At 37.6% G+C, this 144,179-nt stretch overlaps 7 protein-coding genes and 1 pseudogene across 13 annotated transcripts; 3 read left to right on the top strand and 5 right to left on the bottom strand.

The window, feature by feature from the left end:
- Positions 1 to 5,124: 5,124 nt before the first annotated feature.
- On the bottom strand, positions 5,125 to 10,946 carry LOC104588635 (uncharacterized). Of its 2 annotated transcripts, XR_016077517.1 has the most exons (6): positions 10,316 to 10,946; positions 9,540 to 9,675; positions 8,751 to 9,443; positions 7,407 to 7,605; positions 6,071 to 6,236; positions 5,125 to 5,920 (listed from the first exon to the last, which is right to left on the bottom strand). XR_016077517.1 is itself a non-coding variant. In XM_010246654.3 (5 exons), exons 1-5 carry the CDS (start codon positions 10,390 to 10,392, stop codon positions 6,211 to 6,213), a joined length of 1,131 nt encoding a protein of 376 aa, XP_010244956.1. In that variant the 5' UTR covers positions 10,393 to 10,946; the 3' UTR covers positions 5,962 to 6,210. The 2 variants fall into 2 exon arrangements, 1 of the variants encoding a protein (XP_010244956.1); XM_010246654.3 differs by lacking the exon at positions 5,125 to 5,920 and having other exon boundaries at positions 5,962 to 6,236.
- A 23-nt stretch (positions 10,947 to 10,969) lies between these two features.
- Positions 10,970 to 18,138, top strand: LOC104588628 (Iron-sulfur cluster biosynthesis family protein). Its single transcript, XM_010246649.3, has 4 exons — positions 10,970 to 11,201; positions 12,279 to 12,409; positions 13,070 to 13,178; positions 17,826 to 18,138. The coding sequence occupies exons 1-4, from the start codon at positions 11,055 to 11,057 to the stop codon at positions 17,886 to 17,888; spliced, it is 450 nt and encodes a 149-aa protein (XP_010244951.1). The 5' UTR covers positions 10,970 to 11,054; the 3' UTR covers positions 17,889 to 18,138.
- Positions 18,139 to 20,006: 1,868 nt separating this feature from the next.
- LOC104588621 (cytochrome b-c1 complex subunit 9, mitochondrial-like) lies at positions 20,007 to 24,465 on the bottom strand. Its single transcript, XM_010246638.3, has 3 exons — positions 24,247 to 24,465; positions 23,749 to 23,796; positions 20,007 to 20,381 (listed from the first exon to the last, which is right to left on the bottom strand). Exons 1-3 carry the CDS (start codon positions 24,361 to 24,363, stop codon positions 20,331 to 20,333), a joined length of 216 nt encoding a protein of 71 aa, XP_010244940.1. The 5' UTR covers positions 24,364 to 24,465; the 3' UTR covers positions 20,007 to 20,330.
- Positions 24,466 to 32,752: 8,287 nt separating this feature from the next.
- On the bottom strand, positions 32,753 to 34,870 carry LOC104588614 (uncharacterized). The gene is made up of 2 exons (XM_010246624.3): positions 34,392 to 34,870; positions 32,753 to 33,142 (listed from the first exon to the last, which is right to left on the bottom strand). Exons 1-2 carry the CDS (start codon positions 34,762 to 34,764, stop codon positions 33,033 to 33,035), a joined length of 483 nt encoding a protein of 160 aa, XP_010244926.1. The 5' UTR covers positions 34,765 to 34,870; the 3' UTR covers positions 32,753 to 33,032.
- Positions 34,871 to 46,982: 12,112 nt separating this feature from the next.
- LOC104588606 (pentatricopeptide repeat-containing protein At4g33170 pseudogene) lies at positions 46,983 to 49,853 on the top strand (annotated as a pseudogene). The gene has a single exon (XR_016077260.1). The product of XR_016077260.1 is annotated as a pentatricopeptide repeat-containing protein At4g33170 pseudogene (transcript).
- Positions 49,854 to 51,812: 1,959 nt separating this feature from the next.
- On the bottom strand, positions 51,813 to 80,836 carry FTSZ2-1 (Tubulin/FtsZ family protein). Its single transcript, XM_010246602.3, has 8 exons — positions 80,645 to 80,836; positions 79,484 to 80,255; positions 77,936 to 78,235; positions 75,265 to 75,355; positions 64,438 to 64,562; positions 54,321 to 54,413; positions 52,243 to 52,308; positions 51,813 to 52,147 (listed from the first exon to the last, which is right to left on the bottom strand). The coding sequence occupies exons 2-8, from the start codon at positions 80,138 to 80,140 to the stop codon at positions 52,028 to 52,030; spliced, it is 1,452 nt and encodes a 483-aa protein (XP_010244904.1). The 5' UTR covers positions 80,141 to 80,255; positions 80,645 to 80,836; the 3' UTR covers positions 51,813 to 52,027.
- Positions 80,837 to 84,352: 3,516 nt separating this feature from the next.
- LOC104588574 (histidinol-phosphate aminotransferase, chloroplastic) lies at positions 84,353 to 105,905 on the bottom strand. 5 transcript variants are annotated; one of them, XM_088889833.1, is made up of 10 exons: positions 105,745 to 105,905; positions 105,244 to 105,473; positions 104,477 to 104,560; positions 104,084 to 104,238; positions 103,881 to 103,978; positions 103,582 to 103,690; positions 94,633 to 94,790; positions 88,942 to 89,084; positions 88,670 to 88,810; positions 84,353 to 84,696 (listed from the first exon to the last, which is right to left on the bottom strand). In XM_088889833.1, exons 2-10 carry the CDS (start codon positions 105,466 to 105,468, stop codon positions 84,565 to 84,567), a joined length of 1,245 nt encoding a protein of 414 aa, XP_088745959.1. In that variant the 5' UTR covers positions 105,469 to 105,473; positions 105,745 to 105,905; the 3' UTR covers positions 84,353 to 84,564. The 5 variants fall into 5 exon arrangements, with proteins under 5 accessions (XP_088745959.1, XP_010244868.1, XP_010244883.1 ...); XM_010246566.3 differs by having other exon boundaries at positions 105,617 to 105,896; XM_010246581.3 differs by having other exon boundaries at positions 105,244 to 105,411; positions 105,617 to 105,896.
- Positions 105,906 to 114,024: 8,119 nt separating this feature from the next.
- On the top strand, positions 114,025 to 137,092 carry LOC104588568 (uncharacterized). The gene is made up of 11 exons (XM_010246555.3): positions 114,025 to 114,563; positions 116,819 to 116,906; positions 129,213 to 129,304; positions 129,458 to 129,576; positions 132,941 to 133,056; positions 133,141 to 133,268; positions 133,616 to 133,702; positions 136,105 to 136,165; positions 136,273 to 136,313; positions 136,422 to 136,542; positions 136,637 to 137,092. The coding sequence occupies exons 1-11, from the start codon at positions 114,274 to 114,276 to the stop codon at positions 136,694 to 136,696; spliced, it is 1,203 nt and encodes a 400-aa protein (XP_010244857.2). The 5' UTR covers positions 114,025 to 114,273; the 3' UTR covers positions 136,697 to 137,092.
- Positions 137,093 to 144,179: the final 7,087 nt, after the last annotated feature.

Below are 144,179 nucleotides of genomic sequence, written 5' to 3'. Positions count from 1 at the left end.
TCGTTGATCTAATTCAATTTAATTTCTGAAAATTTTAATAAATTTTTAAAAGGAAAAATGTAACAGTTTATGTAAAGAAAATTATTTTTTCCAATTATTTTTGTCTTATATATGTTTTTTATAAAAAATAAATAAATAATATAAAAATTACAAAAATATAATATAAACATATTTATGAATTATATATAAGATCAGATAAGGGGTGATTTGAATTCGATCGAATTTTTAATCGATCTTAATCCAAACCGATTCAATCAAAAAAATCGATCGAATTGGTAAAATCTGTAGCAATACTGCCCTCTAGAATCATTAATCTATTTCAGCATGGCTATATGTAAAAGAGTTCTCATGCACCAATTATGTGATGGATAGTAAGTCCTTACTAGAAAATGGTTGGAAAACGATTTGTAATCAAGTAGCTCCCAAGGGCCCAAAAAGGCCCAAACATTTAAACAACCCATGTGCTATATGTATGGGAACACCCAAACTGTATGTGTATGTGATCCTTGAATGGATAATAATTCCATTTACCAAAAAGAATGGAAAATTGTTTGCAATAAAATACTTCAAAAGTGAAGCTACAATAATTAACCAGCCATGTGCCAGAATGCATGCCCATTTCCTATTTGATAAAGACAACAGCCCTAAATTTTAAACATCAATTCAATCAAGGGTAAATTATTTATATCTTCCTTAGAGGGTGTTCTTTTTTTTATTTTAAGAGGGGAGAAAGTTGGTTAATGGGATTTTGATTCCTATTGACCAAGAATTTCATGTTATTTTTTCAAATTTATGTGGAGACCAGGGAAAGTTTATTTACCTAGGTATCACTTACCCAGGGGAAAGTTGATACCCATCTCCTGGTTGTGTAAATAACTTTCCCACCTAGGGGAAAGTTGTCAACACTTGAATGGGACAAAAAATGCCCCTTTTAATATTGAACTTTTATGGCTAAAATGGTCATTGCCTTATTTACATGGGAAATAAAAGAACATGGGTAAATACACTTACTTAAGTGTATTTACCCAAATAAATGATTTACCGAAAAATGAATGGTGCCTTAGAGTTATAGTAAAATACTTGTGTTGTTTGTAGTTTTTATTTAATATTTTATTTATAACTCCTTTGACCATAAAATCATATAGGATTTGTTAAGTGAAGAGACAAAATTAAAACAAAAATAGGTACTTTATCAAAACACCCTTAACAATAAAAGTATCAGTTTAACCTCCAAAACGGTATCATCATCATCTAAACCTTGTCCAAACTACATGGGATCAATGCATGAATCTAGTTCTGCCATTCCATCATGGGGGTGTTTTATAGTGTGAATGATAAATTGGTGGGTATGGACTGGTTCACACCACACCATGTGGTAGGGACCAATCCATACCACACTACAGTCCACAACTGTGGATAGATTGTGTGGGTTGGACCAATCCACACCCACAGTGGCATTCTGTAGGTGTGGTGTGGATCAGTCTACACCACACTTTTTGATTCCATGTATCTCATATACATTTTATGGGAGATCTACATAATCGATCATAAATGTCTAACTTTTGCATTTTGTATGGTAAATAAATTGAAAAAAAGGCATCAATATGTAGACAACAATTGCATTTTTAAATAATTAAAAAAATAAAAAAGTATTATTTTATTTTAAATATTAAAAATATTATTTTATTAATAAAAAAATAAGAAATTTAATATTTAAATAATGAAAAAAAAGAGTTGAGAAGGAGAACCGTCAGACTTGTGCTAGAATTAACATTAAAATTTATTATTTTATTGATAAAATCTTAAAATTTAAAAATTTAAAAATTATTAAAAGATTAAATAAAATGAGAATAATTTGACCAATGTAACGCAACTGAGTTACACTGAAACATTCCCACAAATTGTCCACACCATAGTGTGAACCATCCATGAGAAAATACTATGGACAATAAATTGGGGTGTGGCCATTCCTGTCCACGCTATTTTGTGGATGAGGACCATCAACACGTAGCAAAACATCATATCTTACTGTAAACAGGACCGATCCCGTCCACGATATTTAAACACTACCGAACACCACCTTAATGTCATATCATTTTTAAACTATGGACCCTAATCATTTCTCACTAGTTCAACGAAGGAAAGACCCATAGTGCATTTTATGGAAGTTTTTTCAACTAAAACGGCCTCGTTGTGATTCACATTTCCCAGAAGAGAAAGGGGAGAGGGAAGAAAAATTAAAATCTAAAAAATCTGGAGAGATTTGCGCTTCGAACAAGTGAATTTTCTCATCAGTCTCTCGGTTGCAAGCTTGTTTCACCTTCGGTATTGGAATCTAAATGGAAAAAAAATTCTTGGTTCCCTTATTGCAATTAGACCTGTTCATGGGCGGGGTAGCCTGACGGGCCGGGCCGGGCCGGCCCCCAGACGGGTTTGAGCATGTATTTTAGCCCGCGGGCTTGACTTTGGGCCTAAAAGCTCGAGCCTGACTATTTTACGGGCTGGGCTCGGGATTTGTTAAAAAAGCCCGGCCCGGCCCGACTTTTGTATAAGTTAAACCCTAACCCTAAATATTAATCTCTCTCTTCTCAACCCCTCTCTTATCACTCATCTCTTTTTCTTAGCCGAACAAACTCCCTTTTCAGTCACTACCTCACATAGTCAAACATTCTCAAGAAGACAAAATCGGTGCAACCAGTGAACTCCAACGGTGACTGGTCTCTCTCTCTCTCTCTCTCGTTCCTCTTCTCACTTCTCCTTCTCTCTCAAAATCGATCTCAACAGCTCATTTATCATATGCGAGTTACGCAAACTCAGGCACCAACTGTGAGTTTTCTCTCTCTCTCTTCATTATTCAGTTGTTCCTCTTCTCATTTCTCCTTCTCACTCTCAGAATCTCAGCTCATTTCATTTATCAAACGTGAACTCAGGCACCGACGAACACAGGCATCGACAACGAGTCCTTTCTCTTTGCCCTTTTGTTCTATTCCTCTCTTATTGTCTGGTCGGCGACGAACACAGACACAAACATAGGCACCGTCGCATGGCGGTGAACATAGACACAAGCACCGATCTATCTTTTTGATAAATCGGGCTTCGGGCTCGGGCCCAGGCTTTGGGCTTTTTATTAGGGCCGGGCTCAGGCTCGGGCCTAACAAAATCTTGTTTATGAAGAATAAAAGCCTTGCTCGAGCCCGGCCCGTCCTGGCCCATGAACAGGTCTAGTTGCAATAATCAATCTTAGGCCGAAATATGACCAAGTAAACGTTATTATCATTCCCTACATTCCGTTTTTCTTTCTTCTTTCACTTTTATGTTTTTCCAATTTGATTCCCCTGCATTTTGCCATGGAGTAGCCGGGATCCGAATGGGGTAGTAAGCGGAACTGGTGGTGAGGCTCCCGCTGCACCAATTCCGTCGAAACTTTTGACGCTAACCTAATCTCGACATCATTTTTTTTTCTGGGTTGGGATTGCCATACTGATATATTCTAGATTCGTTAGTTGCTCAAAGAACCAACCATTTTTTGTCGTTGTTTTCTTTTAAGTCTTATCTATGAATCAGTTTCTTCCCCGCTGATTTCATCAGTAGTTTGCCGCTCATTTTGTCCTGTTTTAGCTTTCCCTTCTATGAGGAGTAAGCTCCATTGAATGTGAGGATTGGTCAATTTTGAGGCTTAGTTTAGGATTGTTTCTTTAGTCATAGCTGATTTACTTGTTTGTGATGTTCAAAACAGATGTATGATATTTGCCTCATTGAACGCTGATCTGTTCCTATTTTTATTTTCATTCTCACACCTGAGAATGAAACCCTTTTTCTGTTTTAGTGATTCATCATCCACTTTTGCTGTAGTTGAAGCCTAAGAATGAAAAAAAAAGGGAGTAAGGGTTTATAAATTGGGGTTTATACATTAGAAGGGCAAAATGGTCCAAAAATACACAAGAAAGGTAATTTTGATATTATAAAATGTTTAGCTGATGGAATACTAACCAGTTGACCCAAAGTGTATATTTCTGAAAATTTGGGGTACCTATCCATAGTACAGGGTACTTATCTGTAATTTATATTTTTATATTTTATAAATATATATATATAATATAAAATGGATTTTTATGTATTATAATACAAAATATGTATTAATTTTACAATATAAAATTATTATATTCTTATATTTTATATTATAGAATATAAAAATATTAGTTTTTGAGCCAAAATTTTATTGGTAAAAATCAAGTTCGAATATTTAATTTAACTTACCATAAGGTTTGAACTCAAAACGAGCCTAATTATCTAATTGAACTCGAGCCTTAACTGGATTAGAATAGAACTTACTTTGAGCTAGATAAAGTAGAACGCTTTTTCCCTTGATAAATTACCAAGTCGAATACTACTAACAGGAACTCCCTTTGGTGTTTACCTTGTTATTCACCATATCTCAGATAAGATTTAGAAACTCTGAAGCAAAACCCTGGGCTTTTGGCAACACCCAACAAACTTCAAATTTTAATAAAACGATTGATCATCCTGATCAAAGACCAAAGGATTAGAAAAGCATCTCAATGTGAATCGACATTTTAATAAACTCACTGTAACCTTAACCTCTTGCAACAAAGTGACCAAACCACTTCTTTAAGAATCAAATGGAAGGCATCTGAATACTTGTTCAGCAAAATCACGAAATCAAGGGAATGTTCCTAAAGGAATTTCATGGAACTTGGCAAAACTGCCAAACTCTATTTATACTCTTATTCTTGTGAAAACCTTGGCCACTGTTACAAGGAAGCCCGTGTTTTAATTTCTTCCTATTCAGTGGGAGTTGAACGCCAAATCAGAAGGTGACTCCATGGATAGTCCAAAGAATAAATCATTGGTGAGTCAACCCAATCTCAATGGTAACTGTGGATTCTCCCTTAGGCTGGGACAAACTCGGAAAACCTGCTTTAGGATACTTCAATAGTCTCAAAATGTATTCAGACAAATGAAAAACCAAGTTGCATTTGAAACTCAGGCACAACTGATACCCAAATATGCTTGTAACAATCAAACTGGTAAACCCAGTCGATAAAAATGGAGAGTACAGTGATGGGTCACTGACAAACCAAAGTACTGGATCATGGCACAATATCTCCCACGTGGACAATAGCCATTTCCACTATTCCAATACAAAACATTACTATTCATTGCATTAATTATATTATTATACTGCTAAACCTCAAACGGCCCACCAAATGAAGCAACACAAGAACCTTCTCGGGAGATGCAGAAGTAGTAACATTTTCTGATAAGCACTTACAAGAACCTTCCCCTAATTGTAGCTTGTTCATTGGAGAAAACACAAGGCTTCTTTTCCAATTAATCTCCACACATGGTGGCGGGTTCTGATCTAATTGCTGGTAAGCCACTGTAAGGGGGTGTTACATTTCACCATATCATTGAAGGGTCGGATAATTCCAATTGGATGATCGAAGTGCTGCACTAAACATTTCTTGGTATATTAACAGAACTTGGGTGATTGCAGTGGTCCTATCTGTTACACTTGTTTGGATGGTTCATACTTCATAGACTTGTGATGAACTGAACTGTCTGATGAAAAAAAAAACAGAATAGTTGATTTGGGAAGAATATTCCATTTTTTATAAGAGAGTACACCCCTAATCATTACTATAAGAGTACATGCTTTGAAAGAAAAAACATCCCCATGTTTTGACCTCTGTAATAAGACAACTGTGGTTTCTTTTTCTCTCTTCACCAAGTATGTACCCGGTTCATAAAAAATGGGATGTGCCATAATAACTCCCCTAACTGCTGAAACAGCTGGTTGATTCTTTATGTCCACTGCCTTCCAACAAGTTTCCGCTCTTAGTACCAGACCCTAACAACTAGATCACTCCACAGAAGGCGTTTAACAACTCCTTTTAACCTATTTCAAAATTGGGCTCATATAAGTGATAATAGAGAACCTGGGCTTCAAAACCATCTTCATTCATTAACCCTGCTCTCTGATATTACAGAAACAAGTGAAAATGGTTCCATGCATAGACAACACACAACAAGCCAATTCTTTACTTACATAAATTTTAAAATCGGTGCCAAGAGGTGGCAGAGAATCAAAGAGAACAACACCCTTTTGAGATAATGGAGGTTATACACAAAAATTAATTTGCCAATACCATGAATATACTGGAACTCTTGTATGTAAATAAGACTGCTTCAAGCAGCCTGAAAAGCCAGGATACCTGCACAGAGAACAGAAAAGTGAGATTGTAGTTGACTTGCTATATGAGTTCAACACTTCAATTTATCTACTCAATTAACTGTATGGAGATCACAATTGGTCTCCTCTGGTCAGCAGGGTGGCACAAGAAAATTAATACCACAACCAGAAGGAAAAAAAAAAAGTGCACCACCAGCCAGGGAGGGGGTATTGTCACTCTCACCCATACTATCCTCTATACCCATACCCACCCAACCATTTTTGGAGCAGGGTCCATTGTCATTTTAATTCTTTTTTAGCTCGTAATGCAAAGAGAGCAAATGCACACTCACATTGCCTACATATGTGTTGTTTGGGTTCTGCAACTCAGTTTTCATGACCATCATTTTCTAGTTCACAATTGTGCAGTTTGTAACCATGGAAGATCCAACCAGCCATTTATGCAGTACTTGGAAGGTACATGGTCCAAATAAATTAATTTGGATTACAAATTTAGAACTTTTAGATAGTTGTAAGTACACATAAGATCTTGTATAAAAAAGCAACGTATGCAAAATGTATTTGGAAGGATCTTATATATTGGAAAAGCATATGCATGGCCAAAATTTCTATTGGAAAACAGAGAAGGTTTTGAATGGTAATCTGTAATTTGTAAGCTGCTCTTTTTTTTTTTGATAAATATTTGTAAGCTGCTCTTTGTAAAGTTATTTTCTATTTTTGCGTTCTTGGTTTGTGAGACATCTGGTTAAGTGTTCTGATGTTTATATTGTACTAGTTCTGGCCTACTGCTTGCTTTTTTAGAGCAGTTTGGCTTTCTCTCAGTGAAATATTCTGTTACTGATTAAAAAAACTACTGGAAAAGTGAATCTTTCTGTTTCTGTTAAATAGTTGCATGACTATTTGTGCCAAAAACAAGATAGAGATGGATATGGTTCTCATTATTCTTCATGATTCATCACCAAGCTTTTCCTCAATATGGATTTTACCATTTTAAGAAAAATCAAAAAAGAAAAACTATCAGCTTTTAACAATTGTGTATACTTACAAATTCCCTACATATCTACCACATGCAAAGAAGGCTCACTTGGACATGAAGGTGGCTATGAGCTAAATAAATCTTGGCAAGTTAATCCAAACTAGCTTACATAGAGGGGAAGAGATAAAAACAATAACAATACAACCATGATCTTACCTAAAACAACAAGTGTAACAAATATCACTGGTATTAGCCGTCTGGAAAGCTGAGCAATTTTGCTATACTGAAATCTTTGAAATCTCCCTCTACAATTCCCAAAGCAGCTGCATGACTGCATGGCATTTCTTAATACCTCAGAATACAATCTCCCAGAACTTCTAAACCCATTTACCAACCCCACTCGGGTATGTCGACCCTGTAAAAATGAAATACAGCCACAGATCAATTAATCTATCAGGTTAAATTACAACACAAAAGCTTAAAAAGTCAATAATTTATATGAAATAGTCGAGTTCACAAAATCCAGAATCACAGAGATCACTTCCACAATTACTTATTATATTTTTCGTTTGTTATGAGTGTTTATAAATTGGAGTTTTGTCTCATTCCCACAGATTAAACAATCTAGATCAGTGAATTAATTGGCCATATTGTGCTGTTATCCATTGAGGATATAATAAGCCTGGAGCCAATGTTTTAAAACCCAGTAATTTGATAGTCCAGTTCAAATTGTATGAACGGTGATTTTTAAATATTGCATGAAAAATTAAATATTCAACAGACTAAAAAGAAAAAAAAATTGTCTAAAAATAAAAGGAAAAATTTCCTTGCACATTGTGAAAGATTGGTGGCCCTATATTTATTTACTTATTATTTACTAATAGTAGATTTATAGACCTATTAGGTGCCAAGATATTGTGACCTACCTATTTGATGGAAAATTCTGTGACATTTTTGCAGTTACAACCATTGAATTAATTGCAATTTTTCATTATTTGTCCAAGAAAGTAGAATGAAATTTTATGAATCATTTCTTCCTATTTGGATGGAATTTCATTTCAACTATCACATCTGCAGGAAATTTGGGAGGGAGGGAGAGAGCAAGAGATCTGTGTGCCATTAAGATTAGAGCACATAGTTTATGGGTTCCATGAACCAAACATGAAGGCTAAAAAGTTTCAATCAAAATTATTTTCGTCACTCATATTTCCAAACTTTTATGTAAAAGTTTAAAATTCTCGTGAAAATAGGCAATGCTACTATGTTTTGATTGGATTGCTGTATCATCATTGCAGCAGAAGTAGACTCAAAATTTATGATGTTAAGTCTTAAAACTTTCATGATTATGTATGATATCATTCAAGCCTTATCCACCACTGGGGATGAGCTGTGTCAAGTATTCAACTTAACCTAGCCAAACCAGCCACAGTTATACGCCCTAACTAGAGGTGAATAATCCTTGTTGATCTGAGAGATACCAATAGTTCCTTAAATGAGTTAAAAAAGTACAGGTGTAGGGTCCAAGCTAACGGCATGAGAAAGAAAATGATGTTAACTTACCTGCCCAGTTTCAGAAATGTCAAGATATGAAGAAGGCCTTTTATCAAATTCTCTTCCCACTTCTCCATCTTTCTGCCTCTTCATGAAACTCCTATCCATTTTAGTCCTACATGAAGACCAAAAGTTGCCCATGGATCCCAAAGCATTTAGTCCATTGCGGGATCCTCTCAACTTGTTCTTGCAAAAGAAATTCTTAGCACTTGGGATAGCATCTTCCCAATCCCAAATCCTAATTGCAGAATGAGAACCAACTTTTCTGAAATTATTATTCTCCTTGAAGGAACCCAAATCAGGGTCTTCATGGATGATCCCATTCATCTTTGAGTCCTCAACTTCTTCAGTTTTGAGCTCAACAATCTCATCAGTTTTGCAATCATATCTAGAAGCTGATGTTGGATCAAGAAACCTTCTCATAATGCTACTATTATCTGAGCCATAGTGGGTGTGCCGGTCCATAGTACTTCCCCCAGAAAGAAATAATGTCAATCCATCTCTGTCTTGTTCATTTAAGTTAACCCATTGGGTATTTTTCTTTGAATGTTCCATTGGTGACTCTGCTAAGCTTTTCTCCACATGAATAATTTGTTCTCTAATGGCTCTAACAAATTGTTTATGTCTAGAAACCACATCTGCCCTTGCTCGTGAATTATCTGGTAAATCTGATAGATTAACTGCCCGCTCAAAATCTTCCAACTAATTAGAAGATAAGCATGATAAGTTAGATTTAGATTGTTTTGTTAATAATAAAATCACGTGAAACGAAAAATGGAAACTAATATCATTAAGTACCTGCCATTTGGTTGTCCCTAGAGCAGTTAAAAGATCACGCCTATGATATTCTATTGAATTGAGGAGCTTTGGGTCAGAAGATTCTCCATGAACAAGACTTTCCTCGTGCAAGAGCATACGGAAAATTGATTCCATCCTAAAGAAAACATAATGACAAAACCAGAAAACCAACATTTAAATAATTTTCAATTTTCCAGATACCCAGAAATCATCATCTAAGGAGAAATGTTAAAGCAGGCGATTTTATCAGATAATAATATATTAGTATAGTAATGGAAAACATTACACAAACCACCATAAAAGTGGCACCAACAGAAATTAATTGAATCCTGATTTCTACTCTTTTTCTTTTTTCTTTAATCTTTTTCTAACTTTGGCATCATGGTCAAGGAAATGGGAAATTTCATGATCTTCACATTCATAAGTGGTTCAGTTTCTATAGGCTAGAATAGAACCCAACTAATGTAAATTCAGTTCTTCTTGTAAACAGAAATATGCAGAGTATATATATACGCATTCACACGCACAAGATAAAAGAACCTTCATCAATAGAATCCATTACTTCTTCACTCAAAATAAATCAAAAAAGAAGAGGAAGAAGAAAGTTAAAGTACAAAAGAACAGGAGGATCAAGCTCAATGTAAGGAAATCCACAAATACTCAAATACAGAAACCATATTAAAACGATGAAGACATCGTATTGCACGACGAGGAGAAATAAAACAAGAAACTTGCTGATCAAAAAAATAAATAAACAAATAAAACAAGAAACTAACCTATCAGCAGAATCTTGCACGACTTCAGCTGCAGAAAACAGAGGATCCAACTCCCATTGTTGGAAAACCGTCGCCATCTCGCCAAATATATAAACCAATCGAAAATTGTCGATTAAGCAAACACTACAACAGATAAGAGTCTCCCATTCAAGGTCCAAAAAGACCGTTATGGTCTGCAGAAATCATCCGAAAATGAATTCTGGAGAAACCGTCCCATTCCAATATAATTGGAGCAAAACGTAAATGGAAATCAATCATTCAATCCCAAAAAGCTTCATATATCAAGGCATTTAGGGTTTTCAAGTCTTTATTATGTGCGAAAAGCCAAAAAGTGGAAACGAATTAGAATTTGGGGATTCAAAGAAAGAATTGTAGGTTTTTATAATGAATCCTAAATTGAGCCACAATTCACAAAGGCTGTGCAGAGATAGAATCAGAGAGCAAAAGGGAAGAAGAAATGGAGATCGCGTTCCCTCCCCCTGGTTTAAACTTTTCGGAAATTATAGCGTAATATTCAGAACAGAATTTTCGTCCATTATTGAGTTTAACGGTGGCTCGCAGGTCGAACCATGGCGGTCCGGATCGAACCGGTTCGATCAATGTGTGTCAGAGAGGGGAGAGAGAGGAGCTGGGGAGGAGAGAGAGAGAGAGATATGACATTTTTCCTTTGAAAACCACCGAACTAGCGCCAAACATCTTGGAAGGCAAAGGTGGTTGCTATGATGCGCTGAGGGGAGCGATGTCAAGATCTCTTCTTCACCGTCTCACGCCCTTCGTCTCAGCTCGGCTTCGATACAACCAGAGGCTTCTGAGCTCTGCCGTCGAAAGCGCTCCCTCCGCAACTCAAGATGCAGATGCTCTCCACATGACGGATAATTGCATTCGAGTACTCTCTCTCTCTCTCTGACGATTTTTATTTCCCTTCGAATTTGGTATATTAACACATGAGAGATTAGCTGGATATTTGTTCATATTGATTTTAGTTGTTCTTGTTCAAGCAATCAATATCAATTGGCGGTTTTGACGACTCACACAACAACCACGTGAAGTAATTACTAATCGTAGGAATTTTACGTCTCAATTTGTCTAGAATTAGCGAGAAGTCCGGGTTTTATTTATTCCACATAAGGTGTTGAGTGGAAATTTATGGAAAACTCAATTACTTGTTGTGGCATTTGGGGTTCTGTATATTATTCGATGAAATTTCACTGAGAAAGATTGTTTAATAGGGTAGTCGGGAAAATTCATGGTCTATGGTAATCTTTTTATTGTTCTTCTCAACATGGGAATGAATCGTAAGTAACCAATCTTTGTAAAGATTAAGTTTAGGAGGACAGCATCAGAAGGCCTAGATTTATCCCGCAACTATCTTCATATTCTAATTAGGATTGTTTTCTTAGTATCTTTGCTAGGCATATGTGCTATACAACTGTGGCAGGCCTCCTCCAAATCTCCAAACCACCCCAACCCATATTCATAAATTAGAGATGTAATAATACATATATAATTTGAAAAAAAGAAACAATATATTTCTCGAGTATTGTTTGTATTTATTGCATATTTTCCATGATCAACATATTTTGAATGTGAGCTTTTTTTAGTTGTACTCTTACATGCTATATTTAGTGTTTACAAATTTCTCTTGATATATACAATAAACTGTAAGAATGTGTCCATGAGTTTGCTTTGTTGTGGTCAGCATCTCCGACAATTCTGTCAATCCATCCACATCTGACAGTTGAAACATGTTTTTGTCTTAAGGTTCCAACACTTCATGCTGTATTCTGTTGATTAATTTGCTCTATATTTCATGGGTTAAATCTCATCTGCATTTTCCAAATGTTTTACTCCAGTTGAAGAAGGTATTATGTGAGCTCATATTGTTATATAGGTTTGCTACTGAGCTCATGTTATATGACTAGTTATGCTTCAAACCCTATATCGCCACATGTTATGACTGCAGAGACTGAAAGAATTGCATGCTAAAGAAGCAACCATGGAAGGAAAAATGCTTCGGTTGAGTGTAGAGACAGGTGGATGTTCTGGATTCCAGTATGTCTTCTTGGTTGATGACAAAACCAACCCTGATGACAGGTTGGTTCTCTTCTAGCCTCCTACTCAGGGATATTAGTTAACTTCCACTGCAATCTTCATGTAACAAGGATAATACACTTTATGGAATCTGGTACTGTAAAGCATCATTTATACATTCATGTAAATTGGTTTGTCCCAAGTAAACTTTCTTTATCTCACATTTAAATGAACTAAATTATGTTGGAAATTTTTACTTCATATGTGAATTATGAAATGAACCTTAGTCTCCCTTTGTTTGCAATGCCAATCTGAACCAGTTACAGCACCTGGCTCAGTTTTGCATCTGTTTGTAACTATGGTTCGATCTTGTTGCTGATGCAAAATTTGCATTCATTGGCAGTACAACCTTTGCACCCCAAAAGCTGATGCAAAATTTGAACCAGCTTCCTCCTGACTTACTTCCTATTTTACTCCTCACAAACAAACAAAACAAGTCAAATTGAAATAAAAGTAAACCAGAATTTACATGGCCCATTTGCACTCTATGCATTTTGCACTGCAAACAGACAGAAAGTTTCTATACCTTGTTTTTCCAAAGTCACTATGTTAGGCATCCATTAATGTTGAAGTGACCCCTGTAGTTGGTAGTTGTTCTGTAGAACAACCGTATTGCATGATGTGAAGGTTTCTTCATGTTTCCTCTTGATCTTATGGTTGTAGAGTTTTCGAGAGGGAAGGTGTTAAGCTGGTTGTTGATAATATCTCATATGACTTCGTCAAAGGTGCAACTGTTGATTATGTTGAGGAGTTAATTCGCTCTGCTTTCCTGGTAAGTTGCTTCCTTTTCATTTCAGATTCTTGGCTACTCATTATCAAAATAAGTATTTCCCATCACTTCATTGACTCAAAGAAAAAGGTGGGGATTAGAGGTTTGGCAGGAATAAAGATGGGTAAAAAAGAAAAGCCTTATCTGTAGGAAAACTCTGAAGTGCATTCATATAATAAATAATAAAATTCAAAAAAGAAAGAGCCACAAAGGCTAACATTGCCAACCAAAAGGAAATACTATTTACTTTTGCATATTAAGCATCCAAGCTCTATTTGGAATAAAAGCCAATTGAGCATGCCCGTATGCATCATTCTTTTTGGAAAAAGGTAAGGTATATATGTATTAATTAGTATAACAAAATATAAGCGTCTGTGCAATGAAATTCTGTACAAGTCCACAAGTTTCAAGTATCGTAAAAAATGTTGACAGCCAAAAAAGAAGATGAGAATTCGTTCTCCTTGGGATAAAAAAAGACGGACAGATATTGCCTCAAGGCCTCAACTGTGAAATTAACCACTCTTTCCACAGGACTGCTCTTCTTCTCAAAGGCTCTTGAATTTCTTTCCAGCCACACCATCCACAAAATTGCCAAGGGAATAACAGACCAAAAATAACTTCCTTTTCTGCCCATTCCAGCAACCTTCCACCCCTGTAACAAAGCCTGAATAGAACATGGCAAGCACCCCTGGTACGAGATACCCTTGAAGAAAAATATCCACATCTTATATGTGAAACTGCAGTGGAGAAATAAGTGATTGGAAGGCTCTTCATCCTGCCTGCACAAGGGATATAGAGAGTTCAGAAAATTGACACCCTTTCTTAACAACATTTGTTTGGTCATCCATATTTTAATGCTCTTACGAATCATTAAGAAGAGATATGGTTGTCATTTGTGGTTACCTCAAGTGAGCTAACTGTCAACAAGCTGATTACTTTCTTGATGAAACAGGTTCAGTCCAAGTTTCTCATTCAGCATTACACTTTTTCTTCACCAGGTCCTGTTGATAAATTTTGAAGTTTGTACCATCTGAAAAGGAGCACACTAGTCACTTTCAATAATGATATCTCCAAAGCCTTTAATCTCGCATTATCTCAGATGATCTGATGAGGCTCTAGCAATGCTTATCCAATGGTCATAGTGCCATTAAATGCAGAAATATGCATGTCCTCATCATGTCAAGTAGGGATTTTCCCTACATGACCTACCCTATCTGACATCAGCACTGTAGCCCACCTACTGAGGGTGAGCCTTGGTGCAACAGTTTGGGTTGCTCCATCACGAACTGGGTTCAAATCTTGTAAACAGCCTCTTTGTGTATCTGTAGGGATAAGGCTACGTACATCTGTCCCTCCCCAGACCCTGCATTGGTGGAAGCCTTGAGATTTGGGCTTCCCTTTTACCAAAGACTACCTAGTAATGGTGGTTTACTAGTGACATGTGGCAAGTGATTTGAGGCTGAAATTTACCCCATTAATAGAGGCTGGCATGACGAACATGGATTGCCTTTCCAAGCTGCATGATGACTCTCAAAGTTGTGAACTAGGCTGCCCTTTTACCAAAGACTACCTAGTAATGGTGGTTTACTAGCGGCATGTGGCAAGTGATTTGAAGCTGAAATTTACCCTATTAATAGAGGCTGGCATGACGAACATGGATTGCCTTTCCAAGCTGCATGATGACTCTCAAAGTTGTGCTAAGCTCCAGAACCACTAATACCAGGATTGCCTTTCAAAGCTGCATCTATATTGAATTTTTATCTACATCTACATGGTTCTATTCAAGTAGTTTATCTTACCTCCTAAGACTCAAAGACAACCCAAACATTCTAAAGTTTCTGACTCTGTTCAAAAACGTATGTCCATGAACACTTGATATATTGATTTTCGTTAGAACCATACCATATTGCAGAGAATCATTTAATAACTTCCATGATTATTTGGAGTTGGAAGGGGATATAGAGCCAGATCAATAAGAGTTGGGTGGTGTTTTCCCATTAGATGAAGTGGTTAAATTTGATAAAAAGATAGAGATAGTTAAGATGATTGAAAGAGAAGTGGGAAGAGTTTGAGTTTGTTCCTTTTAGGAGGTGAAGAATGTGCAAGATTTTTTTTTTCTGGAATTAGAAGAAAGAGAGGACTAAAAGTTCTGAATCTATAATGTGGATTAAATATGCAGGCTTATGGAATTAGAACAGAAATGCTAATATTGGTTATTGGAAATTTTGTGAGACGTTCAGGAGGTGCAGGATGCTAGTGTTACTTCTGGAAGGAGATAGTTGTGGGAAATGTTTATATTGCGTCTTGTTTAAAACTGAGAAAGGCTGTAGATGTGGTTTCTGACTTTCCTGGGATCATGTTTACTATTATTATTTTGTTATATTGTAAGGTTTGGGGGTTGTTTGTTAAAATTCTAGTTCATTTCATGACTGATGAATGCCAGGAACATCATCTAAGCCACATCACCCAAAATTTGTGGCACTGGTATGATCAGAACTTTCTCTATTTAACAAGAACCATGAAGTGGTAGATGATTGAAATTTTAAGAAGTCAGGGTTGTCTTAAATAGATACCATGGCCTTGAGATCTACCTATTTGACATATGGCATCTAGGTACTAGGTAGTTTCCTTTCAAAGATAAATTACAAAGTTGATTTCTTCATCTCTATTTCAACCTCTAATGATAAAGAAGACTCAGTGCCTCTATTCATTAGAATCCACCTCCCAACAGGCCCTTTTTTGCTGGGGATAGGGGTAGGATTGTGCTACTGTCTAGTGAGCCTTGGAATGTTTCCTAACACATGATGGTCCTGGGGCCAGGAAAGTTGATGCTGTTGGTTTTCTTTTCAATCTAAAAACTAAAATTTTTCAATCACCAACATTAAACCAGAGGCCGGGGGGGGGGGGGGGGGGGGTAAGGTTGTTAAACTTAGCAAAGCTGAATATTTCCAATATTTACCAATGGACCGAAAGTTCATTATGTTACAGACATATTGAGGGAAGAGAACCTATCAAATAGTTCAATGATGACCATTTTGATCTGTATTACAACTTTTAACCATGAAGGAGAGTTAATGCATTACAGCATTAATATACATCTTCCTGGCAGGCCCCGAATTTGTAAATCCTACTTTATCATTCATCTGACCACCCTGGTCTAATTTCCTTTTTTGGTTCTTTTTCTTTTTCTTTAAAGACCATGCTTGTCAGAGTGTATCCAAATCTGGTGCCAATGTATTTAAGTTGAATCTAGGTATTGTAGAGATGTAATTAACTTCAATTTGAATATACCTGATCCCAGTCCACTACATTTTTTGCATCTCCAACTTGTTATTCTGACCTTATAGGTTTCATTAAAGATTATCCCAACATTCTCCTAGCAATCAGATCCCCTCCATACAAAAGAAAGGAAAGCATACCAAAATGTAAATAGCTTTCTTTTATTCTCTTGGAGTGTGCTTCAGAGTTCTCTTCAGAAGAGCAAACTTCTCTTTCCTTAACATTACGTTACATTACATGTTGAGTTTCTGAACCTGGATTAGTCCCCAGTCTCCTTTTCTCTCAATGCAATTTATCAGCTCTCATAAATCAAAAGAAAAACAAATGGAGGGTTGTCATTACCCTGTTTGATATTGCATTAATATGTTAAAAGAGTCATCTATAATGCTCCAGCAAGGTCAAGTTGTATCGTTTTGCTTTGCACTAGTTCTACTGATTTATTGCAAGGGGCCTATTAGCTTTAATCTTAGGCACATGGAGGTACAGATCCAAGGGCATGTCAGCTGAATCATTGCAAAGTTCCATCTGCTATGTCCTCAATGATTTCTTCTCATAGTGGAATACTTTTTATGGTTTTGTCATTCTCTGACTTGCATTATATTCCATACTTTGATCCCAGGCTCCAAGCATTTGATGCTTAGTGTGAGTTCCTAATGTTGAGCCAACTTCCTAATGTTGAGTGAATATACAAAGCATTAGTGTGAGTTCATAAATAGAACCTGATATGACTATATTCAAGCTTTTAAAACACGAAGTTCCTGACATAAGGCATCCCAAAGCATGAGGTGTAAGCCTCCCAAGCATGGAGATAAAACAAATAAAAATAATATAGTAAATATCCTAGAAAAATAGGAAAATTTATGAGAAATTAGAAAGTTCTCATATTTGCAATTTCTAATAGTAAGACCATCATGTTTAAATATAGAATTGAAGTATCATCATCTATAACTATATAGGTACCATTAGCCATCAATCATTGATTATCACTTGTGAAATTGCAAATAAAAAATTCAGAATTAATAATTCACGTAAATTGCACAAAATTAACATAAACAAGTATGTCGTCTCATATTCAATTGAATGTAATGCATTAAAAGAAATAAAAGCTTCCTCACTTCTATTTATAACATTTTGTTATAATAGTGCCTATCAAAAAAATAACATTATGCCATAATATTACAATAAACAAATGTGGATGGTTTTCATCCTCTCTATTATTGTTAATGTATGATGAGGAACACAATAAAAAGGTTATTCCACTTATATCATGTGTTCCTAAAAATTCACATATAAACCGTCCAGTTTTTCCGCTCTACTTCCCTTCAAGAACCATGTACTGTAGTAATGGATATATCACTGTTTAATGTGCAGGTAACTACAAATCCCAGTGCAGTTGGCGGGTGTAGTTGTAAGAGCTCTTTCATGGTGAAATAGCAATTCTTGTGAATTCCTTTTTCTAGCACGGCATCCCTGTCATGGATATTTGCAGATAGACATAATATTTTAGCAAACTAGAATCATGTCACTTTTTGTATCATCATAGCTAAGCTGGATATTTATGGGCCTTATGGCTGAACCATGAAAGCAAATTCTGTTCGCTGTAGCATCTCATATACTTGAGTTCCATCTGTATTCAAACAGTAACAGTCTTTTTGGAGGAAATAATGATTTAAGTGGGGAAAAAGCACCTCTAGAATGTCCTCTGAGGGACATTTCTTCATTTATTCTTTTTTGGGGAAATCATCAAAAAGCAATTTCTTTGATAGAATGAAAGCAAATAAACATCCCTATTCCCTACCATGTTCTTGGCGTGAGATGTTGTCATAGGGCCATAGCAGGTAGTCAGCTTGTTGGACATCTTATAGTCCTTGAATCTTAATAGTGTGAGTCCACAGCAGATGCACTATGAATGATTCTTCCGTTACTTATAATAAAATAAGAGTCCCTTCTGCTAGCTTCTCTATTATTCTTCTTTTTTTTTTCTCCAAGAAGAAATGAAAAATCAACCCTTGACCCAGCGTGTGTGTGCGTGGAATTGACATTGGAGAGATCGTATGGCTCATCTACATGGTATTTCAACAAAGACTTTGGTATGGGCATAGGCAGAGGAAGGGTCTAAAAACCATGAGGTTGTTTGAACAACAATGCGATGTGGTAGCCAAACAGGCCAGATGCCGTTTGGTAATCCCATTATTATGATATGCCGAGTAGAAGAAACTTCTACTTGCACCAGCCAAGTTAATCACTGGTACAGTCATTGGTTACATATGCACATGATCTGTATTCAAAGATTAAGTAATCTACATTCACATACGATGCATATATTGAACAATAAATAAAAATGAGATGTCTAATAAACTAAGGCCATGTTTGATTTGCTGCTACAAGTTTTTAATTCTTAGTTCAGACAAGAATGGGCAAAAATGAATAGCATGAGGGCGTTTGATTACAAAATTCTTGTTTTAGGTCTTATTTTTTTAGAATGAAAAAACGAATCTGGCATAAAAACTGAGGTAATCTACAGCGCAAAAAATAATCATGCCTCATGTTACTCATTTTAAACCATCAACCTATGTCTCCGAACCACCAGCATAGAATTTTATTGACAAATGGTCAGTGGAGTGGTCAACTACCGATAGTCCACAGGTAAAAATCTATGCCTTGCCGATGGTTTGAAAACTTAGGCTGATGGTTTATAACCACTGGCATAAAGCAGTGGTTATAACCCGAGTAACATATGCGTATTTCTAACCAAATGATTTCACAATTTTGTTCTCATTCTTACCATCATCATTTTTTTTTGGTAAAAGAAACCATTTAATTCATATCTAACATTTTCTTATGATACTTATTTCTACCCATCCATTTTATAATTTTATTATTGGAAAAAATGAACAAGAATGAAAGCTGAACTAAACAGGCACTCGGATAGAAATATACTGCTTTCAAAGTTGAAGCTTATCATAACAAGCAGAGCATGGTGGCACTCCTCCGATAGGTCTGCTATGATATTTTCCTGGAGTAATCCTTCATTGCATCGCTAAGTACTAGAAAGGAGGCATGTGCATCAATGAGAAAATATCGATTGGGTCGATACCACTTGGCAAGTTTTAGAATAATACAGAAAAGATGATGTTTTGTAGTTTTCATAGATGTCATGCAGGAATGTTGTACTAGGAAAGTAGGAATTTAGGCAATATCATTAGTGTACTGTTTTATGTAATCAGCTACATGGAAACAAAACATTATCTTTTCTGTATTATTCTGACAGTTTGGATCAGGTTGACACAAGTTATAAGAATGTTAAAACGAGTATTTAATTTTCTCGACACTTCTCTTAAAATACCCTCAGAAAAATTACACTTCTCTTAATTTTCTCGACACTTCTCTTAATACATGTTGTGCCTACTAGATCCAGTCCCGTTGTACAAGGAATTTAGGCAATATCATTAGTGTCTCTACTGTTTTATTTAATCAGCTCCATGGAGAGACGAGTTCGGTGTCACAGACGCTTTAGAAAATTGAAAATCCCAACTTACAGAAAAAAAAAAGTATGGGGAATCGTTTAAACCCTATTTAGTTCTCACAAATCCAAATGAACAAAAAGCGTTCTAATACAAATATCGGTAATACATTGCTCGAATTTCAGACAGAAAACCCAAAATACAGAGTTCCAACCACAGAAATTCAATATTTTTGGTGGCTATAACCTCATATGCAGTTAAACCTACTGGAACAGACAAGCTGGCACTTATTAGATAACCGTAGTCCATACAAAATGTTTCAAAAACCCTCAAAATTGATGATTGCATGTATCAATTTTCAGCCCAATTTCCAAGGTCTGGAACCAGTAAGAAAGAAAGGAGATATGATAATTCATTCTTCAGATTGCCTCGTTCCAAGTACTGGAATATCTTCAAACCTCTTCTGCATTAGAACAACATGAAATTCTCTTAGAAAATAGCAATCAAGAATGGGAGAGCCCAAGCAACAATTGCCTGTTACATGAATGATATTAGATCCTGAAATATTTGACACAGGAAAGACAATATTTAGTGCCCTTGTAAGTAGTAGTATAGTTCTTGGCTTCTTGCCGTCCAAGAGTTGGCAACTCCAACAAATTACTTCTTGGATAACCCATGCTATTATGCCAATTCATACATAATGAGCAGAATTTCATCTGAAAGAAAGATTTCCTTGAGATCTATTACTCGGGAGTAACTTGGTCAGCTGGACAAATGCATTCAACAAGCTGCCCGTGTGTAATTGCTATTTATTTTGTATCACGAAGTTTAGGGTTTACAGGAAAAGAGGAACCACAACTTCCTGAATCTCTATGCTTAATATATTCAGATACTTTAAATAGCTATCAATGACCACTGGTAGAATATAATTAAACTATCCATCAAATATATATATATATATATATATATATATGATTAAACCTGTTGACATATGTACTCCTCATAGTCTTTATTTTTCAAGTTCTAGAAAATATGCCTTCCAATTTCATTCAAAAGTTCTAGTAAAGCAAGTTGTGAATCCACCTTCTCTTCACCAATCTCCTGCTCATATGTTTTCAGTATATGTTTGGTTTTTCATGTGTGGAGAAAGGCAAGGGCAGCTACATTATGGTCGTTATGGAAAAAAAAGGAAACAGAACTTGTGAATTTTCAATGAAAGGTCAAGCCAAGGGGGCTATCATGGGGGATGTCTCAGTTAAGGTGGATAAAAGGACTAGATATCTTTGCACTGTTCCCCATACGTGACATCTTGAGAAGGTGGTGTTATTGCGCTCATTCATCTTCAGATGGACCTAGTAGCCCTACAGAGAGTAGAGCTGTCAATAGGTTATGGCAGACCAACAGACCCGATCTAAACTGAATATATATATATATGTTATGAACAAAAGGTAAGGTATCATTGTATTAGTATGAACAAAAAAATCGTATATATAATTTTTTTTTTGATGAATAAATCGTATATATAATTTTAGCTATATGTATATTAGCATATCCCATGATATACTTGTAATATTATCATATTATGGCGTCCATATGTATCAACTTAATAAATAGCTTTTTTTGTGAGCCTAGTCTTCTAAGCCTAGCCCAGCCCAGATAATAATATTATATAATATAAAATTATTCTATATGTGTAAGTATGATATTCTAAATTGCAATCTTATCCTTGAATGAAAATTAGTATCTCCTAATCCTATGGTTTAGAATTAATTTTCTATTGTATTACCTATACCCTTAAATTTCTAACAAGAAAAGAAAACCCTAAACCTATCATAACAGCAGGCTACTAACATGACAAGCAGAAACTGAAAGGCACAACTAGTTTTTCTATGGTGTCGTCATTTGCTTTCTTCTCCAACGTACACCATTGCAGTTCACCTTTTTTCTTCTTCTATATGTGAACTGTGGTACTGTCACTAGTCACCACCTGGCGGTTGTGCTGTTCAGTTGCTCACATGTGTTCATCATCTGCCATCCATCTTCTTCACCACTTGCCGCCAGTCACTGCCATCCACCTGTAAGTCTTGAGTGGTGATGGAGTTTCCACACAGTCCCTATTTATGATGGTTATGTGCTTCCCAATGCCATCCTCCCACTTGATCTTGCAGGCCAGATCTAACTAATTGCTTGATGAAGATTCTGACAGAGAGGGGGTACTCCTTCAAACATAACTGCTGTTCATGATATAAAGGATTGCCTATGTGGCTCTTGATTATGAGCAGGAGCTTTAGACTGCAAAGAGCAGCCCGTCAATTGAGAAAAGCTATAAGATTCCCTGATGGTCAGGTGATCACGATTGGAGTAGAGGAGTTCCACTACCCAACATAGCAACATTGAATTCCTTCACCTTTCTAATCCCCAAAACCTACACATTCTCCTCCAATTCACTAAATAAATGACCTGGCACGGTTGCACATCATAGCATTTTCTGTATGTTATTTCAAGAAGTATTTGTTATAGTTTTGTAATATTGTTATGGGGAAGAACCTCCCACTAATTTCAGAGACTTTTGCTTAAGCAATAAACATACACCTCAAATATGTATAACATAAACAAATGATTCTATGTAGTAACTTAATGTCAGAAAAGTAAAAACATAATTTTGCACATCATAGTCATAGCATTTTCTGTATTTCATTTCAGGAAGCATCTTTTATAGTTTCTGTAATGTTGTAATGGGGGAAAGAAGCTCCCACTGGTTGCAGAGGGTTTTGCTTGAGGAACAAAGTTGCATCTCAAATATGCATGCTCATAAACAAATGAGGACTTCTAGTCCTCATGGGAAGCATGCTGTTTAACTTCTTATCAATCCCATTTTCCATTAAGGAAAGTCCCTGAATTACTATCTAGAAAGAATGCCAACCAAACCCATTAATGTCCTAAGATGCTTCAACAGGCTATACAAACAAACATCGATTTAAGGATAAGCAATGCATAAAATTTTGGGAAAAGTCCCGATAAGTATCCTGTACTTTGGGCCTAGTGCCACTTTGGTCCCCAAACTTTAAAACGCGACAATTCAGTACCCAAACTTTCAAAAGGTGTCAATCCAGTACCTACCGTTAACCAGCCGTTAAGTGACATTTGAAAAGACACAAATGCCCTTCGAGTGTCATCTAATTCTCTTTATCAACTATCCAAACATTGATAAAAAATGAACAGTCCCAAATTCTTGCCTCTTCTATTCAAGAAAGTTGGGGTCCCATCTCAATGGGCATTCTGGTGACCACAACTTTCTTGAACAGAAGAGGCAAGGATTTGGGACTGTTCATTTTTTATCAACATTTGGATGGTCGATAAAGAAAATTAGAAAACACTCGAAGGTCATTTGTGTCTTTTCAAATGCCACTTAATGGCTGGTTAACAGGCTTAACTGCAGGTATTGGATTGACACATTTTGAAAGTTTGGGTACTGAATTGGTGTTTTAAAGTTTGGGGACCAAAGTGGCACTAGGCCCAAAGTACAGAGTACTAATCGGGAATTTTCCCTAAAATTTTCATATGTATAAAATATAAAATATATAGCATTTTCAATAAACAAATGGCAAGCCTCTAAATCATTAATGCTCTAAGATGCTTCAACAGATTATACAAACTTCAATTTAAGAATAAGCAATGTGTGAAATTTTATATGTATAAAATGCAAAGTGCATAGCATTTCCAGTAAACAAGAACCAATAAGCACAAATATGTTAGCAGTTTAACTGTTTAAGGAAGATGAAATAAGATACATCCACTACAGAGAACAAGATAAGCAGTAAATGTAATACCCCAACGTTGTTGTATTCCCAGAGCTTATGAACTCCGTAGTCCACTACCTGTATACAAAGGTATCACCTCATCAATTACCTAATATCCTTGATTCAATGAACCAGAAAAAAAGACTGAAAAGGAAGAAAAAACAGCATCTTTTAAGCAAGTAGTAATGAGAATGAGATCCTCATATACCAGTCAAATCATTCAGGCAATAAAAAGTATAGAACTCTTAAATGACAAGTTCTATGAATTGTCATCTAAATAAATTTCAGCTTGATCTCAACCGTAGAATAGAAACTGTAGATATCAACATCTTTTGTTCCAGATCGCGGACTTTAGTCGAACAACAAGGCATTAGGCATTTAGAAACATTCAGGCGTGTTTTGAATTAAGAACGAACAACATCGAATCAGGAAGATTTAAAAAAAAAAAAATACTCAACGAATGACCACCTTCAAGACAAAAATAAAAAGAGAACCAGAGACAAAAAGGAGGTTGAGGAGAAGCCCCACCCGTTCTCCGACGAAGGCGCCTGCGATGATGAAGGTAACATATACAGAGTTCCGGCGCATAATGACTCTGTAGAGCCCTTCGAAGAGTCCTCCGCTTCTCCGAGCAGTCGAATCCATGGCTTGTTTCGGCCTTTCTGTTCCTTTTCCTTCACTCTTCGCGCAGAGAGGAGATTCTTCAACGAATGGGAGGGGCTTTTTTATTTGTTTCGTTTGGTCATTGCGCCAGGTGCGCATAGGTCTTAAACTACGCGCACCAAGGCAAGGAGCTGATAAGGCCGGGCTGGACCGAATCACCTTTCAACCCATAGGCCGGACCGGATGTGCCCTAATGAGGGGTGACAAATGGGGGGTAGACCTGTTCATGGGCTGGGCCGGGCCGGGCTTTTACTCATCATTAATGAAAATACGCTAGGCCCGAGCCCGAGCCCGGCCCGACCAACAGGCTTATAACTTGGGCCCGAGCCGGTCCTAATAAAAAGCTTGAAGCCCGACCTAATAAAAAAAATTACAATTTTCCCTATTCAAATTAGAATTAAAAATTCATATGTTTTTTTTTTTCCTATTTAAATGAATAATGGGCCTACAAGATGGTCTTTTTCCCTTTCTTTTACGTTTTAAAACACAGTTTTACATTCTTAAATCAAAAAATTTATTCAAATGGACATAATCACATAACCCATTTTAAGTCTAATTTTAGGTTGGGCAGGGCTATTTTGACAAAACCCGAGCCCGGCTCAAATTTATTACAGGCCGGGCTTTTTGGCCCAAGTTTAAGCCCGCGGGCCTATAAACATGTTCAAGCCCGTCTGGGGCCCATCGGGCCACCCGACCCATGAACAGGTCTAATGGGGGGTGGGTTGGGTGTGAGTTGAGTACCAACCCGCCCATATTGACCCACTGACCCATTGTCACCCATATTTATTGAGTATTAGTGGGTCACAAGCCACCTTCACCCTGACCCACCCATATGACCCACTAGCCCAATGCAAATATTAAGAAAATAGAAATATTATACCAAACAAAACTATAAATATCAAGAAAATTACAGAAAAATACAAAAAATGCAAAGAAATAATAAAAACACAAAATTTGACATAAATTTAAAAAGAAAAAAACAAAATTTCACAGAAAAATAATACAAATAGCAAAAAATAAGGAAAATGATAAAGTTTGAAAATATATATTTCAAAAAGTAGAAATTGCATAAAATGCATAAATGGATAAAAAATCCAAAATAAATATATATTTCAACTGAGAAATTTAAAAACAAAAAAAAAAGATAAAAAACCAAAAAATGCATAAAATAAATAAAATTATAAAAAAATTCAAAAGTTATATATTTCAACCAAAAATAATAAATTACAGAAAAATATATAAACAATCAAAACGATCATATATTTCAGCTAATACCAAAAAAATATAGAAAATGCTAACATTTTAATATATAATAAAAAATATAAAAATTGTAAAAATACATCGCCTCCGCTCTGGTTTCTATCCAGCGGCCATGCCATCATAGATCTGACCCAATGCCAAATAAGAAGAGGGGAGGAGGATGAAGAGTAGAAGACCCTTTACTAAAGTGGGTGGGTTGGGGTCAAAATTGCCAACCCTACTAATCCCTAATCTTTGGGGCTGCATTTGGACTTAGGGAAGATTGCAAATGCTGGTTCAGTGTATATATGCATTCTGGTTTAGTTTTGAATATGTTTCATAAAGGTGTGTTTTGTGTGTTAATAGTGACAATAAAGATGGATTCTGAGACATTGTTGCATTTAAATGAAAGCAACAACGTTCATCCAAAAAATGGGTGCACTTTGGGGTCAAGATCTAGGTCGGATGGTCCAGTCTTGCTCAGGCTTGGGCCTTAATATGTTCCATTGATATAAAGGCAAAGCCTAGCGTGGCCTATGAATAGGTTTAATCCCAACCCCAGGGGTAGAGATAGGGGAACCTCAAGGAGCCATGGCCCCCCTGTGGCCCAACAAATCTCCACTCTTCATCTATATTCCCCCCAATGGCCATCAATATTTATTCTCCCTACCCCTGCCCCCCACCCCCAATGGTTCCTAATTTTTCTGGTCCAATCGTTTGGTCCATCCGGTTTTGAAAACATTGCCTAAATTATTAGGCTAAGGGAGAAAGAGAAATCATTTGTTAGTAAAATAAATTATTACTTAATTGAACAATTTAATAAATTAAATAAATAGAAATCCATGGATAATAATTTACTTAATTTTGTAAAATAAATAAATCAATTATTTAATGTAATAAAATATATAAGTAAATATTCATTTATTATTAGGACATGGCTGGTCAAAGTTATCTAGAACCAAACTCGATCCATTGACAACCCTAAATATTGGGCACATGTTGAATTAAATAAATAAATATTAGTGGATAATAATATATTTAATTTAATAAAATAAAACAATAAATAAATAAATACAATTTTCGCTTTTGAAGTCAATTTAATATAAATAAATCAATTTTGTTGTTAAATAAAGAATACAAATCTTTTTTTCTCGATTTCTTGTTCGGGCTTCGAGCTTTATATGGGGGTTAGACTCAGGGTCAAGATCTAGGCCCAATGGTCCGGTCATGCTTACGCTTAAGCCTGAATATGTTCTATTGATATAAAGGCAAAGCCTAGTGTGGCTGGTGAATAGGTTTAATCCCAACCCTAGGAGTGGAGCCCAAGGGGACCCCGGGGAGCCATGACCCCCCTATGGCCCAACAAATCCCCACTCTTCATGTATATTTCCCCCCTCCCCCACTCCCCACCCAATGGTTGCCCCCCCTAATGTCAAATCTCCTTTATTTTATTGATTTATAAATAATTTATTTATTTGTATTAAATAAATAAATGCTTAGAAAATAATAATAAGAAAATAAATAAAATAAATAAATAAATAATTTAGTAAAATAAGTAAATAAATGTCTATTAAAATCTTTCTCTTAATGTCAAATATCCTTTATTTTATTGATTTATAAATAATTTATTTACTTTTATTAAATAAATAAATAAATGCTTAGATAATAATAATAAATTAAATAAATAATTTAGTAAAATAAATAAATAAATGTATATTAAAATCTTCCTCTCAAGGTCAAATCTCCTTTATTTTAATGATTTATAAATAATTTATTTAATTATATTAAATAAATAAATGCATAGATAATAATAATAAAATAAATAAATGAGTAAATAAAAGTTGAGGTAAAGAATAGGAGGAGAGCGAGAGAATTAGGTGAGAAAGAAGAGGGATGGAAAAATTGTAAATAATAATAAAATAAATAAATGCTTAGTTAATAATAAAAAATAATAAATGAATAAATAAAAGTTGAGATAAATAATAGGAGAGAGAGAGAGAAGAGGGATGGCATTTTATTTTATAGGATGGAAAAATCATAAATAATTATATATGGCACTCCTATAATTTTTGAATATCATAGAGTCAATTAAATTGGAAGGTTTGTCTTATATGTGGTAGTTTTGTAATTTTCGAATATTATAAAGGCAATTACAAGTTGGAAGGCTTGTCTTATGTGGTAGTCTTTATGTGATATTCCTGTAATTTCAAAGGAAAAGGCCAAAAGTTACTATTAGATTCCATTTCTTGCATCTAGAAGCTTTCATTCTTTCCTTCGTACACATTTCAGCTTAATTTATTTTATATAAATAGTTATAGACATCTAGATGCATTATTAAAGTGATCAATTATCAATATAACATTTCCAAACTTTCAGTTGCAACATCATTTTTATTGCCCATTGTTTCTTGTCTGTAAAATGCATTAAGACAGGGGCATTTAGAAATTAGCACAATCCAACTTAGGTCATGTTTGGGAGTGCTTATGTTAAAAATAAGTGTTTAAAAACAAGTGCTTATTTGAATAAGCACTTATTTGCATTCGACACCTAGCTTTTTCAAGTGCTTATTATTTTATATTGGGCATTTGGTGGTCTTTTTCTCTAATAAGCATTTGTGACTTTTTGGTCCATTTTCTTTCAAATTTTCAAAACATCCAATCCAAAGTAAATGAATAAAAGTACTTTGATAGAAGTGTTTTTATAAAAATACTTTCATAAAAGTGTTTTCATAGAAGTACTTTGATAAAAATGATTTTATAAAAGTATTTTTGTAAATTCCACAAAAGTACTTTTATAAAAGTACTTCCATAAAAGTACTTTTGTAAAGTGCTTTTATAGAGTACTTTCATAAAAGTGTTTTTGTAAAAGTGCTTTTATAAAAACACTTTTGTGAAAGTGGTTTTATAAAAGTGTTTTCATGCAAAAGTACTTTTATAAAAGTGTTTTCATGTAAAAGTACTTTTATAAAAGTGTTTTCATGTAAAAGTACTTTTATAAAAGTGCTTTTGTAAAAATACTTTCATAAAAGTACTTTGCTTTAATAAAAATACTTTAGTTTTGTAAAAGTACTTCTCATAAAATTACTTTTATAAAAGTGCTTTTGTAAAATTGCTTTCATAAAAAGGTATAAATTGATATTCTAAAAATTTATTGGGGACAATTCTAAAAGAAAAAAAAAATTGAATAAGTGCTTTTTGTTTGACACTTAAAAAAAGCTAAAAATTTGGGCTTAAAAAATAAGCCCTTACTTTTAAAATAAGCACTTATTTCAGATGTATTTCCCAAACACCAATAATAAGTGCTTAATGATGTAGTCTCCACCCAAATAAGTACTTATTTTGAATAAGCATTTATTTTTAAGCACTCCCAAACATGGCCTTAGATATTCTTATCTAACACTAATTTTGCACAAAAAATTGTTGATTTTGATCAAAATCCTAGTATGCAACTAGGGATTTGAAATTGATTTCTTCCACCAGCATCATGAATCCGTAAAGCAGGTTTGATGGAGGAACCACCCCAAAGTTCAAATCTTCATATAGGGTATCGTCATGATATGTAACTCCCAATACTTGCAAATTGAAAATTTATTGGAGCACTTCTTAGCTCTATACCAATTACCTTGCTTATTGCATAATTGACACTTAACAACTTTCAAATGCCAATTCTCTATGACAATGCTTGTCTTAATTCAACTGCCTGGTTTGTCAAATGGGCTCTCCCCACATGACACGTTAGTTTATATAGACTATTTATAATAGATGAATACCACTTAGATTCAAAGGAAATTTTATAAAATAGTTGTAAAGTAAGTTATGTTGTATGGAGTAGAGTGTTGTACAGTCAAAAAATAACATGTTCAAAAAGTAAATTTGACAAAAATGTGAATGCTAAGATGGATGAATGGAAAAACTAAAAAATGAGAAAGAGTAGACTAAGATGGTTTGGACACACATATAGAAGACTATCAACTACGCCAATTAAAAGTGATTTGTTACACATTGAAGGGGCTAGAAGAGCTTGGATTAGACAAAATGGGACGTGGGTAGAAATAGTAAGAAATGATTTAAGCATTAATAATTTAATAGTAAACATAGCTTTAAATAGAATGGATTGTCAAAACAGAATTCATATAGCCAATCCCATATAGTTTTTTTTTTTTGTTTTTTTGAGTTTGCCAACCCCATATAGTTGAGATAAGGCATGGATGATAATGATGATAACTCTAGACTCCATAGTAAAAGTGTTGGATGCATTGCTGGGTGACAATCAATCTAGACCCTCCCCAAACCTCCAAATCCGTACCCTTCCCAAAACACGCAGTAGGTTGGATTTTCATATGAGATTCAACACATAATACATAAGCATTGGGGGTTAGGTATACCCCCTAGTATATGGTAATTTAATTATAAGTACAAGGGGTATTTTAGTAAATTCAATTAAGGCTACAAATAAGTCGGATCAGATCTGATTTGAATTCAAATTCAATTCAGTAAGAGGCAGATTTGGATACCCTTCTTGATTCTAACAAAATTGGATCGAATCAGAAAAGTTAATGGATTGCATTCAAATATACCCTGATCCAATCTGTTAATATATATAATTCATTTTTTTAATTTTTACATATGCTTTAAAGTAATTTTGTATGACATATCCACCCCTTAAATTTATATTATTTAAGTTTCCTTTAAATCTTTGTAATTTTATATTTTTATTATGGATAATATAGTAATTTGGCTTATGCGCCACAAACCCTAAATCCCTAATCAATTGGGGCCATTAGATTTGGGTTGTTCTTTTCTCATTTTTGAGTTTTTCTCTTTGACTCTCTCTTCCTCTTCAGTCTTCGATAGTGCTCATCCCTGTACCCAGCTGCCATTATTGCTGCTTAGGGCTGAGAACATACATAGAATCATTTCTTACTTTCTGAGGGTACTTATTTTGTTCTAGTTGAATATTCATTAAGATAAACAAATCGGATGTGAATCATGATTTGCAAAATCCGCCGGGTTAACTTTAAAATTTTATCAAGTCGAATAAGATAGACCCTTTATCAAATTTGATTCGATCTGTTTGCAACCCTATACGTAGATTAGGAGGGTTGGGTTTAGCCTAATACCTACCCTATTTGTACATACCCATACGGGTTGTAAAATCCAAAAACCCATCTCCCCCCAAAATTGATTTTTTCAAAAAAAAATAAAAAATCCCACCTCATAGGGGTGAGTAAGGGCGGGTACCCATTGGGTCGAGGGGAAACTGCCATCCTTACAACTTAAGCTATCAAACATGGAATGACAATTTTGCCTTTTTTTTGTTCTTTATGTGGTTAAAATAATCAAGTTTTGATTAGTTAGTAGGATTGAAATTGTAGTTGAGAATTCCAATCATGGACATTTTGATATGCTGAATTTGGAGTATAAATTCCAACCCACATGCATTTTTTTTCAATATTCAAACTTGCACCTCTGTGGTGTTTTTTTGTTTTTTTAAACTCCAATGTCCATAAGAATTGGGTAATGAAAACCTAATAATATTGAAAGCCACACTCTCATTTTTCCCTTAAAAATCATTTAATCATGCATTTTTTATAATTTGTATTTAACTTTTTGTATGTATATCTATACTACATTATATATTACTATTATTAAAAGTACGAATGAGAATTTGAAACTTTTATTTAACTAAAATACCCCTATTTTTTAATTTGGCTCCTTTTCTAATTGTGAGAGCAGAAAATGTAATTTGAAATACTAATTTTCACATCATTCAATTTTTTCTTGTTAATTATATATTTAAGGCATTAATTTTCATTCTTTCTCTTATATTTAAGACATAATTTTCTCATCAATAAATTCTATCAATTAGATCTATATCAAATACTTTTAACAATATAAAATCCATGTTTTTAAAACCAAACCAAAAACGAATCATTCCTCCATCCTGGTAGCAAGCAATTAATTCAACCATCCGGATCAAATGAGTCAACCCATGTTGTCATAGTTCAATAATATACTTTTAATATAGAAATAAACACAAGAAGTACAATCATATTAAAGAAAAATAAATGTGATAAATAATACTTATTGCTTTTATTGATATTGGAAAAGAAATACAAAATTTAATACCAACGCAAAAATGAAATTGCTTTAATTTCCTATTTGGTGGCAGGTAAACAATTCAACCTTTTGGGTAAAAAAATGTGTCAACCCATGATATAAGAATTAAAAAAATAAAATAAAAAGATAAAAATACAAAAATATGAAAAAACCACTAATATTTTATATTGATCGGTAAGAATGCAAACTAGAAGGTCATTTAAAGTTTGCACTCTTATTTTGAAGAAAACTTTTGAGTTTGCATTCTTATTCTGAATGAAAACTCAAAAAAAGAATGCAAAATAAGTTTGCAAACCCAAAGGTCATTTAAAGTTGTTAATCTGGAGGAATCTTTTCAAAATTGATTTTAAAATTAAAATTAAAAACCTAATTATTGTAGACCAAGAGGGAGAATGTAATATTTTTATGGTCTTTACAATAGTTAAGAGTTTTACTTTGATTGAAAAATCCAGATCACTAGTAGCCACCAGAATGAATGAGAGGTTTGCTGTGAGTTGGAAATCGAACTAGTTTAAGAAACCTAGAGTTTTTAATTAATGGACATGGACTCAGGCTTCCTCTCTCTATAAAAGGTCCCAACCCTCACAGAAGGTAAGAAACCCATCATGTATTCCTAGTGCACAAAGGATTGCAGAGGGTTGAAGACCATCCCTTATCAGATTCATGTTGAAGTTGATTAATTTTATTTCCATTTATATAGTTAGAACTTGGGATTCAAAATATGCTTTCAATGCAAACTTTGTTTTTCCATTCCACTCTAAAGGGCCTTATCCTCTTAATTAATGGATTGTAAGTCCCCAGTTCAGTTTCTGCTACTACAATCACTCTCCTTGTTGGCCTTCCCCTATCTCTTTGAAATTCATTCACTTGAATTGTGATATGTTTATCTTCTATGAATTGGTTCCTTTTCTATATATCTAGTCTTTCAAATAATCAAAAAGATACACTTACATTTGAGTGTGTCCTTGGGAACCCAGTATGTAACAACCTCAATAGAATTTAACAGTGTTCAATATAAAAATATAGCATTCTCTTTCTTTTATTATGTACTTAAATTCATTCATGCCCCAAGGTATCATTCTCTGTGTTGCTCCTCCCTAGCACAAAATCACCATTCTCCCTTGAAATAACTTTGTCAAAATATATACATAAATAAAACCCAATATATATATCCAACATTCTGAAGAAATTTGTAGTTTTGTACCTTTGTACACGGATTTATAGAGACTAACAGGTCTAACTTCTCCAAAAAAGTCTCTAGCTTATTATCATAATCTTCAGGAATGGCCATAATTATCTGGTCCGTGCATCCTCATTCCTTATAGAAAAGCCTTCCTTGCATTGCAGAGATCCCTTCTGGTTGTTTCCCAACAGGTTGCAAACAAGATTCCGAAGGGTTTTACCTGGAGAAAGAGAAGGAACATGTTTTACGCATGCAAAATCTGAGAGATATCACACGGATATTCTACCAAGTATTGGAGACTGCAGTTTTCATGAACTTGAGTTAGAGACTGTTCTACTAGAAGTAATCTATATAGAATAACTGTGAAGAAGCTAAGGAATGGGTTGGATTAGATAACCACTCCTTAATTAAAGATCACTTGTAAGAAATTGAAACATGCCTGGAATCAGCATAGGCATGTGGCAAAGGGATTGTTTGGGTGGTTGGAGCCAACCCCACAAACTAAAAGGTTCATTCCTAACTCCTGGCAAAGGTCAGGAGAAATCTGCTGCCACATGAATCCAACCCAGATCTGAATAACTAGATATGGAGTACTGGATACGATTCTGGGTTAGATTTAGAAGGAACCTTGATTCAACTAGTACCCACTGAGATGATTTAAAGAAGCTTAAATGCTATACTGGAAAGAGCAAGTGAACAACAACTAGACCATTTGACAACAATTAATGCAGATATTTGCAGCAGTAACACGGCCAACTGGCTCAATTCTTTCTTGGCAATTTATATTGAAGCTCGGCTGAAGAGCTGAAACCTGTAAGCATATATAGTCATTGTTCTTGTTGAACACTAGCTATTATGACTATCAAGTTTCATATATGTTGCTAGGAGGATGGATCAAACATGTCGATAACTCTGCTCAACACCTTTCCATGCCACAGGTATGTCCTTCATCTCGATCGTCTCACCATCCGGCCACCGATCCGATCGAACAAAACAAACCAAAGCCATGCCAGAGCTCTTAATGGTCTCCCCTACTGCGCAGACCCCATTCTAAGATGGTCGGTAACCATCAAAAGGGTGAAAACATTTTGGGCTTGATTGATTTACACAGGAGGGATTATTCCATGGAGAGAAGTAAACGACAGAAAATGATACAGTAGAGCTAGACCACCACCATCCATGGAGATAGCAGATGCCAGTACTCGATGAGATATGGCCAGAAAAAAGCAACTGAGAACTGGACATGACCCGTCTGTCTGTATAATATAATCGAGTGTCTAGTTCTCTGAGCCAAGAGCAAGAACACATGCATAAAAGAACATCTTAATATATATATGATATATCCTTCTTTGTTAAGAAACAATGAGATTCGACAGACAGTAGTAATTATTAGAAACAAAAGTTGAATTGAAGCTTAAGCCATCTGAAAAACAAGATTTAATAACACCTATTCTCTATCCTTAATCCACCTGAGTTTGCTCGATGACTCTCTTCGATCAACGCTGCACGAGCCGACATTAGTCCATTGGGGACAAGCGATGAATTGAAAGCGGAAGAGTCGATCCAATCCTTGAGAAAATCCTCCTGGCCCCATATCTCCGGAATCCACACTCGACCAGCCATCTCAATTCTATGTCTCTTTAGTCTCTCACGTCCAGAAACCTCGGGTACCGATGGATCAACATTAACAGGCTCCTTCTGGACGACATTGACGACGGCAGTGGGAGAGGGGCATTGAGATTCAGCAACGGGCCTGTCCTCAACCTGCTCTTGGGTTTTAGCGGGTTCAGAGGAAGGTGTAGGAATCCGGTGACCGGCATTACTCCGATTCCGGCGGCTCATGTTGTTGGGCACTTTCTCTAAAGAATGAGAATAACGGATACTTGTTTCTGGGTTGTCTTTGCTTTGCTTTGTTGTTGAGTGCAATAGCGTTGAAGAGGAGTGGCTTTGAAGATTTCATGGATCTTTTATGTGTGGGAGCAAAGCTTTCAGAGAGAATGGGTGGGGTGTCAGTTTACACGTCACAAGTGTTCTTTTGTATGGTATGTGACATCTGTACGTGTCCTGCTTGAGATTGGATTCGAGTTTGTGGAGAGAGAGAGAGAGAGAGTAGAAGGGTTCTCCTCTTTGGTGAGGGTGAGGGTGAGGGGATTCCTTCTTGGAGGATTGTGAGGTTGACGTTGATTTGGAGCTTCTGATTTTTATTTTGGCTTCTGGCCAATGACGTAGAAGGATTTGATTGGAGACTTTTGGGTGGTCTAAACGCATTGAAGTGAAAACTGAAAAGGTAGCACATAGAATTCTATAGAACTGGTGAGGGGACCAAGTGAGTTGGGACAAAAGCAGATAGTTGGTGATGTAAAACCTAACTACCATTCTTTAATTTGTTTGGTCCTCCTTTGGCATTAAAAAAAATCTTACTTCCATAAGTTCTATTGGTCTTTCTCTCTCAAACCCACCTCTCTCTTTCTCTCTCCATTGGATAGATATATATTCCTACTTTGTGGGTGTGACTTGATTAATGAATGTCAGTTTTTCTTTCATATATTAACATTTCTCTTCTTTTCTACGTGCTTGCAAGTTGAAAGGTATATAAGATGTAGGGACAGGCTAAAATAATATGGATTGGGAATAGAAAATAATCAGAGGGTTCAAAAATTAACCTAACCCTAGATATTCCCTTTGATAGAATGGAATGGTAATTAAAATAGGATTTTATAGCCCAAAATGGCCAGCCCCATGTAGGATGAAAGCATTCTCTTGCGTGTTGCCCCTTGAGAACATCAAAATACAAGGTTTTGTAAGTGCAAAACCTTATATTTTGTATTATTTTGAATGTATTTGCATTGTAAATTTTTGTATTTGTACTCCTTTCAAACTGAGCCTAAAGGGAAGATTTGTGATTGTAGAAAACTTGTTTAGGTAGTAATTAGAAGTGACTAATGCCATGCATGCACAATTTGATGTTAAAGTTGCCCCATCTTTTAAATATTGAAATAAATGAAATCTATCTACATTTTGGTTTTCTTGAGTTGCTCTTGTCTAGGGGTGCTCACAGTTAGCTTAACCAAACCATGGTCTAATTTTTAAAACCAAAGTAATATTATCGATTTCTGGAAAATCAATAACTGAAACTGAACCAAAGCCGATCAGTTAATATATAGGAATATATGTATATCAGTCAGTTTGATTAACCATCATTTTTTCATATTGGTTAACCCAAAACCAAATTGATACTTTTGGTTTTTTAAAAATATCAAACCAACTGATTTAGTTAACCAGAATTTACAATTCGATCTGATCGATTCAATTTGATTTTTCAATTTTTCTTGTTCACCCCTACTCTTGTCTAGTAAAAGAAAGGGAAGAGATGCAAATAATGAGAATGATAAAAGAGAAGGGACAAGGGAATAAACCTTTTAGGCGTTTTCTTTTTCTTTTCTTTTCAATTTAGTGAAGGGAAATGTACTATCTTGAAAAGGTCTTGTATTGAGTTAAAATAAGGTTTGGTGCAATTTGGCTATTTTATTGTTTTTCATTAATACTATCTTGAAAAAAGGTCTTGTTTTTCTTTTTTCTTTTTGACTTATGAGGTCTGACACAAAAATTAGACAACTAGATTCATGCACAATGGCCAATCTTTTCTTGGTCCAGTACATGTACACTAGCAATGCTATTGTGGTCATATTCGATGTACTGTGAGATCTGGTCATCTATTACTTCTTTAGAATGATGGACAAAAACCTTAGGTAATCATTACAAGTACCATTTGAATTATACTTGCAGGATTGCCAGAAAAAACAAAGAGAAACATTTCATCACATATATATATTGTTCATATTTATATTTATAGTCTTTTCAAATTGAGCCAAAGTTCTAACAATTAATATATTATTTATAACTCACCACATAATTAAACTAAGGGGTGTTCATCAACAATGTGTATGATTTTATTTTTCAAATGCCACATCAGAAAAAACCATATATTTTTGTTGATGTATCAATTATATATTTTTTTCTAAAAAACAAAATCATACATGAACACTTCCTTCTATTTTTTTCCTTCTTATTTAGAAACTACAATTCAGTATTTATATTTATATAAGTGGTCACATATATCAAACTCAAAATTATTGTTAAAAAAATAGTATAAAATGCATCATATGGTACAAAAACTATAATTAATCTACAGGAGTAAACACTCTAGGAGGATATGAATGCACGTCTCCTCCAAATGCTTTTCCATGTGGGCACTGGTCATGTCCTACTTTTGACACTACTGATCATGTAGGACCAGTGGATCATATATATATTTCTATGAAGTATAGCCACAAGCAATAAGAGTGAGATGATGCTTAATTGGTTCAATTAAAATGTGGTCGAAATTCTAGCCCTCCTGAACCACGAGAGCTTGAGAAATTGAACCATGCATAGTCCCTGGTCCCAATGTGTTGATCCTGATTGTGACTTCCTTTGTGTGAAAATTTCTAAATTTGGGTCAGAAGTAATGACTCATAGAGACAGGTCAGGCTGGTGAATCAGTTCAGAACCATGGTAGGTGTTTGCCGCAGTACCCTCATCACTCTTTTGATCAATTGAGTGGAGATATATCTTAGCAGAATATTGATCAGAAACCACAAATTTGAGAGATCCTTGATTGGTACAACCAGTTCTTAGTGGGTTATCCATATCTATTATTGACATTTCTCTATCATAGCCATTAAATTGGCAATACTCTTGTATGGGACCCAATTGATCATGTCAAGTCACCTTGATTTGTATCTACTTGCTCTAGACATAGTAGGGGACTATACTTTTGTTGAAATTTTCATAATCACTATCATCCATGTCTTATCCCAACCATATGGGGTCGGCTATATGAGTCCTGCTTCGTCAATCTATTATATTTAAAGCCATACCCACAGTTAAATTGTTAGTGCTTAAATCATTTCTTTTTACTTCTCAAAATGTACTTTTTGTTGAAATTTAAACTAATTAATTACTGAATAAATGAAGGGTATAATATTGTGTTAATTTATCGCTTGAATAGAGGGATCACTCAAGATTTACCTTGTAAAAAAATTGACTACACCATGAACCAGAAAATTGAGATGGTGGCTTTAACCATTTGATCTTCTTCTTACTGCCCAAGCTTTGTAAAACTTCCATGACCCTCTTTTGTTCTCAGCCATTCAAATGAAAACAGTCAAAACATATTAGATCATTTGTTGAAGCTAATTTCATGGGCTCCCCACCATGTTGCAGCCATTGGACTCCCTTCCCCATACACTCCTCACAAGTAGTATTAATTTTAGAAACAAATATTTTCCTATAATTGCTAGTAAAATTCTCTAATAATAAATAACTTTTGAGAATTTCTCTGCAAATCATTAGATATAATAGTTTGGGTTATATACAATATGCATATATAATATCATTACTAGTTCTTATATCCTGTCTAAAACGATTACAAAAGAGAATGAAGTTTTTTTCTACTTCCCATCCATACCAACTCTATGATTTCTTCTCACAAAAAAAAAATTAAAAAAAAGATTAATTAGTGTCTCGGAAACCAAATGAAAACTCATTTACAAGAAAAACTGTAAATGAGAAATGTAGTGTTTTCACTAAAAAACTTAACAAGTAATATTGGAGGCCCATCTCAAGGCCCACATCACCTTAGGGGCGGCAGCTCATAGGATAAGGATAAAGGCTAGAGATAATTCAAAAATTCAAGATAATCAAGAATTCAAGAATTCAAGATCCATCAAGAATTCAAAAATTCTAGATAATCAAGACTTCCAAATAATCCAAGACTCCCAAGATTCATGGATTAGATCCAAGAAAATCCAACGGTGAAGATCCAGCCAGAAGAGTTCGATCCTATCAAGACCAAGATCAAGAAGAGTTCGATCCAGCTATGAGATTGAGATGTTTAGATCAACTACAGTTTTCTTTCCTAGTTATTCTATAATTTCCAGATGTATTATAAATACTGCTATTGTTTTCAGTTAATACACACTTCAGATTTTCTATTCAATTCTCGCCACCTTTTCTCTCTCCTCTAGAGATTTTCTCTCTCTCTTGTTTCGCTAGAAACTTGATTCGCCCGATGCTTGCATAGCCAACCCGGTTTATTGCTTCCACGCTGCGTCAAATATACTAATAAGATCTCTTTATTTCACTAGGATTTTTAGTTACCATTATAAAGCATATGGTTTTAAATGTCATCAACTGAATTTATAGGTTTTGAATAAGGTTGCAGAAACAAAATATAATTAATTAATATTGAAAAAATGATGATAAACTTGTCAAAAATTCCAAATTTTCGGAAAAAAATCATCTGACAAAATGATGATAAGGTTGCAGAAACAAAATATAATTAATTAATATTGACAAAATGATGATAAACTTGTCAAAAATTCCAAATTTTCGGAAAAAAATCATCTGATATATCTGAATTTAAGGTCACTAAAAACCCATTATGTGCATAGACAAATTATTATATTGTATACTAATTAATATTTTAATGAGGCATTCAATCTGATCCAGGCTTTGGAAATAACCAGCATTCTGGCACTATTGGATAGACAAAAGATGTCTCATCACTAACCAATTATAAATATTAATTAATGGGTAATGGAGGGACGGCATAAATTGACATTTTTTTAACTCGATGTACCCTAAGAAACCATACACATTCAACTTACATGCATGGAGTTGTGAATCCAAATCGTTGACAATAATCATAATAATAAGAAGATGTCTTCTCCACACTACGACCTTCTACTACCACATACTCCATTTCCACCTAGACTCCACACTACGACCTTCTACTACCACATACTCCATTTCCACCTAGACTGAAGTCCACATGCATCAACCCTAGCTATGGTTAGAAAATAAGAGACAAGCACAATGTTGAGGAATAGTTCTTAACAAAATTATTGAATTTCCTTAAAGAACTTTCTCTCAATTTTTTTTTTAATTTTTCTCTTGTTTTTTATCAAATCAAATATCATGGTTTTGAAAATCCGATGGGATCAGATGATTGGACTAGTTGACCCAAGAATCGATTAGTTAACTGATTTCGTTTCACTCTAAAACTGCTTTTTAGCCAAAAACCCATTTATTTTGTCAGTGACCTATTGATCCGAACAGTTGAATTGTCAATTCAGATAATGATTTTAGACTGTTTTTTATTTTATTTATTTTTTAAAGTTAGAATGGATTATTCGTTCAAACCGAACAATTAAACCATTCGACCTGGGAACCAGTCCCCAGTTCCATGCACGATCCAGTTTTTAAAACCTTGCCAAATATAATCTTGGTTTCTATTAAACTCTCATACCTTGGTTGAGGTTAAAAATCATGAAATTCTCAAAAGCCATATACTAATACAAAGTAATGCTGCTAATTACATTTATAGTCCTTCAGAATTTTCACATCACCTGTTAGATGCTTTAAGTTTTATTAATTTCTTTTGGGACCTCTGAGGGTATGGGATCAACAAATGTGTAGTGCAAATAGTCAGATGGGTTTCTGTCAGGTGCCAACAATATAACCACAGATAATCATAATATCACACTTAGATAAGAAAATATCAAGTTATATGAATATTAGGCCATCAACATCCTATTCTCACGACATTAGTATATATTATCATACTAGTAGCACTACAATACCTAATTTTCTATATCATGCAATATTTACCTATACTTTATTACGGTGTTTATGGTCTGATTCGGTTCCTAATATGGTTGGGTCATTCTATTGGATTTAACCCGATTAGAAAGCCCAAATGACATATATATTTACATAAATAATAAATATAATTCAAATATTAAATTATAGATAATTATATTATATATGTTTAAACATATGAGTTATATATATATATATATATATATATATATATATATATATATATTATTAATTCGATGTCCAGTCTGGCCTGATTTTGAAATTCAAAAAAAAATCGGACTGAAACCAAAAATCAAAAATTTAAAATTTTCCAGATCAGAACAAACCACCAATTTTAATTTGGTTTGGTCTACTTTGATGGGGGGTTAGCCCATCCTCCGAACCCATAACACCCCAACCCAAGTGCAGGCAAGATTCAAACTTTTACTACAACCAGCTGAAGACCTTACCAATTAACCAGTTGGCACCTTGCTTATATCTGACTACATAAAAAAGAGGTGTTCTTCAATGTTTATGATTTTGCATTTTTTTGCTCCATCATGAAGCTATACAACAGGAGAAGCCCATCTCCCGAACCCATAACCCTCCATCCTCCTCGGTGCAAGGCAGGATTCGATCTCAAGTCTCCGCTACAACCAGTAGACACCTTGAAAAACAAAAACAACTATCACATCAGAAAAAAAATTAACAAATCATTTTTTGCTGATGTATCAATCATTTTTGTTTAAAAAAAAAAAACAAAATCATAGGTAGCAAGCATCCCTAATTCCGTTGATTTAGGTACATATAAATCTAAATATAAATGATCGCATATACTAAACTGAAAATTATTATAGAAAAAACATTTGTACAAATTATACTACAAAACTATAAATCTATAGGAATTAACACACTAGGAGGATATGAATGCACGTCTCCTCTAAATGCTTTTCCATGTGGGAACTGGCCATGTTCTTTTGACATTACTGATATTGTAAGATTGATCAGTGGATCATCATGTTTGTATAATTAAAGCACAGCCACAAGCCAGAGTGATGATGGGGTGGAGTTGTAACATGTTCAATCAAAATGTGGCTGAAATTCTAGCCCTGCTGAACCACGAGCCTGACAACTTGAACCATGCTTTGTCGAGTCCCTGGGCAAATATGTTCAAATCTGACTGTGACTTTGTCTGAAAATTTCTGGAACTGGGTCGTCAGAGTAATGATTCAAAGAGACAGATCAGGCTTGGTGAATTATATAGTAGGTGTTCTCCATGGTACCCTGATCATATGGCTCATCTAATTAAGGGGAATGGAGAAATAACAGCCACACTGCAGAGAAATCACAAATTTGGGAGATCCTTACTTGGTTTGGTATTGTTTGTTGAATATCAGACAGTTCTCTACTTTAGCCTCTAATTATATGGGACCTCAAATCTGGTTACATTGATTTATATTGGTCTGCTAGCTATGTACATAATAGGGGACTATTATTTTGTGGAATATTTTAAGTAATTAATTACCAAATAAGTGAAGGCTTTAATATTTTAAATTTTCACACAATAAGGTACTATTGTCTTAAAATTTACCTCATGAATAGAGGGTGACTCAAAAAGTTTTCCTTGTTAAAAATTGTCTACACCATTTACTAGAAAAATGAGATGGTGGTTTTAACCATTTGATCTTTGTATTATTGTCCAAGTTTTAATTGTTAAACTTCCCATAGCCCTCTTTTGTTCTCTACTATTCAAATTCATTGAAGTTTCTTTTTTTTTTCTTTTAGCAAGAAAAATTCATTGAAGATAATTTCATTAATTCATTGTCCTATATATGACCATCATCATCATCATCATCATCTCCAAGCCTTATCTCAATTATATGGGGTCAGCTTATTCATGGATCCTGTTTCACCATTCTATTTGGTTTAATGGTGATAGGATTGGAACCCATCTTTCTGTTACATTGGAAATCCTCAAGCAATCCAGATTAGAAGATTGTCCTCTTTAGCTACCCCATTTATGAAGTCCACCTGATTAGTCATATAATCAGCCATATGTTTACTGAAGCTTTTTCAGCCATTTGAAGTGTTCCTTGTTTTTTTTTTTAATTTGAAAAGGCCTATTATTTTGTACACGTGGCAGGGAATTTTATGCTGAAATTTCGTCCATAAATAAAGAGGCTAGATATGGAAACAAGTGGGGTACCTTTGGGGGGTCTATTGCAGCCACTAGACTTGTCCTCCCCCACATACTCCTCATAAGTGGTATTTTAGAAGTAAATGTATTCCTATGAATTGCTTTTAATATTCTCTAGTAATAAACAATTTTTGAGAATTTCTATGTATATTATTAGATAATATAGTTTGAATTATATACAATAATATGGGTATATAATATCATTATTAGATCTATATGTTTATATGCCAACAATACTTTGAAATATAAAATTAAAAAAAAAAATTGTTAGCTTCATTTAAAAAAAATGACATTATACAAAGGAATAAAAATGTTGGAAGAAAATATCCCATTTAATGATCACTCAATTTTTTTCAAGCCTAAATTATCACTCAAGTTCACCTGAGCTACTGTCAACATTAGTTATTTTTTCAGGTTTCATTTTGCACCAAAAAACTAAAGAGTTAATTAAACTAGTAAGATGTCATTTAACTAGGATTATTGGTAACTAAAAGGCCTATGTTTTTAAATGGAAACAGAATTTATTGATTGTGTAAAGGTTGCAGAAACAAAATATAACTAACTTTGAGTGAATAAAGTTTTGTTTGGAAAGCTTTCCAAAATTAAAATAAAAAAAGTGTTAAATTGACAAAATAATGATAAACTTGTCAAATTATATGAAAACCCCATTATGTGTGCATTGAAAAATTATTATACTGTATAATAATAATAATAATAATAATAATAATAATAATAATCAGAAATCTGGCACTACTGGACAGACAAAGACTGGTTTTGATGTCTGGGCCACCACTACCAATTATAAATATAATTAGACAATGAGGGCCCTACATAAATTGACATTGTTTTTGTATTTTATTTCTCAAAACTCAGGCTACCCTAAGATCGTTTCACATTGAATTCATATGAAGTTGTGAACCCAACTCATTGATGCTAATAGGAAAATGTCTTCTAGATGGGTAGTCCAGACCAGGTCCTTCTGCTACCACATACTCCATCTCCATCTAGATTGAAGTCCACATCAACCCTTCAGCCCTGTCCCTTAAGCTATGTTTAGTCTGATAAAAAAATAAGAGATAAATACAAAGTTTTCACTCAAGTTTTTGCTTCTCTCTTACTTTTTATCAAACCAAAGATAGCCTTGGTTTCTATTGAATTCCCTTAACTGGGGTGAAAAAATGAAATTCCTTTGGCCTTATACCAAGTTAATGTGATTAGTTTCATGTAGACTTATTCAGAGTTTTCACTAATTCACAAGTTTACTTTGAAGATGCATGATAAAGTTTTATTAATTTCTCTTGGGCCCCCTGATGGGTTTCTATCAGGTGTCAACACTATGACACCAGATAATCAAAATATCATACTTAGAAAAAAAAAATCTATCAAATTAGATGGTTACCAACATCTTACAATCATATGTACTCGCAACAATTAACTATCACATAATCAGCATTCCATTATCATACAAGTAGCATTACAATACCCAATTTTCTGTATCATGCAAACTTCTGTATTGTATATTTACCTATGCTTTATTGTATGATCAAATTCCGAATTGGAAGAATTATTCAAAAAACTGCTACATCTGTAAATCATATTTGTTTTACTTTTTATTGATGTGGCAGTTGTTTTTGTTTTTTTTTTTTAAAGTATTTACATTGGCCAAACACCTCTTTAGTGTTTGTCTTTTTATTTTGAACAAAAAATTGTGAATACATTGTCCAAACACCCCTTTAGTGTTTGTCTTTTTATTTAATTTGAACAAAAAACTGTGAAGGGTTTAGAAGTGGATCAACCTCAAAGGAGGAAGAGAGAGAAAGAGAGGTTCCTTTTGAAGTGATAATATGATATCATATTGGTGAACAATCCCCTATACACATATACATATATTTCACATGGCAAATTGGTTTGAGGCCCAAAATTAGCCCACACGTTCTTCTTCCTATCCTCTCTTTTTTTTGGCAAAATATCCCCAGTCCTCTATTAATGGCTCAATATGATATCATATTGGTGAACAATCCCCTATACACATATACATATATTTCACATGGCAAATTGGTTTGAGGCCCAAAATTAGCCCACACGTTCTTCTTCCTATCCTCTCTTTTTTTTTGGCTAAATATCCCCAGTCCTCTATTAATGGCTCAAATTTGATCCCAAGGATAAATCCTTGAACCCCTCCATTCTGGTAAATTTGACATTAAAACTTTGAAACTCCAATGGCCAATATTACTTGCACAAAATATATACTAATAAAATGTCACACATAATGTACCTACATTGCTAATATGGACTAGAAGATTGAATACATGACCAATTGAAAGAGTCCCCAATTTCTTAGATGGCTTGGATTTATCACATCACCCCTACACGTGGCAGAAATATTACAGCCAAGTCATGCATAAATGGAAGCTCCCTAATTGACCCATCCATCATCATCATCTAAGCCTTATTTTAAATCAAGGTTTTAAAAATTGACCCTGAAACGGAACCGTTCTGGCCACCGATTTTTGGGTCAGTGGTTCGACCGTTTGGGTCAAATGGTTCGAATGGTTTGAATATCTTACCCATTAGACTAGAATATTAGGGTAAGATGCATCTTATATAAGAGAAAATAAGGGTTATTTTGAATGAGAGAGATTTGAGAAAACTGTCGACTGAACTGAAATAGTTTAGAAGAAGAAGAAGAGGACTTGTAGGTTGTAGGCTTGCAACGGTGACAACGATGACGAATTACAGTGACAACAATGACGGTGATGGTAGCAAATCTAAGATTTCTCAGTCTCAGATCTCACTCTCTCTCACCGCCTCGCGCAGATCTATCTCACACATCCCAGAGCTCTCTCACCTTCTCGTGTAAGAAAGATAGATCTGCGCAAATATGAGATTTCTTAGTCTAAGATCTAAGAATTCTCAATCTTTAAAACTTTATAGAAAACCGTTCTCCGGGTCGAACGGTTTAACAGTCAAACTGTCCGGATCAACGATGGTTTGAAAACATTGTTTCAAATATATGGAGTTGGCTACATGAATCATGTTTTTCTGTTGCGTTTTAGTTAATGCCATATCCTAATTCACCCGATCATAATTTAATGAGTGTAAGATAATGGATTTATAAAAGGCCATAGACCCGTTTAATCCAACTTGAACCCAAATCAAACCAGCCCAGTTCAACTTAGAAAAACCGTATTCTTGAAATTGTTCTAAAACACACACTAATAACCCATAATGTGAAAACATTATAAATAGGGCCCTATGCTCACATGGGACCCTAATAGACTGAGGACCCTCTTTGCATGAATTGGGAAAGAAACCCTAAATCTCTAATAAACTTCTCTCTCTCTCTCTCTGATCGAAAATTCAGAACTAACAAACTATAATGGCCTAATCCCTCACCGGAGGATGGATACATATTAGGGCTACAACTTGGGCCGGGTTGATGATCAAGTTAGGGTTAGGGTTGAAATTCTTGAACCCGACCCCCTATAGTAGTAGACTAATAGTCTACTAGTCTACAACTCTACTACATGTCATATATATATATATACATACACATATACATATAATATACACTGATTTGTTTAGATGCATGATAATTGTATAGCTCTCCTACATACTATCATGCCTTTCTTTAAGTTATCCAGAGGTACTTGACTACTTGTCTTTTCCTTTTGTCTTGTAATTTTTATGTGTTATCTATCAAATAGATTCAAATTATTTGCTTGATCCTATGAGTTGTTGTTAGTGATTTTATTTCCATAATTTTATGTTTCATTATTGTTGATTTCATGAATTTATATTTTTGAGAAATTTTTTTATCATAAGTCATAACTCATGATAAATAAATACTTATTTTCTACTAGATTTTAAGGGATGAGAAAGTTGAGTTGGGCCCAACCCAATCCGAAGTTGACATCGGGTTGGGTTAGGGTTGAAAGAATTAGTTAGGGTTAGGGTTAGAATTGGGTAGGTTGAGTTGAAGGTCGGGTTGGGTTAGGGTTAGGGTTAGGGTTGGGGATTTAAGACATAGGGTTGGGATAGGGTTGGCCTCAACCCGACTTAACCCGGCCCGACTTGCAGCCCTAATACATATAAGCAGCCCTTCGGGGTCTAGCCAATCTCTTTTTTTTTTTTTCTTCCTTTCACCCCTTGTGTCAGTTCATAGTTGCAATTCCTCATACCTTCAAATAATCAAGTAGCCGACCCCATATGGGCCTGGGCCGTGAATGATGGACTTTGTAACTTGGGAAAGTACGAATAAAGTAGGCAATTTTTTTTTCTCCTATTTGGTTGGTTCTCTTTCGGTTCTCCCATAGCCCAAGTGCAACTCTTCAAATCCTGCAGCTCGAAAGCTGTTTTCCCTCCTGTTGTTTTCTTCCCTCGCTCTTCATGCTTGGGGACTCTTTCGCCTTAGCGCACGTTATCCAGACCTATGCACAAAATAGACAGCTAAGCAGAGGGAAACAGCTTCACGCTCGGCTAATTCGTGCCGGTAATCAATTATGCATCTTCGTCAGCAATCACCTCCTAAACATGTATGCGAAGTGCGGAGAACTTGGCTATGCTCTCAACCTGTTCGATACGATGCCTCAAAGAAACCTGGTTTCTTGGACTGCTTTGATTTCTGGTTTTTCCCAGAATGGGAGATTTCTGGAAGCACTGAGAACCTTTGTTCTAATGCGAGGTGCAGGAGAGAAGCCGACCCAGTTTGCATTTTCGAGTGTAATTCAGTCTTCTGCCTCGTTGGGGTTGATCGAATTTGGAAAACAATTGCATTCTCTTAGTGTAAAATCGGGGTTTTGTAATGAATTATATGTGGGTAGTAATCTTGCTGATATGTATTCTAAGTGTGGGGTTCTGGCCGATGCTTGCCGAGTTTTTGATGAAATGCCATGTAAAGATGAGGTTTCATGGACGGCGATGATTGATGGGTATACCAAGAATGGAAATTTTGAGGAAGCTTTGTTATCTTTCAAGAAGATGAGTGGCGAAGGGGTTACCATTGACCAACATGTCTTTTGTAGCACCTTAGGTTCTTGTGGGGCTCTCAAGGCTTCCAAGATTGGGATGTCTCTTCATTCATCTATAGTGAAATTAGGATTTGAATCAGAGATTTTTGTGGGGAATGCACTTACTGATATGTACTCCAAAGCAGGGGATATGGAAAGTGCTTTATCTGTGTTTGGGCTTGACTCAGAACATATGAATGTGGTGTCATGTACTTCTCTGATTGATGGATATGTAGAGACAAATCAAACTGACAAGGCTTTGAGTATTTTTATTGAGTTGAAGAAGCAGGGAATTGAGCCTAATGAGTTCACTTTCTCTAGTTTGATTAAGGCATGTTCTAGCCAAGCCGCACTTGATCAAGGGACTCGGCTTCATGCCCAAGTGATAAAAACCCATTTTGAGAAAGACCCGTTTGTCTCTTCTGTCCTTGTAGATATGTATGGAAAATGTGGACTGCTCGATTATTCAGTTCAGGTGTTTGATGAGATCACACACCCCACTGAGATTGCTTGGAATTCATTGTTGGGAGTGTTTGCTCAGCATGGTTTAGGCCAGGAGGCTATTAGAATTTTTGGTTCAATGGTTTACAGAGGAATTAAACCAAATGAAATCACATTCATTAGTCTTTTGACAGGTTGTAGCCATGCTGGGTTGGTAGACGAAGGTCTTTATTACTTCCATTCCATGGACAAAACTTATGGTATAAAACCTAGGCAAGAACACTATTCCTGTGTTATTGATTTGCTTGGTCGTGCTGGAAGGCTCAAAGAAGCTGAGGATTTTATAAATAGCATGCCATTTGAGCCAAATGCATTTGGATGGTGTTCTTTCCTTGGGGCTTGCAGGACACATGGGGATAGGGAGAGGGGGGAGCTTGCTGCAGAGAAACTGATGAAGCTTGAGCCCGAGAACAGTGGCACTCATGTCTTGCTTTCGAACATCTATGCTGCAGCAGGGCAATGGGAAGATGTCAGGAGTGTGAGAAAAATGATGAGGGGTGGCAAGGTGAAGAAGTTGCCTGGTTATAGTTGGGTTGATATTGGTAATAAAACTCATGTGTTTGGAGCAGAGGACTGGTCTCATCCTCAGATGAAAGAAATTTATGAGAAGCTTGTGAATCTTCTCAATCAAATCCAAGAAGCTGGATATGTTCCTGATACAAGCTCTATTCCATTTGATATGGAAGAGCATATGAAAGAGAGGCTTCTCCATCATCACAGTGAGAGAATAGCTGTTGCGTTTGCATTAATAAGCATGCCTGCAGGGAAGCCTATCATTGTAAAGAAAAACATTAGGATCTGTGCAGATTGCCATTCTGCCATCAAGTTTATTTCTAAAGTTGTTGGAAGAAAGATTATTGTCAGGGATAATACTAGATTCCACCATTTTATAGATGGATCTTGTTCCTGCGGAGATTACTGGTAGGAGCTTGAAGACTGGTGAAGTTGCTGGCTCATTGGATTTGGTGGTATAGACCTGTTCTTTTTTTAATGGATGGACCTAGGGTCTATGCTATCTAATGGCTTCTATAAGTACGGATTTTGTTGTCTAACCCAACATGTAACTGACAATCAGAGGCTGCATGAATGGATTATCTAATGACTTCCATAAATACGGGTTTTTGTTGTATAACCCAACATGTAACTGATAATCAGAGGCTGCATGAATGGGTTATCTTTTGGGATCTCCAAAAGTACAATTCTGGTGGCAGCTTGTTGAGTGTATAGGAGCATGCAGTATTGGATTACACATGGCCTGATAACAAGCTAAAGTATTACAGTAGGGATTAAAATTTATTATCAGTATCAATTGAACCTCCTAATGGAGTAGAATGCCCTTAATGTGATTAAATTTCTGGTAATAGTGGATTAAACCACCAAGTGCTAGATTGTTTTCATCAGGTGGAGAGTTCTTATCTAGTGTAAGTCAAATTGTTTCTCCCCATTTCCTTTTTTTTTTTCGGTTTCTATTTTCTTCCAATAAGCTTGGTGCTCATTGATTTTACCTTGTCCAATATAGTTTATATAGTTTACTTTATCCACTCCCATCTGGTATCCCTTTTCTCCAGATACTTTGTCAAACTTAGATTCTTTTATTCCTTCATCATACATCTAATTTGACATCTCAGAAAACCAGTGTTTAGAAAATCGGACCGGACTGGCCAGTCGAACTGTGACCCAGGGCCTTGACCGGTTCGGTCACACCCCAATAACCGGACATGCTCAAAACCCGCTGAAAACCGGCAGACTGGATGGTTTAACCGGAAAACCGATGAACCAGTCCCAGTTTCATGAAACTGTCAGGTCCATACATAAGTGAAATTTTAAAATGTTGTTAACAAAGATTTAAACCAAACCTCTTTTTTTCACAGATTACCACTAATTCACCTCTTTACTTATGCTAATTAATGGCTATTTATTATACATATTGCATTATTATGCACGTATTTTAAAGAAAATGCAAGTTAAAAGGCTTGAACCCTAGCCATTTGTTTTAAAAATTAAAAAGTTTATCATCCAACCATCATATTTAAGTACATTAAAAGTTGTAAAATATATTATATGTGATCCGTAATATGTATATGTATATGCCACGTCATCATGGTCCGACCCCAGTTGAACCTATGACCCGTGAACCTCTCCCTTCTCTGGTTCTATACCGGCCCAGTTCTCTAAACATTGCAGAAAACTATAGAACCTGATTACCTCCCTATTCCAGAAATTAGTCACAGATCTATCTGGTGTCCGTGTATGTATTGATCTTTCATACTGCACAATAAAGAAATTCTTTACTATTGGAAATGTTTCAGAACACTTTTTGCTTTCATTTTGAACTTTGAGAACTATCAAATAATCACAAAAAAAATAAAAAATGAAAGATCTATCATCTTAACTGTATTGTTCTATTATTTGTGGAATTAACTTTAAATTTGAGCACCTATAGAACTATGTGGCATGTATATATCTTATAATTGACTCATTGATCTCTAGAAAAATGTTTCTATTCATGCCACAAAACATGATGGCATCTATTAAAAAGAAGAAAGTTGAAGCTCGCAATAAAGAGCAATCTATCACTTTATTTTTGTGTGGCTTGTTATTAATTTTCACTTCACAAGAGTCAAGACCTGGATGTGAGGAAAAGATTCTTGCAGCCTGATAATAGTGTGGACTCCACCTTGATACCTTCAATGTGATTGGAATTACATACAAGCATAGGGCCAATTGTTTTATCAGTAAAATCCAGGACCCAAAACATCATTGTGGTAGCTATTGCCATTTGTCATCCATTATCAGAACCAGTTCCAAGTTTATGCATAACCACCATAACAAAAGGTCAAAGAAAAGTTTACGCAAAGACACCATTTTTTTATTTATCAATAACTGCATCATTTGCAGCGTTGGGGTTTCCTTTCTTGGGCCGAAGAACCAACCATAGCTTCATGTCTTAAATTTTTTTTCAATATTCTGATCATTCTTTTAGTATAATTTATGAATGGCATGGAATATACAGATCGGATCCGAGTCGAATCTAAATCCAATGGATAAAATTCAATTAAAATATGAATATTAAGGATCGAATTCGGATCCATGGATACCCAATTCCAATCTGTTGCAGCCAGAGACTAGACAGGTCCGTTAAGACTCATGATTTTCTGAACATTGGATGCTGGCAAATTATGGCTTCATCAGACTACAATTACCGGCCGTGTTTCAGGACCAAAATATGTATCTACAGGCATTATGGCAATCAGGTATGAATTGACGAGAACTGAATCAAAAGTTCAAAACTAATCGATGTCAGACTTGACAACACCTCATGGATGCAACAATTCAACTGTGGAAATAGAAAACTAATCGTTTCTACCAGATCCAACAAATGGGTTGCAACAAAATATTGATCACTTGAATATAGAAATAGAATGCCACGTTGATGACACTTCAGCAACCCATGAAAACATAAAGAGATTGACAATTACCAAAAAGTGATGCCATCAAAAAACAATAAAGGCTGAGCTCTAGATTGAGATTTACTGATTAAATATTGAGGAACTGCACAAGATTTTTCTTGTATCCAACTTAAAGCCAACCCAACACGGCATTTTTTTTTATTACCGACTGATGAAAGGGACAAATTTTAAACAATACACTGTAGATCTCGCTGTTAGTGATGGGGGGGGGGGGGGCAGGAAACAGGATATATGGTACAATTCTTTCAAGCCCTAGGATAACGTGAGCGCCCCTTCTTTTTTAGGAATTCAGGGATCTCCACTGACTCACCTTCAGTAAAGGAGGAAGGCCGTCGACCAACATCTCCATATCCTAGCTGACTTCCCTGCATTTCATCAAGATCCAAAACAGCTCAGAACTATTGCATGTGTGTGCGCACGCACGCGCGTGTGTGTGTGAGAGAGAGAGAGAGAAAGAGACCTGAAGAGGCCTCCCTTCGTTTTCATCTTGGCGTTTGAACCCAGTAGCTATCAGAGTTATGCTGACCTGAATGAAAAGCATGCCAAGTATCTCAAGGTCATATTTACATCCAACACAGAAAGACATTCTCCAATTTTTATTCTGTAACACAAATTTCAAGCTTGAAATGGAAACCAAATTTTACATAATGTCAACTAATGTAAAAACTGTTTCTCAACTCATTAAAAGGCATTGCATGTAAATAATAAATAAATAATGGACAACAATAACCATCAATGTGTAGTAACATCATTACATCAACAGGATTATATTCATATTATTTGGTTATCTTAGGCGTATTTGCCATTTTGGTATTTTTCCTGTTTTCTTCATTGTTGCCACGGACTACAATGAATTTCTGTCACAAAATGTAAAAACATATTTTGCCATCAAGACTCTGATTTCAAATTGTGGAAATTTAGGTAATATTCCTTGGTTTCAAAAGTCAGAAAAACTTTCAAAAACCAGAAATAAGTTGCCAACTCATTGGGGCCAGTATTCTATCTATTTTCAAAAAAAAAAAAAAAGAAACAATTTTGAGAGAAAACTTTCATGGACCCACTGCTGAAAATGAAGGGGGAAAAAGACAAAGAACAATGGGTTTTCACTGTTTTCAGCCTGTGAAAATCAATGTTCAAAGAACCAGACCAGGTAATAGAACCCAAAAAAGGAGAGGTTCATCCATGGTCAAACTGGAGATCGAACTGTGGTGACATAACATAATATATATATATATATATATTGTGGGTCACATAAATACTATATATAATATATATTTTACAAACATTATTACATTTGAATGTGGTGGATACTGGATAGATGGCTAGTTCATAGATTTTCAAAACAAATGACCAGGGTTCAAGCCTCTCAACTCACATTTTGTTTAAAAATACATATGTAGTAAAGAAATGCATACATTGAAGAGGCATAAATGAACACAAAAAAGGAGATGGATTAATGCTAACAAGACAATACGCATAAATAAGAGGTCTTGCGTTCAAGTCTTGTCATTACCATTTTGGAGTTTCTATCCATGTGGTGACCTGGATGGCTTTATAAAATTGGGACCTGTTCACTGGTCCAATTAAACTGGCTCGTCAGCCGGTTCTTTTCATGAATAATGGATTTTAGGGAATGACCGAACCGGTCCGGACCTGCGTGAACAACTATGGTTTACTTAACCTTAAATTAACAATTAACATTAATTATGCATTTATTATTTTACTCTGAATTACTTTCCTTCCATTCTATTATTTAGTTTCAAATTTTCCTGTGCATAACTATTAAATTATATTATACAATATATTTTTATATTATATCATATCATAGTATAATATTGCATTTACTATAATATATTTGAATATTATAATATGCCATAACTATTAAATTATATTATACAATATATTTTTATATTATATCATATCATAGTATAATATTGCATTTACTATAATATATTTGAATATTATAATATTTCCGCATGAATCATTTCTTGTGGAAATGCAGAGCAATTTTTGGGCAAGCTGCATTTGGGCAAGAAATAGACCTTATTCCTTCCCAATCTTAGACAGAAATGGACTAGAGGGTCCTGGCAAACACCACTTTAGCCATGTCTTGCCCTTGATCAGCAAGAAATGGCCAAAAATGGGCTTCTGGCAGTGAACCAAACAACACCTACTTATCCTTCATAAATGCACAAATATAAATAGTACAATACAGGCCAGATTCATGGTTGAATGATTGGTCATCCAATGGACCTGGATCTCCAATCCTCAATCTAGAGGATATTATATATCAGATTATTACTACCATCAAACCATGTTGACTAAGGTGACAAGAATCTTCCAACTGGACCATCAAGTAGGTGCCAAAACCCTTTGCATGTACATAACCTTGATTTTACACCTAAAGATCCTAGCTAACATCTAATCATATTATCATCATACTATTTCACCCCACAAAACCATGATTGCATTAGATGAGAAATCAAGACTACAAGAAGAAAAGGGAGTTCCAGGCAACGGTTGCCATCAACGACTTACTTGACCACTGAGTGACTGGTCTATCACTGCTCCAAATATTAGGTTTGCAGTTGGATCCACAAGGTCATATATAACCTCAGCAGCAGCATTTACCTGAATAAAATCCAAAACAGAATAGAAATGGTAATGAGATGTACAGCTTTAGACTGCTTTTTTGCATCTTTCTACATCCGTATATATCAATATTTTTTTTAATATTTTTTATTACTCACATAAAAAATTAGAATCAGCATGGTCGTCCCAGTTTTGCAAGTAGTATATCATGTCAAAAGTTGACCAAAGTTGTCCAACTTAGAGAAAGACACAACCTTGCAAATTAGAACAGTAAATGGAAAAAAATGGAGTTCAAATTTGGGGAAAAAAAGAAAAGAAAATGAGATTCAGGCCCTAAAAGATCATCATCATCTTTGTCCCAACTATATGGGATTGGCTACATGAATCCTGTTTCACCGTTTCTTTGTGTTCAATGCCATATCCATTATTAAACTATTGGCCCTTAAATCGTTTCTTTACTTCAACCCATGCCCCTTTTGGTCTGCCCCTAGATCTTCTAGCCCCTTCAACTTGTAACTGCTTATGGATGCTGTAGATCTGCACACAACAAAACTATCTTAGTCTATATTTTCCCTTATTTTAACACCCTATTTGAGCTACTCCTAGGTTCCTTCAAATGAGTTCAAAGAATTTTATTCCATTGCTCTTCTATGGCCACTGATTCAATTAGGAGTTCAAATAAGACAATGCAAGACAGGCACAGGCATCACGGGTTTATATAAAGGAAAGGGAAGCATGAAATAGATCATGTAAGACATGATTGAGTGACCTTTCCTTCATAAATAAAATAATGATAGGAAAAACACAACAGATGAATCAACAAGTACAAAAATTGTTTGTGTACCTCACATGTACAAGGATAAATCTTTGGCTGAGATCCAAGCTCTACATGGTGGACTTCTGACAATGGAGAGATCTGGTATTCAGTCTTAACCACAAATTCTATCAGCAGCAATTTGGCAAACATGGAAACCCAGTACACCCCCCAAGGTCACCTGGTTGCACTACTGGCATTCCATCAAGCAGATGCCAGAGGAATTCAGTTCGGACATATTAAAAGTTACCAGTAGTGCAACCAGGTGGTAGTAGATACATTGACAAACTAATGGAACAGATCTTCAATAACAAGTTTTATTATCCTTGGATGAAAATTTCCAGTGTGAAATCATAGCTCATGCAAGGATGGACGAAAGTGAGCTTCAAACTGCAAAGTATCAGAGTGATCGTGATCTCTCATCAATAATTTTCATTTTCCCTTTGCTAGTAATTGTGGAGATAAGGTTTATGCTCCCTTCCACAGGCTTTGTACATTTTCTCTTTCTTGATGTAAGTAGGGCTCAGGGTTACAGTACATGCCCCCCACCACCTAAATTAGTTTACTATACTTTAGTATGATTTTTTAGGTCACCCCACTTCAGATAAATTTACAGAGAGAGCCTATAGGAACATCTACCGAATAAACATGTTGGAACCACCAAGAGAGGGATAATAAGCAACAAACTGAAATATATATATATATATATCAAAACCACAAGGATTGTTTCCAGCCATGAGTGGGGTGGGCCATCATTTGCCAGGTCTTTGAGTGCTCATCATACCACATGGTTGGTGCACTAGGCTGATCAAGACTCGTCTTTTCGGATCTGGCACCTGTGCCCAGCCCGGTCTGCCAGCTCTTAGTGGCTCTACATCCGGTCGTGTGTGGTATGTTCATGATTCGTACAAATGGAACACAACACATACTATAACCTTCCTTTATTGATTGGGCTGGGCCATTCCATCAAATCTTTGAGAAGGGGCCCAATCTCGTATTTGATGGTCAGCATGGCAATAGGCTTCGCTTCTACAATTGGCTTCCCGGTCATTGCAAACATTGAGTGAGAACGGTAAGGAGCGCACAAACAATGACATTGGGCAGCGAAGCAAGAAAACTACAGGTGTGATAGCGCCCAACCTATACACCAAGGTGGTATAGCTTTCTTCGCATGCTCTTGGGCGCACTTCGGCGCCGCTCTGATGACTTGGAGACTCTTGACAGTATGGCCGGCAAGAAATAAGAAGAAGAGAGGAGAAGAGAAGAGGAGAAGAAGAGAAGAGAGGAGGGAAGAAAGAAGGGTTTTGCAATGTAACAGTGCTGGCGGCGCCAGCCTTTATTTTAATATATATATATAGGGCGGCAGAAATAACAAGGGAAAAGACCCTTGTGCCCCTGAGTACAATAACAGACATAACAGAAAGAAAAAACGAAATAAAAAACACTTTAATTAGCCAAACAGGCCCTAACATCAGCAACTAAATTATTTTAACATTATTTTAACACTCCCCCTCAAGTTGGAGCATAGATGTCAATCATGCCCAACTTGTCACACAAATCTTTGTGCCGCACAAGATGGAGACCTTTGGTGAAGATATCTGCAAGTTATTCTTCTGAGCTGACATATGGTGTTCACACCTCCACTTTCAAGTTTCTCTCTAATAAAATGCTTGTCCACTTCAATGTGTTTCGTCCTATCATGCAAAACTGGATTAGCAGCAATATTGATGGCAGCTTTATTGTCACAGTAGAGTGACATAGGATTGCTTACTGCGAAACCCAGTTCACCTATCAGATTTCTTATCCACATGATTTCCGCAACCCCATGAGCCATCGCTCTATACTCTGCTTCAGCACTGGATCTAGCCACCACACTTTGTTTTTTTGCTTCTCCATGTGACAAGGTTTCCTCCTACAAAGGCACAATACCCACTGGTAGACTTTCGATCATTGACTGCTCCTGCCCAATCTGCATCAGTATATACTTCCACTTTAAGTGACTGTGTTTCTGGAACAACTAACCAGCTCCAGGAAACTTCTTGAGATATCTCAAGATCCTCTCTACAGCCTCAAAGTGAGTTGTCCTAGGGCTGTGCATGAATTGACTAAGGACACCCACTGCATAGGCAATATCAGGCCTGGTCATAGACAAATACAAAAGTCTCCCCACGAGTCTCTGGAACATCTTTACATCTTTCAAAAGCTCTCCCTGACTGTCTCCCAGATGGTGATTAGGTTCAATAGGTGAATCAAATGGTTTTACCCCCAACTTGTCTGTATCTTCTAGTAGATCTAGTACATACTTCCGTTGGGAAATAAAGATGCCCTTGTGAGAGCGGGCAACTTCAATTCCAAGAAAGTATTGTAAGGGGCCTAGATCCTTCACCTCAAATTTAGTGGTTAAGAATTTTTTCAGTCTCTGGATTTCAGCCTCACAATCTCCTGTGATCACTATGTCATCCACATACACAATAAGAGCTACAATTTTACCTTCACCTCTTTTCACAAACAGAGTATGATCTGACTGGCATTGTTTGAACCCTATCTGTTGAACTGCTAAATGGAACTTACTAAACCAAGCCCAAGGTGATTGTTTCAACCCATATAGGGATTTTTTTAACCTGCACACCTTTTGTTCACTGCCTTTGGCACAAAACCCTAGGGGTTGGGTCATGTACACTTCCTCTTCCAAATCACCATTCAAGAAGGCATTTTTTATGTCCAATTGGTGAAGATCCCAATCAAGATTTGCTGCCAAGGAAAGAAGAATCCTGATAGAGTTCATCTTGGCTACTGGAGCAAAAGTCTCTGCATAGTCCACTCCATATACCTGTGTGAAGCCTCTTGCTACCAATCTAGCCTTGTACCTTTCAACAATTCCATCAGCCTTGTGTTTCACTGTGAACACCCACTTGCACCCCACTAGTTCCTTCCCTTCAGGAAGGTCTACCAACTCCCAAGTGCCATTTTTGTGTAAGGCATCAATTTCTTCCTACATTGCATCTGTCCATTCAGGTTTTGACAAAGCTTCTGCCACAGTCTTAGGAACGGGGACACTATCCACAGAAGAGAAAGGCACGGTACGAAGGCGAAACATGCTCATAGGACACAAAATTAGAGATAGGATGATTAGTGGTACAAGACCTAACACCCTTTCTCTTAGCAATAGGAATATTAAGATCATTGGTGACAGGTGAATCAACATTTAAAGGAGCAGATATATCAATGGGCGCAAGTATACCTGGCTGATGAGACGGATCTGCCTCGGGTGAATCCGATGATGTTGGTTGCATAGTGTCAGGCTCCACGACTCTTGAACTCTGCTGGCTCTTAGGGCGACGATGAAAAACCCGGAATAGAGGAGGATTGGGTAAAGGAGGTAGTTGAATTTGAGTCATCGCTTGTTTCTCCTCAACCCTACTCTCCCCCTGAGGAGAAACCGAGAAAAAAGGTTGATTCTCAAAGAATGAGACATCAATGGAAACATAGTACTTGCGAGCAATGGGATCATAGCAACAATACCCCTTTTGAGATAAAGGGTAACCAAGAAAAACACAAGGAATAGCCCGAGGATCAAGCTTACCACGAGTAGGGGACAAGTTATGGACAAAACAACGACACCCAAAAACACGCATCGAAATGGTGGACAACGGAGCTGTAGGGAACAAGAGCTGATGTGGGGCCTTATACTCTAATAGCCGAGAGGGCATGCGATTGATGATATATGTCGGACACAAGACTGCATCCATCCAGAACTGTTTTGGCACATTCATATGAATCAACAAGCCACGAGCAACTTCAAGAAGGTGACGGTTCTTCCGTTCAGCCACACCATTTTGTTGGGGTGTCCTGGCACAAGAGCTTCGCTGGAGTGACCCACTCGAAGCAAAAAACTTCGTGAGATCACTATGGAAATATTCCTTTGCATTATCCGACTGGAAGATATGGATTTCCGTTTGGAACTGAGTAAACACCATGCGTTGAAAATCTTTCACAATTTGTGGCACTTCATCTCGAGATCGCATAGGGTAAACCCAAGTGTATCTAGAATAATCATCAATCAAAGTAACAAAGTACTTATAGCCAGCCGCAGTAGGTAGAGTAACAGGGCCCCAAACATCAGAATAAACAATATGGAATGAAAATTCAGATCTTTTATTTCGTAAAGGTAAAGAACTTCTACAATGCTTATTCAACTGACAAGTTTGACACTGTAACTGACTCACTAACAAGGACTCAAACAACTTTGGGAACATAACTTTTAACGACTCAAAAGAAATATGACCTAAACGACTATACCATAAATAGGCTTGACTCTCACTTGACGAACTCGTGGACTCTGTCGCCACTAGACCAACATTATTCTCCAACACGTAGAGACCATCCACCATGCTTCCTCTACCAATCGTCTTCCCCGAGGTCAAATCCTGAAACACACATGAAGACGTAAAAAAAGTGACTGAGCAGTTCAAGGAGTGAGTCAGACTACTAATAGACAACAAATTAATAGCTAATTTCGGAACGTGCAGTACATTAGGAAGAGTAAGGCCAAGTGGGAGAGGTATGGTGCCTCGGCCAGCTATGGTAGAAAAAGAACCATCAGCCAGTCTTACCTTATCTCTCCTAGAGAGAAGGTTATATGTCTGAAACAAATTAGACTTACCGGTCATGTGATTTGAGGCTCCGGAGTCGATAATCCAAGGAGAATCAGTAGTATGACATGGCACATGGAAGGCTGTGGCATTACCCGATGTAGACGCAAACGAGGTAGGAGTAGGCCCAGAATCCATCTGGCGGAGAGTCCTACCATACAATTCCAAATGTTCACGGAAGGAGTTGATAATATCTTCCTTAGGGTCAGAACTAGGATGTCTCTCCTGAGTTACTGAAGGACTAGTCTCTGTTGACGCCATATTAGCTGAGTTATACCTTTTTTTATTCTGTTGGCCTGGTTTCTTGCCCTAATCAGGTGCTGACTTCTTACCCAAATCCTGTGCCCATTTAGGTTTTCCATGGAGATCCCAACATGTATCTTTCGTGTGTCGCGTCTTTTAGCATTGAGTGCACCAAAGCTTGCTCTTATCATCTGATTTTTTCTGAGTGTCACCCTTTTTAAAACCACCTCCGACATTTGTATCTGAATTTCCCCGGACAGCTAGGGCAACTGACTCCCCTTCTACACCATTCATCACACTTCTTCTGCTTTTTTCTGACTGCACCAAGGCATACACCTCCTGAACTGATGGCAAGTCTTTACTACCCAAGATCTGCACCCTGATGGACTCATATGACGGATTCAGCCCTAGGAGGAAGGCAAACACTCGTTGCTGGGATACAAGTGACTTATAGGCCTTTGCATCTTCATCACACTTCCAATTAACATTCTGATAGTGATCAAGTTCTTTCCATATTGATGTCAAATCAGAATAGTACATCGAGAGGCTCCTCTCCCCCTGTTTGCAAGTAGAGGATTCAGCTTGTAGTTGATATATCTTGTCATAGTGTCTCTGCTCTGAATAGGTGGACTTCGCTTGTTCCCATATCTCACAAGCAGTTTCAGCCCACATAAAAATCTTCCTTACTTGTGGCAGCATTGAAACTAAGAGCCAAGACATCACCATACTGTTCTCTTGGTTCCACCTATCATGCTCAGCACTTCCATACTTCGGTTCCTTCACTCTCCCATTGATGTATCCTATTTTCCCCCTAGCAGTGATGTAGAGTTTTATTCCCCTAGACCACTCAAGGTAATTCAGACCACCAAAGGGAATAACAGCCATGGGAAAGCTCATATCCATTCCCCCACTCACTCCATTGTGGCTCCCTGAAATCTCTGAAGTAGTAGAATTCTCAGTCAACATGGTCAAACAGTAAATCAGTCCCAAACACCGGACTTAGGACCCCTCCTTACTCCACAAAACAATGCTCCACTCAGTTCACACCCACACACTTGGGTTTAACAACCAGGTTGAGCACAAACAGTACCAAATTCTGGACAAAATAGAGGTACTATTCGGCAGATTTTAGACCTGTATAGTTTTAACAGTCCCAACCTACCAGAATTCCAAAATGTCTAACAGCCACTAATCAGCAAGAGAGATCCTTCTTACTTATAGTCAAATCAAACCATTGAGAAGACGGGTCATCCTTGACCTACAGTTGTCTTAACACATGAACAGGATCACACGATCCAAAAAACCAGGGGGTACACAGATTCGACAGCATTCAGCCGCCCAGACTCATAGGGTTTCCACTCAGCACATGACCAAGGAGGGTAAAGAAGAGAAAAACAGGGAGAATTGTACCAGTTGTAGCTGTTTTTTCAGTCCCGAATCAGATTTCTGTTCCACCCAGGTTCTGCTAGTCTGTTCAATCTGTTCTCTCAGTAAGGTTGTTCGATCTGCTCTCTTTAATCAGTATTCCCACTCTGATACCATCTTGATAGTATGGCTGGCCAGAAATAAGAGGAAGAGAGGAGAAGAGAAGAGGAGAAGAAGAGAAGAGAAGAGAGGAGGGAAGAAAGAAGGGTTTTGCAATGTAACAATGCTGGCGGCGCCAGCCTTTATTTTAATATATATAGGGCGGCATAAATAACAAGGGAAAAGACCCTTGTGCCCCTGAGTACAATAACAGACATAACAAAAATAAAAAACGAAATAAAAAAACACTTTAATTAGCCAAACAGGCCCTAACATCAGCAACTAAATTATTTTAACATTATTTTAACAGAGACAAAGCAACAACACAAAAGTGAAGAAAAAATAGTGGATCCATTACAAGGGTTTGGTTCGGCAGATTTAATGCACTCAAGTGGGTTGGTTTCAGATAGTGTTAGAGTGATCATACTCTCTGTTAAGAGGGAAGGGAATCAAGTGGTCATTCTTATAGTTTATGTGGATGACATTGACATTATAGGGAATTGGGAGTCAGAGATACAGAAGTTAAAGAGGTTCTTGAGAGCTCAGTTTGATATCAAAGATCTAGGCTTTTACAAGTACTTTGGAATTGAAGTTGCGAGATCAGACAAAGGCATCTTTATTTCTCAGAGGAAGTACACCCTAGATCTTCTACAGGACACTAGTAAGCTTGGAGTCAAGCCTGTAGATACTCCAACTGATAGTAATCATAAGCTTGGTGAAGAAGGTGGTGAACCTCTCTCTGATGTAAGGAAGTTTAAGGCTTATTGAAAGATTGTTGTACTTATCCATGACAAGACCTGACATTGATTAAGTTGTTAGGGTGTAGAGCCGGTATATGCATGCCTCTAGGACTACTTATCTTGTTGTTGCAGAGCATGTTCTGAAGTACTTAAAAAGGTTTACTAATAAAGGTATCCTCTTTTCCAAACATGGCCACTTGAAGGTATTAGTCTTCACTCTTCACTGATGCAGATTGGGCTGGCTCAATTGATGATAGGAGATCTACTATAGGTAACTACACCTTTGTTGGAGGAAATTTGATAACATGGAGAAGCAAGAAACAAGTGGTGGTTGCCAAATCCGGTGCAAAAGCAGAATATAGGGCCATGGCACATAGAGTTGCAGAAATCTTGTGGTTAAAAAATATGTTAAAGGAGTTGGGAGTTGAAGTTAACAGCCCAATGTCATTGTATTGTGACAACAAGGCAGCAATCAATAATGCCCACAATTGATTGCAAGTTGCACACAGCCCAAGTCAGTTATGAGTGTGGCTTGGACCCCTCCACCTGGTGGATTCGTGAAACTAAACTTTGATGGGTGTAGCAGGGGAAATCCGGGACAATCGGGGATTGGGGGTGTTTTTAGGGATGAAAATGGGGTCATTTCTGCCATGTTCTCAAGCCCAATTGGAGTGGGTGACTCCCTTAGAGCTGAGATCTTTGCAGTTATGGAAGGAGTCCAGAAAGCTAAGGAGTTGAACATCAGGAAACTCTTAATTGAAGGGGATTCAGAGGTGGTGATAGGGTGGCTGATTAAAGATCACAATGACTTATGGAAGTACAATAATGAGAAAAGGAAATTCAAGTGGCTGGTGCGGGAGATGGAAGTTAAGATACGTTGGGTTAAAAGATCGGCTAATTCCCTAGCTGACGGTTTAGCTAAACAAGGGGCAGAAAGGGACTCATTGTTTTGGGCTAAGTTGTAACTATAGTGTGTTTTCTTTCTTTCTTTTTTTCCTTTTCTTGAGGTTCTTTGTTGCTCTTGGAAGATAAGCGTGTTTGTCTTCCTATTGTAAATATTCTATTGATGAGTTAATGAAAGTGTTATTGATCAAAAAAAAATGCCCACAAATGCATGAAATAACAAAACATATCGAAGTCGACAAACATTTCATTTGTTAGAAGCTTGAAGCTAGGGAAGTCTGCATTCCTGATGTAAACTCTATGGATCAGTTGGGTGGCATTTTCACCAAGGGTGTTTCAGGTACATGACACACGGATATCTGTACCAAGTTGGGGATGATAGATATATACAGCCCAACTTGAGGGGGATGTTAGGAATGTTATTAGGACGTTTTTGGGCTGTTAGTGGGCCTGTTTTATACGTTTTCTATGTTAAGTTGTAATCAGGGTATTCTTGTAATATCCCCTTCTATTTGGATGCCCTAATATATAAGTCAAGTGGGGTGCCGCCCCCAACACTTTTTTTTGGCAATCCACTCTTTCCTGCTCTCTTCTTCTCCTTTCTTTCTTCTTTTCCTTTCCAAAAGGTTTATGCTCCCTTCTGCAGGCTGTGTATGTTTTCTCTTTCTCAATGTGCTCAGAGGTACAGTAATGAGTACATGCCCCCCACCACCTCAATTAGTTTATTATACTTTAATAAGATTTGTTAGGCCACCCCACTTCAGGTAAATTTACAGAGAGAGAGCCTACTACAAGAACATCTAACCAAATAAACACGTTGGAACCACCAAGAGAGAGATAATAAGCAACAAACTGAATATATATATATATGGAAACAAAGCAACAACAGCACAAAAAGTGAAGAAAAAATAGTGGATCCACTCCAGGTAACATTATAAGCTCGACTTCAATTGACTTTTTAATCAGGGTTCCATTATTTTGATAGGTGCATTCTATTGAGATCATTAATGGTTTCCTAAATGAACCCAAGCTTTATGAGACTATAATATGTTTCAATTCCTAAAAGTGGTTTGTGGTCATGCACATTATTGTTCAATCACATTACTGTTGCACAAACAATTATAAAAAGAATGTCACATATAAAGAAAGTTAACAATTACACCAATAGAATAGTTAACAAAGCCCACCTCATACAAAGTTAAATCATTTCCACCTGTGATGTTCCATACTATTCCAGTAGCCCTTTCTATACCAATATCCAGTAAAGGTGATTGGATGGCATTCAATGCAGCATCCCTTGCCCTAGTCTTGCCTGCAAAGAAGACAAGCATCACCAAACCAAAAATGTTTGAAGCATGAAAGAGAGGAAATTTCAATCCTGGCTTGAGTTGCTAGACAAAGAGGAAGGCTTTAGCATATTAAGCACAAAGTTCCTGAAAAATGGCATAGCTATATTGAAAAGTTATTACAAGACACTTGAATAACAATACCGCAGCAAAATATTGTTTCCCCTAATTTATTAGAACATATAACATAGTGGTCCTTTTACAAAGTTGACAACTTCATATAATAACTTTTTACAAAGATCAAATGAAGTTATCTAAATAAAAGATGGTAATTGATAGGGCTACTTCCGTGTAGTATCTTGAACATTTTTCATTTCAGATATTATTTACATCAGTTGCATCTTCAAACTTTTATCATGTTAGTAGATATTGACTAATTAAATTTTTTTTCTTTCTTTTTTTTTTTTTTGAGATCACCTCTCCAAAACCTGTATAGTAGTTTGACATTACAAGTGCTATTAAAGACAACAATATTGTGGCATCTAGTTCTCCGCCATGCATGATGTGAACTATACTAGAACGAATCATCCACTGAAGCCAACAAGCCCATACTTGCACCAGTCATGCTCAAATTTTCCTACCTTATCAACCAAGCTCCAATTTCTATTGACAGGAAGATTATAAGTGACTGAATGTGATTTCAATGTTATGGTGAATAGAAGTAGTGACCTTTTTATTAGAGTACCCACCTAAAGCAAATGTCCTATTTAGAAATCTCTCTTTTTTTTTTATCAGAAACGATAACTTTCATTAGAGATAAATTAAACTGGAATACAGAAGTCAACCCTTATTAGAAAAGGTTGATCCAATAAACATCAAACATTACAGCACTGCCCAATAAAGACTCTCCCTTACAGTCCCTTGTTTTGCTAGGGCGTCAGCAAAACCATTTGCTGATCTCCTTACCCACTTGAACCAACCACCCACCTCCCATGTTATGCTAAGAATTTCCCTTATCAGCTGTCTATATTGCCAAATTCCCAGCTGCCCTGATTGCATCCACCCAATTGCCAACTTGGAGTCTCCCTCTATCTCAATGTGCTGTAGCTCCAATTGATTGGCCAATTTTACACCTTGATGTAGTGCCAAGATTTCCGCTCTTAAGGAATCTCCAACTCCTATTGGACCTGAAAACAGAGCCATTATCTTGCCTTCATTATCTCTAAAAACACCTCCTATACCAGATGGTCCTGGATTACCTATAGAGCTTTCATCAAAGTCCAGTTTCACCCTTTGTTGTGCCGGTGGGGACCAAACTTCCTGTATCATAGCTTTGGAAGTAGTAGTAGATGCCACAATACCCCAATTTCTATAAATGTCTTCAACTGAGAAATCCTTAAAAAGATCACAAGATTTCAACCAATGGATAATCTTAGTAGTTATTCCTTCCACAACCTCTTCCTTGGATCTACAATTGCCTTTGAAGATCCTATTGTTTCTTTCCTCCCACACTGACCACAATACAGCAGCTCTAGTGGCTTTCCACATAATCCTTCCACGAACCGTTGGTTGCCTATAAAAAGTTGAATCAAAGAGGTTCACCAAGCTCGAGGAGGGAGTCCACCTGCAACCAAAGAAAGAAGAGAACCAAGACCGAATAAAGAACATAAAGGGACATGAGATTAGTAAATATGAAATTGTCTCACTAGAACCCAAACAAAGGCAACAAACATGGGGGGAGAGGCACATATTTGGCCTCTTTTTCTGCAATAAATCCAAGGTGTTGATTTTTTGGAGTGCCACTTCCCAGCAAAAGGCCTGAATTTTTTGGGGTACAAGGCTACCCCACACCTCCTTTGAAGGAAAGTTCCCTACAAGGTTAGAGGTCTGAAGCAAAATGTTATAGAAAGAAGAGCAATTGAAAAAAACAGAAGGGGAAGGTTTCCAAATTCTGCTATCTCTACAAGACTGATCAAGAAAGACTTCCCCTAACTGAGTGATCAGATCATCAACCATCCCCAACTCAGAATCCCTTAGACCTCTTCTCAAGCCCAAATCCCAGGAGTTATCAACAAACACTGAAGAGATCACTTTTCTTTTGTTTTCAGACAAGGAGTAAATAGAAGGAAATCTTTTTTTTTTTATGAATAATAATAAGTTTATTGATTCAAAAGCAAATTAGAGTGAGTTCATACATCATCCCAACGAGAGGCGCGAGTTGCAGCCCCTCCTTGAAACTTACAAGTAAACTAGGAAAGAAAAACAAGAATCACAACTGAGCCCAAAATAATTCTTCCCTATTTACCCCTTGCTTAGCTAACACATCTAACAAGGTATTTGCTGATCTCTCCACCCACTGTACAGTGACCAACATATTCCTTGTCAACCAACTAAATTTCTTCACTTCATTCCTGTATCGCCACATAGCCTCTCCAGAATTTTTCAACCAACCCACCACCACTTTGGAATCCCCCTCGATTATTAGGTGTTGTACCCCCAACTGGTTTGCAAATTGGACCCCTTGTACAGCAGCTAAAAGTTCTACCCAGATGGAATTCCCAATTCCCAAGGGACCTGAGTAGAGCAACAAAATCTCTCCCTTCTCATTTCTCAAAGCACCCCCCACTCCGGATAATCCTGGATTACCCATGCTGCTTCTCATTTCTCAAAATCTCTCCCTTCCATCAAAGTTCAACTTTATTGAGCCTTCGGGTGGAGGAGACTAGCTTGTAATTGATTTGTCCTTTAGAGATGAACACCTTGCTACTGCTGACCAATTTCTCCAAATGTCATTAAAGGAGATTTGATGAAAGATTTCCAAGGTCTTCAGCCAATGTATTGCCCTGTTTAACACACAGCCTTTCAAATCTTGGCTGTGTTCCTTTCCTTATCTTGAAAAATTCTGAGATTCCTTTCTTCCCAAAGAGTCCAAGTCAAGGCAGCACGAGCACATCTCCACATAATTCTCCCTATTTTTGTAGGCCAATAAAAGGTAGAATGGTTGAAGAGCATGTGAACTTCTGCTGGTAGACTCCAACTACCCCCAAACAACGAAAGTAGCCAAGCCCAAAGGTCTGCAGAAAAGGGACAAGATACTAATAGATGGTAACAGTCCTCAGCGTGAGCTCTACAGAGGATACACCAATTAGGAGAAATACTGAGAAAAGGTCTTCTCTTTTGTAGGTTGTCTAAAGTGTTTACTTTCCCATGGAAAACTTCCCAACAAAAAGCCATAATTTTGGGGGGAACTGGCCTACACCAAATTTCTTTTGACGGAAAGGGTTGGTGAGTAGAAAGTTGAGAGATGGACTTGAAGAAAGAAGCACAAGTGAAGGTTCCATTGGGTCTAGGAGTCCAAACCCTCTTATCTGGCTTGGAGGGATCCAAACAAACCTGATTAAGACAACCAAGCAAAATAGAAAGAGACTCAATTTCAGCATCCCTAAGTCCTCTACGAAACCCAAAATCCCAAGTAGGATCTAAGGGTGTTCCCAAAGGTGAGACAAATTTTGAAACCACCTCTTTTTTGTACAAAGAAATAGAAAAAAGCGAAGGGAACAAATCCTTTAACGGTGAGTCTCCTACCCAAATATCCTCCCAAAAAAGGACAGAGTTGCCAGAACAAACTTCATACCTGATAAAATTGAGGAATTGAGGAAGGGTGTTGTGAATAGCCTTCCAAGGAGCTGCTAGGTTAGCTTGCCTCGATACACCAGCATCCCATCCATTCTCTGACCTCCCATGAATGCTTCCCACCACCTCATGCCACAATCTCTCTCTTTCCAAAGGCCATCTCCACAACCATTTCCCTAACAGAGCTTGATTCTTTCTAGTTACCCTCCCAATTCCCAAACCCCCCTCTTCTTTACTTCTGCACACACTTTCCCAATTAACCAAGTGATCCTTTTTTCCTTGTCCCGGCTCCCATAAGAAGTCTCTCATCAACTTCTCCAGTTTCCTAGCTTCCCTAACTGGTATCCTAAAGACAGACAAATAATAGGTAGGTAAGTTAGCCAAGGTAGCTCTTATTAGGGTAATTCTCCCTCCTAAAGAGATATAGTTCCTCTTCCATGAGACTAATCTCTTCTCAAACTTTTCTAACACTGGGGTCCAAAATCTACTCTCCCTAGGATTTGCCCCTAAAGGAAGCCCTAAATATGACATAGGCCAAGCAGAGGTGGAACACTCAAGACACTCCACAATAGCCTCGACCTCCCCTACCTCCAAATTTATACCTGCTATGCAGCTCTTTTCCAGATTTATTCTCAAATTAGAGACACTTTCAAATCCTTTTATTAGCTCCTTTAGGTTTGCTACCTTTTCACTAAGACCTCCTTCACAAAAAATCATTAGGTCGTTTGCAAACTGAAGGTGGGTGACGGGGACTTGGTGTCTCCCTATTCTCCAACCCCTAATGGCATCTTCGTTGTCAGCCTTAGTAATGATCCTACTAATCACATCAGCTACTAAGGTAAAAAGGAAGGGTGAAAGTGGATCCCCTTGCCTGACACCCCTGCAAGCTGGAAAAAAGTCCCTCACCGTACCATTTACCAGAATAGAGTAGTGACAAGTACTGATACACCCAAAGATCCAACTACACCACTTGTCCCCAAATCCACCATTTCGCATAATCTCTAATAGAAACTCCCAGTCCACCAAATCATAGGCCTTTTCAAGATCCAATTTACAAATGAATCCTTTCTTACTAGACCTTTTCATTTCCTCCACACACTCATTCGCAATTAAGATCTGATCTGTTATTTGTCGCCCTTGAATGAAAGCCCCCTGGGTTTCACTAATGATGGGAGGGAGGACTGTTTTGATCCCCAATGAGAGCATTTTAGCCAGAATTTTATAGATGCTTGTCACCAGACTAATAGGCCTATAATCTTTTGGGTGGTTGGCATCATTCTTCTTAGGTATCAAGACCAAAAAGGTGGCATTAATTCCAAGGCTTATAGTGTGATTGTCTACAAATTCCTTAAAGACTTCAGCTAGATCCTCTTTCAACACCTCCCAATAGTCTTGATAAAAACCCATTGTAAAGCCATCTGGACCCGGAGCCTTGGATCTATCCATTAGAAAGACTGCTTTCTTAATCTCTTCTTCCTCGAAATCCCTTTCCAGCCACCTTGCCACTCCTTCATCAATTCTTGGCCAATCCACCCTTTCCATGACTGTTCTCTCACTCAAAGGCCTTCTATAAATCGATTTGAAATGGTCCACAAATTTTCTGGCTATGTCATCCTGGTTGGTAATCACCTCCTCTCCTATCTCTAGCTTGGTCACAAAATTCTTTCTTCGTCTCCCATTTGCCAAATCATGGAAGAATCTAGTGTTCCCATCGCCTTCCTTAATCCACTTGTGTCTAGATTTTTGTCTCCAACTGATTTCTTCCCTCAATAACACTTCTTCCAAATCCTCTTTTAATTGTCTCCTTAACACTCTGTCCTCCTCGGTCAGCCCATTGTGAGATTCCTTTACATCCAAATTCTCTATTCGAGAGATTAGGCCCAATTTTTGCTCCTCAATTCTACCAACTGATCTCTATTCCACTCTTTTATTTTGGCTCTCAACCTTTTTAATTCTTATGGAACTTGATCCCCTTCCATCTTACCCCCCTCTCCTCCTCGCCCCACCACTCCACTTTTTTCACAAAATCTGGATGGGTAAGCCACATATTTTCGAATCTAAAAGGTTTGGGTCCTATAGAAAAAGACTCAGTTCCTATTTGGATAGGACAGTGATCGGAGGTGACCCTGGGTAACGCCCTAGCAACCAAGTTTTCCAAACTATTCTCCCAGGCAAGGTTAAATAAGAATCTATCCAACTTTGAGCACAAAGGGGTTTCCTGAAGGTTGGACCAAGTGTAACTGGCTTGCAGCAGAGGTATTTCCTTCAGTTCACAATCTTCAATAAAACCATTAAATTTCCTCATGCTTGTTGAGATTACCTGTTGGGGATTACTGGTTTCATCAGGGAATCTAATGACGTTAAAATCCCCACCCAGGCACCAAGGACCATCCCATAGCCCCTTGATTGCATATAGTTCCTCCCACACCTCATTCCTCTCTCTATAGGAATTAGGACCATAAACATTGGTTAAGACCCATACACACCCATTTTCTACATTCTTGCACTTAATGGAAACTAAGAATCTGCCTATCAATTCTTCCAGAACATCCTCCCTCCACAGTGTTACAATCCCCCCTGAGGCTCCCCAAGAAGGAGACGAGCTCCAACCTAAACCTCTAGACCTCCAAAAACTCCTCACCCATCTCCCATCTAATTCCATCAGTTTGGATTCTTGTAACAGCACAATATCAGGTTTTTCCCTTCGGAGTAGGTCTTTGATTGCCCTTCTCTTCCTTGCACTCCCTAACCCTCTCACATTCCAGCTAATAATTTTCATCGAAACAAAATAGCAAAGGAACCCAATAAGAGGCCATATTCTCCTCATTTTAGGCCCTTCCTCCTATCCCCTCTACCACTGAATTCTAAATCCCCCTCAATGTCTGAAATTAGCCTTTCCACTTCAGATCTTTTTTTCTTATTTGTTCCTCTTCCCCCCCCCCCTTCCCAATACAGCAATCATCCTTTTTCTTTCCTCCATCCTTTCCAGCCAATGTTTGAGAAAGAATTTTACCCTGCTCACACTAATTTTGGCTACAGCATCTTTCTACGAGTCCTTCCTTTTTCTTTTGTTCCTCCATCATTGTATAGATCAACTCCCAAATTCTATCCGCCTCCCCCTTACTACTTCCTTCCAACACCCTCTCTCCTCCTTCCACTATCACCCTCTCTCTTGCATCAGATCCTCCTAGATGGGAAGCTGGGATATCTGTTACAGGCATAGCAAACAAGTCAGTACCTAAAACAGAATTGACACTCATACCTGATAGAACGGGGGTAGGACTAGAAACACTGGAAATGACTTGCTGACAGGCAGCAAATGGTTTTAAAGTCTTTCCCCTTTTTGGACAAGGTTGTGAAGTAGACTTTATTTCCAACCCAAACATCTTCCCAAAACAAGACTTTATTTCCAGCCCAAATATCATATTTGAAATAAGGAAGCATAAGAGGCAAAATACCTTGAATAGCTTTCCAAGGAGAACACTAAGAAGCCCTAGGGTCGAGTCCTGCATCCCAGCCATTATCTACCAATCCATGAATACTAACAATCACTCTAGACCAAAGTCTGTCATGTTCCATCAGTAGTCTCCAAATCCATTTCCCCAGCAAAGTCGTGTTTCTTAATCTTATATTTCCTTTCCTAACCTAAGGCCTCCATCATCCCTACTCATAGAAACCACCTCCCACTTCACCAAGTAATCCTTCTTAGTATCCCCTGGTTCCCACAAGAAATCCTTCATTATCTTCTCTAACCGGTTAGCTACTTTCATTGGTACTCTAAAGGTAGACAGGAAATAAACTAGCAGGTTGGCCAAGGTTGACTTGATTAAGGCTATCCTACCCCCTAAAGAAATGTAATTCCTCTTCCAATTTGCTAACCTCTTGGAGAATCTTTCAATTACAGGGTACCAAAAACTCTCAACCATTGGGTTCCCTCCCAGTGGTAACCCCAAATATTGTAAAGGCCAGCCCCCCACTTCACACCCCAAAATCCTAGCTAGGAAATCCACCTCCTCTCCCCCTAAATTGAGCCCCTACCACACAACTTTTTCCCCAGTTCACTTTAAGATTGAACTTCCTTTCAAATTGAAGCACTAGACTCTTTAAGTTCCGTAATTCCCCTTCCTCCCCGTCAAAAAACAAGATGATGTCATCTGCAAATTGTAAGTGTGTGACCACCACCTCCTCCCTACCAATCCTCCAACCTCTTATCAAATTGTTAGCATCAGCCCTTGAAATCATGGCACTCAACACATCAGCTACTAGGGTAAAGAGGAATGGGGACAATGGATCTCCTTGCCTAATACCCCTCTTTGCAGGAAAGAAACCCCTAGCTACACCATTCACCAATATTGAGAAATGACATGAAGAAATGCATCCATTTACCCAACTGCACCATCTCTCCCCAAACCCTCTCCGCTTGAGAACCTCTGGTAAAAAATCCCAGTCCACCATGTCATATGCCTTTTCAAGATCCAATTTGCAAACCAACCCCTTTTCCTTTCTCCTCCTCTTCACCTCAACACATTCATTGGCAATAAGTATTTGATCTACAGTTTGTCTTCCTTCTACAAAGGCCCCTTGATACAATGAAATTAGAGATGGGAGGATCTTTTTTAATCTTAGTGCTAGGACCTTAGAGATGATCTTATACATGCTTCCCACCAGGCTTATAGGTCTGAAATCCTTTAGTTGGAGAGCGTCCTTCTTCTTAGGAACCAAGGCAATAAAAGTTGCATTTGCTCCCGAGTTAGATTTGCCTCTCTCATAGAACTCTTCAAGAACCTCCAACAAATCCTCTCTAATTATCTCCCAACAATCTTGATAGAAGGCCATCGAAAAACCATCAGGCCCAGGAGCTTTAGATCGATCCATGGAGAAGATTGCATTCCAAAGATTCCAATAAGACACTATCTTCCACCCTCCACTCCAGGTCCTCTAAGCTCTCACTAGGTCTCCCTAGGTTGTCATACAATAATTTGAAGTGATTAACCAAAGCTTGAGCTATATCATCTTCCTTTGTCAGCAATTGCCCATCCCACTCCAATTTTGAAACAAAATTCTTCCTTCTCCTCCCATTTGCCAACGAATGAAAAAACCTTGTATTGATGTCCCCTTCCTTTAGCCATTTGCACCTAGATTTTTGCCTCCAACTTATCCCCTCCTTCCTAAGAAGATCTTCCAATTACTGTTTCAAATTCCATCTTTCCACCCTACCCTCTTCCCCCAGCCTTCTCTCAGCTTCTAGTCCATCTAGCTCCTGCACTCTCTAACTGATTTCCACTTTCCTTTGCTCTAATCTACCAAAAACCTCTTTGTTCCAAATCTTGAGTCTAGCAAACCTATTTAGAAATCTCACTACTCTTAAATAGTGGTAGAAAAGCACCATATAAATATGCTCCAAGCATGCTTGTTGATTTGAATCAATTATAAAGTCACTCACAGAATGAATTAACAGGATTCTCCAAGCCAAAGGAAAAACGGGAAAACTTTGAAAACATGAATCTTCTAGAACTGCAGGCATGGAAGAACGTTCCTCAGACCCTAGAAGTCAGATCTCTAGATGAAAGAGCAATATCTTTCTTACTCAATTCCTGCTAATATCCCCAAACACAAGGAAAGCTGAAGAGTTCTATGGAGTGTTTGGTATGACCAGAATTCTAGAATTATTTTTGAAAAAAAAAAGTCATGTCAGGATACAGGAAATATTATAGGCCTCTTTTTGATAGAGATAGCACATTGAGTGAAACTAGTTGAGAGTTTAGAGGAGTTCTAATTAATTCAATCTCAAAAAGGTGGTATGCAATGGCTAGCTTTTCTCTTCGGACAAACTATATCTAAGCCATGGGCAGTGCCTGAACAAAGACATTAAACTGAATTTTGACAACAGCACTCTTGGGATCCCTGGACAATCAGGAGTAGAGTGGACTTTTAGAGACAATGATAGCAATATGTTGCTGAGCAATTCAGGCCCAGCTGGAATAAAAAAAAATCTTTAAGGGTAGAACTGTTAGCACTTCTTCAAGAGCTTAAGAGCTGAAATTAGCATGTATAGAGGCTAGAGACATTTTTCCATTTAAGGAGTTGTCAAGTAGTGATTAGCTATCAAACTATATCTAAGCCATGGGCAGTGCCTGAACGAAGACATTAAACTGAATTTTGACAACAGCACTCTTGGGATCCCTGGACAATCAGGAGCAGAGTGGACTTTTAGAGACAATGATAGCAATATGTTGCTGAGCAATTCAGGCCCAGCTGGAATAAAAAAAATCTTTAAGGGTAGAACTGTTAGCACTTCTTCAAGAGCTTAAGAACTGAAATTAGCATGTATAGAGGCTAGAGACATTTTTCCATTTAAGGAGTTGTCAAGTAGTGATTAGCTATCAAGGCAAGGAACAGGAAGAGAACAATTGTACTGGGGTCAGGTCTTTCAAGGGGAGCTGTAACTGTAATATGAAACGCAGTTAGCTACAGCTATCTGCCTCTTTGGAAGGCAATGCTTCAGAATTGTACTAAAAGATTCTTTAAAGTAAGAAATGGTTTTGACAGTTATCTATCAAAATATTAGTGATTAGCACAACTCCCAGGAAAGCTAGAGGACCTTGGTGTCTTAGATCTCAAATTAAATAAGACAAAACTTTTTCTTCCAATTTGAACTGCTTGTTCAGTTGGATACCAAATTACCAATCCAGAGGTCTGCTAAGTGCAAAGAGCCTAGTAGTTTAGTTGTGATCGGAGTCAACAAGACAGAAATACTCCTCCTCCCTCCCTCTCTGTTATATATCTCTTTTTTTTTCATTCCAATTTAATCTTGGGAGTTCACCTGAACTAATCAAAGGAATCGAATGTTAGGGGAAGGTAAAATTACATATCTACCCTCCAATACTTAATAACTAAATATCACCACACTGATCAAAAGAAGAAAAAGAGTTTTTTTTTCCTTTCTTTCTTTGCTTCCATGTAATACAAATTACAAACTCAAAAAGATAAGGGGATCACGGGAAAAACTCCCAAACACATGAGATCAACTCATTGCATGTTTACAAAAAAAAAAAAAAAACTTAACATTCACAGACAAAAAAGGCCGAGAAATACCTGTTGCAGTTCCTATCCCCATCAGTGAAGAACCTGCATTTGCCATGATAGCACGCACATCAGCAAAATCAACATTAACCAGACCTGGAACCTGCAATTTAAGGAACCCACCATCAAGAATAAAATTAACTACCAGAAGCTTTACATGACAGCTAAATAAATACAAGTAAAGGGAGAACAAAGAACTATGGAGTCATGGCAAGAAAATTCCCAACAAAAACCGTTACCTGATTGTACATCATCTCATGTACTCTTCCTTTCTCTTTAAAGTTACTCTTTCTCTCAATTATCAAAAAAAAAAAAAAAAACTTACTCTTTCTCTCTAAAATAGTCCAAAGGATTGGGATAAATTAGGTAATTATTCATTTTTCTCTTTTTTATTCTTTTTTTACCAACATCAATAAAGAGAATTTTATTAGAAAGTAGGATCAAAACCAGGTTTCTAGTCAAGATCCCAGCAAACAATAAGAAGGCCCCTAAATGGGGAGAAACAGAAACACTAATACAAACCCAGCCCTGTGCCAGTAAAGAAATATCCCAGTATGAATAGCCTATCTGAACCAAGTGGCTGATGGGTTAGCTAAACATGGGTTGGAAAGGGATATCATGTGTAGTGCTAATACAATGCCTTACTAATTGATTTGGGCTCTTCTTTCTTTTTGTGTTCTCAAGGCCTTTGTACACCCTCTCATGTACATCCTTCCTCTTTGGTTTAATACAAGTTATCTTTCTACACAAAACAAAAAAGGACTCCTATACTTGATTGCCCTGGAGTGCCAATAAGCATTCATAAAAGATGAGTTTGATGGTGTTCCTAACAGGATGGACCCATATAGGAACAATATCCTCTCTAGCTGGAGAGGACCAAGCAGCATAGTACTAGTCCCTAAACACGGAGTCAAATTGAAGTTGGTATTTGGTTTATGGATCTTCAAGATAGATTTCACTTCCTTGCATATACACCACATGCATGTATGCAAGATTTGAGTATCATCCTTGTGGCCTGCCAAATAGGTAGGCCAGATGTATTCATCAGAGATTTCCAATATAAGCACAACCGATATGGCTCAAATTATTCGCCTATCAAGATTTGACACGTGGTGCTGGTTTCCAGGCATGAACCATTAAGGCACCTCACCTCGGACCGTGACCTTAGTCTCAATGACTTAACTTTTTCTCCTCTGAACAAGCCAATGCACCCACAGTGAGTGATTACCTCTTCTGAAGAGGTCAGTGGAGTTCTACAGCCAATCACACGTACCTACTCGGTTATCAAGGATACTGAGCTAAGATGTTCAAGTGGCAGTGGGCAGTCAATCAAAGCACCACTTGGCAGTCTGAAGCAACCGGATAGTTACAACGTGGCCGTGCTGTCTTGACTGTTGGCGCACTTGTAGAAGAAGTGGGCCCCACTCTGATCAACGTATACTTAATGTGTCAATTCTCAGCAGGACAGGTGGTCCGAGGTTCCAAATACGTATGTGATTTGTCAACTCCGGAACTCAGGCACTCTTCATATAAATAGGTAAGCACCCCTTCGTTTAAATACTTTAGACACACCAAACACTTGCTCCTCACACATCTTGGTTTATCACACCTCATCCTCTTTTGTTCCTGATTTACATTGAGCTCTTCAGCTCGTTGCTCCTATCCACTAGTATTAACTTGACTGTCAGAGTCCTACCCCCAGGATATCACCCCAGGGCCTCTGACATTTGATTGTTCTGCAGGAATTCATCCTGCCCAAGGTATTCTATTGTCTGAAGCTCAGGAAAGCCAAAGTGATGTTCTGCCCTGTTTATTGGACAGCATCAACAACCATTCAGAATTCAGGAAATTTGCATGCAAAATGCAGATGGATAGGCACATCAGCTGTCTTGTTCATATTGTTAGAAGTTACAGTGTTCATATTCAGTTACCCAAACTTTGTTCGTACCGTTAGAAGTGTAGGCTGACTTTGTAACAACAATAACATAACACGTCTTGGTACAGATGTTAAAGTCATGAACTTTGTGACTTCTGAAAATGACTGCATGACATCTCTGAGTTCAGAACTTGTCAGGTACATGGCCACAGAAAGATATCAGATAAAAATTTAGTCCCATTATAACACCAGGGATCCTTGTGCAGATGAGGAATCCATTTGGCTCCACCAAAAGGCAATTTAATAACTTAGAATACAAGAATAAGATAGGAAATTTCCTCCATTTACCTTGTAACTCATTTGAAATGAAGATTTGGAGTTGAACTTTTATACCTAAGTCCATCAAATCCTAAAAGATTAAATTATCCTTTTCTTTCATTGACTAACTAATCAGTCCACAACTCCACAATTTTGCTTAGCCAGAATGTTAGGAGGGGATCAATTACGTCAACCATGGAATCTTGTGCAAGATCATCCCATGTTACTAGTGGTTCAATTTTGTGATGCTTATATATATATAAAGAGGTTGGCACTATTATTTTCTCATCAACCTCAAGGGTGACATTAATTGCTTTTTTTTTATTGCTTTTTGTTGATTCTTAGTTCTTACAGCTTGCCTTAATAGAAAGTACTTCAGTTTAGAAAAATTATTGAATTTACATCTATTTTAATTAGTTTACCATAAAAACCCATGGATGAAGGGTAGAGTCATTGTAAAAAGTTTCTTAAGGCATTCAAATTTCATACCGTAATTATATCAGAGATACCACGAACACCTTGTCGAAGGATATCATCAGCCAAATTAAATGCTTCAGTTACAGGAGTAGATTGAGAAACGGCAGTCAATAATTTGTCATTAGGAATAACAATCAGTGTGTCAACATTGTCTCTCAAAGCTGCAATTCCTTCCTGTGCTTGAACTGCTCGTCTCCGCCCCTCAAATGAGAAAGGGGTTGTAACAATTCCCACAGTCAAAATACCCATTGACTTGGCAATTCCTGCAATTACCGGGGCGCCACCTGTGCCAGTTCCCCCACCCATTCCAGCCTGTATGTAAAAGTTTCATCATTTTAAGGAAAGAAACCTAGAATAATACAGGATAAAGAAATTGAGCAGCCCGTGCATCATTGCATATGAGACAGATTTTGACCATCACTAACTAAGCATATTCTAAAGGGGAAAAGAAGATGTAAAACAATCATAGCTTACAGATAACCAACCTAATGTTCAACAAGAACAGTATGCAGAACTGTCTAATCTTACATAGAACAGAAATAGATATAAATGATAAAGAATCAGAACCCACCAAACAAAACATGAAATTTCACATCCTGCATATGCCAATATAAAGCATCCAGATTGCTGATCAAAAAGGAAAAAAAAAAAAAAAAAAAAACATAAAGCATCCAGATATATAATCAGTAAATCATATTGCAATATTTAAGCTATAATTATTTGTATCACATATTATCCATGTAATATGATTTTTCCCATATACCAGTCTCCATAAGGATAGTACAAAAAAGTTCATGGTAGATTTATGTTAGGTGTGAATTCACCAAAACCAAGCCCAGATATAAAGTACTCAAACCCACAAGTGCTGACAGAATCTGAGGCATGCCAATGTTGGTATTTCGTATGGTTAGAGAACTTTTTCTTGTAATGGCAACCCTATGCATCATAGTCCAACAAACTAACATGTAGCACCAACCAGTTCTGAACATAAAGCTACACTGAAGATGCAATCTACACAAGTATCTGAATTTAATTCTACATTCAATATGTAGTTCTGGTGTCATCAAAGGTGTCAAAGATGTGGAATCAACTAAAAGATCATAGAGGAGTATGTCAGGATAGATAAAAATTAATGAAAAGAGCATATATGATGGATTTCAGGCAATCACACCTCACATCCATATGCCTTACAAAGTACCTGGCCTATGACATTGTCAGGAACCTCTCGGATTAATGTAACATTTTCCCCAAAGCATCAATCCCATATTTCACAACTCTGGCTCAAGAAAAGAATCCTATTTTTCATCAAGGCTTGATGTTATTCCCCATCAGAGGTGACAAGTTGACTGAAAAGCCACCTTAATGTGCCAATGGGTCATGTTTACAGAATACAGGATTTGGGCTTAGGTTTATAGTTATTGATAACAAACCATGTATAGGTTTCCCTGTCTTTCCCTATCTTTTCCTTCAAACCAAACATAGCCTAAGTTCATCATATATATTCCCAAGTCCATCCTATATATGAAATAGTCAAGAGGGTGAATCCAAGTAGAAGCCTACCGTAACAAAAACCATGTCAGAACCATAGAGGGCCTCCTCTATTGCTTCTTTGCTCTCCTTGGCAGCATTCATGCCAATATCTGGATTGCCACCGGCACCAAGACCCCTAGTTAGCTCTTTACCTATTTGCAAGCGGTTCTCAGGAAACACGGGCGACATTCTCATGGCTTGAACATCTGTATTAACTACCCAGAACTCCACACCCTTCATGGCACTCTCAATCATTCTATTAACGGCATTTGACCCGCCGCCTCCAACACCAATGACTTTGATTTTAGCTTCATTATAATTATTTGAAGCAGGCAAATCAACTAAGCTCTCAGTGACATTGACACCTGCGCTTTCCTTTCTCGGACTCGTTACTGCGTCGCTTCCCTCACCTCCTCTTAGCATCGAGACTTCGGGGTGTAGACTCAAGAAAGGATCTCTACTGTTGTATGGACTTGAGTTGTGGGAATTGGCCAAACATCTAAAATGAGGCAAATTTGAAGCAATCCTCTGGCTGTGACCAAAAAATCCATTCTTCCCATCAAACACCTTCAGGGAACTGATTTTACCTACACGATTCTTCATCGGGACTCTTCCTCCAAGAACAGATAAGACTCCCACTGAATTTCGAGTGTCGGAAGACGGAAAACATGCTAAATGAGTTGTCATCTTTAATGGTAAAATCCAAAATCTCGGAGACTATAATAAGTAGGACGGCTTCCGGAGACTAGAGAATGAAATCCCCCAAAGTCAGTAATTCCATTCCGAAGGTTTCTTCAGTGACCTGTCCATAATAACGATAGATAAATAAATAAAACGAATAAAAATACCCAACTAAATTACAACACGTTATTTTCAAAAATAAAAAACAACACGTTAATCACGGAAACTGTTAAAAGATCAGAGTGAAATCATAAAACTCGGTGATTTCTTCCAGTAGAGGTTAATGCAGAATCTTGTAGTTAGAAATGCCTAAAAGTACGTACTTCTAGTGAAAAAAAGCTTGGGTTCCTTGAAAACCTGAAGCTCCAGGAGGAGTTTACGAAAAACATGAGGGAAGTGCAGAAAGCAAAACAAGCAACAATTACGAAAAACACAGAACCATCATCCCTGAAATTAACCAACAGAGAAATGGGAAGAAACGAAACCGGTTTTTCGGGAAGAGAGAGAGACCTGAGCAAGTTACGGTATTCCAGGAAATGGTGACAGAGATTCTCGCCACTGAGAAGAGAGTCGAAAAGCTGATTGTTTTACAACTTCTGTGTTCTACTTTTCCTTTGGGGTTTTGGGCTGAGAGAAATGAAATCTCTGTCACAAAAATCTCTAGAGGGTGAGTGTTTTGGACTTTCGGGAAGGAAGTAGCTTGACTGACAAGGGACAGATCACATGTAGGCATAGATGTGTAAAACGGGCCGGGCGGGCATAGATGTGTAAATCGGGTTAGACTTTTTTTTTACTTTTTTTTTGTTTCTTTATTAGGTAAAACTAAAATATTTAATTTTTCTTTAAGAATTATTTGAAAAAATAAGAAATCTATTAAAGAAATGAAAAAAAAAATACTTAACCAAATAAAAAGTCAAAGAGGCAAATACTAATAACAAATTGGAAGAAAAATATAAATTTTATTTCATTTAAATTTGAATGATACAAAGCATACAATGGTTTGATTAATGAAATATGAAAATTGGAAAATAGAATAAATTAATAAAATATAAAAAATACAATATAGTTATAAACTGAAAATAAAAAGTACATTATTAAAAAATATCAAATAAATTAAATAAAACTAAAACAAACTTTACAATAATTAGAAAAAATGTTATACAACTATTGAGTATACAAAAAATATTAACTTCATCATTTTCTCCTATTGTTCTCGACTTTGATCATTGTAGAAATTGAAAATGGTGGAGGATATGGCTATTTATAGGAATTGTTGAATTGGTGTGATGGGAATGGCAAATGATAGGGCTATTTATAGGAATTGAAAATAATTCAATTGCCCAAAAATACCCTTAAAACTAGCCATTTTTTATTTGTTATGAGAGGTATTTTGGTCATTGTAAAGTTACTTATCACTTTACCCAAAATACTCCTCCAAACTAGCTGTTATATAGTTGTTGGGGCATTTGTGTTGTTCTATTTCCCCACCAAAACCAAAATACATAAATACCCCCTATATAGTTGCTTATAGTTGTTGGGGGGTATTTCTATAAAAAAACATCTTATGTAAATACAGGCTTGTGGGCCATGCCATGATGGACTGTGCCACGTGCCATGTGCCATGTTGCGGGCTAGGTTGTGTCAGCATGTGGGTCGCAGGCGGCACAGCACGCATAGTCATGTTGTGTCATGCTGGCCCATGGACCTAGAACCCTAGGCCCAGCACAACCCCGACCATCGTGTCATGCCAAGCCAAGCCGGGCCAAACCGCAGGCAGCACGAGTGCACGACCTGATTTACCTCTAGGTAGGTAATAGGCTCCGGATGGAGCTAGAAACAGATTGGATCGAATTTACTAAAGGGTTAGATTAAAATTTGATTCATTTATTTCCATATTCGATTCGAATCTTACCCAATGGATTTATACCAGATTTGAATAGATTTTGAATTGCAATCAGATACAAAATGCCATTAGAAAAAAGATTAAAAATAATCAAAATATTAAGATTATTAATAAAATGAATTAAAAATAACTTTACTATTATGTATTATGAATAAAATATATTGAAAAAAATTAATTAATATACCAAAAATTAAGATAATGGTGCACTAGCTAAAGAATTGTACTCTAAAGCATTCTAATTCAATGAAATTCACCATTGGCTTTACAAAAAAAACAAAAAAGAAAATAACGTTTATAAAACTTGACAGTTAAGATACCAAAAGCATGGTAACTAGTATCACAAAGTGATAGTTAGGGATGGCAACAGGGCATGTTTGGGGAGGGTCTTGTAAATTTTAGATCTTACTTGTCTCTCTAAACCTCCCAACCTGTACCCACCCCAAAACCGGGTTGGATTTTCAAAACACAAACTTTCCCTGCACATGATAGTGCAAAACCCTACCTTATATGCATTTGAGGGTGGGGTAGGTGGGTTTGGTTCAGATCATCTAATTTCCTATTATTTCATGTCATATACAAGCAATAAACAAGTAACATGAATAAACATTAAAATTTCTAATTATTTGATTAAAGTATGTTAAAAACATATAAACTATCAATTATCCTTCACATAAAATTCAAAAGTTCATAAAAGTACTATTTGAGCCCATATAATGCATCTATTTTGTTAAATAAAACTAAAATAGAAGCAACCCTTTAACGTTCCTTAGCTTTTCATGTTCAAGAAAATATTGACAAATTTTAAGAAGAGACCCATGCAATGCATGTGTGTAGGACAGTTGGAGAGAAATGATGACCACTTGAGGTAGGGTTTGAGAGAGAGAAATGGAGGAGTTAGAGAAAAAAACCAGGAAAAGGAGTAGAGAGGGTGTAAAGTAGAGTTGCTGACCTAGGAGAGAGGGTTCTAAAGGGAAAAGGGAGGAAGAAGAGGAAAAGAGAATCCATGGAAGGAGAAATGGAACAAGGGGAGGGTGGGTGACACGGATCGCATTATATACATTCAATGATCATACAGTTTCGGTAAATTATTCTTCAACTATCAGTAATTTCACTAAATTACTGTTAAATCAGAATTATAAAATCACAAAATTTTAGAATCAGAAATTTAAATTAGTGAAAGCACAATCCAACTCCAAGGAGAAAAACTTATTTTAAACCCTCTATTTATTTTTAGTAATCCAGACCAAGGTTCAAAGGTCCGTATTGACCGATACGTATCGTATCGGGAGAATCCTGATACGTCTCTACAAAGGGTGTATCAGGGTTCTGACCAGTTCAGGGGGTAGAGGAGCCTTAATCCAACCCAGCTGAACTGGTTTTGAAAAAAAAAAAAAAGTAAAAAAAGGACCGATACACCCCTACCAGCATATCGATATTTAGAACCTTGATCCAGACCATAATATATATAAATAAATAAAAGTTATCACTTCCATTACCCTTTCTCACATCTAATTGATACGCTTAGATAATGAGCATATTAGCCACAAAGAAAACTGTTAATGGCTATTGGGCTTTGAAAATGTCTGTAATTAAAAGACTTTAATTAATAACTAATAACGTAAAAAGAAAAGAAAAAAAAAATGAAAGGGCAATAACACCAAAATGTAATTAGTAATTTGTGGATCGGGACATCGGGTTAATCCAATTGAGGCAATGCAACTTGGGGTTAATCCACTTAGAGGATACAATATAAGCATTTTTTTTAATGTTTATATTTTGGGATTGATGTTTGGACTTTGGATCATCTTCATTTCATTTGAGTAGATTATTTGTTGAAATGGATAGCTGGGGGCAATTAATTGTACTATGAAAGCGATTAGCCAAAGACCATAAAGACAACCAACCAACATGATAAGATATTTGGCAGGTTGTGCGAAAGAAACCCTTTGAAAGCTAACAAATTAAATGAGGATGTGTTTGGCTTGAAATAAAAGGTAGGGAAAGGTAATCTAACCAAACACAGCCCCTTTCAAATCTAAACAACCTAAGTCGGTTACCATGAACGTTAATGTGAAGGTGCTGTACATCTGGTTCCACACCATATTGAAATCGTTTCCACAGGATCGGCCAGTCCGGACCTAATGGCCTATACCTGCATAGGTTTTCCTACCTTTTCTTTCAAACCAAACACAGCCTAAGTGTATCCAATATTGATCGGATGCTGTCAGTCACAAATTCCGTTGCCGCAGGGCTGTAAAGGCTGTGACGACGGATTTCGTCTTCTCCAATATCTATCTTAAAAAGCACTTCACCAATTACTCTCTGCAATACCAAGGATTTGAACCTTGAACCTAATATCATCACAATAATTGTCGTGATAACACAATAACAACAACAATAAACAAAGTTGAACTAATTCATTTGGAGAAACGGAATTCTTGGCTAGTTTTTAACTTGCCCTCCAAAAGTTGATTGGAGCTATACCGCATATAGGAAATCTTGAGCATCCAGCCGCTCCGGGAATGAATCAACTCAGGATTTTGAGACACTTCATTAAAGCATCTGTATGTTCAGGCTTCCCAACAGAAACCCGAACATAACCCTTGAGTTCTTTCTTGCTATAATGGCGGATCATCACCCCCATTTGTGCAAGGTCATCCTACAAAAATGAAGACACTGATCAGCAGAAGAAATAATAGTTGTCACATTTATGTCATCTACAGCTTGTAGGTATAATATCAAGCAGGGATTTTAGCCTGGAAACCATAACAATAGGCCAAATTCAACCATAATGCCTCAAGATGCAACATTGGAAACTAAAATTAAACAGTAGACAATGAACAAGAAACTAACTTGTAGGATCAACTAATCAGTGCAATTTCGTGAGATGGCCCATGAAGCATACTTTCTTTAACCTTAAAGATGAAGTCTGGATACAACTTTATAAACACCCCCTTTAGTAATGGCATGACTGTAATTCCTACATTACTAGAATGGGGACTATAAAGGTTGCTTTCAAACTTTAACTTATTGCCACCTTTAGTAAAGAACTACAAGGAGACCAGACAGCCAATGGAAGAATAACTATAGGAATCTGATTAGCAAATAAGTTCTAGGAAATGCAATAAATTAGTAGTTCAACAAATTCCATTGCATGTATTGATTTAGTTCAGAAAATCAGCAGAAATTGTTAGATGGTGATCTAAAGTATTTTAAGAGAAATCTTATATTCTAAGCTGAGTCCCCAAAAGCTAGCAACATGAATCTTCACCACCCCACCGGCCCACCCCTTTCAAAAACCACTACAAGGGGAATATGATATGTAAGATTGGCCCCACTACAATGTAAATATTTCTTAAAGTAGAACCCCCCCCCCCACACACACACAGGGGGGAAAAAAGGATATCTCCTAGGTCCATCTATGCCTTATTGACAAAACTAAATTAAGTACTACTAGGAAAGTAAACAAATAAAGAATATAAACAGTAATTTTAAGAACTTAAAGTTGCAAGCATGCTAGTTTAGACAGAATAGTGTTGATTATGTGTATATGAGCATGTGGATGATATCAGAACTAGAGTTATGGATACAACACAAACAGGCCAAGTTTGTCCTTTGTCAACATAAGGCTTAAAGTCTACTGTTTATTCAATCAGAACTGTTGTTCAGTTGCATTTTCTCAACTATTATCAAGAAAAGAAAATACGTTTCTTTGCACTGCACTTCAGTAACCTGGCTTGGTTTGTTGATATGTTTTGTGCATGTATTGTTTAGATGGGTGATTTAGATGACTGTGGCAGTAGAAAGATGTAAGAGAGAGAGAGAGAGAGAGAGAAGACCTAAGAGAGAAGAGAAAGAAGAGAATTGGAGCATTCAAAATCATGGGGAGTCTATCCCACACATTGTATTGTTAATATAGTGTGAAATTGCAGGAAAATCATCTATGATTGGAAGCCCTGTCCCCCTAGATTCCTACTGTTTTGGGTGTGCTCTTCTCTTGGTTCTTCAATGCATTGCATTTTCATGCATGTGGTCCATAATGTTTTTTAGTTGACTAGATTTAATTACTAGTTAGCACTCCACATGCAGTAATTTGGAGGCATCATAATCTCCCTTTTTATTTTCAAAATTGTATGCACTAAATCATAATTACCTCTATAAGAGGCAAAATAAAAGGGTAGAGTTTCAGAACCTAAAGAAACATAGGTGCCACCCAAGGTATTCCATTGAGTAGCTTAAGATTTGAAAATCAATACTTGTGAGACCCTATAGAGGAAAAGACCTAGTTGGCATTTATCTCGTACATCTGGCATCCTTTGCTACACAAAGGGAGAATATTACGATCCATATATTAGTCCCACATCGGTAGTATGGGATGCTGTTGTGGGGTGTATATGTGTCTGGGTTCCCTCCCTCTAACAGCTAGCTTTTAGGGGTGAGTTCTCCTAAGGCACATAACAGATGGTATCAGAGCCTACACTATGCCTTCCAGTTGCAATCGCGCGGCGCAGGTGGTGACGTCGGTATTGCAGTGTTCGGCCGGGACTAGGGGGACTAGTGCAAAGCCAGCCTGCGTGAGCACCGGGACTGCGGAGCGTGCTGGAATGTTACGATCCATATATTAGTCCCACATCGGTAGTATGGGATGCTGTTGTGGGGTGTATATGTGTCTGGGTTCCCTCCCTCTAACAGCTAGCTTTTAGGGGTGAGTTCTCCTAAGACACAACAAATCTACCCACCACTTGCTAATCTCCTGTCCTTTTCTTTTCAGAATTTGGGAATAGATTTTTACTTTCTGGATGTAGGTTGGTTCTGCCATCAGAAGTGAGGAACCTCTTTTTCTAATGTTTAAAGACCATCTAAGAAGAGAAATAAGATACTCTGGATAAATACAAATGTACAAGAGCAACAGTGTTATGGACTATAAAGAAAGAAAGAAACAAAAGGATGTTCAATGGTATAGTGGTTTATTGGGTTAAAACAATAAGGCTCTTTGACACCTCTATGGAGATTATCATATGATAATGGTTTTACATAGCAAACTCTTAAATATATAGAACCTTGGTGGGTTTAAATTGGATGCCACCTGAAAGGAATGTGATAAAGCTGAATTTTGATGGATGTAGTGGGGGAACTCTGGGACCATCAGGCAGGCTTTCGAGACTGTAATGGAATGGTATTGACCTTTCTTATGAAAATGGTAATGTATTGAAGCCTATTAATGAAGATCATACACCACAGCCCCCATACAAAAGACACTGTACATAGGCTAGGACAAAAACAAGGAACTCTAAGGTAATTACAAAAAGAGAGATTCCCTGTCTGAATGAGCTATACTATTATAGCATGATTTAACTGTAAAAGAACCAGCCCCATCCCACCACCACCTCATGTCCTCCCTGCTGAGATCAGGCTTTATAGAGTTGATTTTCTGCATGAGTTCAACAAACAGATTTATTTCCCAATCATTCAGTTCCCTCCTTAAGATAGGCACCATGCAACTTGTACATTATAGATAGTGTAAGCTTCTGCTATAGAGGCTTTTTTTCTCTGAGAAGAAGATTAAGAGGGTTTTACTCACACCAAAAATCCAACCAGAATCTTACCTTTGAGCCACTACCCACTTCATGCTTTTTTATCAGTAACAGTCAACATAATTATATCGTAGAAGCACATACTATCTACCCCAAAAACATTTCATACATCAGATTCCCTTGGAATCTCCCCCCCACCCCACCCCACCAAAACGGATCCAATCTATTTACCTCTTTGACTAGCTAAGGCATCAGCCATGCTGTTTGCACATATAGGGACCCATTGGAAAATGACCGTCAGTTCTTCTGTTCTGCCAATGATTGATTTCCCTTAGTAAGTATCAACATGTCCATGCTCCCAAGGTATTATTTCTCAACCAACACACCACTACCTTGGGTTTCCCCTCCACTATTATATTTCTGTATTTTAGGTTCCTGCCCTATCTTAGACCCTGTAAACATTTTTCCTTTTTGTTTTTTTAATGAGTAACTGTAAATCTTCATTAGTTGTTCTAAAATATGAAATGTACAGCTATTGTGTCAGAAACACCCCATCAGTTGGCCTAGTTCCAGTAGCCACCAAAAAGACACATGTTGTACAAATCCCTTTATTGGACCAAACCCCAGAAAGCTTGCTTCCTATTAGCTCTCAGTTTGGCTAATCCATCTGCCAAGCAGTTGGCAGACCTTTGTGTCCACTTGTACAAGTCCAATTTTGAATATTCATCCTTTATATACATCTAATAAAATTTTGACAGTGATCAATTGAAAAAATGAGGCATATCACAACTAAAATCATGCAAAGCTATATGCTGAGATATGAACAAACAATATATACATGAGAAAATTTTTTGAAATACCACGAATGGTATACCTAACATGAATACTAATTAAAAAAAGACCATTACCCAATGCTAGTTCTTGCTAACAAGGTTTTGGGAGGGGTGGACTGAATAAGGACCTAATTTGGGCATTTTTGCACTAAGTGGCAACTCACAGACTCAAACCCACATTCACATGCTTTTTTTATTAGTCCCACATTCACATGCTTGACAATCCAAGATTTAACCATTGGTGTTTAAAAATAAAGATGAATACCTTTAGCTTCTTAGCATCCTTTCCAGATGTAACCTCACAAAGAATGAAATTGGAATAGCTTGGATATGGTTTCAGAAATGGAACTTCCTTCAGGACCTTATACAGCCTCTCCCTTTCTTGCACCAAAGCCTCCTTCACTTTCTGTGGAGATTGCTTACTAGCATAAGATAGGATCTTAATCACAAAGTATATTTATTTGACATCGATGACTACAAATAGTAAAATACATGAAAAAGTAAGATAATGTTCAGAAGCCACAGTTTCAAAGGTACCTCCAGGTAGAGGGGATTTTGCAGTGCTGCACATGCAGAAATTTCAGCAGCGACAGAGACATTATATGGTTGCTTTGCTCTCCAAAGAAATTCAATGATGCTTAGAGGAAATGCTCCATATCCCACACGAAGTCCAGCTAAGCCTGTTTCATTTTTTTGGTCAATTAGTAAAACATGTTTCACTAGTAACTTGATTTCTATCTATCTCACAGATTCAAAGTTACAAGTGGAAATGAAATTCAACACAAAGGTGAAGCATAGCTGTCAAGGTGTCAGCAATTCTAAGTGACATTATGACAATGAAGCACCCAATCGTCTAGTCACTTAGGCAATACCTAGGTGACAATAGTTTACAAAGAAAGAACTAATCTCTAGGTTAGTTCCCTAGTCTTGCATACCAATCAACATGAATATTAAATAAAAACTAACAAGTCTATTACCTTTACTAAAAGCATTAACTTTCCTCTCAAAACATTGCAAATCATCATATATAAAAGACAATAGCATTCCAAATCAATTGATTCCAATATTTCACACAAAACACTATAACAAAATAAGTATTTAATAGAGTAATTGTATGTCAAAAAAATATTAACAATTAAAGAAGGCTATAGTTGTATACTAAAAAATTGAGAGAGAGAGAGAGACTGAGACTATAGAAAAGAGAAGAATTCTTCATCCTTCTCATTTCTTAAAACCCTTTGATCTTAATGGTAAAACACCTTTAAACAAATACAAAGCATATGTAACACATAATATACAATAAAATGCATTAGCATAAAACTAATATGTAGCCATGGTAATAATATTACAATAAGGCACCCACCTTGTATTTTTGTCACTTAGGCAGTATGGGTGATCTTTTCCAGCCCAACTATATATTATAAATAAAACTATTATGATATATTAAATATGCCGTATGAAATGGATAGAAGGTTAGAGCCATGGATCACAATATTGGTGATAGTTGGTGAACTTATCCTGAAATCTCCCCATTTTGCTAGAGGGCAACCGAAATTTTCCAAGAATTTTTTTCCTACCATCTCCAACATGCATTGCAATATGTCAGTGATATTTCAAATTCCATTGATAGACTTACATCAAAGGATTAGGATTTTAGAATATCATTAGAAATTTTAAATTTTTTTCCTAAAAGAAGAAATAGGGATTTGGTGATTGGATGATTGGCTTACTAATTTGATATGATTCACTTACTAAATCACTACAATTCAAAAGAAAAAGGATCAAAAAACACTTAAGTATAAAAGAGGATTCTCAATCTAATCAAAACCAGTGCTTTAAAAGCGCAAGGGCCAATTTGCGCTTGAGGTGCAAGGTGCAAGGCGAGGCGCGTGCCTTTTTAAGAAAGGCGCAAAATTACAAAAAAAAAAATCTAAAAATCAAAAAAAGGTCAGAAAATTCAAAAAAAAATGCCAACAATTTAAAAAAATGCAAAAAATATCAAAAAATATTAAACATAATGCTAATAAAAAATATAAACTTAAATTTTAAAATAAATGATTTAAAAAAACCTATTATCTAAAATTAAAATACATAAACATAACATGTACAGTGTATTCAAATGAAAATTTAAAAATAAAAGCAAACATATAAAGCATTTTCAAGCATGTAAAACCCACAATCTCTTTTTTTTCCTTAATTGCATTGCTTCAAGTAGTTAATGTGATGTAAAACATATTGCATTCTTGATTTTATGAGTCGCCTTTGTACCACGCCCCTCAAGGCAAGCCCGAACAAGTCTATGTTAGGGTCTGAAATTCTTATTTCTCACATAAAAAATAATGATTTTATAACTTTCATTGCCTTTTAAGAAGATATTTTATTGTAATGAATGAATGAACAACATTAGCAAATAGGGGATTCTCGGAGGTTCGGTTCGCTCGCGAATTGTTCGGGCTTGCCTTGAGGGGGGTGGTCGGGGTCCGGGGGCGGAGCCCCCGGCCCAGCCGTTAGACTCAAGAAAAAGCAAAAGCGCAAAATTTTAAAAAGGCGCATGTCTGGGCTGAGGCACAAGGCGCACACTTGTGTGCCTAGGCGCGCCTTTTAAATCACTGATCAAAACATGTAATAATAAAAAAGAAAAAGTCAAAATGGCAAGTAATTACATTCGTAAAGAAGAGAAAAGGCTAGAAGACTAAAATGTACAACTGTACTTCTTCTACTGATTCCCTGAAAGTTTATTTACTAATTCTACTTTTTTAGAAAATTTCCCTGGTTTTCTGGATTTTCTAACTATCTTAGAAAAATTAGCAACACATATCCCCAAAATTTCCCTAGCGAAATATCCTTCGATATTGAAATTTTTTTAGATAAGTAAGCTTCAGTTTAGAAGATATAAAGCTTGACCTTTAAGTTAAAAGGTCTTTAATATTGAAATTGTGAACCATGGTCACAGCCAATAGCACACAAACAAAAGGGTGAACTAAAATTTGAAGCAACAGCATTGGATTAACAGAATCAGTTTTTTTTCCAACACAAACTGACAGAAACAGGGAAAAGAAAACAAGCAACAGATAACCAGATAAACCAGAAAACCAAATAGGGAAAACCAAGTTAATGAAAGATAACAAGAACTACAGAACTAGAAAAAAGATATTAATTAACAGATTTGAACACAGCATCACCATTCAGCATTATCTTCATCATTGTCCTCAGTCTTCTAGCTATATACCATCTTGTCGGGAATAAGGTGATAAAAAAGAACAAAAGAAAAGGAAAAAAGAGATAAGAGCACAAATAGCTCTAACAATACCACATACCTAATCTCTAAAGAGAGAGACGCTTTTCCAGTCAATCTGATTTTTAGGTTGTGCTTCACCCACAACCAGTTGGTAGACATATGTATGTTCTTGAGACAGTTGACCTAAGGTCAGTCTACATATTTACCAGCAATTGTGCCATTGCCACTACTAAGCCATAGAAAGTTATCAAGGAGCAGATCTTGGGAGGGATACCTAATCTTTGTTATTTCTTGCACAAAGTGGCCACTCTAATACTCTAACCCATATTATCATCTTTGTTAGCCCTAAGATTTTCCTATTGCACCAAGCAATGGCCCCTAATTTGTATAGTTACTTAAGAAAATTAATAAGGTATGGGGTATATAAGGAGCAGGGTATTTTAATTTAGCAAGTCTGCTATTTTGGCTACTGCAATAGTGTATTCCATCACCCCCTTTAGTAATACTTACCCTTTTTTTGAAGATAAGGTAAAATATTTCATTATACTGAAAACACAAAACATTTACAAATCCCTGCTAGGTAAGGCACTAGGCAGGGCAAAGAAATTCCTTGTGCAACCCAAAAACCCATTTCAATTCAACTAGATACAACCTTTAGTAGTAACTACCTAAGCTACAGAAGACTCTTTTTGACCAATAGTTACCATACCCCAACAAACAAATTTTTTTAAAATATCCCAACAATCCCCACTATTTTCAAAAATTCTACATAATATAAATCATAATAAAAAAGAATGGACATACCAGGTATGGTTATGAATAAGAGGAGCAAAGGCACTAGCTACAAAAATGAACTGCTCATTCAAGTGGACAGCTAGGTCTAGGGCTGCAACTTTCGTTGGAAGATTCAAACAGGCGAGAGGGGGAGGGAGGAAAAAGAATAAAAGAAGTGGAAGGGAAGAAAAATACAGAAAAAAGAAAGCTGGGGGAGGAGAAGGAGGTGGAGTTCGGAACAGGGTATACAACAGAAAAAGAAGGAACTCTGGCAGTCCCCAGAGTCCAGAAGAAGCAGCTCCAAAAGCTGGGGGCAGAAACCGAGAGAGCGAGAGAGTTCAGACCAGAACCATAAGAACCAAGAAGCAACAGAAGCCATGGAAGTAGTACAGAATGGAGAGGTGAACTTTAACAAACTAGTGGGGAGGGAGGTAGAGATAGGAAAATCCCTTGGTTTAGTTTTTTGGGGAGGAAAACGCTTTGCAAAAATAGCTTTTGAAAAGTTTGAGAAAAATAAAAGAGAAGAGAAGAAGAGAAGGGAAGAAATTCTAGAAAAAAAATAAGGGGTGGGATGAGGAAGGGGAAGAAGAAGAGGGCCTGGATGACACTGAGTGACTTTTGGGGGTCGGGGAAAGCGAGGGGGAGGGGGAGAAGATGAGGATACTTTGCTGGAATATGAGGGGTTTGAGAGAAGGGAGGAGGAGGGAGTTAGTGAGGAATTTGAATCTGATTTGATTGAGAATTTCTGGGGCACTTTGGAGCTGAATCCATAGAGCTTTGATTCTTTTTCACTTTGATCTGACCTGTATGTGGTTTGTCAACTTGACAACCATTTGTTGAGATGTACTGCTTTTTTGTTTTAATAAAATTTTCATTGTTATCCTTCAGAAAAAAGGACTGCAACTTGGGTTAGGTTAGCCCAAACCCTACCCGAAAAAGTTGGGTAAGGTTGGGTTGAAGTTTGGGTCATGGTTAGGGCTGAAAAGTATGAACATGAAATAACTTCGGGTTGGATTAGGGTTGAGGCCTTGGTCAACCCAACCCAAACTAAACCTGACTTAGCTTCATATTTATATTTATAATTAGGGTAAATTGCTAAAACCTCCCCTGAAGTTTTTGACAGTTGCTTGAACCTCCCCTAAAGTTTAGTAATTGCAACTCACCTCCTCTAAACTTTTTGGCACAGTTGCAAATAGACCCATCTGTTAGAATCCTCTAACAAGAGGCACAAGAATGTCTGAAACACCCCTGCAGTTACTTTTAACCAAAATGTTTATATTCCAGCTCTTCTTTTCATGTCAATCACTACCCCAAGCTCTTCTAATCTCTTATTTGAAATTGATTTATTTTCTAAATTTGCCCTTCATATCAATCGCTCAACAGTAAACTGTAACTTTAAACTCTCTTTTTTTGTTATTTGTTCATAAAGTTTGTATGTTTTTACGGTAGAAACCAGCCTCAGTAGTAACTGCATGGGTATTTTGGACATTTCTGTGCCTCTTGTTAAAGGATTTTAACAAAGGGGGTCTACTTGGAACTATGTCAGAAAGTTCAGGGGAGGTGATTGCAATTACCAAGCTTCAGTGGAGGTTTCAGCAAAGGTGATAAACTTCAGGGATGTTTCAGCAACTTACCATTATAATTATTATGTAAACATTTACTTGTGTATGTCAACAACTTTAAGTTTAAAGGTGAAATTTCTCAAAAGCATTATAGCTATGTTCTTTTACATATAATAATGCTAAAACTAAATTGACCTCAACCTTTGAGTATAGAAAATAAGAACATTTGGCAAAAGGAAGTAGAGAAATTAGGCCAACCTGAGCCCAACCCAAAAACATTGGGTTGATCAGGGTTAGGGTTAGGGCTAGGTTGAGGGTTCCACAGCTTGGACTGGGTTAGGATTGACCTCAATCCGACCCAACCAGACCCAACATGCACCTCTAGCTAGGTCTGACAACTGTTGCTGACTCAGTGACTAGAGATTGAATTACCAGATTGAACTGGTTTGGACTTCGGGGATACCAGGCCCAGATACAAATATATAGTCACTGAATAGTAGAAACAATCTTATATTATGACCACTATTATAAGCTGCTCTTTATATCAATTCTCTTATCCCAACTTGTGGGAAAAAGAGCTTCTTTTAAATGCTTGAAAAATTCTTAAGTTTGTGATAAAAATAATAAATAATTTAAACAAAACTGTGAGCATACCTGCTCTTTTGCTAAATGTCCGAAGGACAATCAAGTTCTCATGCTTCTTCACCCATTTCATCCTAGATTCCATTCCAGAAAACTCGATGTATGCTTCGTCCAGCACAACCAGTATGGGCAGATCAAGAATCTTCAAGAGATCATCATCACTTATTATACTGAAAAACAGTGAATAAGATGAGAATAAAAACTTGTAACAGAACTTGTAACTCATGATCAACAGGTTGCAATTAGGAATATCATTTTCCTAAGGTATCTTTAATTAAAACAGTACATGATTGCAAAATCAGCAATCCTTAGTATGTGTGTTTATCTGACTTGATTAGATCACACCAAGAAGGATAATAATAAGAAGAGAAAAAATTGAGAGAACTGTCATAGGGGTAGGTGTTCCCCTCTGTTTGGTAATTATACTTGTCTCCAAAAGAAATGAAAAAATATAAATATGCCCCTGCTACCTAAGACATAATAACAAGCAATAAAACATGGAAAAAAATATAAAAGTATCATCCAAATAAACAATCTACTCTCTCAACACTCCCACTCAAGCTGAGAATAGATATCAATAATGGCCAGGCCAGCTTGCCTAAACTATGCACTACCTTTGACTTGCCACTCCATTTATGAATACATCTTGTGAACATCAGGAAACACCTTATTTCAGCTGATATGGAATCACCACCCATCTTTTGATTAAATTGGCAGTGATGGGCCTCCCAGGTTATTTTCACTAAAATTACTTGGTTCCAAATAGTGACTCCATACATGAGGGGGCATGGTCTAAACCAAACTGAGCAAAATTGGATCAGAAGAGGGAAGGGGTTAGGCACCCCTATCCCGTTTCGGTAGGTAGGATTCACATGTAGAAGGCCAAACAACATAGGCATAAGCAAAACAAAAGTAACAAGAATTAATCAAATTAAGCATTCAAGGTTATTTAAAAAAGAGAGAGAGCTTAACCACCCACTGTTTTCCCAACTAACCAAACATGATAGCAAAAACAACATAACATCCTCTGATCACTACCAAAGCAATATCAACAGAACAAGTTTATACCAAACACATCATCCAATTGGGCGCATTAATGAGATGAGAATTATTCAGCTACTATATGAGTTGAACATCTACTGATAAAGGATGGGAACCACTCAAAACAATAAACATGATGTTAGTTAAAGCAGTGCTAAATATGGAAGTGAAAGAACATAATGTGCTCACTAACAGAGGACAAACAATTTACTATTCTATGCATCTACAAAGAAAATTAGCAGCCAATTCTGACCATTGTCCACAGGAAACTAATCCAATAAAATCAAATAATAAATAATCGCTTGGATGCTAATTAAATCAAACCACTTAAATCTGGGTTAGTGTCAACAGGTTCAGCCTCTAGAGGGTCAAAAGAAAGATAAGCTGAGGCAGGGTTTTAAGTCTAGACAAAGACAGAGATTAAATGAACAAAAGAGCTTTTAAGAAAACTGTAGTTGTTCAAGACTGCTATCAGTCTTGAACACTAAGAAATTTCAGGTTCGAAAAGAAGAGAAAGTGAAGAGGAAAGAGGAGAAAGAGTAGAGAGAGAGCAGTAGAACACAAACTTTGAAAGGAATGCTATTAATAATTCTGCCGCCGCCACTTCTATTAATATTTATAGGTTATGCTAGTTACATGAAAGGACACATCTGCCCTTGGTATTTACATAACACACAATAATATAAAACTGAAAAATAAATAACAACTAGAATAACAGTAGCTAACCCTAGGATGACTAGGAACATTCTGCCCTACGGACAAAGTGGGACCACAGATGTGGGGCCCACATCAGTGTTCTCTACACTCCCCCTCAAATTTGGAGTAAATGTTTATCATTCCCAACTTGGATAGATCCGCCTCTAGCTTCTTTCTTGACACAGCTTTAGTGAGGATATTTGCTAGTTGCATACTGGATGTGATGTAAGGGAGGCATACTTCTTGAGATGAGACCCTCTCTCGTACAAAATGTCAGTCAACTTCAATGTGTTTGGTTCTGTCATGTTGCACTGGATTATGTGCTATGTTAATAGCTGCTTGATTATCACAATACAGCATCAAGGGCTTCTCATACTCAATACCCAACTCCTCAAGTAGAGATCTTAGCCATAGGATTTCAGCCACTCCGTTAGCCATGGACCTGTATTCTGCTTCAGCACTAGACCGGGAAACAACACTTTGTTTCTTACTTCTCCAGGAGACAAGGTTACCTCCCACAATGGCACAATATCCTAAGGTAGACCTTCTGTCATCAACACTCCCAGCCCAATCGGCATCCGTATAGACCTCCACCTTCATGTGGTTATTGTTCTTGAACAGTATACCCCTACCCGGGCATCTCTTCAAGTAGGCTAAAATTCTTTCTGCCGCAAGAAGATGTGTGGTTCTAGGAGAATGCATGTACTAGCTGACAACACTAACAGCATAAGTAATATCTGGCCGAGTGAGGCAGAGATATAGGAGCTTTCCTACCAATCGCTGGAACATAACCTTGTCTTCAAGAAGCTTCCCACTCTCTGCACTAATCCTGTGGTTCTGTTCAATGGGTGTATCTGCAGGCTTGACACCTAACTTTCCAGTTTCTGCCAACAGGTCTAGGACATATTTCTTCTGAGAGATAAAGATCCCCTGTTTGGATCTAGCAACCTTAATACCCAAAAAATACCGGAGTACACCAAGGTCTTTCACCTCAAATTCTTGATGAAGGAACTGTTTAAGGGACTCAATCTCATGGCTATCATTCCCTGTCACCACAATATCATCAACATATACTGCCAATAGTGTCAAGGAGGAATCTTCCCTCTTGATGAATAGAGTATGATCTGACTGAGCCTGTACGAAACCAAACTTCACAAGGGCTAGTCTAAATCTATCGAACCAAGCCCTAGGTGACTGCTTCAAACCATACAAAGCCTTGTTGAGCCGGTAGACCTTCTTACCTGTTTCTGCATCATAGAATCCAGGAGGCAAACGCATGTAAACCTCTTCCTGCATGTCTCCATTCAGAAAAGCATTTTTCACATCCATTTGGTATAAAGGCCAAGTGTGACTCGCTGCAAGGGATAATAGGACCCGAATGGTAATCATCTTGGCTACTGGGGCAAAGGTCTCCAAGTAATCTATGCCATAAGTCTGTGTGAACCCTTTTGCAACTAACCGAGCCTTATACCTCTCAATGAAGCCATCTGCATTATGCTTCACCGTAAATACCCATCTGCATCCAACTGGTTTCTTTCCTTTGGGCAGATCAACTACCTCCCAGGTGTTATTTTTCAACAGGGCATCCATCTCAACATGCATTGCATCTTTCCATTCCGGGACGGATAGGGCTTCTTGCACTGTTCTTGGAGTAGGGACATTGGAAATGGAACTAAGGTAGGACCTGTAGGTAGGAGATAGGCGATCATAGGATAAGAACTGGGAAATACAATGGGTTGTAGATGTGGTACAATGTCGTTTCCCTTTACGAACGGCAATCGGAAGGTCAAGGTCATCTGTAGGAGGTGAAATGGTAACAATAGAGGAAGTTTCTGTGGGCCCCGGGACTATAATACCTGGACTTGGAGCTGCAGATGAGATTGGAGCTGGCCTGGACTGCTGATGATCGGGATCAACCTGCCTGCACCGCCTGTGATAGACCCTCAACTCCTGATCCCTCTGACCACCCTCACCATTGCAGCTCTCCCTCAACTCCTGATCCCTCTGACCGCCCTCACCATTGCAGCTCTCATCACCCAATGGAATAGGTAAAGGAACTGCCCCACTCTCACTGCTCTCCCCCTGAAGAGAAACCCGAGGATAATAGGGTGTCCCCTCAAAGAAAGTGACATCCATAGAGACAAACTTCCTCCCTGAGACGGGATCATAGCAACAATAACCCTTTTGAGTTTGTGCATAACCAAGGAAAATGCATTTGGAGGCCTTGGGTTCGAACTTGGAGTGATGGGGTCCGAGAAATTGAACAAAGCAGGTACAACCGAATGTTTTAAGGGGAATAGAAAACAACTCTTCACTTGAGTATAGAAGGGAAAAAGGAGATCTCATATCAAGGACCCGGGAAGGGACCCGATTAATAAAATATACCGCCATGAGGATAGCATCACCCCATAAGCAAATAGAAACATTGGAAGTAAACATGAGACTTCTAGCCACTTCCAAGATGTGCCTATTCTTCCTTTCTGCAACTCCATTCTGCTGAGGTGTATGAGGGCAAGAGCTCTGGTGGATAACCCCATGATTGAGAAGGTAAGATGTCAATGGTTTAGCAAAGTATTCCTTTGTGTTATTAGATCTGAGAACTTTAATCTTGGCATCAAATTGGGTTATGATCATTTGGTGAAAGTTTTGGGTCAGGGCAGGTACCTCATCTCGTGAACGCATGAGATAAACCAAAGAAAAACGGGTATGGTCATCAACAAATAACAAGAAATATTTGTACCCACCCATGGAAGGGATGTGATAAGGCCCCCAAACATCAGTATGCACAATATCAAAAAAATTATTACTCCTTTTATTGCTCAATAAATAAGGCTTTCTACAATGCTTAGCAAACTCACAACTTTCACACTGCAACTGAGACAACTCAACAAACTCAAATAAAGCTGGAAACAGACTCTTTAGAGATCGAAAGGACAAATGACCTAATCGGTTATGCCAAAGCATAACCGGACTCACTCTGAGAAACAAAAGACACCTTCTCTACCGACTCTTCCTGACGGAACCTCTCCCTGAGCAGATAGATCCCATTCGTCTCACGGCCAGTCCCAATCACCTTCTTCGTCTCCAAGTCCTGAAAAACACATCGGTCAGGGAAGAAGGTTACTGAGCAGTTCATATGCTTGGTAATACTACTGATTGAAATAAGGTTAGTGTCAAGCTTAGGAACATGCAAAACAGATGACAGGGAGATAGTATCTGATAACTTGATATCACCCTTCCCAGAAATAGGAACCAGGGAGCCATCAACAATAGACACTTTATCCCTACCAAAAGACAAATGGTAATTGGTGAACAGTGAAGGCAAGCTAGTCATGTGGTCGGATGCACCTGAATCTATTACCCAACAAGGTTCAGTAGTACCTGGAGCTGAGGCATGGTAGGCTGAAGCTCGAGTACCTGAATGTGCGAAGGCAGATGTGGTAGGAGCTGATGGTGACTGCGGTGGCTGAGCTGAATTTCCAACTTCCTTTTCTAACTGTATTAGGGCAGCCCGAAATGCAGCTAAGGTCTCTAAAGGTGTTCCTCTTGTGCCAGAGGAGGATGCTGAATCAGTGTTCACGGCCACATGAGCAGTGCCCTTCTTGCTTCTCAACTTCGCAGGAACCAAGTGAGGATGCAGTTTCCAACATGTTTCTTTTGTATGTTTGGGTTTCTTACAATGTTCACATACCACATCCTTCTTGTCTTCCTTCCTCCTGTCCTTCTCTGAATCACCTCCTGATTTGGGTGTGACCGCTACAAAGGCTGGTGTGAGGGGCTAAGGCTGCATCATAACTTTCCTTCTGGTCTCTTCACTGTGTACGAATGAGTATGCCTGAGAGAGAGTCACACTGTCTCTAGTCAAAATCTGTTGCCGCACAATATCATACTCTGAATTTAGGCCCACCAGAAACTCAAACACCCAGTTTGTCTCGACCTGCTTTCTATATATCTGTGCATCTTTGGAACACTCCCACTCAAGAGTCTCTAAGTGATCAATTTCACGCCACAGGGACTGCAAGGTAGAGAAATATACTGAAACCAGCTTCTCTCCTTGTTTAAGATTTTTCACTTCACATTTCAATTCATATGCTCTGGCAACATTAAGGGGTTGGGAATAAGTTTCTTTCATCACATCCCATATCTCCTTAGCTGTCTTTGCCCACAAGTAATTGCGGCTAATATGAGGCTGCATAGAATTACACAGCCATGTCATAACCAAGTATTTTTCTTGGATCCACTTTGTATACGTAGGGTCTCCCTTGGGGGGTTCTTTCACATCTCCCAAGAGGTACCCTAATTTACCTCTTCCCCCAATAGCCATCATGGTTGATTGGGCCCATTCCAAATAATTTGATCCATCAAACTTTACAGTAGTAATCTGACCACCCGTTTCAGAAACACCACCATAACTGATGTTCCCAAAGCTGCCTTCTGCCTGATTTTTAAACTCCATCTCGGTCAAGTCTCAAAAACAGCACTTGGACTACCAATCACAATCAACAATAGTGTAGAATCGATCTGTATTCACAGTGTATGTGCACAAAACTGAGATAACTCTGATCTGAAACCAACTAGCAAACACAACAGCAGTTGTCTGTAGGGTTCTCACCCCTTAAGAGAGTTTGAAAACCTCAAAAGACTCTGAAAACAGCTCAGAAGTAAGTCTGATATGCTTGGCATAATTAGGGTTTTCATCAGTCCTTAGAGTGAACAGTTCCGTTGCACAATCCAATCAGTACCGTATAGATAGACTTGCAGTAGGGTTAATATGAAACCCTAGAATCTGATCAATGCTAACAATAAACTTGAGGACAGCTCTAGGTAGATCGCAAGGTTCAGTCTAACACTAGGGCTTGCCGCAAGATCACTTTCAAACCCTAGAGTAGAGAGAAACAAGGCTGAGACAGTTCGGCCCAACAGTAGGGTTTGTTGTAAAACCCTAGAGAATCGAAGAGAGAAAACACTAGAATGGTTCGGCCTCCCTCTCCAGATAGGTCCAACCTATCTTCTCTAATAGAACTTCTCTTAGAAAATAAATAACTTACAAGGAAAAATTGTTCGCTGCCTTCTAAGGTTACCCGAACCCTAGTCTTCTCTGATCCTTCCTGACCACCAACACTCTACAACCATAATAAGCTTCTAACAGCTGCTAGCACTTCTGGCGATCTCCAAGAATCAGTCTGTGAACTCCACCTTTTCAGCTTCCAGTCCTAAGAGATTCTCATGTGGTCAGCTGGTATTAGACTCACATGAGAAACCCTAACTTGGCTCTGATACCATGTAGTTGTTCAAGACTGCTATCAGTCTTGAACACTAAGAAATTTCAGGTTCGAAAAGAAGAGAAAGTGAAGAGGAAAGAGAAGAAAGAGTAGAGAGAGAGCAGTAGAACACAAACTTTGAAAGGAAGGACAGAATCTGAATAATTCTGCCGCCGCCACTTCTATTAATATTTATAGGTTATGCTAGTTACATGAAAGGACACATCTGCCCTTGGTATTTACATAACACACAATAATATAAAACTGAAAAATAAATAACAACTGGAATAACAGTAGCTAACCCTAGGATGACTAGGAACATTCTGCCCTACAGACAGAGTGGGACCACAGCTGTGGGGCCCACATCAGTGTTCTCTACAAAAACCAAGAACTAAAATTGCACAGGTAAACACAAGAAACAAGATCCTATTAAGACAACAACTTCAAACATCAAAATGACAAAAAACAAGATCCAAATAAGACAATCTCCAAGTCAAAACAAGTTGATGAACAAGAAAAATGTACCTTCAAATCTGCAGTTTAAACCCAAAAAAAAAAATTATATTTCAGTGACCAATGTGAGGTAGAAACTCACTTTATCTTACACTGAAACAACACTCACCAATGACGGACGATTCGAAGAAGCAAATAGATTCATTCTACATGATGGAACCAGATGTGAATCAATAAACCAAGACAAAAAGTATCTTCAGTTGCTACCGTTAGGAGCAGTGAGGACTTCACACTGCCTCAGTTAGAAAACATCAGAGATCACTATGCCTTCCAACTATGATTTAGTTGTCAAAGGGGAGAAGATGACAATGGTGATGTGGACCAGTGGTGCAAGTTACTCTGGTTCAGCATTCAACAGAGTTCGTTGCAGGAAAAAGGGAAGTGAGAAGAAAACAATGAAGAAACAAAAGAAAAAGAAGAGAAATGGAGAGGAGAAAAGAAAAAGAAAGTAAGAGGATCGGCTGACAGACTGAAGCCCATCACTTTCCCTTTTTGTAACCAGGTGAATGAGTGCTTAGATCACTTCTTCATCCCCCAACAGTGCATGCAATCTGATTTCACTTTTTCAAATATGCAAACCTGTCATGGGTATGTCCAGAAAACATGAGGAAATTGCTGGCTGGTAGGTACCTACAAGGTCAAAGTGCTGATGGAAAATTAGTCTGGAGCTTGATTCCTACAGTTGTGGTGTGGATAGTCTGGCTGGAGAGAAATAAAGAGTTTTTCACAGACTGAGGTTTGATCAATGCTGCTGTTGGGAGATTAAGCTCTTGGGTGGCAGCTGCCAGGGGTCCTTCCCAGCAGCCCGGTTCTAATGTTTCCCTTTCTATTTCTTTGTGGTGTGTGCGAAGCTTGTAATCTTGAGGGCATAGGTTCAGCTTTTTTAATTTCCCCCTCTTTCTGTATTTATTTGGCTGCTTTACTCTAATAAAATTACCTTACCTTTTCAAAAAAAAACATTTTTATAAAAAAATAGCCAGATAAAAAAAATGCATCCTGATCACTCAAAACCTCTTTGACAAGTGGCATGCAAAAACCAAGATGGAAAGAATAGATGCAAGAAGCCAAGAACAATTAAAATAAATCTTCACTGCCATCCAAGCACTAGCCCAATATCAAATAGTCAAAATCATCAACTCCGATTTCTTAAGTAATGTGATGTCTTGGAAGAGTAAGGTTTAGCTGAACACAATGGCTGTTCAGCAAGTAAGTAATAAAATACATGGGACTCACACCTTTCACAGTGGGGCCCATGAATTTATTACTGGTGTGGAATCATCATTGGTTCCACAGCCCGCTGAACAGCCATCGCATTCAGCTAAACCGAATACATCTTGGAATTAGTCTACCAATTAGAATACAAAACAACATAAAAGGGGCAACAAACCTAGGTCAATCACATGTCATAGCTAAGATAATGTACAGATAACCAGCTCAACATAATATGTACCTCCCATCTGGATTGTTAGGAGAAGTTAGGAATATGCATTTTGGTTTTTCCTGTTCAACAACTTCCACAATGTGTTCTATATTCAAGCTGAAATCTTGTTGCCTTGGCACTGCATATTAAGATCACTACAATGGATAAGGAAGATGAAACTAGATATAAAGGGAAAAGCAAGACAAAAAAACACAAACCATAGAAGTTAAAGGAAAAGATAGTTGATGATATATCTCTGTACACACATTCAAGAAAATGTAAAAACATTTGATACTTAAAATGAGTAACATAAGAAGATTCCTTTTTACCCTTGATGACAAGCGCACCATTAACTGCTGCATCAAATTCATACATTGTAAATGTTGGAGGACAATCAACAATCTTGTCACCAGGATCAAGTACACATCTGCAGTTATATATCAAATAAACACAGTAGGAAATTGCTATAGTTAGAACATTCAGTCTAAGAATGATAAGATTTAAAATAATCACAACATCCCCAAATTCTAACCGCATGATTAAATCAATGAGCTCATCTGCGCCACATCCTGCAAGGATATAGTCAGACTCAAGGCCTGAATCTTCGGCAAGGGCAGCACGTAAGCGACGGCTTTCAGGATCAGGATAAACATAAGGAAATTTCATTGATGCCAAAGCTTCAAGCACCTGGAAAAAAATATGAAACTTGCACTCAGGATAAAATTCCATATAAAATAGTCATGGCAGAAGATGCAAACATATATGCAGGCTGTAATAGTAAAACTGAGATCATAAAATCTTCAGAATAAAAAACATAGAAACGTCACTTTTCTTAAGAACATATATGAAAATAAAATGATTGATTTCCATAAGTATCTAAACTTCCCTTGCCACTCAGACAACAAAACAAACATGTAAAACTTGCCTCTGGAGGTGGACCATAAGGGTTTTCATTTGCATCCATTTTGACAATTTCCTCAGGCTTCCTTCCTAGGTGAGCCGACAAAACCTGTAATTAGAAAGGATTTCTGTAAAATTGAACAAAAACAATTTAGTAAATTCTTTATGATCCATTCAAGCTACCAGTTGAAGAGCCATTAAATGACCCCTTGTCCAAGTTTGATTGATAACAGGAACTGATAAGCAGCAGAAAACATCAAAAATAACAGGAATTATTCAAACCTATCAGACTAAAGATGACAGGACATAATGGAAGGTTTTCAGGTGTCAATTGGTTCAGTTGGTAAGGCCTGGGGAGTCAAACCCCAAACCTAGGATCAAATTCCAGTATCCCACCTCCATTTACTAACCCCTAACCAAAAAAGAAGCAGTCATGCCCAATATATTTCCGTTGCAATTTCCTGATATTTCGATTTCATGTGGTGCATCACACAATAATGTCCCAGTTAAAAATAATCATACAAAATTGTTATATCTAAGATGTCAACTGATAAGGTCTGAAGCAGTTGCAAGCATAAGAATCAAGCTCCCAAAAGAAGTAATGGCAGTGTAGATGGCAAGTTTTCAATATGTATGATTTAGGTCAGCCTCTTGAGAAGAGGTGTAATATATGATATCCATTTGGGATTCAATCATTGAATATTATAAGTAGTGGATGGCATCGTTTATAGTACGCTTTCATTCATTTCTAGTGCTTTTTTGGGTAAAACTCATTTATAGCGCTTGAGTTACCTCAAAGGGTAGAATAGGCTGATAAGGAGACAATTTCCTCAGATGAGGACGGATGAAATCATCCCCGGCCAACCGTTGCTGGCTAGGCTTATGTTTTACAGGTATACTCGAGCCCGTACTGCAGACGAACATCCGATTTTCTTCAAATGATGCAATGGAACGGTGCCTCTGGTGGGTTTTGAACACACAATGAGATGATAAGCTATACAAATCAATCACACCCATCAAACCTGCATATTGTAAACCTAAAAATAAAGAACAGCTCTTATTCATGTAGCAAAATATGATCAATTTCAAGTGCTTCTGAAAGTGTTTTTAAAGTGAAATTTCCAATAAAAGAAGTAAAGGAAAGTTCAAGGTTTTAGGGGCATACTTGATGTCAAAGAAAACAGAATAGTCAGACAGCTACAGGCTCATCACTGACAAACACTAAACCCTATACACACTATGGTGGCGTTTGCTGGTCGCCACTGTTTTGACTGTGTCAGCGATGAATAATACCTTGTTAAGCCGGAAGTCACCGAAGAATGAATGAGAAGAGGTTGCAGAGAGTGGTGTCTTGACGCTCAAAACTGTAATCGGATCGGATGCAGCTAAATCCGCGTTCGACACGACATGAAGGACCTGATGCTAGTATCATCCGTATGCGATCCGAAGACCCATCAGATGTGTTGCTGTATTGATTGTAGATATGCCTCTTGATGGGCCGGGTAGTCCGGTGGACTGATCCGAATCGACCCGTTCTATGTCGGGTTTATGCAGTCTTTTAAGTCCACGGCTTATGCTCAAAAACATTGGGCTGCTAGGCTTCTAAACATATCGAATTCCAATCAAATCAGGCTAGATTCGAATTTGAAATCGATTATGAACACTAATATTCGAATTTGATTCGATATCCGATAGATATCAAATCTTTGAGTTCGAATTCAATTCTGATTATTAAATCGAATATTTGATTCGATTCGAATTCAACCGATGGCAGTGGTGGCCGGTGAGCAGTGATGGTAGTGCGGCAACGGCGAATAAGAGATAGAGAAGATGATGGTTGTTGTCAATGATGGTGGTTGCCATCGAGACCACTATCATTAACGATGGCAATGTGGCGAAGGAGAGATAGAGAAGATAATGGTTGTTGTCGGTGATGGTGGTTGCTCAAGCGATTGCGGTAATGAATCAAGATCTGAAAGAGAAGAGATAGAGGAGAAGATGATTAGATGAGATACGGGAGAGAATTGGGGAGAGGTAGAGGATGAGGGGCGGTGACCGGTGGTTGGTACTCGACCGTCGAGTTGCTGGTGTGGTTGCTCGAGCAGCGACGATGAAGGGAGGATTAGGGTTAGGGTTTGCAAGGAGATGGAAGGGAGAAGAAAACATGGGCTGAGAAGAAAACGTTGAGTGATTTAGGATTTATGGCTGGCTGACTAGGGGTTTGAGGAACAAATTTCCTCATTTACCCTAAGAGATTTTATTTTATTTATCAATAAAATAAAATATTAATAAAATTGGGGTGCAACACGAGGACTCCCCGGGAGGTCACCCATCCTAGTACTACTCTCACCCAAGCACCCTAAGAGATTTTATTTATTACATTAATGCACAAAAATATTATACATACATACATACATATATACATACATATATACATACATATATACATACATGCATACATACATACATACATACATACATACATACATACATACATACATACATACATACATACATACATACATACATACATACATACATACATATATATAATTCGGATATTTATTGGATCGAATCAATGCATATCTGAATTCGATCCAATAATTTAATCGGTAAGAAATTAATATTCGAATTTGACCGAATATCCGATTCAAATTATCCAAATTTGATTCAATTGTGTCGAATCTCGGATTCGAATTTGGATTTTCAAATACCATTTACAGGCCTAGGCTCAGCTATTTTTTGGGTCGAGCCTCGACTTTCTTAAAAAAATATGATCCAAGCCCAAGTCCGACTTGATAATAATATATATAATAAAAAATATAATATATATTATATTATGTAATAATTACATTTATAATTAAAAGTGTATTATATAATATTCTATATATTATTAATATATATTAACCCCCGAAACCCAACTTAAGTGGTGTATCATTGAGTTCAGTCGATAAGTTGCAAATTTTATATCCTTGTATAGTTGTCTAAGAGTAGATCCCTTACAAACTATTTGTATCCCACCCACAAATAATTCTAAGTGATATGAGATTATAAAGAGTTCACAATCGAGCTCATAACCGGATAACTCCCATGCATCCACTTCTCTTCTTGTATGTAGAGTTATCTTCCTTTTGGTTTCTTTTTGCTGAATGTAATATAACCCCATTTGTCTATGCCGCAAATATGAATCCTCATAAGGTGTATTCAAGCTAAATAATTTATTCTGTCCACCTTCATTGTATTTATAACATCCAAAAGTTGGGTTGTTTATAGCCCCTCCCAACTAAATTCAAATTCAAATGTTTGCTTGTTTTCCATTCCATGTAGGTTGCAGCTTGGGTAGGCCTAACCTGAATTTCAATTTGTCCAATCCGAAATTTTATACAGGTTGGGTTTGGATTTTTACTCCTCGGGCTGACCTCGGTCCTAGTCCTTATATGATTCGAGTTTGGCCCAACTATATATATATAGTTGCATAAATGCATATATACATATATGTGCAATTTTAGAGTGGATTTATTGACTAACCCAGTCCTGACCTAGGCCCAAGCCCAACTTGAAGGCATCAAATTACAATGTGGGTTAGGCTCAAGTTGAAAAGATTGGGCTTGACCTCAGGCTTAGTTCAAACTTAGGGTTGGGATTGGATTGACCATAAACAACGCAACCTAACCCGTTTGACTTGCACCCCTAAGTCCAAAGTGTTTCAATCCATTAAAATAACCGGTTCCAAGTGTTTTTTTTTTTAAGTGAAATAAGAATATCAGCATCGAAGGTAAACTCATGCTCACACCATTCGAACTATGGTTTTCAAAATTGGACCTGACCGGACAGTCAGACCGCAAAAATGGTAACCAGTCAGCCCCCCGGTCCGGTTTTACTAAAAGTTGGAAATTTCTAAAAACAGTTGAAAAAGTCAAAAAACCGCTGGCCCAGGTGGTTGGACTGCTAAGTCATTCGACCTGGGCAATGGTTTGCGGGTTACTCTTTTTATTTTCAATGTTTTAAATTAAAAAAACAAAAAAATAAAATAGAATACCTTATCCCAAACCAGTCGAATGTTTAGTCCCTATAGCTTTAGGGTTTCCCGAGTTCCCTGCGACGACTAGCACCTTTAGCGTCCGCCCAACGGCGAGCTTGCAGGCAGTAGTAAGAGTTGGCGGGCCTTGTGCGGCTAGCACTTGCAGCAGCGGATGGCTAGCTTGCCTGCGACCAAGTTTGCAGTGGCAGCCAGCGAGTTTGCAGTGGCGATTTTGCAGCGGTGGGTGAGGGTTTCTAGCGGCAATAACAATTGCAACCACTTGCAGCGGCAATCAACAGGGATCTTGGGTCCTCTAAGCAGCATTCTAGAGATGTATATGGAAGAGTTCGACAACACCATGCTCACCAATGTGTGAGGGGTGGCATCGACGATTAAGCACGCAGATCAGGCTATGGTGGAGAGAAAGATATGTGGCTCGATCGTCTGCACTGAAACTGTGGCAACGACCTTGGGTGGCTAAGGTCCTCGTACATACACCACTTCTAAGCACGCATTGGTGGAGCTGGTCCGATCAGCCTATAGTGAGCTGGGGGCTCATGGCATCAGGGTCAACTGCATCTCCCCTTTCGGAGTCGCTACCCCATTGGCCTGCAACTTGAAGGGCATTGTGTTAAAGCCCGGCCATATGGCAGAGGCTGCTCTGTTTCTTGCTTCAGACGAAGTAGATGGAGGATTCACAGTGGTTAGTTATAACTACTCCACCATCCAATGAGAGAGAGAGAGAGAGAGATTTACTGTTGTAGTTTTATGGTTTTATTTTTATGTATTTTTTAAAAATTTTATGTATTTTATTTTTATATTTTTATGTATTTTGCACTGTATTCTTTTTTATTTAGATAGTTTTACTTTTTGTAATTTTTATTTAATTTTATACTATTTTTTATTTATAAATATATTTTTAATTTTTAATTTATTTATAATGTCACGGGTCAAACCATTCGACCTAAACAGTTGAACCGCTTGACCGGAAATCGGTCCCCTAACTGATTCTGTTTCTGATTCATTTTTAAAAACCTTGGTCCGAAGAGCCTATTGCAACCTTGCATAGTAAATATCTCCCCATGAAATAAAGCATATAAGTACGGAGATATTCGGACGGGTATTGGCCTGATCGAAGCCGAACTCAAAGGCACGTTGATTTCCAACGATAACAAAGCCTAGTTCTAGTTGTAGGGTGTCTCACAACATTGCAACCTGGGAAAACAAAGGAGAATAGTAGTCTCTCCTTCCGGGCAATCCAAAAAGTGAAAAATAGTCTACTAAAATAAAGAAAAAAAAATGAGTTGTAACGAAGAAGGGAAGAGGAGGAGGAAAGGTCAAAAGATAAGTGAGAAACGAACTCTCTACAATCCATTTTCGAAAAAAAAAAAAAAAACCTCTCTACAATCCTTCTCTTAAAAAATAATGAAGTTTACAATAATACCCCTTCATAAAAAAGAAGGTAGCTAACGGGCACATTAAGGCCTAGCCCATTAGCACCAAAAAAAAAAAAAATCGTATAATGCTACCCATTAGCACTTGCCCATCTTTTTTACAAAAATCAATTCATTTGCAAAACTATCTCCGAACATGATTCAAGTATGACCTCAAACAATTTAGAAATAAGTTCAATAATCTAAGAAGTATGAACTGTTGCCTAGGTAACCTAACCCAATAGGGATGAATTGGATCCTACAAGTTTCTTCCTCATAAAAATGAATGCAAATTATGATTTGTTTAGAAATTGTATAAATACAAATGTGTATAATATAAATATATGCAACATACAAGGATTTGCACTCTACATATTTGTATTTGTACTCTTTTCAAATTGAGACTCAGGCTGTATTTAATTGCAGTGCAATTTTATTTGCATTAGTACAAATGAATGGGAGTGCAAAATGTAAAAAATGCAAATTCTTATTTAATTTTCTTTTGGATTTTACTTTATTCTGCTCCATGTCTTGATTTACTTCATTTGTATTATAATCAAACAAAATAAACTAAAGTTTCAAACAAAAATTGGTTAGCATTTACATTCAAATCATTTGCACTACTATGATTTTGCATCAGTGCAAATTTATTTGCATTGCAACCAAACACAACCTTAAGAGTAATTGAGGGTGGTAAAGTAGAGTACATTGCACGTAAAGATAATAAGATTGGTTATGGAAAACAATAAGAGTTGTTAAGATCAAAGGTATGAACAATAAAGAGCAAAACGATAAATTTTTAGGGGTTCAGCCAAACCCAGTCTACGTCCTCTCCCTATGAAAACTATCTAAGAAAGTTCACTATACCAACTAGACTTTTTGGATGGCAACAAAACATTTATTTCAGTTGGACTCTCTAGATGCCAATAAGACCATTACAATAATTAGACTTCCCAAGTGCCAACAAGACCTTTTACCAAATAGACTTGTTGTGGGACTTAACATTATGGGCTTCAACCCATTTATGTCGTACTGCCATACCCTAATATAAATATCAACTTTATGGGCATGTTAGAGGGTATTGGCATGCCTCTCTCTCTCTCTCTCTCTCTCTCCTTTTTTTATATTCTTTCTTCATGAATCAGAACTAGGGGTGTGAATTTCCGATCTGAATTCAGCATATTTGGATACCTCCACATCGAACGTTTGAATCGGATCAGATCGCAACATATGATCTCGATCCAATCATATGATATATATATATATATATAAGTGTACCCTATTTTAACATTTGGTTCTAAAATTGATAAGTTGTATTTTTTCTAAGACTGCGTTTTCAAACAATGCAAATGGAGTGTAAATCCCGACTCAGAGCAAATTTGCACTCGGGTTCACTTTTGCTTGTTTTTGGCAACATTATGTTTATTCATTGGCAAATGAAAGAAAACACACTTTCCAATGCATATATACATTGATAATAAGATGTAAAAGTGCATCAATAAAAAAAAAGTAAATTTGCACTCAAGTGGGCTTTTGATAAAAAAAAAGGCATATGCTTTATTGGAATTCATGTTTGCATCCATTACAGCTAAAAGTCTATTTGTATTTAGTAAGAAGGTAAATTTGTCAGTGCAAAACTAACCCAACTTTGCAATTTATATGGACCATTTTACACTCTACATATTTGCACCGTTTCCAAACGCAGCCTAATTAAATAAATATAAAATTGGAAATTCCACATCAAACACGATTGTACAAAACAAACCTTAAAACCCTTATATTCGATGCTTTTATGTTTTGTTTTCGTTCTAAACCTGAGAGCTACTAAGAATTAAGTGAGAAGTGAGCACCCTATCCATTATTGCTATTTGCTGTCACAAGCCGTCGCCATTCAATCTTCACCATTGTGGGTCGCGGCACACTCACATCATTCAATGTCCGTAATCATTCATCCTTCTCCTCCTATTTTTTTCCCATTTTCCCTTTTCATTTCTAATTCCACTAATATCACCTCACACCTCACTTTTTTTTTGGGTTATTCAATCTGGTTCTATCGATAATCACAGTGTTGTTTGTTGCAGCCCTCATTCCCCAAATCCTCTATGCCATTGCCATTTATTCAAGTTGAAGGCTAGGCTAATGGTCGAAGAAAGTGAGAAACAGAGACGTGAGACTATTCAATCAAATTGTATCCGATCTACACTAGATATCCGATAAAATGATCAGAGTCGAATTCGAACAAGGGAATATAGAATCCAACGGATTCGAATTCGAACAATGGGATTTTTCTATCAAATCAAATTCAAATCTACCCGGGTTAGAACAAAAAGACAATACCTACGTGAACCATTCCAACCTTCACAACATGCATTTGCCTTCTCAACCATAAGAGTCAACACCCTTGGATATACTTCATGGATCTTATCCAAACTCTTTTAATGTCCAATCCCTAAACACTTCACAACATGGCTATGATTGGTTTAACTAATAGAGAGTTATCACCCTCTTATAAATACAAAGATACAACAATTAATAAGCAAACAATATTTTGCCTCTACAAGGCTAATAAAGCAACACAATGAAACTACCTTATTAGCAAGAAAATATAATGAAAGCTTTGTGTTTAATACATTCAAGTTCAAGAGTTTTCCCTTATTTTCATCTCATGGAAAGCTCAACAAATCTTTTTTTTTTTTATTTGTTATCATTTTACTCTTATTTTTTATTGTTATGCCCTTTGAATCTATCTTATAATTCTGAAGCCTTTTATCATTTTATATATTTGCATATACCGCAAAGAGGTGGTTAAACAAGGCACCATATTAATTCATTGAAATGGATGGTATGTGGATTTCCTCCATGACCCGTAGGTTGAACAATGGATCTCTCTTTCATCTAATATGTCCTCCTTCACTGATTTGGGCCGAGTGGCAAACTATACCTTGACCCTACCATAAAATAATGTAGATTGGATCACATTCTTCATCACATGCCTACCACAACAAGGCATTTAGTGGAAAAAAAGTTGGCCTTCTCTAGTCAAATTTACATTTGTCCCCCACAGAAAGTGCCCTGAAAATGTTCCACCACATATTCTAAGCATGTATTGGGAATATCTCCCAATGACAAGTATGGGAGATGTTCTCAATGCATGCTAAGATGTGCATGTAGGGCGTTTTTAGGGCGCATTCTATGGGGGCAGATGTGAACTCTCTCAAATCGGTTTTTCAGGCTTCGGATTGTTTGGTCTGGATACACACACCATATTGCCTTTCACCACTTCATCTTGCACAAAAATACTTGTTTAAAATTCACGTAGTGGCTCCACATTGAGATACCTGCACAAACACGAATTGGAAACATTTATGGAAGAACAAACATCTTCCACTCTCGACCAAGATGTTTGTGTGGAAACCTCTGTTTAATATGTTGCCTACAAAAGACAATATTACAAAAACATTCCAATACATTTGCCCTCTTTGTTTTACACTCTTTGTACAAATACCAAGTTTTGTCCTTTATTGATATTATTTTTAAAAAGTTAATATATTTTTGATTTTTTTTTAAATATATTACTTTGATTGATATTAAACCCCAAAAGTTGCCTTTAATGCTAAAAATCCTTAAAAAAAAGAATAGATGTATTCTTCTTTTTTCTTTGGGATTTTTATCATTCAGTCCACCCCTAGGTGAAACTACTAATAGAATAGGGGTGAAATCCTACCCGTGGATTGATGTCAAATTCACGGGTAGAATGTGGTTTATAGGGGGGGCTATTAATAGACTACGAGGGGATTGAAAATTTAATTTCTGTCGTGGTTTTTTCTTATATCTATGTCGAGTTCGTATTATTCGAATTAGAAATATGCAAGAAACTGTTGTAATCGTCATCCGAGAAAATGAAAGCGAAAAATCGACGAGTTAAACACAGATTACTGAAGCGACTGGACAAGAGAGCCAATTGAGTCTAAAATTCTAATTCTTTTAGTGTGCCGTAGCCCGTGGACGTAGAGGGAAAAGGTTGGAGTGGGAAGAGAGCGCAACGGAGAAGAAGAGCGAGCAATAGTCACCACCAACTTCGCACGTTTTAAGTATGCATACGTTTCCGGGGCGCGTGGCACGCTCTTTCGCTGCGCGAACGTTGCCCTGACTGAGAGTGCTTGCACTGAAGCCGAACTCATTTTGGACTTGGAGTCTTTCATCCAATAGTTTTTTAATTCGACTTTAATAAGTAATCCGAGTTCTATAAAAACTCGTCGTTGGCTCGATAAGCGAGTCGGATTCCGAGTTAGGGGACCGAGTTATTCTTAATCAGAGAGACTGAGAGAGAAGCTAAGAGCAGAGAGAGTGACTGAGAGATATCGCATCATGGTTAGACCGGCGCCAAATCCAGACGATCCTCCGGTTGCTCCTACGAAATTGAAGCAAATTTTGAATGTTTCCGTCGTCTTTTTTGCTGCATACTTCTACCTGATCTTCTATCATTATCAAATCGACCAGGAACTGAAGAAATCCATCTTCATCAACTCTGTTATGAGTTTCGCGGGGTTCATTGTCACCCTTTTTCTCATTTCTGTAGGCTCCAGGTACGTGCTGAGGCGCAATCTCTTCGGCTACGACATCAATAAGAAAGGCACTCCTCAAGGTTCAATTAAAGTGTAAGTTCTCCAACTGTTCTTTTGATTTATGAAGTGTGTAGGTTGTTCTTTTTTTATTGTGTTGTCTTTTCCCCCTTCAAATTGTTTTAGTTGAAATAACTAAATGGTTCAGTGTTGCTCTACTGGATCCGTAATTGTTGAAAGGATCATGTTAGTTGCTTTGACTTAGTGATGCACCATACTTGAGATTCATATTCTAACCGGTACCAATGGAAAAATTAGCGATACTGATGAAAAATGAGGACTGGTTGTAGAAAGTTGGGGAAGTTTTGGTAATGTGCATTGGAGTTGTGGAATCTGTTGTAAATTGAAAAGAAAAACTTCACATTGGAGTACAAGCCCTTTGGATATAGTCAATTTTTGCAGCCAGGCCATGGGGGTTTGTCTTAGAAAATCTTATTTAGTCTATTGAATTCTCAACATCACTTGGGTTTTACACTCCCCAAGCTGTTTCCAACTTGGTCTACTTGAGATGAGTCTATTATTTAATGTTAAAACAAGTTTTTTGTTTTGTTTTTTTTTTGAGTGGGATTGAAGTTGGAAATGGAGTTTGTAATGGGAGATTTGAACCTTTATGTTGAGTCTATAAACGGAGTAGTTCAAATTGGAACTTTATTGTTGAATAAAAGTTTCGTTTAGTGAAATTTGGTTGTATCCAAGCATACATATTTATCTCTCCACATGGCAGCACCTGCAAGCTATGAGACTGGGGAAATAGGAATGGCATGGGTGTGGAGACATAGAGTGACAATTGGTGTGGCAGATTCCCTAGCTAAGTGTGTGTGTGTGGGGGGGGGGGGTTAATAGAGAACAACTGTATTTGGAATTTATAATTTAGATGTTTTTGGAGAAATTTGGGGGTTAGGTTGCTGTGGTTAAACTAACAGGATATGTTTTCCTTCAGTTTGAAAGCTATAAGCTTGGTGAAGTCCTCCTTTATCTTCAAGTTCATGATGCCCTTCCACATGCTGGAATCACTTGTTCTATGTTCCAGATGGGGTCTCTCAAGCCATTTTTGATTGGGCACTTTTTACTTCTGTTCACCTGTTTCCATAGCTCATCCTTATCTTCCCCATAATGTCATAGAGACTTACCTGACAAGGTCCTTTTCATAAGGTGGAATGGCTGTAGACCTAATCTACCTCTGTTCTTGACAGTACACATTTGAGACCATGCAACGAGGTGGTACTTCTAATCATTTGATCTGTCCTATAAGAAGTCCTGTTTCATTTTATTTCCAAATGCTGAAGCCATATTAGAGAAGGATAAGTAGTAATTCATCAAAAAAAAAAAGGATAAGTAGTAGACTGGGAAATTCGATAAAGTGCTTTTCACAAAGGTGACTTTACCTTGTTTGGACAAATGAGACTTCTTCCATCTTGCTAATTTGTGTCCACTGTGCTCAATGAATGGATTCCAGATTTCTTAAGTGTAGCTTGCACTGAGAGGTAAACCCTAGAATTTTATAAGTGTTTCTTTAAAGATATGCCTTATGACCATTGACAACCTTGTCAGTAGGGGTGAGATGGACTGCTTTTTATTGGTGCTCCAAGTTACAAGGCATAAGGGCTGTATTTTGTATTTAAAGTAATGCTTCATTGTCTGTATAGGTTTCCATGTTACTTTAGAGTTCTTGGTTACCCTTTACCCTTTATCCTGGAATACATTCATTCTTGGTTAACAGTCTATACATGCACACACTAACATATCATAAATTCACAATGGTATCATTTATGTCTTGTTTTTCTGTAGGTCAATCATATATTTGAATTGTTTATGAGATAAACTTTTACAACATACTATAATTTAACTGATAATTTCTGTTGGATCCATTTGCATGGGTGTGGAGAAATATACTTAAAGTACTTACTGTGTTGATTTTTTCAGTGCTTGTCTGTATGCATACGCATTTGACTATGGGGGGTTGAAGTAGATAAATTCAACTTATAAGATTGTTTCGGAGTAAATTGCTAAATTCCATTAACAACTGAAGAACCTTGGTAGTTGCTATTGCTTTCAAATATCCACTTTGTCCTGGCCTCTTTATGTTACACTACCCATTAGTTCTTGTTAGTCTATTCTCAACCCAATAAGGTCCTTATGGATATGGCCTTTGATAGAGTGAAACAGCAAAACAGGATCCATGTGGCTCATCCCAATTGGGATAATGCTTTGTTAAGTTGAGGTGATTAATTTCTTATTTGTTTTTTAAACAATCAAGCTTTTTGAATGATTATATTTATGTAATTCTGCAGGCCTGAATCATTGGGCATTGTTGTTGGGATTGTGTACTTGGTCTTGGCAATATTGTTTCAGTATTTTAACTTCACCTCAGATTCCAATGTGAGTAAGAAATGTTTATTCTTGTTTTATATTTTAAAAGTTGGTTTCTCATGGTTTATTTTGATGGCATGGTTCAACTTAAATTTTCATGAACTTTCAACCATAAATTGTTTGACTATGGGAAGGGCCATGGTTCAAGAGTGAGATTTAATGTAATTAGATTCTTGAATGAAATAAACAATACTAATCAGAACCTCACAACAAGCATGATAAGGATTAATCAATTCCTAAATTGTTTTGATCTCAGAGAGTTGCCCTTAATACAAGCAATAATTCACTTGGACAAATTTTTAGGCAAAGCCTATTTGTTCTAAATTGGATGGGTTCTTGTTTTCAGTGGATTGGGAAGAACACTGGGAAGACCTCACATGTAAGATCTTATCTTAGCCTGCATCAGATCATTGCCCTTTGCTACCTACACAATGGCCCTATTCCCTTTTGCTTTGAAAATATGTGGTTGGATCACCTACATCTTATGAAAAGGTCAAGATATGGTAGATGGGCGGTAGGAAGTAGGATGGGCTGGGTGCTAATTTTGTGAAAAGGTAGAACTACTAAAAGGAAGGATCAAAATAAGAAGGGGCCTTCATCATTCAAAACATCCTGATGTCATTGGCTTGCTACATCTTTTGGAAGGGGTTTTCTTGGATCCTTCTAAGATTGATAGGTGTATTGGACTCCTAATCCGTTAGGTTCCTTCTCTAGTGTTTCTCTTTTCAGGGTCTTTACCCACTTCCCCTTCGCAGCCTTTTAATGTGAAAGTGGTTTGGAGCAATCCTATCCCTCCTTGAATTCGAGATTTTTGTTGGGAGGTTTTCTATGAGGAATTTAACACTCTTAATGTTCTTTGTAAAAGAAGGCCTAATTGGTGCTTTCTTTGTAATTCTTGCGATGAAGCATGCTATCACTTACTAATCTCCTGCCCATTTGTTACTTGTATTTGGGAATGCTTTTGCTCTTTATTTGGATGTAGGTTGACTCCTTCATCAGGTATGACCAACTTATTTTCTTCATCAACATTCATTTAAAAAGGGGAAGAATTATGTGGAGATTCACTAGGGCAACACTCATTTGGACAATTTGGGAGGAGTGGAATGCAAGAATTTTCAAGGGGTAGGGGAAGTAAGGAGGCAATAATTGAATGTGCATAGTGGGAATAAATAAAGAGAGAGATGAGGTAGAAAACCTTACTAAGTTGTTGGGTTGTGAGGTGGGGGACTGGTTGATGTTGTACTTGGGAGTTGGGACTACCTTTGGGGGGGGGACCCAAACTTTGATAGCTTTTGGTAATAGTGGAAAGATTCACAAAGAGGCTGGCAGGGTGGAAAAGAAATTACATCTCTTTAGGGGGAAGAATAACATTAATAAAGTCAACTTTGACCAATTTGCCAGTCTACTACTTATCTACATTCAAGATCCCCACCGAAGTGGCCAATCAACTAGAGAAATTAGTAAGGAACTTCTTGTGATAGCCAGGGGATACAAAGAAAGATAATTTGGTGAAGTAGGAGGTGTTGTCTAGAAGTAGGGATAGTGGGGCTTCTAGGGATAGGAAATATTAAACTAAGGAATGTAGCACCATGGGAAAATGGCTATGGAGATTCCTCCTAGAACAAGATAATTTGTGGCATAAAGTGATTGTGAGTATTCATGGCATGGTAGGCAATGGGTGGGATGCTAGTCTTGATCCTAGGGCATCTCGTTCTTCTCCCTGGAAAGCGATCCATGGTTTATTGCCTTCCTTTCTTCCATATATCAGGTATGATGCTTGTGCAGGCAATAAAGTGCATTTATGGGAAGATGTTTGGTTTGGGGATACCTCTCTTAAAGATAGATTTGTCTATCTATTTCCTTTCCCTAAGGTTGCGTTTGGTTGCAATGCAAATGCAAATATGTACACTACATATTTACCCATTTTTCGGTTCATGAATGCAAATACGGTTCACATTTTAAACCGTTTTTGCATTCATCCTGTTTGTTTGAAATCGATGCAAAGGTGTGGGCCCATCATTAACTTCTCCAACTATCTTATGCTCCAATGCCTCAACTTTGGTCAAAAAATTAATTATCAAATGAATACAAATTTGTATCCAAAAAATAGGTACAGTAATGCTCTCTTTTTAGAGTACAAAAGTGTCAGAAAATGCAATTTTACTTTGATAATCATTACTTTTTTACGTTTCAAACAAACGCTTGCAAACGCGAACCGGGGTGCATAAATACCCTGGTTCGGCGTTTGTATCGTAAACAAACACAACCTAAACAAAGGGAGAGTAATTTTTTTTTTTTTTTTTTTTTTTTCTGGAAATGAAAATTCTTGGGACTTGGGACTAAGGAGAGGGTTAAGGGAGTTTGAAATGGGCTGGTAGATGAACTCATTTCCCTTCTCAATGCAATGTTCCTGGATCAATCTTGTTTACAACAGAATTGGTTGCTGTCCTCCTCTGGCTATTTTATTTATGCTTCCTTCTTCATTGCCCTCCTTCAGTCTTCTAACATGGCAGGTTCCTTTCCCACAAAGGAAATTTGGTGTAATCCTGAACCCCCAAAGATAAGGGCTTTTTGTTGGGAGGTGGTGCTCCAGAAAATCAACACTTGGGATAAGCTACAAAAAAGAATGCCAAATTGCTGACTTTCCCCTCATGTTTGTTGTCTTTGTTTGGGCTGTTGTGAGACAATTGCACATCTATTATTTATCTTATCCTTTTGCCTCTTTTGTTTGGAATTGGTTTTCTTCTTTCTTTCGTTGCAAGTGGACCCCTCCTTCTGATGTGGAGAGCCACGAGAGCTGCCATCCTTTGGTCATTATGGGAAGAGAGGAATAACAGAATTTTCCAAGGGATAGAGACATCCAAGGAACAAGTCATTGAATGCATGCTTATTAAAGTCATACATTGGCTGAAATTAACTGAATTATTCAAAGATTATTCAGTTGAGGACATTCTTAGAGGATGGTCGATAGTGGCAAAATCTTCAATAACAAAGAATGTGGTTCTGGATCAATGGTTACCTGCAGCACATCAAAGGATAAAATTGAACTTTGATGGATGTTCTTTGGGCAACCTGGGATCCTCGGGAGTTGGGGGAGTATTCAGAGATGGGGAGGACAGGCTGGTAGCACTTTACTCTGGCCCAATAGGTTTTGGAGATTCATAAAGAGCTGAATTACTTTAAGATTGGGGCTAGCCAAGCATGGGGGTTTCAAAGCTATGAGGTGGAGGCTCTAAGCTGTTAATATGATGGCTGCAGACAAAATGTCTGGGGGTCTGGACTTTTAGACAGCAGATGAGGGAAGCTGGAGTACAATTTAATTGGACAAGGAGGTCAGCCAATGGTGTGGCTGATACTTTGGCAAAGCAGGGGACTCAACGGGAGAATCTTGTTTGTGCTGTGTTGTAAATCTCGAGATAAAATATGGGGTAAACACTCATGCTGTGAGTGGTTGGCATTGTATGTTCCTTTTGTTTGTTTAATGAAGTTACCTTTTCCAATAAAAAATTATTGAATGTATCCTGGTTAAGGTAGCCTATTGGATAAAGTCATTGGATGTCTTTTCATCCTTCTCAACAGATGACATTATTTATTTATTTTGAAGAAGGTAATGTATTATACAAAACAAAAGAAAGGAACTTCCCACAGCAATGAGCTGCATATACAACAGCTTTACAAAAAAAAAAAAAAGAAAGAAAAAGACAATCCTGAACCAAAAAATGATCGTAACTAAAAAAAGCTGGACACCATTAGAGAGGGGCTTTTTTTTTTTTTTGATCAATAACACTTTCATTAACTCATCAATAGAAGATTTACAATAGGAAGACAAACACGCTTATCTTCCAAGAGCAACAAAGAACCTCAAGAAAAGGAAAAAAAGAAAGAAAACACACTATAGTTACAGCTTAGCCCAAAGCAGTGAATCCCTTTCTGCCCCTTGTTTAGCTAAACCGTAAGCTAGGGAATTAACCGATCTTTTAACCCAACGTATTTTAACTTCCATCCCCCGCACCAGCCACTTGAATTTCCTCCTCTCATTATTGTACTTCCATAAGCCACTGTGATCTTTAATTAGCCACCCTATTACCACCTCTGAATCCCCTTCAATTAAGAGTTTCCTGATGTTCAACTCCTTAGCTTTCTGGACTCCTTCCATAACTGCAAAGATCTTAGCTCTAAGGGAGTCACCCACTCCAATTGGGCCTGAGAACATGGCAGAAATGACCCCATTTTCATCCCTAAAAACACTCCCAATCCCCGATTGTCCCGGATTTCCCCTGTTACACCCATCAAAGTTTAGTTTCACAAATCCACCAAGTGGAGGGGTCCAAGCCACACTCATTACTGACTTGGTCTATGTGCAATTTGCAATTTCACCCCACTTCCTCAGCATGTCATCCACAGTGTAATCTGTGAAAAGCTTCAAAGATTTCAGCCACTGTACTGCCCTAATATGAATGATAGCCCTCAGATCTGCTACTCCTCTCTGAGCTTCTAAGAATATCCTGGAGTTTCTTTCTTCCCAAAGTGTCCAACATACTGCAGCCCTTAGTCCTCTCCACATTGTCTTTCCCCTTTTTATCCGCCACCTGAAAAAAGAAGGGGAAAAAAGGCCCTGCAAGTCTGATGGAGGATTCCAGCTACATCCAAAAAAGGACAAAGCCCATTCCCAAATTGACTTCACAAAATTGCAAGACACCAGTAAGTGAAAACCAGTCTCCCCATCCGCATTACAAAGAACACACCACTGAGGTGACAAACAAGTATTGGGTCTCTTCTTTTGGAGTAGATCACCAGTGTTGATTCTTTCTAGATAGGCTTCCCAACAAAAACTACCAACCCTAGGAGGTATTGCTTTGCACCAAACCTCATCAACAGGAAAAGGGGGAAAGGTAGGACTGATGGACTAACTTAAGACTTTGAAGAAATAAGCACAAGAAAAGATGCCGTTGGGGGTAGGTGTCCAAATTCTAGAATCCGCCCTAATGGGGTCTAAGACAACGTTATCAAGAAGTGCAATAAGGCTCAAAATATTGTCAAAGTTTGAGTTCCTCAAATCCCTTCTTAGACCCAAGTTCCACTCAATCCCAGAAGTGGAAGAGGACGGGGTGGTGAAGGACGAGATTGACTAATTTTTCAAATCAGAAAGAGCATACAAAGAAGGAAACTAATCCTTTAGAGGGGCACTCCCCACCTAGGTTTGTTCCCAAAATTTTATGGAGTTACCGGAATTCAAATCATACCTGATATTAGGGGAGAAAATTGGTAACAGGTCATGAATGGCTTTCCAAGGAGATTTGCTTGTGGTCCTAGCTCTGATTCCAGCGTCCCATCCATTATGCTCCAGCCCATGAATACTTGCCACTATTCTAGCCCATAGCTTCTCCTTCTCCAAAGGGAATCTCCACAATCACTTTCCCAACAGAGTCATATTCCTTTTCCTAATATTCCCAAGCCCCAAACCACCACAGGTCTTACTCCTACAAACTATATCCCAACTAACTCTATGATCCCTCTTTTCCTCTCCCGGTTCCCACAAGAAATCTCTCATTAGATTCTCCAATCTATTAGCAACCTTCACTGGAATTTTAAACACCGACATGAAAAAAATAGGTAAATTAGCAAGCGTGGCCTTAATAAGTGTAATTCTCCCACCAAGAGAGAGGTAGTTCTTTTTCCAGGAAACCATTCTTTTTTCAAACCTTTCCACCACCGGGTTCCGAAAGCTCTCTCTTATGGGATTATCACCTAAAGGCAACCCTAAGTAGTTCAAAGGCCACCCCGAGACTTCACACCTCAGCACTTCAGCACTCTCCCTGATCTCTCCCTCCTCCAAATTCACCTCCACAACACAGCTTTTCCCAAGGTTAACCTTCAAGTTGGACATTTGCTCAAACAGATGTATCACCGACTTCAAATTCCTTATAAAGTTCACATTACCGCCTTCACAAAACAGAATCGTGTCGTCAGCAAACTGCAGGTGAGTGAGGGGGGTTTCCACCCTCCCAACTCTCCAGCCTCTAATGAGCTCCCTAGAATCTGCTCTGTGAATTAGTTTCCCCAAAACCTCCGCAATTAGAATGAACAAGAAAGGAGAAAGGGGGTCTCCTTGTCTTATACCCCTACTGGTTGGCAAGAAATCTACAACTGTCCCATTCACTAGCACTGAGTAATGACAATTCCGGACACAATCCATGATCCACTTACACCATCTAGCCCCAAACCCAAATTTAGTCAAAACTTTCCTCAAGAAGTCCCAGTCCACCAAGTCATAAGCCTTTTCCAAGTCCAACTTACAGACCACTCCCTTCTTCTTATCCCTCTTAAAGTTCTCCACACTCTCATTAGCAATTAAAATCTGATCAATAATTTGTCTTCCATTCACAAAAGCTCCTTGATAGTGTGCAATGATATCTGGCAATACCTTTTTCAGCCTCAAAGACAACACTTTTGCAATGATCTTATACAAGCTATTAACCAAGCTAATTGGCCAAAATCCTTCGGGTGGGAAGCACATTTCTTTTTTGGAATCAAGGCTATAAATGTAGAGTTCACACCCGGATTGACAATTCCTCTCCTGAAAAACTCCTCAAACACCCGCAAAAGATCATATTTCAAAATATCCCAACAGTCCTGATAAAAAGCTATTGTGAACCCATCCGGCCCTGGAGCTTTTGTTCTATCCATAGAGAATATAGCCTCCTTAATCTCTTCTAAACTAAAGCTTCTTTCCAACCTTCTCCTGTTCTCCACCCCTACATCTGGCCAATCCAATCCTTCTACCCACACCCTTCTATATACAGGCCTTCTTAGAATAGATTTGAAGTGCTCCACACAGCCCCCGACAATCTCCTCTTGATGTACAAGCTCAACTCCATCTACTACCAATTTGGAGATTAGGTTCTTCCTTCTCCTGCCATCTGCTAGAGAGTGGAAAAACCTAGTGTTTCTGTCCCCCTCTTGCACCCATTTACACCGAGATTTTTGCCTCCAACTAATTTCCTCCTTGTGCAGGCAGTCCTCTAACTGTCTTCTCAAATCTCTCCTGAGCTCATTGTCTTCCTCTCCAAATTCTCCCCTTTCTTCTTTAGAGTCAAGGCTTTCAATCTTATCCAACAAATCTCCCTTTCTTTTTTCTATCCTCCCAAACTCCACCAAATTCCACTCCTTGTTTTTTGCTTTCAAAAATTGAAGTTTCTTATGGAATTTCATCCCCTCCCATTCCACCAATGGGTTACACTCATACCACCACTCCCTCACTTTGTTAGTAAACCCTGGATGGAGTAACCGCATATTTTCAAATCTAAAGGGGGTAGGACCTCCACGCTTTCTTTCCTCACATAACACAATGGGTCAGTGATTGGAGGTCATCCTTGTAAGAGCTCTAGAAGCCAAGGTTCCCCAATGATCTTCCAAATCCAGAGAGAACAAGAATCTATCCAGTTTAGAGAAAATGGGTCTAGATTGGAGATTTGACCAAGTAAATGTCTTATGAGCTAGGGGGATCTCTTTAAGCTCAAAGTCATCCACAAAGCTGTTAAACTTCCTCATGCTTTTTGTCACCCTCTGGTTAACCTTATTGGATTCCTCCGAGAATCTAATCACATTGAAGTCCCCACCCATGCACCAGGGACCATTCTACAACCCTCTAACATCAGCCAATTCCTCCCACAACTCCTTTCTCTTTCTGTAGTCATTCGGTCCGTAAACATTTGTGAGCACCCACGTAAAATCACCCACATGCTTAAACTTCATGGAAACCGAGTACTTTCTGATCAACTCCTCCAGGCCTTCAACCACATCCCTCTTCCACATTGTTACAATCCCCTCGGACGCACCCCAAGAGGGAGCAACCACCCAGCTAATCACCCTAGCTTTCCAAACACTTCGTGCCCATTTGTTATTAAACTCCATTCTCTTAGACTCTTGCAACAGCACAATATTTGGGTCAAACCGTTTTATTACCTCTTTTATTGTCGCTCTCTTCCTTGCCCTCCCAATTCCCCTCACATTCCAACTAAGAATCTTCATTCCACTTCTTTTTTAAACCCCTTGCCACCTTCCACTACCTTCCCCCTTTCCTCCTATCTCCTTTTACCCCGAGCTTCTTGTCTCCTTCTAAATCTCTCTATTTCACTCAATCTCCTCTTCTTTGTTCTGATCTCCTTCTTCCTCTTCTATAATCTTTCTTTCAACACATTCAAATCTTCCAACCTACAACCCAACTTCCTTACAAATTCTGCTAACAAGTCTTCTCTCACCGAGTCCTCCACCCCTACCCTTCCTACAGAAACTCCTCCAACTCTGCCCATTTGCCCGTTCTTCCTCTCCCCTGGTCCCACCTCTGTTCTTTCCTCTCCATCCATCCTCCCTCTCCTGTTACCTCCCTCTATCCCTGTTCCTTTCCCTCCATCTCTACCCTCAATCCTTTCCCTCCTCTCCACTAACCCCTCCCCTCTTCCTTCCTCCCCTTCCCTCCTCTCCACTAACCCCTTCCCACTTTCCTTCCTTCCCCTCTCCCCCTCCTCGGAGAGCCCGCCTTCTAGCACGGCTGCATATTCATGGGCTACAGGACATGGAACATAAACAGAATCTGGAACCAAAGACACAGGAGACACATTAGTTGCACAAACTGAATTCACTTGGTTACCTGGGATTGATGGACAAGCTAGAAGAGGACTGCTCCTGGCCTCCCTCTCTTGTTCCAGAGGTTGGTAAACATCTGTCTCCCTTAGTTGGTTGGGAAGTACTTCTATCCTTTGGTCAATCTGGTGATCTTTCCACTCTACCCCTGGTTCACCCCTAGATGGTGTGTTCCTGCTCTGCTTCCTGTTCTCCCGGTTTACCCCTTCTGATAATCCTTGCACACTCTGTAATCTTGGGAATGAGTTGACCCGATTGCAATCTACACCCTGAAATAAGCTTGCAATATTCCACCCATCCAAGTCACCTCCAGCACAACTACCTTCGTCGTTTACACTGCCCACGCAGTACCATCAGCAGAAAGGTCCTCCGCTTCTTCATCTCCTTCACAGCATTGCGCCCAACCTTCATCCTTTTCTTCCCTCTCTTCAGTTCTTTCTCTAGCGAATCTTGGATTCGGCCTTTCTGAGGAGTGTCGCAGTGGGCTAGGCTCCTCCATACTTCGCCGTGAAACCCACTGCAACTCCGGTATCTTCTCCATCTTCTGCCGCTGCGCACAAGCCCCCCCCCCTTTCTCGCGACTTGGGACGATGATAGACCATTAACATTGTCTATCAGCGCCCTAAGAGAAACCCCTTTGCCCCGACCCACATGACATTTTAAGTTATCACGTGGGTCCTTCAAATGGATCCCCCTTTCGGTGTTACACCCACCCGACCCGCCCGCGTGACCTTTTAAGTTGTCACGTGGGCCCTTCCAATACTGTCCCGGCTCAACCTTCACCCCGCCCGACCCACCCGCCACCTTCAACGGCTCGGACCAGACCTTTCGGCTCCCCAACCCATCCTGCCTTTTCGCCACGTCAGCAAAAGAAGAAAATCCCGCCATTAAGTTGTTTAATTCAAACCTATTTGAAATATTTTCCTTAAAAAGATTTCTTGTCGTTTGGTTTTCCCCAACCGGTTCAGTAACCCCAAAAAAACCTTTCATCTGCTCCACCTTTTCAACTCCCAACCTATGCCCTCCACGTGTCCACCACCCAGCCAGCTCATCATCTTCTACCTTAGGAACACCTCCCCACCACGACTGTTTGACTTCAGAGGCCACCCACACCTTGTACCAGGCTTCCTTCGAGCAGATTTCAATGACCCTCGGCAGGTTCTCGTGCCTTACACCAGCAACCTCCACGGCACCCAGATTTTGCTTATCAGCTTTCACCAAGATGCCTCCCAGACATTGCACGATGTGCTCGAGAACAGAGTTCTGCCAGAGGTGAAAAGGAAGGCCTACAAGCTTCATCCGGACACCCCCATCTTGGACTTCGACTTCATTGCATATTGGACTCCAGTTCTGAACCTGTATCAGAACTCCATCCACCACTACTGCTTTAAAACTTAGCTCCTGGTTGCCTACATCAAGCACGGCTTTCGTCTCTGCAAAAGGGAACAACATAGCTTCATTCCCAAATCCTAACTCCCCTGCTACTGTACACAGAACCCTTCTCCAATCTGTCACTCCTCTATCAGCCACTAGCACCCTTCTTTTCTTCCACTCATCCTTCCCTGCTCCTACCGATAATCTTCTAAGACTAGAAGCACAAGCAACCACCACTTCAGTCGGAATGCCTTGCACTTCCACGCTCCCAGAGGAACTAAACGAAACTGCCCCCTTCTGAGCTTTTTTACCCTGGTCTTTGGAATTTTGACCAGTTCTCTTCACCCCCTCTGCTCTCTTCACTTCCAAGGCTACAAGAAAAGACTGTAGCACCTTCACAAAGTCCATCCACCCTTTTCGTAGCCTCCCTTCCGGCACACAAAGCAATTGCTTTCCATTTGTTCCAAAAAACTCCACCACAGAGATAAACCATCCCTTTCTGTTTCTTTTCAATTCAGTTACATATTTCTTACCTGGAACTGCCATTGAGTTTGTCCAGCCAATCACCTTACCAGAGTTGATAGCCCCATCTATGAAACCTTTCATCCAGACGATGACCTCCTTTGACACCAACACAGTCGCCCTGTTATTCTCTCTGATTTTCATTACGTCCTCACCTTTGATCCTTTCCTCTTCGAACTTGAAAGTCTTGGCTTTGATCGACACCTCAGACCTCCACCTTCCTACTACTCTGAACCTTCCCTCATCCTCCATCCTCTCACCCGAAATATAATTTCTTTTCCACAGGAGCTAGTTTCTTTGCAAACCTCTCTACCACCGGTTTCCAAAATCCACCAGCTCTTGTGTTTCCCCCCAAGGGTTAGAGAGGGGCTTCATTAAGCTTACTTTTGATGGCAGTAGCAGCAAAGGAAATTTGGGGCCCTTAGGAGCTGGGGGGGGGGGGGGGGTTAGAGATGAAGAGGGTCATATAACTGCTCTGTTCTCGGATCCTATTGAAGTGGAAAATTCTACAAGTGCAGAGCTTATGACAGCCTGTCATGGCGTGCAGTGAGCAAGGGGCATGAATTTAAGAAACTTACTCATTGAAGGAGACTGAATGGTGGTGATTGGTTAGTGGCTGAATAGTGAACAAGCTGTGTGGGCATATAGAAAATAAAATAAAAAAAGTTTAATGGTTTGCAAGGAATATGCAAGAATCCAGTGGCTACCAAGATTGGCTAATTGTATGGCTGTTGCATTAGCTAAACAAAGGGTTGCTAGGAATTGTTTTTTTTTTGGGCTTAGTTGCAAAGTAATTTATTTGGGAAGGGTTGGGCTTTGGCACACGGGGATTCTGACAAGCTTTGGCACAAGGTGGTCCTAAGTATTCATGGACTTTCAACAAATGAATGGAATGTTGGCCTCTCAAATGGAGCTACATTCTTCTATCCATGGAAGGCTATTTCCAAAGTTTTTCTTGACTTCCTCAATTATGTTAAATAATAGATATGATGCTTGCATGGGGGATAAAATTAAAATTTAGGAGGACATATGAGAATAGAGTATAGACCTCTCAAGGACTCTTTTCCAAATCTCTATTCCATTTCCAATTTTATGAATAAAATCATTAGTAACTTTGCTTCTCCCTCTCCTTGTAGATTCAATTGGGATTTGGGATTCAGGAGAGGCTTTGGGGAATTTGAAGCACAAGATGATTTAGCTCTTATTAGTTCTCTAGACAAGGCATTCTTTGATTTTTCTTCTCTTGGCTCAATGACTCTTGCATTTAGTTAGTCACCCCCTTTGGTTTATTTTCTTGTGCTTATCTTCCCAAGCCATTGCTTCTCATCCTATTCCTTTGCAACCATTCCCCATGAAAAATATTTGGTGTCAGCCAGTGCCCCCTAAAGTTAGATGTTTTGGAAGCTTTCTATTTGAAGATTAGTCCCTGTGAAAACCTCTGAAGGAGGAGACCTGATTGGGGGCCTTTCTCCACATGTATGCTTATTTTGCTAATGGAGAGTCTACCCACCATTTACTCATCTCTTACAGTCTGTTTGGTTGCTGCGACGTGGGTGAGATGTAGGGAATATTCGAGTTAGATTCCTTGAATCCTGTGTTTGTTTGATGGGATGATGTGAGAAACAATGGGACGTGGGTTCTCAAAAATAGGGATGCGGGCTAAGTGTAACTATGCCAAAGTACAGGGTGGTAATCTGTAATTTACTCAATATTATATTATTGTATGTTTTAATTGTTGAACGGTAATGTTTGATTAAGTTAAGTTTTTTTATGCAGTGGCTTGTTGAGTACAATGCAGCCTTAGCGTGTATCTGTTTCATGACTCTGCTTGGATTTGTAGATGATGTTCTTGACGTTCCCTGGAGAGTGTGAGTTCTTGTATTGCCCTTAGTTTTCTTTTTATTTTCTTGACAAATAAAATTTCCTTTTCAGACCAAACAGTTGCTCCATTTGCTGCAAAACTTCCTGAAATAAAGTTATAAACAGATCCTTATGCTCTTTTATTTTATTTTGTAGAACAGAAAATTGCTATTGCCTTCATTTGCAGCACTTCCTCTGTTGATGGCATATGCTGGACATACAACTATCATAATACCAAAGCCCCTTATTCCATATGTGGGCCTAAAGGTTTTAGATCTAGGTAAGTTGTTTGTTGCATGTATATCCATATCTAGATTTGGAAGATATGGTGACTAGGAAGATACAAGGCATGCTATTTTAACTTTTCTGTATATTCCCATTGTACAGCCCCCTGCTGTACGTGGGTGCTGATGTCTCTGATTTGATATTTCAATTAAATGCAAATTAATACTTTACCTTCTTCATTAAAAGCGTGCATTTATATCCATATCCATACATGATAAACATGTATGTGGATAGATACATCATCAGATGGATATGGTATTTGATTCTATATTTTACCCTATAACAATATTTAGGGTTCTGTTACTTTTATGCTATTTAATATTTTTAAGTTTTTTCTTTTTGAAGGCTCATATTATATGACCATAAGCTAAGATTCATAATCTAGCAATATTTTCATTCCTTCTTCAAGGAAATGGTATGTCAATAACATTAACTTTCATCTTGTAAGGCCAATGACCCAGTAAATGTAATTGTGATGATCACTCTGTCACTCCAAAATAGGAGGTCCAAGACCAAATCAATGGAACTGCAGGCTCTCCATGGTATGGCCAATTGGTCTCATATGCATCCTCTGTCCCCACCTGAGTCCCTGCTAATGCGTACTATGTGATAACCCAAAAAAATCATTACATCTTGTAAGAATTAAAGAGTGACATTATTCCATTCTACTAGTATTCTACATTGGTGCTTCAAATGAAGGATGCATATTTATTATTGACAACAGTACCAATGCGGTTAACTACATTAATTAGTCTTGACCTCTTCCAAGTGGTTAAAGTTTTTGAGAACAGAACAAATATTTGTTTGCAAGACAGTGAAAATAATCTCCATGCAGTCGAAAAAGTAGGATTTTTTTGTCTTAATGTCACACTATCTTTTTTTTTTTTAATCAGAAATGATAACTTTCATTAGAGATAAATTAAACTGAAATACAGAAGTCAACCCTTATTAGAAAAGGTTGATCCAATAAACATCAAACATTACAGCACTGCCCAATAAAGTATCTCCCTTACAGTCCCTTGTTTTGCTAGAGCATCAGCAAAACCATTTGCTGATCTCCTTATCCACTTGAAACAAATACCCACCTCCCTTGTTATGCTAAGTATTTCCCTTATCAGCTGTCTATACTGCCAAATTCTCAGCTGCCCTGATTGCATCCACCCAATTACCAATTTGGAGTCCCCCTCTATCTCAATCTGCTGTAGCCCCAATTGTTTGGCCAGTTTTACACCTCGATGTAGTGCTAAGATTTCCGCTCTTAAGGAATCTCCAACTCCTACTGGACCTGAATACAAAGCCATTATCTTGCCTTCACTATCTCTGAAAACACCTCCTATTATCAGATGGGCCCGACTTACCTATAGAGCTTTCATCAAAGTTCAGTTTTACCCTTTGTTGCGCAGGTGGGGACCAAACTTCCTGTATCATAGCTTTGGAAGTAGTAGTAGTTGCCACAATACCCCAACTTCTATAAATGTCTTCAGCTGAGAAATCATTAAAAAGATCACAGGATTTCAACCAATGGATAACCTTAGTAGTTACTCATTCCACAACCTCTTCCTTGGATCTACAATTACCTTTGAAGATTCTATTGTTTCTTTCCTCCCACACTGACCACAATACAGCAGTTCTAGTGGCTCTCCACATGATCCTTCCACAAACCTTTGGTTGACTACAAAAAGAGAGAAGAGAACCAAGACCAAATAAAGAACACAAAGGGACATGAGATTTGTAAATGTGAAATTGTCTCACGAGAACCCAAACATAGACAACAAACGTGGGGGGAGAGGCACATATTTGGCCTCTTTTTTGCAATAAATCCAAGGTATTGATTTTTTGGAGTGCCACTTCCCAGCAAAAGGCCTAAATTTTTGGGGGTACAGGGCTACCCCACACCTCCTTTGAAGGAAAGTTCCCTGCAAGGTTAGAGGTCTGAAGCAAAATGTTGTAGAAAGAAGAGCAATTGAAAAAACCAGAAGAGGAAGGTTTCCAAATTCTGCTCTCTCTACAAGACTGATCAAGAAAGACTTCTCCTAACTGAATGATCAAATCATCAACCATCCCCATTTCAGAATCCCTTAGATTGTAAGTGTGTTACCACAACCTCCTCCCTACCAATCCTCCAACCTCTTATCAAATTGTTAGCATCAGCCCTCAAAATCATGGCACTCAAATCATCAGCTACTAGGGTAAAGAGGAATGGAGACAATGGATCTCCTTGCCTAATACCCCTTTTTGCAGGGAAGAAACCCCTAGCTACACCATTCACCAGTATTGATAAATGACATGAAGAAAAGCATCCCTTTACCCATCTGCACCATCTCTCCCCAAACCCTTTACGCTTGAGAACCTCTAGTAAAAAATCCCAGTCCACCCTGTCATATGCCTTTTCAAGATCCAACTTGCAAACCAGTCCCTTTTCCTTTTTCCTCCTCTTCACCTCAACACATTCATTGGCAATAAGTATTTGATCTACAATTTGTCTTCACCTCACACTATCTTTAGAGCCCATGTGTAACTAATTGGAATTAGCTTTTCCTTTTTGGTTGCAATTTTCCTTGTAACATGATCAACAAGGCTTGGTGCTTATGTGTACTTATGGTACTCTGGTACTGTAGTACATTGAATCAAACTGTGGTAACTTTTATGGATCATTTGCAGAAGCTTCTGACTGAGAAAAAAAGGAAGCCTAAAAAAATTTAAAAGCTTGTAGAATAAAAGACAAATTTGTCTAATGCTTCATCCCATTTATCCCCACCCGGAAAAAGAAAAATGGAAAAGAAAACCATTTCCTTTTCTGGTCATCTCCTGATCCCTTTAATATCTTTAACTTGTACTAAATCACTCTTTTCGAACTGGTGTATTTGTTTTCTTTCTTTATTATGGTTTTACCTTCTGATTCAACTTTTCCTTATCTTGACTTCTCCCCTTGATAAACTCCACTTATTTCCTTTTTTTTGTCTTACTGTTGCCACTCAACATATTCATATCTGCTAGTCTACCACATCCATTTTGTGGACATCTTGTTTTTTTGTTTGTCCATATATCCTCTCTGTAACATAAAAATCATGCAAATATTATCATCAAACATATGCATGAATATGTTTCTTAAACAATAATCATGAGATATATCATTAAATATATTGATAGATTCATAACCATAGAATGTCAAAACTGTCACAATCCTTAGAAGTTTTTAAGTTATGACCATACGATTTTAGTATTGATTAGCTGATTATAATTGATATTTCACCTTTTGACTGTCAAGTTGATTTTTTTTTTTTAAATAATTAGTCAAGTTGAAGTATTTTCTATATTGGGTTTTTACAAAGGCCTAAGTTGGTTTTGCATATGGACAGGATGGATATATAAATTCTATATGGGACTTTTAGCAGTATTTTGTACAAACTCTATCAACATTCATGCTGGCCTAAATGGCCTAGAAGCTGGGCAGACAGTTGTCATTGCATCTGCTGTAAGAAAAGGAATAACAGCTGGAATATTGTTTTTCTTGATGGTGTCAATTTATCTGAAAATAATGCATTATCTGTGATTACAGATTTTGATACATAATGTGATGCAAATTGGAGCATCTACAGATCCTGAATATCAACAAGCTCATGCATTCTCTATTTACCTTATCCAGCCTTTGCTCACAACTTCATTGGCCTTGCTTTGTTACAACTGGTAAATATTAAGGGGGATGCTAGGAAGAAAAGCAATAGCTGCAATGCATCTTTTTTATTCGAGCTAAAGGACAAACAGTGTGCCTATTAACTGGTTCAGAGGTTACCACTTGTAATTGCTCTTTTTCTTATCGAAGAGGTGATACCTCAAAAACTGGTGATGAGGTTAAACCTGTTGTCTTTATTAAGTAGGCTCATAAGGTGCTGTCTACCTATTGCATTGCTTTCTAAGCATTCTACAAACTTGCATATTACATTTTTCTTCTCTTTCCCCTTACAAGACTCTTTTCACCAGCCATTTAATCATCTACAACATTCTAAATGTTCTTTTTGTCACGGGTGTTCTAGGTATCCTTCTTCAGTTTTTGTGGGTGACACCTACACTTACTTTGCTGGGATGACCATGGCTGTAGTTGGCATACTGGGACACTTCAGGTAGGTCCTTCTCAAGTCCTTTTCTCTCCCTAATTACAAAACTATAAAATTCAATTTAGGTCAAAGCTATTGTAAAAGTTCTGTCCCTTTTATAGTTTTCTCTAGATCAGCAAATTGGTGTTTGGAAGTTGAAATCTATCTAGATTCCACCATGTGAAGGAATGGTACTTTGTGACTTTATTACCTCAGTCATGTGCTTTAAGTAAGGATGTTTGAATAACTGAAATACGTTTTTTTTTTTTGGCTACAAAATCCACTGTGTGGCTCTATACACAACATGACCTGTGTTTGCAATAGCAAATGAGTAATTCCTGATGCTCATTATGTACTGTGCTAAATGTGGACATGTAGGTTCATAACTTGCGTGTTTAGGATGGGGTTTACATATTTAGGGCTTTGATTTAAAGCAATGTTTTAAAACGTGGAGGCATGACGCGAGGCGTTCCACTACCTAGAGGCGTGAGGCGTAGTTCAGAACGCAAGAGGTGTAAGCCTCCCGAACAAGGAGGCGTAAGCCTCCCGAACAAGGAGGCGTAAGCCTCCTTAAGAGGAGGGGGTTAGGAAGAGGATGAAGAGGAAGGGGGGATCTCATTTTTTCTTTTTTTTTTTTAATAAAAATCTTTTATATTAAGAAGAATAAAGATGCATAACATTAGTTGAAAGGCGGGGGGGGTCATGACATGTTATGAGGGAGATACATCAGAGCTGGAAGCTAGTTTTAGATGGGTGCCAAGGTCAGCCTATGATCTGACTATTAGCTAAGCAAGGGGTGAATAATCAACTGTTTTGGGGCACAACTGAAATGCAATAATGATGTTGGTGGGGAGGCTTGGCCCTAGTATTTGTATGGGGCACTTGACATGCTTATATATGATATACTCTTTTTTCAAAAATCAAAAGAAATTTAAATTTATCAATTAAAAAAACAGTTCAGAAAATTGCTGATCTGTTCAAATGTCAGAAAAAGTAAGGAATTGAAACAGTTACCGGGTTTTCAGTGGGTAAAGATAGGATATTATGGAGAATCTAATAATGCATTGGATGGGAAGGTTGTACTGAACATAGTAGTCAAGGTGATGCCTAGGCAGGCACCTAGATGACAAGGTGCCTCTGGAGGGTTGCTTCACATAATTGCCAGGGTCTTTTGTATATGGTGTTCTTGGATACTTTTATATTCTTTTTTTGGGATTATAAAAACAAAACAGACAATATTAAACTAAATTATTCAGCTTGTGAATTAAAATACTAGTTTCTTTTTGTTATTTTCTTATTTGTTAGGGTTCAATCAAAATGTATGCTGTCTTGAACCCTAGAAGACTTCAAAATCTGAACTGATAAGCAAGAACGCGAAATTTTGTCAGGTTCATCCTTTCTTTCTTTTTTTTTTCCGGACAAAATTAGGGGCCCAGCCCTTCTATTTTTTGAAGTTTCTTTTCTTTCTTCCATTTTTTTCCCATAAGTACATTGATTTTCTGTCTTAGATGATGTTTGTGCATTTTTAATAAGATTATAGACAATTACTAGTGAAAGATGGTTGCTTACTATGCTACTGAATAAAAGAGTTGAATATTATGTAGGCATGCATGCAACCTAGGAACCTATTATATCCTACCTTAGCAATGAAGCCATTGCAATAACAGTAGGAAGAGAGATGGCTGTTTACTCATTTTATAGGCAAGGTGGTCTGCCTACCCTCTTTGTTTTAGTTTCCTACCTAAAGTACAACATTATAACTAAAAAAGTATAATGCTATAGCGAGAGAGAAACTCCACAAACCCTTGAAAGAGGGAAAGTGAGGTAAAGGATATCTTTCTAAGGTAGCCCATCCTCACCTCTATTTGAGCAGTCCCTAGGGAGAGGCTGATTGATAGGCCCACGAGCAGTTCGAGGCCCATTTCTACATCAGCTTGAGCTAGCCCATCTGCAGGGTGCCCCGCTTATATTTTCTCAGGAGGCAACGTCACACTAGAATACCATGAGTCCATAAATACCATCATCCTGAAGGATTAATGAAACATGCTTGGAATTTGAACAATCCTTTCTTCTCTTTGTTTCTTCCTCTTTCTCTCTCTCTCTCTCTCTCTCTCTCTCTCTCTTCCTTTCTCTGTTTTTGAGGATGTAGGTTCTCCCTCGAAGAGAGCCTTGTTTTAGGCAGTATCCTAACAAAATTATTTTTCCATGACCAAAAAGATATTTTTTGATCACTTAAGCAATAATTGAAACAATAGTTGAAATTCTTTTGAAAGGTATAGCCGAATTTTCTGTTATTATCCAAGATTATATGGAATTTAAATCTGTCTTGACCTTTTCACAGCAGTCGATTTAAACATGCTAATGAGTATGGTTGTATTTGCTATAAGAGAGGGAAATCTAACTTACTCTTTATCTCACCCCTCCTTCAGTGAAACACTCCTGATCTTCTTCATGCCGCAAATTCTAAATTTCCTCTTATCGTTCCCTCAGGTATGCTCAGAAACATTCCTTTTTTCTTCCCGGTATGTATAGAACCTTTAAGAGAAAGGCTAGATGTCCTTGGCATAAAACTTACCTGTATTTTATTTTACCTTCAGCTTATTGGCTACTATAAATGTCCACGACATCGTTTGCCAAGGTAGCTTCTCTCTTTTTCAGGTTTATTTATGCTCAAAATCCAAGTCAAAGACGTGTGTAGTTTTTTCCTTCAAATTTCCTCATGTACTTGTGAACCTTGCTCCTGCAGCTTTGATCCTCAGACAGGATTGCTTACTGGGACAGATGATGGAACACTTGTCAACAAATTTTTAAGATGGTTTGGCCGAGCAACAGAGAAATCACTTTGCCTATGGCTTCTTGCTTTCCAGGTAATCCTCCTCATACTTGTATTAAATAGGTTGACAGATTAAATTTCTAGCTACATAGAACACTACAGGCATAATTCTCCATATGTTCAAGCAGGTTTTTGGGTGCTGCATCTGTTTTCTGCTAAGGCATTTGCTTGCCGGTTGGTACAAATGAAGCATCAACAAACTTGAAACTATGCCTTCATCTTGCTCTCATGATGGAACCCTAACTCTGAACCAGCTGAGTCTTTTTTTTTTTTTTTGAGTCTAGCCTTAAGTTTATATTTAGGTACAACAAAAATTAGCAGCAGATAGGTTAAGAGGCATACCTGGCCATGAAAACGCAATTCTCTTCTGCCAGTTGTGAGCTCATGTGGGATATGATGGAGCCTGGGATGGATTAAGGTCCGAGCTTTTTCCCTCAGAGCTGATGTATTTTGTCAGTGTTTGTATATTTGTTTTACTTTTAAATAGGAATTTTGTGGACAATAATAGTTCATTAATGGTTACTGTTACAAGTTTTGGGGTGTTTGAAGATCTGGTTAAATATTAAGTGGCAATTGGAATGACATTTTACCCTGTGCCTTTATTTCCTCATTTCTGCTCTGTGTGGTTGATAGGCACATTTTACATTTTTGTTCGAAGTAAATTGCATCTCGAAATTATTTCAATTCTACCCATTTAGTTCCCACTGTTTCAGTTTGTTCAGGTCTTGGATATTTTCTAAAGCATTATGATGAATGTCCATAATTACTTGGATATGAACCACCGCTTGATGGATTCCTCTTATGACTCCTGGATCAAAATTTGACCTATGTAGAGAATCATAATTCTGTAATTGCACCTTAGCATATTCTCTTTCCTACCATGCAGCGATCTTTTTCCTTTTCTCAAAATGTAAAATTTCAACAGAGGATGTTATATGACTGATAGAGGATTTTTTTTTTTCCATTAAACAGCAGCTTTTTCAACTTTATTTAGATAAAAAAAAAAGAAAGAACCCATTTAACAGAAACGAAATCTTGTGAAAGGGCAACCCAGTGCACGAGAGGCTCCGACCAATGCGTGACAGAGCCTTATCTCTGCATATACACAGAGGCGGTTTCCAAGATTTGGATCCTGGTCACCCAGGTGTTGCAGAATATGAGCAATGAAAATGCCGAAGATTGTCAGAAAAACTCGTAGAAATGGATTTTCTGCCTTTTGTTTTGCTGAAAAAAATTGGTCACTTTAACTTGCTGTGTTTGCAGTGCAATGTTATTTACATTTATGCAAATGCATGGGAATGCAGATTCTAGTTTGAATTTATTTTGGGTTTTAACTTATTCTGCTTCAGGTCTTATTTTACTTCATTTGTACTGCAATCAAACAGAGTAAGGTAAAAATTGAAACAAAAATAGATCAGATCATTTGCACTTTTATAGTTTTGCATTAGTGCAAATTTATTTGTACTACAACCAAACACAGCATAAGGAATTACAAAAGCAGCTGTAAGAGCACTGTGATTTTGTGAACATTATAAATCCAGATCACCGGCCAACGAAATATATTCCAACACCCTATCGACATGATCTGATATCACACATCTCATACATGATGGGTCCCATTATATGCACGGTGGTATACAATGAATAATGGTGCTTAGTTGGGATTGGAGGAATGATTATTTGCAACTTAAACCTAAAACACTGAGATTCACCAGATTCTTTTCGAGTTAGAGCTCAGTTTGGAAAGAGCATAAAAGAGCAAATATATAGAGTGTAAAACCTTGTATTTTGTATACATTCGCACTATACATATTTGTATCTATACTGTTTTCAAACTGGCCGAACAATGCACCTAATACGTTCGTTGACATGCATTCCGGGGGCAAGGTCTTGAGCGCAATCCAGAAGCCATTGGATCCAGTTGATCAAGTGGTGCTCTCTTGCAAATCGCTTCCTGTACAGCCAAATTTATTTCTATAGACGTGATTTATAAAGCTAGTTTCAATTTCTTCAATGGTTCATTTCTTCCAGCAACTGGCGCTGGGTTTCCCTTGTGAGATGACCCAACTTTCCTGTAAATGTGCATGAATTCCATTTGGGACTTCAATTTGCTTATTCGAGTATCCAAGCAAGGTTCATAATATTGCAAGTTGCAAAGTATCATCGGATCGGTATCATACAATATGTATCGATTTTTGAATCCATTGAAACACCTTTTAGAGAGGTTGGGGGTCTCTATCTCTTGCCTTTTCTAACCTTAAAATGTCATTACAGAAAAATTAAAAGAAAAACAGTATTATACAATAGGTTGTGTTTGATGTCATTGTTCTTTCTATTTCTATCTGAAATGTTTTGGATTGATCAATAACATACAATTATTATTGGTTGAAATAGATACCCTTAAAATTGCATGTGAAACATTAAATCAGTGTTTCTTGCTCTGGGGGATTGAAATCTAATAGCTGTAATAAGTCTCACATGTGATGTAACAATACATCATAATCAAGCATTCCATTGACAGAAAATGCTTGTTATGTGTTCATCATTAGGGTGTTTGGCGTGGAAGGAGCGGAAATAAACATTTCATTTGGAGGTTAACCATCCTGATGCCTACCTATATGCCCTTTTTTTACACCATAGATTGGCCATGGAGGCTGCAAGGTGCCAACCAGATGGTTGGTAAGGTCTCTTAGTGATCATAGTGGAGACTTGGGACTGAATCCCACCTACACCTGGGTTGGGGGATGGTCTACCTCAGTTGTGTAGCCCTTCAGAAGATATAAAAAAAAGATTGACCATGGAGGCTTGACCTTCTCTATACACAATCTAATCTATAATGAGCTTAGCATCACCCTCTATGCATGACCAGTTGTTTATTGTTGTTAGGGGTGGTTATGAGCCAAGCTTTTCATTAGCCGCTCAGCTCGGCTCGGTTTGAGCCAAGCTTCAAGCTGAATATGAGCATAGTATATAGTTTCGTTTGTTAATTGAACTTTTGCATACATACATACATATCTATGTGTATATATATGTATGTATGTATGTATGTATGTATATATATATATATATATGTAATCAATATAAAAAATATTATATAGATTTTTAATTATATATAATAATTATTTTTTGTAATTCTTAATTTTTATATGTCAAATAAAAAATAATTTTTATATGTATATTTTTTATTTTTATAAAACATTTGATTCACAGTTGAGCTCGAATTTCCAAACTTTTAACTCGAGCTAAATTTGATCTCAAGTCTCTTGCTCAAATTGAGCTCGAACCTGATAGTCTATCAGCGAGTCAAGTTCGAATAGCTAGATATTCGACTCAACTTGACTCGAATCCACCATTAGTTGTCATTACTGAGCCAAGTTGCTAAATTGATGATGCAAATGATTCTAACCCTCATCTTAATGTTCTTGACATGCTAGCTAAGACGGTTTCTAGCAATGCGTTGCAACCATAGTGGCTTCTTCCTATTGATCGAATGATGCTTCAAAGTTAACCTTGATTCTATTGATATATGAGATACATTGTCTCATCAGTTATCCATTAGTTAATCCACAATAGGATCTTGTCTACCTTCCAAATTAATGGAGGTTTTTTAATCAAGGTCTTATGTTTGCAAGGTTCCTCCTCAACATTATAAAATTCTTGGTTTTGGTTGGATATGTTTTAACGATTAAAATATCGATATGCCTGATATTTAAAATTGGGTATTGATATGTATCAACATGACCGATGCTTCTTTTTTTATTTTACTTTTATTTTATAATAATTAAGGGGTTGGAAAAGAAAATTCAAAATTCATTATCATCCATGTCCTATCCCAACTATATCGATCTCATGTATGACCCTTGTTTTGTCAATCCATTCTATTTACAATTGATGAGAGTAGAATTTATCACATTTTTATCCCTAAATATTTTGTCTTTCATACCTAATTCGGTTCAGGGCATGAAAGAAGGCATCAGGAGCAAAGAAAGGCAAATCGGATGATTTTTCACAGTTTCGGCAGCGTTCAGTAATCTGAGCCTAACTCACGTATCCGAACTCTGATTGGGCTGATTCAAGACCCACTGGAAAGACAAGAAAAGAAGCCACAACTTTCATGTTTTGGGATTTCGCAGATTCGGCCTGCATCAAAGATAAATCCGGGCCCAAAGTCGGGGAAAATTCATAGGAAGGCCCAATCCGCAGTTGAAGCCCGACTTGCAGAAAAGCCTAGCTGAAGCCCAATTCGCAGAAGAGGTCTAATACGAATCCAAGAACAAGAAACTGAGAAGAGTCTTTCCAGATCTAAATTCTTGATGTAATCTTAGAAAGATAAATGGATTGATTTTATTAGATAAAGAGATAAGAGCAGGATTAGAATATGACTTTCTATTATTGTAAGATAAACTTCAAGAGGAAGTAGGAGACCACCACCTCCCCTTTAAGCTATATAAAGGAGGGGGCGGACCAGCCTTAGCATCACTCAATCTCTGGAGGGAATCAAGAAGCAAATGAGCAATCAGTCAATAAAGGAGAAAACAAATCAAGAAACTGAGGGAAGGTGATCAAGAATTCAAAAAACTTCAAGAAAAAGGTGGCGGCAAGAAGAGGATATCTCAGCACCATGGGCGAATTCAAGAGTTATTTCTTTCCTTTTGTTTGCTTTAATTCTTTTATCATGAACTGATTTATTTCTTGCTAGGGCTGTGGAAAGCCTAACCATATTAATAAATATATTTTTGTCTTTATGATTTATCCAAGATTGTGATTTCCATATAGTCTATGAATTATTGTGCTTAATGCAATTAAGAGCTTGGCCACCTCTTAATTGATTTGTGTTATGTGAATGAATCGAGAGAGGAATTCACATAATCGACTGAATAGTTCATAGTGTGAATTGAATGGTATATAGAGATATATATACATGATTCATCTGAATTTAATGATTTTTCTTGGATTTAATGCATTTCTATCTTGAGAGCTCTACTCGAGAGATTGAAGGATTACCTGATGGATGTAGTTTTAATATATCTCGAGAGAGAATATTAAATAAAATTGGAAAAAACCTCAGCTTATGGGAATGACAAATAATCTTGGTTAATCGAGTTCATTAATATTCATTACATTGGTTAGGTGGACCAAAAGCCCTAGCGATTTCATCCCTTGCATATTTGGTCAGTGATCACCCTTGCTTCTATTTTTCTTTTTTCTAGTTTTTATTTTAAGTAGTTATTGCTCAAATCTGAATTTCGATTGTTCAAATAATTAGAAAAGATTGTGGTTCTAATACTTATTTTGTTAAGTCCTCATGGGAACAATATTTTTATACTACTTGATAACTAGTGCACTTGCTAGGGTTATATTTAATAGCTATCAACAGTCATATCCAATGTTTAATTATTAATGCTTAAATCATTTTTATTACTTTTGTCCATGTCTTTTTTTGATCTACCCTAAGCTCTTTTAGCCCTTTTAATGTGTAATAAATCACTTCTTTTAACCAGCATGGTTGGTGGCCTTCTATGCACATGTCCAAACCATCTTACTCTACTCTCTTTCATTTTATCACCAATTGGAGTTACTCCTAGGTTCCTATGAATAATTTCATTCTTAATCCTATCCTTTGTAATTTTTACACTTATCCCTCATTCACATTCTTGCGTCATTCATTGTTTTTTATTGCTCAATATAATTCTTCGCTTTAACTAATTACAAGGTGCTAAGGTTTTTTTCCTAGTTATTTGCATCAATATTTTCGAACCGTCGTTGATCTGGACGGTTGGACGATTCGGACCGAAAACTGTTCAGGCGATTGGTTCCGTTTTACCCCAAACCCAGTCTTTGGTAAAAAACCATTGAATTAGTCAACAAACCGTTGATCCAGACGGTTTGACCATTGAACTGTTCGACCCGAAGAACAGTTTGCATTTTATTAAGAGGACGAATGAAAAGAGAAATCTCTCAGATCTGAGATCTACTGGAGAGAGAGAGAGAGAGAGAGGATATCTCAGATATGAGATCTACCAGATGTGTGAGACAGTGAGAGAGATCTCAGAGAGTAGGCTAGAGTCTAGATGACAGATCAGAGAGAGAGAGAGAGAGAGAGATTTGAGACAGAGAAATCTCAAATCTACTTTCATCGCCGCAGTTGTAGTTCGCCATTGCCATCATCGTTGTCGCTGCAGCCTGCAATTGACCTCCTCCTCCTCTTCCTTCTTCTTCTTCTTCTCTCTCTTTTAAACTCTCTTAGCCATCGACAACTTCTCACATCTCTCTCATTCTCAAATAGTCCAACCCTTTTTTCTCTTCTATTTATATGCATCTTACCCTAATATTCCAAATGGGTAAGATGACATATCACCAATTACAATATTTAAATCGATCGACTCATTTGACCCGAATGGTCAAACCGCAGACCCAAAAACAGGTGGCTAGGTTCTGTTTCCGGGTTGGTTTTTAAAACCTTGATTTGTATCAAGAGGTTTCCTTATTAATTTTCTCAGTTTTTTTGTCCAAACATAGCCTTGTATTTTAGTGAGTGTTTGGCATCGGTGTCGTTTTTTGAGAAAATGGTGCCATGTAGGTGCCACATCAAAGAAATCGATGCTTCAAACAACACCCTCTTGTTTAGTATCATTTTTCTAGAAAAAATGTTACTCCAAACCATGCCCTAGAAATTGGGAAAGTGTGATCTGGAGCAACGCCAAATTCAATGTTTTCTAAGAAAATGATGTGTTGTTGCCAATGGTGCAATGATGTGGCATCATCTTGGACGTTGGATAATATAGACGATGTTGAAAACGTTACTGCCAACACTAGTACCAATCAAAACTAGTGCTGTTTTCTCAGAAAAATAGCTTATGTGGCAACACTGGTTCCAAACAAAGTGTGTTTTGTTTCGTAGGCATTTATCAAAACGACGTCATGCCATCATCAAATCAACATTTTCCCATTATATTCATCCGTATGCATTGATATTCACAAAGGTGGGCTTTGATTTATGTGCACACCAACCGTTGGGGGAAGCTTCATTTTAACGCTTCCCCCAACAACTAGCATTTATTCACTATTCTGCTGATGTGGTGCCTAGTTATCCATAAACGATTTATCAAGTACTTTTATCGGTTTTGAAGACAAATCAAGTACGGATGTTTATTTAATAAACATAAGCTATACCAAACACATACAAAAAATAAGCATCATTTTTCTTAGAAACGGTACTTATAACTCCACATGCCCAACACCGATGCCAAACACCTACTTATTGTAGTAGCTTCGGTTTCAACTTTTAATTGTGGTTTGGGCAATCAAAAGTCCAAACCAGAGTTTTCAACCCGTTGTTGACCTAGCCGGTCGAACCATTCGAATTGTCAATCGGCCAAGATATTGGGTCCAGTTCAGTTAAGACCCGTTAGATGGTAAAAAACCATAGACTTGGTCAAGAACCATTTGACCCATTCAGTTAAACCGTTGACCCATTCAACTTAGTCACCGGGGCACGGGTTGCAATGTAGTCACCGGGTCGCGGGTTGCACTCCAATGCCTAATTAGGGTGTTTTTTTTTTATTTTGGGTAACTTTTCGAGATCTATGCATCCCAAGGAGCCATAGGCACCTTGCCCAACTATTTTCACAAAAAAAACTCATTTTTTGGCTTCAAATTACAATTTTTAAT

Source organism: Nelumbo nucifera, chromosome 6 (assembly GCF_055504915.1).
Source record: "Nelumbo nucifera cultivar China Antique chromosome 6, China Antique-T2T, whole genome shotgun sequence".
NCBI classification, from domain to species: domain Eukaryota; kingdom Viridiplantae; phylum Streptophyta; class Magnoliopsida; order Proteales; family Nelumbonaceae; genus Nelumbo; species Nelumbo nucifera.
Note: the sequence above shows the minus strand (reverse complement) of the source record. Positions and strands in the feature narration are given on the sequence as shown.

Coding starts and splice junctions, on each gene's coding strand:
- LOC104588635 (XM_010246654.3), bottom strand. CDS start 10,392: ATGGCGACGGTTTTCCAACAATGGGAGTTGGATCCTCTGTTTTCTGCA. Junction 7,606..8,750: donor ACATTTCTGAAACTGGGCAG/GTAAGTTAACAT, acceptor TCATTTTTACAG/GGTCGACATACCCGAGTGGG. Junction 6,237..7,406: donor TGTTACACTTGTTGTTTTAG/GTAAGATCATGG, acceptor TTCTCTGTGCAG/GTATCCTGGCTTTTCAGGCT.
- LOC104588628 (XM_010246649.3), top strand. CDS start 11,055: ATGTCAAGATCTCTTCTTCACCGTCTCACGCCCTTCGTCTCAGCTCGG. Junction 11,202..12,278: donor TGACGGATAATTGCATTCGA/GTACTCTCTCTC, acceptor TTATGACTGCAG/AGACTGAAAGAATTGCATGC. Junction 12,410..13,069: donor AAAACCAACCCTGATGACAG/GTTGGTTCTCTT, acceptor TTATGGTTGTAG/AGTTTTCGAGAGGGAAGGTG.
- LOC104588621 (XM_010246638.3), bottom strand. CDS start 24,363: ATGGATTCGACTGCTCGGAGAAGCGGAGGACTCTTCGAAGGGCTCTAC. Junction 23,797..24,246: donor GCGCCTTCGTCGGAGAACGG/GTGGGGCTTCTC, acceptor CTTTGTATACAG/GTAGTGGACTACGGAGTTCA. Junction 20,382..23,748: donor GGGAATACAACAACGTTGGG/GTATTACATTTA, acceptor GTTCTAATGCAG/AAGAGGTTTGAAGATATTCC.
- LOC104588614 (XM_010246624.3), bottom strand. CDS start 34,764: ATGAGCCGCCGGAATCGGAGTAATGCCGGTCACCGGATTCCTACACCT. Junction 33,143..34,391: donor GAGTCATCGAGCAAACTCAG/GTGGATTAAGGA, acceptor CTCTTTCTCCAG/GTAAAACCCTTCGGAATCTT.
- FTSZ2-1 (XM_010246602.3), bottom strand. CDS start 80,140: ATGACAACTCATTTAGCATGTTTTCCGTCTTCCGACACTCGAAATTCA. Junction 64,563..75,264: donor GGGGATAGGAACTGCAACAG/GTATTTCTCGGC, acceptor TCTTCTTTGCAG/GCAAGACTAGGGCAAGGGAT. Junction 52,309..54,320: donor ACCAGTCACTCAGTGGTCAA/GTAAGTCGTTGA, acceptor CTTTTCATTCAG/GTCAGCATAACTCTGATAGC.
- LOC104588574 (XM_088889833.1), bottom strand. CDS start 105,468: ATGGGTGTGATTGATTTGTATAGCTTATCATCTCATTGTGTGTTCAAA. Junction 88,811..88,941: donor AAAATCCCCTCTACCTGGAG/GTACCTTTGAAA, acceptor CAATCTCCACAG/AAAGTGAAGGAGGCTTTGGT. Junction 84,697..88,669: donor AGGATGCTAAGAAGCTAAAG/GTATTCATCTTT, acceptor TCATTTTTGTAG/GATGACCTTGCACAAATGGG.
- LOC104588568 (XM_010246555.3), top strand. CDS start 114,274: ATGGTTAGACCGGCGCCAAATCCAGACGATCCTCCGGTTGCTCCTACG. Junction 133,057..133,140: donor CAGTTGTCATTGCATCTGCT/GTAAGAAAAGGA, acceptor CTGTGATTACAG/ATTTTGATACATAATGTGAT. Junction 133,703..136,104: donor GGCATACTGGGACACTTCAG/GTAGGTCCTTCT, acceptor CCCCTCCTTCAG/TGAAACACTCCTGATCTTCT.